Source organism: Leptodactylus fuscus, unplaced genomic scaffold (genome assembly GCF_031893055.1).
Source record: "Leptodactylus fuscus isolate aLepFus1 unplaced genomic scaffold, aLepFus1.hap2 HAP2_SCAFFOLD_95, whole genome shotgun sequence".
Taxonomy (NCBI): Eukaryota; Metazoa; Chordata; class Amphibia; order Anura; family Leptodactylidae; genus Leptodactylus; species Leptodactylus fuscus.
The window spans coordinates 138,562-282,740 of NW_027441001.1; the positions used below are offsets into that span (position 1 = coordinate 138,562).

Here is a 144,179-nt window from a genome sequence, read left to right on the forward strand (position 1 = left end):
CCGCTTGGGGCTGCAGCTTTGAATGTGACTGGAGTATAAATGGATTGTTCTCTGCAGTCCTGGCATCTACATGGCGGCCGTATTCTGGAGACGTCTCGTGCTGTGTGCGTTACCTCCAGGGCTTTGTATAAGTATGTGACCCCTTCTCTCTGGTTGTACAGGGCGATGATGTCTCTTCTAGATCTTCCATCTGAGACCTCAGACTGTGCAGAGAGACAGGCGTGTAATGTGAGAGCCGCGAGGAGCAGCAGTGACAGCCTCCAGGGCACCATCATGGCCGCTCTTAGAGGAGATGTCCGCTCTCCTCGCCGCTCCTCTCTATATGATGTGGTTGTGTCTTCATATTCATGGGAAATGTTGAAACTCTGGACAGGAAAGGAGATGAGTCATTAGTGACACGTGCACGGCTGTATACAGTCTATTCTCTGTCATGTATGGGTGATCAGATCCTGTATACATATATCCTGTATACCAGAGCAGTCTCACTAAGCTGAAGAGTCCTGTTTCGGTACAACACTTGCCAGCTTTACTGTATAGACCAGGACATATAAGCAGAGCCTTAGCATTAGTATTAGGGGGAAAGATCTGCCTACTTGTCTAGTTATTAAACAGTATAAGCCTGGATACGGCAGTGTGACCTCACCTGTCACCTTTACTGTATAGACTAGGACAGTATGAGCAGAGCCAGGTCATTACACTTAGAGGATGGGGGAGGGGATCAGGACAGTTAGGTAAGTTAGTAACAGCCATATTGCAAGACTAGAAGCCTGGATAAGGCAGTGTGACTGTCATGACCTGATTATTTGTATATATTGGTGTGTGTTTTTGTTGGGGTTCTGAGCCAGTGGTCTGGGGGTCTTCTGGTGGTTTCCTTGCCTTTGGGCCATCTGCTTGGCCACTTGGCATCAGCCTTTTGAGTATACCTGAGGTTCTCTGGATGGAGCCTCAGGTGTTGGTCATTACCATTATCCTATGGGACTATCCTGGGTCCTGTATAAGGAGGAGGGCTGGCTTCCCCAGTTGCCGATTTTCGTGGTTACCACCTGGAATTCGTGGCTCAGTGAGGAGGATTGGTTTGTGAAATTACATCTGACTAGGCAGTGGTGTGAGTGTGGCCTTGTGTATGAGCGTGGCCCTGTGTGAGTGTGGCCTTGTCTGTGAGTGTTGTATGTGAGTGTGGCCTTGTGTGTGTGTGGCCTTGAGTGTGAGTGTTGCCTCGTGTGTGAGTGTTGCCTTGTGTGAGTGTGGCCTTGTCTGTGAGTGTTGTGTGTGAGCGTGGCCTTGTGTGTGAGCGTGGCCTTGTGTGTGAGCGTGGCCTTGTGTGTGAGTGTGGCCTTGTGTGTGAGTGTGGCCTCGTGTGTGAGTGTTTCCTTGTGAGTGTTGCCTTGTGTGTGTCAGTGTCGCCTTGTGTGTGAGCGTGGCCTTGTGTGTGAGTGTGGCCTCGTGTGTGAGTGTTTCCTTGTGAGTGTTGCCTTGTGTGTGTGAGTGTGGCCTTGTGTGTGAGTGTTCCCTTGTGTGTGAGCGTGGCCTTGTGTGTGAGTGTGGCCTCGTGTGTGAGTGTTTCCTTGTGAGTGTTGCCTTGTGTGTGTGAGTGTGGCCTTGTGTGTGAGTGTTCCCTTGTGTGTGAGCGTGGCCTTGTGTGTGAGTGTGGCCTCGTGTGTGAGTGTTTCCTTGTGAGTGTTGCCTTGTGTGTGTGAGTGTGGCCTTGTGTGTGAGTGTTTCCTTGTGAGTGTCTCCTTGTGTGTGAGTGTGGCCTTGTGTGTGAGTCTGGTTTCCCCCTCACACTCCTCCTCTCCCCTGTCCTCAGTCCTGGTTCCCCGGCACTATCTGGGTATTTGTGAGGTTTGGGTTCCAGTGTTTGCCCCAGTCCTGTGTAACCCTTTCCTCTCCCCTGTCCCCCTCCTCATTCTCTTGTTGTGTATTGTGTTGTGTTGCGTGTCTGTTGTCCAGCACATCCCGTCCTGTGTTGTCGGCAGCTGCCCCTTGGTTTCTGTAGGGGTCACCCCCTTAGTAACCCCAGTCCCTCGCTCTCTTGTAGCTCTCGCCCTATCTGTCGGCTCGGCCTTCGTGTTAGAGAGCCCGGAGTTGTCGGGGTATAAGGCTAGCTTGTGTACAGTCACCACCACCCGCAGGCAGGGCCTAGCTAGCCGCTGTAGTGCCAGGGATAGTCTCCCTCCCCTGTTCCCTTAGCGGTGCAGTCTGCAGTCCGGATTCTGGGTCTGGGCATAGACAGGAACATGACAGTAAAACCGGCCCAAATACCCATCTGTCCGTTGTATCATGGCCTCCCTGGAAGATGTGGTGGCACAGATGCAGAGACTATGAAGGTTGTGGAACTTGACAAGTGTATGGAGGCCAGGCCTGTAGTCGCTCCACAGACAACGGACCCTAAGGTGGGCCTGCCGGAACCTTTTACCGGGGACCGGCAGGATTTTTTTCGTTTTGCGCATGCATGTACATTGTATTTCCGGGCTCAGGCCTCTGGTGATGTAGCACAACAGGTTGGCATTATCATGTCTCTGCTTAGGGGGTCTCCAATTTTTCAGGGCTCTTGGTCTTTTATATGAGGACCCTGATCGGGAGTTTACTGCTGTATCTAAGCTGTGGTCCTTGCGTCAGGGATAGATGGACGCTGAGACCTACTGTGCGGAGTTCTGTAGGTGGGCAGGTGTGTTATAGAGTGCGGTGACGCCATGATTGCCACGAGAACGGATTGTACCTTACCTGCGGAAATATCAGATTGTCAGGATGTCTTTAGTGAGTCTAAGACCTTACCGGCTCACCGGGAGTATGACTGTGCCATAGAATTTATTCCTGGGGCGTCTATGCCTAAGAGTCGCCTCTATAACGTGTCTATACCGGAACGTGAGGCAGTAAAGGAGTATATAGCCAAGACTCTTGAAGCCGGGCACATTAGACCCTCAAAGTCTCCCGTGGCGGTGGGGTTTATCTTTGTGAAAAGAAAAAGGACGGGGGTCTACATCCATGTTTGGATTTTCGTGAGATCAATAAGATCACTGTGAGAAACCCTTCTCCCCTGCCGCTGATACCGGACCTGTTTAATCAGTTAGTGGGGGCCAAATGGTTCTCTAAGATTGACCTGAGGGGCCTATAATCTCCTGAGGATTAAGGAAGGGGATGAATGGAAAACCGCCTTTAATACCCCTGAGGGGCACTTTGAGAATCTGGTCATGCCGTTCGGTCTTACTAATGCCCCAGCATTACATGAATGATGTGTCAGGTCCGGTTCTTGGTCGGGGAGTTCTGCTTTATCTGGATGACATTTTGATTTACTCCAAGGATATTTCATCCCATAGGGTAAGAGAGGTCTTACAAGTCCTGAGGGAGAATGCCGTACATGCTAAACCAGAGAAATGGTTATTTGCAGTACAAGAATTGTCATTTTGGGGTATATTTTATCTACTGAAGGTTTCAAGATGGACCCAGCGAAGGTCAAAGCTGTGTTGGAGTGGCCAAGGCCTGAGACCTTGAAAGCGTTACAGAGGTTTCTGGGCTTCACCAATTATTATAGGAAATTCATCCAGAACTTCTCTGAGCTTGCTAATCCCATAACTGACTTGACTAAGAAAGAAGCCAATCTCAAGCAGTGGCCCTTGAATGCAGTGGAGGCTCAGATTTTGGAGGCTCAGGACAGTGCTCCTAGGGGGACCCATGGGGTAAGTTGTTCATCCCGAAGGTCCTGTGGGGTCAGTTGTTACAGGAATGTCATGACTCCAGACTGGCAGGGCATCCTGGGGTCGCAGAAACTAAGAGACTAGTTACTAGGAGTATTTGGTGGCCAGGTTGTAGAGCGGAGGCTCTAGCATGTGGCTAAATGTGCGGGGCCAGATCTAAAGCCTCTCATGCGCAGACGGCCGGCTTGCTGCATCCATTGCCTATTCCTAGTAGTCCTTGAACACATTTGACCATGGACTTCATTACGGACTTGCCACGGTCAGAAGGTAACACTGTCATTTGGGTCATAGTTGACCGGTTTAGTACAATGTGTCATCTGATTCCTTTTCCTAGGTTGCCCTCGGCAAAAATTTTGGCAAAGGAATTTGTTAATAATGTGGTGTGTCTGCATGGAGTTCCGGAGGACATTGTCTCTGACAGGGGTTCTCAGTCTGTAGCTCGTTTCTGGAGGGCATGTTGTGGCAGACTGGGTATAAAATTGTCCTTCTCCTCCAGGTACCATCCCGAGTCCAATGGGCAGACGGAAAGGAAACATCCGGATATTGAGCAGTTCCTGCGTTGTTTTGTCTCTGATAATCAGATGATTGGGCAGATTTTTTACCTTTGGCCGAGTTTGCTCTTAACAACCATGATTCCTCTGCGGCGGGCGGCTCTCCGTTTTTCTGCTGTAATGGTAAACACCCTATTTTTGGACCCTTTTCTGGAGCTAAGTCTTCGGTGCCAGAGGTGGAGTCCTTCTCTCTTAAGATGGAGGATGTCTGGGTCAGGGTGAGGAGAAATCTGCTATCCTGTTCAAGGAGAACTAAAATGGTGGCTGATAGGAAAAGGAGAAAAGTGGACTTTGTGGTGGGTGACCGGGTGTGGCTATTAACTAACAATCTGAAGTTGAAGGACCCCTCTAGAAAGTTGGGTCCTAAGTTTGTGGGTCCTTTTTCTGTGACGGAACTTATTAATGAAGTTTCGGTGAAGTCAGACATTCCCCCTCATGGAAAATAAACCCCATATTTCATGTCTCTCTGTTATAAAAGGTGAGTGCGGTGGAGGGTGCGCCTACAGTGGTGCCTCCCCTGGACTCACATGGAGAGTACGAGGTTTCCCGGATTGTGGAGGATGCTGTCATGACCTTGTTTTGTTTAATAAAATTTGGTGTTTTCTGTTGGGTTTGGTTGGGGTTCTGATCCGGTGGTCTGAGGTCTTCTGGTGGTTTCCTTGCCATTGGGCCATCTGCTTGGCCATTTGGTATCGGCCTTTTGAGTATACTTGAGGTTCTCTGGATGGAGCCTCAGGTGTTGGTCATTTCCATTATCCTATGGGACAGTTCTGGGGCCTGTATAAGGAGGAGGGCTGGCTGCACTAGTTGCCGGTTTTCGTGGTTACCACCTAGAATTTGTGGCTCAGGGAGGAGGAGTGTTTGGTAGAATTACAGCTGACTAGTAAGTGGTGTGAGTGTGGCCTTGTGCGTGTCTGGTTTGTATGTGAGCGTGGCCTTGTGTGTGAGCGTTCCCTTGTGTGTGTGAGCGTGGCCTTGTGTGTGAGTCTGGTTTGTATGTGAGTGTTGCCTTGTGTGTGAGCGTCGCCTTGTGTGTGAGTCTGGTTTGTATGTGAGTGTTGCCTTGTGTGTGAGCGTCGCCTTGTGTGTGAGTCTGGTTTGTATGTGAGTGTTGCCTTGTGTGTGAGCGTTCCCTTGTGTGTGTGTGAGCGTCGCCTTGTGTGTGAGCGTCGCCTTGTGTGTGAGCGTTGTCTTGTGTGTCAGTGTCCCCTTGTGTGTGAGTGTTTCTTTGTGAGCGTGGCCTCGTGTGTGAGCGTGGCCTCGTGTGTGAGCGTGGCCTCGTGTGTGAGTCTGGTTTGTGTGTGAGTGTGGCCTTGTGTGTGAGTCTGGTTTCCCCCTCACACTCCTCCTCTCCCCTGTCCTCAGTCCTGGTTCCCCGGCACTATCTGGGTATTTGTGAGGTTTGGGTTCCAGTGTTTGCCCCAGTCCTGTGTAACCCTTTCCTCTCCCCTGTCCCTCTCCTCATTCTCTTGTTGTGTATTGTGTTGTGTTGCGTGTCTGTTGTCCAGCACATCCCGTCCTGTGTTGTCTGCAGCTGCCCCTTGGTTTCTGTAGGGGTGACCCCCTTAGTACCCCCAGTCCCTCGCTCTCTTGTAGCTCTCGCCCTATCTGTCGGCTAGGCCTTCGTGTTAGAGAGCCAAGAGTTGTTGGGGCCACGGCTAGCTTGTGTACAGCCACCACCACCCGCAGGCAGGGCCTAGCCAGCCGCTGTAGTGTAAGGGAGAGTCTCCCACCCCTGTTTCCTTAGCGGTGCAGTCTGCAGTCCGGATTCTTGATTTGGGCACAGACATGAATGTAACAGTGACCTCACCTGTCACATTTACTGTACAGACTAGGACAGTATAAGCAGTGCTAGGTCATTACACTTAGAGGATGGGGGGGAGGGGGGCGGTCAGGAGAGTTAGGTAAGTTAGTAACAGCTGTATTGCAAGACTAGAAGCCTGGATAATGCAGTGTGACCTCACTTGTCACCCTTACTGTATAGACTAGGTATGGCAGAGCCAGGTCATTACTATTGGAGTAATTTTGGATGGGCTCAGATGAGTAAGTAACATCTGTATTGTATTACTAGAGACCTAGAGTAGACAGTATACTAACACCATATACTGATCAGTCACCTTGCATTAATAAAACAGTTGGGACCCATGGAGGACTGTATGGTCCACGTCTGATGCTGATGGTTAGATTGGCTGTTGTCCTCTCCTCACATGCCCACATGACCCTGTGGTAGCCACAACCTCCCAGGATTACCTGACATGGCGCCGTTATGGAGAGTTTCTGACCCAGTTGTCCCCATTACAATTTGGTTTCTTAGTATTGCACATCTATTCCTATTCTCTGGTGGTTCATTTGCTGTCCCATACATTCCTCCCCCGGGGGGCGCCGTTGCCCTTGGATAGTTGTATAATACACTGCACATGCCAGTGGTTTAGTTGTAATGGTTGATCAGTATTGGTGTTGGACTGAGGTTCCCGAGGCCGCCATATAAAGTGATTCTGGGGGCCCATCCTGTGACCCATTAACCCTGGCTGTTCGGCCTCTAGGGGGCGCTCACTGGATACTTTGGTAAGAGTTTTCACTTAGGTGTATGGTGCATTAGCGATGTGTTGTGGAGCGGGGCAGCCCCGTACTGTGTCTGAGGGGTAAGTACTCGGACTCGCTTTGGGTCGGCGATCTGGAGGTTTCATTGGATTTTTCAGCTCTGCAGTCTCTCTTGGTTTCCATGTACAGATTTTCTGGTTTTGCCTCCTCAGTGACTGGTCTGATATGGCAGAAGACTGCTAATGGGGGTCAGTCATGTTATTACCCAAGAAATTCAGATTTTTGCCTTATTTTCAACAGAATAACAAAATAATCTGCAATAAATAGAAAATTCTGAAAACAGTGACTGGTAGAAATGAGGTAAGTGCGAGGAACGTGCATGAGTGTGAGTGTGAGCGTATCTCACCAGCATGTACTAATATACAGGTGAAATCACTGGATGTTATCCAATGTAGCTGTGCCAGGCAGTATATAGCAGGGTGTAGGTGTATATATGGCACTGTAGCTGTATGTCAGTCTGGAAAGACGCTATATCTTCCCCAGATTCCTCATATGTGCAGTGAGTGAGGTTATCACCGAGCTGTAGTAACCCCTCGCCTGTGAGCATAACCATGTCTTATACTACTGCCGGAAGGAGCTCTCAAGACAGGCGGGGGCTGGGCCTCAATACAGGCATAACAAGACCTCAGTCCTGGGTAGATCCTGGGGGAGAGGAAGTTTCTGGGTCTGTTATCACACTGAGAGCCTGGTGAGATGATACGGAGATATTTTGTATTGTTTGTGTTGTTGGTAATAAGACATGTATAGCAAATCAGTGCTCAGACGAGCAGGAGCTTGTTTTGCCTTTTGCTTGACGTAAACCTTTAAAACTTTAAAGAATTTCTTTTACTATTTTTTTTAAAAACCATTTTTGTTGCAATATTTGTGTCCTTGTCTCTATTTGAATCAGCACAACTGCTTCTACCGCACTATCATCCCCACATATAATGCCATCAGACCCAAGTCACACAGTCTTAAAAAGACATACTGCTCCTGTACAAGAATATAACTACTATAATACTACCTCCTATGTACAAGAATATAACTACTATAATACTACTCCTATGTACAAGAATATAACTACTATAATACTGCTCCTATGTACAAGAATATAACTACTATAATACTACCTCCTATGTACAAGAATATAAGTACTATAATACTACCTCCTATATACAAGAATATAACTACTATAATACTGCCCCTATGTACAAGAATATAACTACTATAATACTGCTCCTATGTACAAGAATATAACTACTATAATACTACTCCTATGTACAGGAATATAACTACTATAATACTGCTCCTATGTACAAGAATATAACTACTATAATACTACTCCTATGTACAAGAATATAACTACTATAATACTACCTCCTATATACAAGAATATAACTACTATAATACTGCCCCTATGTACAAGAATATAACTACTATAATACTGCTCCTATGTACAAGAATATAACTACTATAATACTACTCCTATGTACAAGAATATAACTACTATAATACTACTCCTATGTACAAGAATATAACTACTATAATACTACTCCTATGTACAAGAATATAACTACTATAATACTACTCCTATGTACAAGAATATAACTACTATAATACTACTCCTATGTACAAGAATATAACTACTATAATACTACTCCTATGTACAAGAATATAACTACTATAATACTACCTCCTATGTACAAGAATATAACTACTATAATACTACTCCTATGTATAAGAATATAACTACTATAATACTGCTCCTATGTACAAGAATATAACTACTATAATACTGCTCCTATTTACAAGAATATAACTACTATAATACTGCTCCTATGTACAAGAATATAACTACTATAAGGGTGCATTCACACTGAGTAAACGCTAGCTTATTTTGTAGAGTAAAATTACACTTGTAAATTTTGCTATCCCATTGACTTCAATGACATTTTACAGGCGTATTTTTTACAGGCGTATTTTTACACTTGTAAAAAAATATCATTGAAGTCAATGGGATAGCAAAATTTACAAGTGTAATTTTACTCTACAAAATAAGCTAGCGTTTACTCAGTGTGAATGCACCCTAATACTACTCCTATGTACAAGAATATAACTACTATAATACTACTCCTATGTACAAGAATATAACTACTATAATACTGCTCCTATGTACAAGAATATAACTACTATAATACTACTCCTATGTATAAGAATATAACTACTATAATACTGCTCCTATGTACAAGAATATAACTACTATAATACTGCTCCTATGTACAAGAATATAACTACTATAATACTGCTCCTATGTACAAGAATATAACTACTATAATACTACTCCTATGTACACGAATATAACTACTATAATACTACATCTATGTACAAGAATATAACTACTATAATACTACCTCCTATATACAAGAAAATAACTACTATAATACTGCTCCTATATACAAGAATATAACTACTATAATACTGCTCCTATATACAAGAATATAACTACTATAATACTACCTCCTATATACAAGAATATAACTACTATAATAATACCTCCTATGTATAAGAATATAACTACTATAATACTACTCCTATGTACAAGAATATAACTACTATAATACTACTCCTATATACAAGAATATAACTACTATAATACTACTCCTATATACAAGAATATAACTACTATAATACTGCTCCTATATACAAGAATATAACTACTATAATACTACCTCCTATATACAAGAATATAACTACTATAATAATACCTCCTATGTATAAGAATATAACTACTATAATACTACTCCTATATACAAGAATATAACTACTATAATACTACTCCTATGAACAGGAATATAACTATAAAGTACAGTATATTCTGGAGGACATAGTGTCTTATACTCCTGTCACAGCCAGAGCTGCAATCACATTTCTGATTTGGGTTAGCAGAGCGGTGCACACTATCAGATCTATTTAGTCAGTAATCAGCTGAAATGGGGCGGAGCTAGACAGTTGTTTCCAATGGCAATTAGAGAATATGGGTGTGCAGCTCTGGCTGTGACTAGAGACCAGCTGGCAGTATTTTGGGTAGCTCCGCCTCCTGCGCTGTCTGTGACCAATGAACACATTTATGTAGAAAGTTCAGATAGTTTACGCCATTAACCCTTTACAAGCAGCTTTTATTATATTGCTCTTCTGTGTTTGCAGTATACAGTCCCTGTAGTGTAATACTCCCCGCCCCCATCTTATATACATATATATATCCGCTTAATAAATAATCTCGCTATCCTCTACGTGCCTGTTAAAGGGATCCCAAATCTGCCCCTTTAAGTAATGCGGAGTGCAGCAATAGACTTGATCCATGGTAATAGTAATACAAATCGCCCAGTAGTGACATTGTAGGGTTAAAGTCCTATCGGCCCCCGCATGGCCGAGCACACAGGCTCGCTCCTCATGGATAATGGCTGCAGTTCTTCTCCTGGCCTGCAGGGGCAGTATACAGTACATATATATATATATATATATATATATATATATATATATATATATATATACATACACACATTGTAGCTCATTTCCATCTGCCATTGGATTATAAATAGCTAAAACCCAAAAAAACAACAACACCCCCCCTAAAATATCTCTTGTAACAGATTGTCGCCCGGCCAGCAGGTGGCTCTGCAGATAAAGAGGAGGAGCTTAACAATAATGTGGGCGGAGAAACAACAAATCTTTCCACTTTCTCCATTTCCTGCAGATTTGTCCAATGTTTGTCCTGGAGATTGTAATTCACTTGAACAGTCGGACCTCGTCTTTCTGAATGTGCTCGTAGCAAGACTGCGGAGAGAAACGGGGAGGGCGTCATATGTCTGCCTACAAGGAGTCACAGCCCCGCCCCCTGTATATATCATGTCTGAGAGGTAGTCACAGCCCCGCCCCCTGTTACTGACAACCAGCCTGTATATATCATGTCTGAGAGGTTGTCACAGCCCCGCCCCCTGTTACTGACAACCAGCTGTATATACCATGTCTGAGAGGTAGTCACAGCCCCGCCCCCTGTTACTGACAACCAGCCTGTATATATCATGTCTGAGAGGTTGTCACAGCCCCGCCCCCTGTTACTGACAACCAGCTGTATATACCATGTCTGAGAGGTAGTCACAGCTCCGCCCCCTGTTACTGACAACCAGCCTGTATATATCATGTCTGAGAGGTAGTCACAGCTCCGCCCCCTGTTACTGACAACCAGCTGTATATATCATGTCTGAGAGGTAGTCACAGCCCCGCCCCCTGTTACTGACAACCAGCCTGTATATATCATGTCTGAGAGGTAGTCACAGCCCCGCCCCCTGTCAGACAACCAGCTGTATATATCATGTCTGAGAGGTAGTCACAGCCCCGCCCCCTGTTACTGACAACCAGCTGTATATATCATGTCTGAGAGGTAGTCACAGCCCCGCCCCCTGTTACTGACAACCAGCCTGTATATATCGTGTCTGAGAGGTAGTCACAGCCCCGCCCCCTGTTACTGACAACCAGCCTGTATATATCATGTCTGACAGGTAGTCACAGCCCCGCCCCCCGTTACTGACAACCAGCTGTATATATCATGTCTGAGAGGTAGTCACAGCCCCGCCCCCCGTTACTGACAACCAGCTGTATATATCATGTCTGAGAGGTAGTCACAGCCCCGCCCCCCGTTACTGACAACCAGCCTGTATATATCATGTCTGAGAGGTAGTCACAGCCCCGCCCCCCGTTACTGACAACCAGCTGTATATACCATGTCTGAGAGGTAGTCACAGCCCCGCCCCCCGTTACTGACAACCAGCTGTATATATCATGTGTGAGAGGTTGTCACAGCCCCGCCCCCTGTTACTGACAACCAGCTGTATATATCATGTCTGAGAGGTAGTCACAGCCCCGCCCCCTGTTACTGACAACCAGCCTGTATATACCATGTCTGAGAGGTAGTCACAGCCCCGCCCCCTGTTACTGACAACCAGCTGTATATATCATGTCTGAGAGGTTGTCACAGCCCCGCCCCCTGTTACTGACAACCAGCTGTATATATCATGTCTGAGAGGTAGTCACAGCTCCGCCCCCTGTTACTGACAACCAGCCTGTATATATCATGTCTGAGAGGTAGTCACAGCCCCGCCCCCTGTTACTGACAACCAGCTGTATATATCATGTCTGAGAGGTAGTCACAGCCCCGCCCCCTGTTACTGACAACCAGCCTGTATATATCATGTGTGAGAGGTAGTCACAGCCCCGCCCCCTGTTACTGACAACCAGCCTGTATATATCATGTGTGAGAGGTAGTCACAGCCCCGCCCCCTGTTACTGACAACCAGCCTGTATATATCATGTCTGAGAGGTAGTCACAGCCCCGCCCCCTGTTACTGACAACCAGCTGTATATACCATGTCTGAGAGGTAGTCACAGCCCCGCCCCCTGTTACTGACAACCAGCCTGTATATATCATGTCTGAGAGGTAGTCACAGCCCCGCCCCCTGTTACTGACAACCAGCTGTATATACCATGTCTGAGAGGTAGTCACAGCCCCGCCCCCTGTTACTGACAACCAGCCTGTATATACCATGTCTGAGAGGTAGTCACAGCCCCGCCCCCTGTCAGACAACCAGCTGTATATATCATGTCTGAGAGGTAGTCACAGCCCCGCCCCCTGTCAGACAACCAGCTGTATATACCATGTCTGAGAGGTAGTCACAGCCCCACCCCCTGTTACTGACAACCAGCTGTATATATCATGTCTGAGAGGTAGTCACAGCCCCGCCCCCTGTTACTGACAACCAGCTGTATATATCATGTCTGAGAGGTAGTCACAGCCCCGCCCCCTGTTACTGACAACCAGCCTGTATATATCATGTCTGAGAGGTAGTCACAGCCCCGCCCCCTGTTACTGACAACCAGCCTGTATATATCATGTCTGAGAGGTAGTCACAGCCCCGCCCCCTGTTACTGACAACCAGCTGTATATATCATGTCTGAGAGGTAGTCACAGCCCCGCCCCCTGTTACTGACAACCAGCTGTATATATCATGTCTGAGAGGTAGTCACAGCCCCGCCCCCTGTTACTGACAACCAGCCTGTATATATCATGTCTGAGAGGTAGTCACAGCCCCGCCCCCTGTTACTGACAACCAGCTGTATATATCATGTCTGAGAGGTAGTCACAGCCCCGCCCCCTGTATATGCCATGTCTGAGAGGTAGTCACAGCTCCGCCCCCCGTTACTGACAACCAGCCTGTATATATCATGTCTGAGAGGTAGTCACAGCCCCGCCCCCTGTTACTGACAACCAGCCTGTATATATCATGTCTGAGAGGTAGTCACAGCCCCGCCCCCTGTTACTGACAACCAGCCTGTATATATCATGTCTGAGAGGTAGTCACAGCCCCGCCCTCTGTTACTGACAACCAGCTGTATATACCATGTCTGAGAGGTAGTCACAGCCCCGCCCCCTGTTACTGACAACCAGCCTGTATATACCATGTCTGAGAGGTAGTCACAGCCCCGCCCCCTGTATATGCCATGTCTGAGAGGTAGTCACAGCTCCGCCCCCCGTTACTGACAACCAGCCTGTATATATCATGTCTGAGAGGTAGTCACAGCTCCGCCCCCTGTTACTGACAACCAGCCTGTATATATCATGTCTGAGAGGTAGTCACAGCCCCGCCCCCTGTTACTGACAACCAGCTGTATATATCATGTCTGAGAGGTAGTCACAGCCCCGCCCCCTGTTACTGACAACCAGCCTGTATATATCATGTCTGAGAGGTAGTCACAGCCCCGCCCTCTGTTACTGACAACCAGCTGTATATATCATGTCTGAGAGGTAGTCACAGCCCCGCCCCCTGTTACTGACAACCAGCTGTATATATCATGTCTGAGAGGTAGTCACAGCCCCGCCCCCTGTTACTGACAACCAGCTGTATATATCATGTCTGAGAGGTAGTCACAGCCCCGCCCCCTGTTACTGACAACCAGCTGTATATATCATGTCTGAGAGGTAGTCACAGCCCCGCCCCCTGATACTGACAACCAGCTGTATATATCATGTCTGAGAGGTAGTCACAGCCCCGCCCCCTGTTACTGACAACCAGCTGTATATATCATGTCTGAGAGGTAGTCACAGCTCCACCCCCTGTTACTGACAACCAGCCTGTATATATCATGTCTGAGAGGTAGTCACAGCCCCGCCCCTGTTACTGACAACCAGCTGTATATATCATGTCTGAGAGGTAGTCACAGCCCCGCCCCCTGTTACTGACAACCAGCTGTATATATCATGTCTGAGAGGTAGTCACAGCTCCACCCCCTGTTACTGACAACCAGCCTGTATATATCATGTCTGAGAGGTAGTCACAGCCCCGCCCCCTGTTACTGACAACCAGCTGTATATATCATGTCTGAGAGGTAGTCACAGCTCCACCCCCTGTTACTGACAACCAGCCTGTATATATCATGTCTGAGAGGTAGTCACAGCCCCGCCCCCTGTTACTGACAACCAGCTGTATATATCATGTCTGAGAGGTAGTCACAGCTCCACCCCCTGTTACTGACAACCAGCCTGTATATATCATGTCTGAGAGGTAGTCACAGCCCCGCCCCCTGTTACTGACAACCAGCCTGTATATATCATGTCTGAGAGGTAGTCACAGCCCCGCCCCCTGTTACTGACAACCAGCTGTATATATCATGTCTGAGAGGTAGTCACAGCCCCGCCCCCTGTTACTGACAACCAGCCTGTATATACCATGTCTGAGAGGTAGTCACAGCCCCGCCCCCTGTTACTGACAACCAGCTGTATATATCATGTCTGAGAGGTAGTCACAGCCCCGCCCCCTGTTACTGACAACCAGCCTGTATATATCATGTCTGAGAGGTAGTCACAGCCCCGCCCCCTGTTACTGACAACCAGCTGTATATATCATGTCTGAGAGGTAGTCACAGCCCCGCCCCCTGTTACTGACACCCAGCTGTATATACCATGTCTGAGAGGTAGTCACAGCCCCGCCCCCTGTTACTGACAACCAGCTGTATATATCATGTCTGAGAGGTAGTCACAGCCCCGCCCCCTGTTACTGACAACCAGCTGTATATATCATGTCTGAGAGGTAGTCACAGCCCCGCCCCCTGTTACTGACAACCAGCTGTATATATCATGTCTGAGAGGTAGTCACAGCTCCGCCCCCTGTTACTGACAACCAGCTGTATATATCATGTCTGAGAGGTAGTCACAGCCCCGCCCCCTGTTACTGACAACCAGCTGTATATATCATGTCTGAGAGGTAGTCACAGCCCCGCCCCCTGTTACTGACAACCAGCCTGTATATATCATGTCTGAGAGGTAGTCACAGCTCCGCCCCCTGGTACTGACAACCAGCCTGTATATATCATGTCTGAGAGGTAGTCACAGCCCCGCCCCCTGTCAGACAACCAGCCTGTATATATCATGTCTGAGAGGTAGTCACAGCCCCGCCCCCTGTTACTGACAACCAGCTGTATATATCATGTCTGAGAGGTAGTCACAGCCCCGCCCCCTGTTACTGACAACCAGCTGTATATATCATGTCTGAGAGGTAGTCACAGCCCCGCCCCCTGTTCTGGTTATTACTACAGACCTCCAGAGCTGTCAGCAGGAAGTCATTGATCCCTCCGCGGTTACTGGGATCCATCAGGTCTTGGATGAAGTGGATCTCTGCTCCGAGGTGCTGGATCCTGCAGGAGAAGAGATCTTCTATAACTTTGTATCAGTGTCTGGATACTACAATGTATCCGAGAGTATCACACTACACCACAGTATACGGCCATGTGTCCAGTATCACACAGTATATCGCCACCATACATCCCGCTGGCTCTCTGGCGCCTCTTACCCCGCTCTGGACACCACATAGATCAGCAGGGGCAGCAGGTCGTCCATGGGCAGTTTGTAGTCTCTGCTGAGCACTCGGGACACCGTCTTCTCGATCTCCTGATACGTCTTCAGGATTATTTCCAGCTTCTCCTTCGGGTCGACCGTAGAGCTGAGAAACAGAAAGGAAATGGATTTAAGAAATGTAAGAAGTGACTGATCCTGTAGGGGGCACCGCCGAGCGCTGAGGATGACCACAAGGACTTACACTCCGTGGTTAAAGGGGATCTCCACCCAATCTGATTAACTCTTCACAGTCCGGATACATTGTAACAAACAGTCTCCTGTTCCATAAAGTGGTCAAGTAAGGGGGCCCAGGAAAGCGGGAGGAAAGTGGTAACGTAACACACGTTCAGTGTCGGCCACATCCCCGGTAACCTAACACACGTTCAGTGTCGGACACATCCCAGGTAACCTAACACACGTTCAGTGTCGGCCACATCTCCGGTAACCTAACACACGTTCAGTGTCGGACACATCCCCGGTAACCTAACACACGTTCAGTGTCGGCCACATCCCCGGTAACCTAACACACGTTCAGTGTCGGACACATCCCCGGTAACCTAACACACGTTCAGTGTCGGACACATCCCCGGTAACCTAACACACGTTCAGTGTCGGCCACATCTCCGGTAACCTAACACACGTTCAGTGTCGGCCACATCTCCGGTAACCTAACACACGTTCAGTGTCGGCCACATCCCCGGTAACCTAACACACGTTCAGTGTCGGACACATCCCCGGTAACCTAACACACGTTCAGTGTCGGCCACATCTCCGGTAACCTAACACACGTTCAGTGTCGGCCATATCCCCGGTAACGTAACACACGTTCAGTGTCGGCCACATCCCCAGTAACCTAACACACGTTCAGTGTCGGCCACATCCCCGGTAACCTAACACACGTTCAGTGTCGGCCACATCCCCGGTAACCTAACACACGTTCAGTGTCGGCCACATCCCCGGTAACCTAACACACGTTCAGTGTCGGCCATATCCCCGGTAACCTAACACACGTTCAGTGTCGGCCATATCCCCGGTAACCTAACACACGTTCAGTGTCGGCCACATCTCCGGTAACCTAACACACGTTCAGTGTCGGCCACATCTCCGGTAACCTAACACACGTTCAGTGTCGGACACATCCCTGGTAACGTAACACACGTTCAGTGTCGGCCATATCCCTGGTAACGTAACACACGTTCAGTGTCGGCCACATCTCCGGTAACCTAACACACGTTCAGTGTCGGCCACATCCCCGGTAACCTAACACACGTTCAGTGTCGGCCACATCCCCGGTAACCTAACACACGTTCAGTGTCGGCCACATCCCCGGTAACCTAACACACGTTCAGTGTCGGCCATATCCCCGGTAACCTAACACACGTTCAGTGTCGGCCATATCCCTGGTAACCTAACACACGTTCAGTGTCGGCCATATCCCCGGTAACCTAACACACGGTCAGTGTCGGTCACACCCCCGGTAACCTAACACACGTTCAGTGTCGGCCACATCCCCGGTAACCTAACACACGGTCAGTGTCGGTCTGAGGTTTCTCCCCTGCTTATCCACAAGGACACCTACCCATCATGCATAGGATACTCCATCAATATTATACCCTTGGGGCTGGACAACCAGGGCAGCTGCTGATCAGCTGTACTAGGATAGATAATGGTAACAATTCCAGGAGTCACGCTGCTCCTCCACCATACAGAGTGTAGTGGTGGGTGCATACCATATGGCAGGGGAGCTGCGCGGCACCCATCATGTTATTACCTGTAGCTGCGCTGTCTTGGTACAGCTGATCTGCAGGGGTCCTGGCTGTGGTCAGTGGCCTCTAGACATCCCAGTTTGGCAGATACAGCAGGAAATAAACACAATGTAACCGGTGTAAATCTTACCTAATTCTGCCCCTGTAGGGGGGCGCTCTGACGTGACCTCACATCAGTACTCACAACCCTAATTAACCCTGAGCTTGCTGTGCTGGGCAGGACTTACATGATCTTCTGCAGACACTCGATTGCAGACTGGAAACACTTGTGTCTCACAATAGAATATCTCTAAAAGGAAAGGAGAGGATGAAGTGTCACACAGCAAACCCTATACTCCAGTCACATCTAGAGCTGCAGTCACAGTATCACTGTTACATTATGTCTTATACTCCAGTCACATCCAGAGCTGCAGTCACAGTATCACTGTTACATTATGTCTTATACTCCAGTCACATCCAGAGCTGCAGCCACAGTATCACTGTTACATTGTCTTATACTCCAGTCACATCCAGAGCTGCAGTCACAGTATCACTGCTACATTATGTCTTATACTCCAGTCACATCCAGAGCTGCAGTCACAGTATCACTGCTACATTATGTCTTATACTCCAGTCACACCCAGAGCTGCAGTCACAGTATCACTGTTACATTATGTCTTATACTCCAGTCACACCCAGAGCTGCAGTCACAGTATCACTGCTACATTATGTCTTATACTCCAGTCACACCCAGAGCTGTAGTCAATATTCTTCTGCTACATTATCTCTTATACTCCAGTCACATCCAGAGCTGCAGTCACAGTATCACTGTTACATTATGTCTTATACTCCAGTCACATCCAGAGCTGCAGCCACAGTATCACTGTTACATTGTCTTATACTCCAGTCACATCCAGAGCTGCAGTCACAGTATCACTGCTACATTATGTCTTATACTCCAGTCACATCCAGAACTGTAGTCACAGTATCACTGTTACATTATGTCTTATACTCCAGTCACATCCAGAGCTGTAGTCAATATTCTTCTGCTACATTATCTCTTATACTCCAGTCACATCCAGAGCTGCAGTCACAGTATCACTGTTACATTGTCTTATACTCCAGTCACATCCAGAGCTGCAGTCACAGTATCACTGTTACATTATGTCTTATACTCCAGTCACATCCAGAGCTGCAGTCACAGTATCACTGTTACATTATGTCTTATACTCCAGTCACATCCAGAGCTGCAGTCACAGTATCACTGTTACATTATGTCTTATACTCCAGTCACATCCAGAGCTGCAGTCACAGTATCACTGCTACATTATCTCTTATACTCCAGTCACATCCAGAGCTGCAGTCACAGTATCACTGTTACATTATGTCTTATACTCCAGTCACACCCAGAGCTGCAGTCACAGTATCACTGTTACATTATGTCTTATACTCCAGTCACATCCAGAGCTGTAGTCAATATTCTTCTGCTACATTATCTCTTATACTCCAGTCACATCCAGAGCTGTAGTCACAGTATCACTGTTACATTATGTCTTATACTCCAGTCACATCCAGAGCTGTAGTCAATATTCTTCTGCTACATTATCTCTTATACTCCAGTCACATCCAGAGCTGCAGTCACAGTATCACTGTTACATTATGTCTTATACTCCAGTCACATCCAGAGCTGTAGTCAATATTCTTCTGCTACATTATCTCTTATACTCCAGTCACATCCAGAGCTGCAGTCACAGTATCACTGTTACATTGTCTTATACTCCAGTCACATCCAGAGCTGCAGTCACAGTATCACTGTTACATTATGTCTTATACTCCAGTCACATCCAGAGCTGCAGTCACAGTATCACTGTTACATTATGTCTTATACTCCAGTCACATCCAGAGCTGCAGTCACAGTATCACTGTTACATTATGTCTTATACTCCAGTCACATCCAGAGCTGCAGTCACAGTATCACTGTTACATTATGTCTTATACTCCAGTCACACCCAGAGCTGCAGTCACAGTATCACTGTTACATTGTCTTATACTCCAGTCACATCCAGAGCTGCAGTCACAGTATCACTGCTACATTATGTCTTATACTCCAGTCACATCCAGAGCTGCAGTCACAGTATCACTGCTACATTATGTCTTATACTCCAGTCACATCCAGAACTGTAGTCACAGTATCACTGCTACAATATGTCTTATACTCCAGTCACATCCAGAGCTGCAGTCACAGTATCACTGTTACATTATGTCTTATACTCCAGTCACATCCAGAGCTGCAGTCACAGTATCACTGTTACATTATGTCTTATACTCCAGTCACATCCAGAGCTGCAGTCACAGTATCACTGCTACATTATCTCTTATACTCCAGTCACATCCAGAGCTGCAGTCACAGTATCACTGTTACATTGTCTTATACTCCAGTCACATCCAGAGCTGCAGTCACAGTATCACTGTTACATTATGTCTTATACTCCAGTCACATCCAGAGCTGCAGTCACAGTATCACTGCTACAATATGTCTTATACTCCAGTCACATCCAGAGCTGCAGTCACAGTATCACTGTTACATTATGTCTTATACTCCAGTCACATCCAGAGCTGCAGTCACAGTATCACTGCTACAATATGTCTTATACTCCAGTCACATCCAGAGCTGCAGTCACAGTATCACTGTTACATTATGTCTTATACTCCAGTCACATCCAGAGCTGCAGTCACAGTATCACTGTTACATTATGTCTTATACTCCAGTCACATCCAGAGCTGCAGTCACAGTATCACTGCTACATTATCTCTTATACTCCAGTCACATCCAGAGCTGCAGTCACAGTATCACTGTTACATTATGTCTTATACTCCAGTCACATCCAGAGCTGCAGTCACAGTATCACTGCTACATTATGTCTTATACTCCAGTCACATCCAGAGCTGCAGTCACAGTATCACTGTTACATTATCTCTTATACTCCAGTCACATCCAGAGCTGCAGTCACAATATCACTGCTACATTATCTCTTATACTCCAGTCACATCCAGAACTGCAGTCACAGTATCACTGTTACATTATGTCTTATACTCCAGTCACATCCAGAGCTGCAGTCACAGTATCACTGCTACATTATCTCTTATACTCCAGTCACATCCAGAGCTGCAGTCACAGTATCACTGTTACATCATGTCTTATACTCCAGTCACATCCAGAGCTGCAGTCACAGTATCACTGTTACATTATCTCTTATACTCCAGTCACATCCAGAGCTGCAGTCACAGTATCACTGCTACAATATGTCTTATACTCCAGTCACATCCAGAGCTGCAGTCACAGTATCACTGTTACATTATCTCTTATACTCCAGTCACATCCAGAGCTGCAGTCACAGTATCACTGCTACAATATGTCTTATACTCCAGTCACATCCAGAGCTGCAGTCACAGTATCACTGTTACATTATGTCTTATACTCCAGTCACATCCAGAGCTGCAGTCACAGTATCACTGTTACATTATCTCTTATACTCCCGTCACATCCAGAGCTGTAGTCACAGTATCACTGTTACATTATCTCTTATACTCCAGTCACATCCAGAGCTGCAGTCACAGTATCACTGTTACATTATCTCTTATACTCCAGTCACATCCAGAGCTGCAGTCACAGTATCACTGTTACATTATGTCTTATACTCCAGTCACATCCAGAGCTGCAGTCACAGTATCACTGTTACATTATGTCTTATACTCCAGTCACATCCAGAGCTGCAGTCACAATTTCACTTGAGTATGACATGAAAATCAGTCTCAGATAAGTGAAAACCAAACTATTCAGGAAGTGACATCACTGATGACATCATATAACCTCTCAGAGTCTACAATTTGGAGGAGACCTCATGGAACAGTTACCCCCCCCCACCCCCACCCCACTGTCATGTGTCCTCTGAGTCTGTCCCCTCCATCTCACCTTTCTCCTGGGGTAAGGTGTGGGATGAGCTTTGTTGGGGTGAGATCGAATCTTGGACAGCGGCAGAGCCTGAGGGTAAGGAAAACGGGGGAAGAGAACCAAGAAGAGGAGGGAAATGAGAACCGGAGGGAGGAGAGCAAGGAAGACGGGGAAATGAGAACCGGGGAGAGGAGAACAAGGAGGACGGGGAAATGAGAACCGGGGAGAGGAGAACAAGGAGGACGGGGAAAATGAGAACCGGGGGGAGGAGAACAAGGAGGACGGGGAAAATGAGAACCGGGGAGAGGAGAACAAGGAGGACGGGGAAAATGAGAACCGGGGGGAGGAGAACAAGGAGGACGGGGAAATGAGAACCGGGGAGAGGAGAACAAGGAAGACGGGGAAATGAGAACCGGAGGGAGGAGAACAAGGAGGACGGGGAAATGAGAACCGGGGGGAGGAGAACAAGGAGGACGGGGAAAATGAGAACCGGGGGGAGGAGAACAAGGAGGACGGGGAAAATGAGAACCAGGGAGAGGAGAACAAGGAGGACGGGGGAAATGAGAACCGGGGAGAGGAGAACAAGGAGGACGGGGAAATGAGAACCGGGGAGAGGAGAACAAGGAGGACGGGGGAAATGAGAACCGGGGAGAGAAGAACAAGGAGGACGGGGGAAATGAGAACCGGGGAGAGGAGAACAAGGAGGACGGGGAAATGAGAACCGGGGAGAGGAGAACAAGGAGGACGGGGGAAATGAGAACCGGGGAGAGGAGAACAAGGAAGACGGGGAAATGAGAACCGGAGGGAGGAGAACAAGGAGGACGGGGAAAATGAGAACCGGGGGGAGGAGAACAAGGAGGACGGGGAAAATGAGAACCGGGGAGAGGAGAACAAGGAGGACGGGGAAAATGAGAACCGGGGAGAGGAGAACAAGGAGGACGGGGAAAATGAGAACCGGGGAGAGGAGAACAAGGAGGACGGGGAAATGAGAACCGGGGGGAGGAGAACAAGGAGGACGGGGAAATGAGAACAAGGAGGACGGGGAAATGAGAACCGGGGAGAGGAGAACAAGGAGGACGGGGAAAATGAGAACCGGGGAGAGGAGAACAAGGAGGACGGGGAAATGAGAACCGGGGAGAGGAGAACAAGGAGGACGGGGGAAATGAGAACCGGGGAGAGGAGAACAAGGAGGACGGGGGAAATGAGAACCGGGGAGAGGAGAACAAGGAGGACGGGGAAAATGAGAACCGGGGAGAGGAGAACAAGGAGGACGGGGAAAATGAGAACCGGGGAGAGGAGAACAAGGAGGACGGGGGAAAATGAGAACCGGGGAGAGGAGAACAAGGAGGACGGGGGAAAATGAGAACCGGGGAGAGGAGAACAAGGAGGACGGGGAAAATCAGAACCGGGGGGAGGAGAACAAGGAGGACGGGGAAAATGAGAACCGGGGAGAGGAGAACAAGGAGGACGGGGAAAATGAGAACCGGCGGGAGGAGAGCAAGGAGGACGGGGAAAATGAGAACCGGGGAGAGGAGAACAAGGAGGACGGGGAAATGAGAACCGGAGGGAGGAGAACAAGGAGGACGGGGAAAATGAGAACCGGGGGGGGGGGGGGGGGGAGGAGAACAAGGAGGACGGGGAAAATGAGAACGGGGGGGGGGGAGAACAAGGAGGACAGGGAAAATGAGAACCGGGGAGAGGAGAACAAGGAGGACGGGGAAATGAGAACAGGGGAGAGGAGAACAAGGAGGACGGGGAAAATCAGAACCGGGGGGAGGAGAACAAGGAGGACGGGGAAATGAGAACCCGGGGGAGGAGAACAAGGAGGACGGGGAAATGAGAACCGGGGAGGAGGAGAACAAGGAGGACGGGGAAATGAGAATCGGGGGGAGGAGAACAAGGAGGATGGGAGAAATGAGAACCGGGGAGAGGAGAACAAGGAGGACGGGGAAATGAGAACCGGGGGGAGGAGAGCAAGGAGGATGGGAGAAATGAGAACCGGGGAGAGGAGAACAAGGAGGACGGAGAAATGAGAACCGGGGAGAGGAGAACAAGGAGGACGGGGAAATGAGAACCGGGGAGAGGAGAACAAGGAGGATGGGGAAAATGAGAACCGGGGGGAGGAGAACAAGGAGGACGGGGAAAATGAGAACCGGGGAGGAGAAGAACAAGGTGGACGGGGAAAATGAGAACCGGGGAGAGGAGAACAAGGAGGACGGGGAAATGAGAACCGGGGAGAGGAGAACAAGGAGGACGGGGAAATGAGAACCGGGGGGAGGAGAACAAGGAGGACGGGGGAAAATGAGAACCGGGGGGAGGAGAGCAAGGAGGACGGAGAAAATGAGAACCGGGGAGAGGAGAACAAGGAGGACGGGGAAAATGAGAACCGGGGAGAGGAGAACAAGGAGGACGGGGAAAATGAGAACCGGGGAGAGGAGACCAAGGAGGACGGGGGAAAATGAGAACCGGGGAGAGGAGAACAAGGAGGACGGGGAAAATGAGAACCGGGGAGAGGAGAACAAGGAGGACGGGGAAAATGAGAACCGGGGAGAGGAGAACAAGGAGGACGGGGAAAATGAGAACCGGGGAGAGGAGAACAAGGAGGATGGGGGAAAATGAGAACCGGGGAGAGGAGAACAAGGAGGACGGGGAAAATCAGAACCGGGGGGAGGAGAACAAGGAGGACGGGGAAAATGAGAACCGGGGAGAGGAGAACAAGGAGGACGGGGAAAATGAGAACCGGTGGGAGGAGAGCAAGGAGGACGGGGAAAATGAGAACCGCAGGGAGGAGAGCAAGGAGGACGGGGAAAATGAGAACCGGGGAGGAGGAGAACAAGGAGGACGGGGAAATTGAGAACCGGGGAGGAGGAGAACAAGGAGGTCGGGGAAAATGAGAACCGGGGATAGGAGAACAAGGAGGACAGGGAAAATCAGAACCAGGGGGAGGAGAACAAGGAGGACGGGGAAAATCAGAACCGGGAGGAGGAGAACAAGGAGGACGGGGAAAATGAGAATCGGGAGGAGGAGAACAAGGAGGATGGGGAAAATGAGAACCGGGGGGAAGAGAACCAAGAGGAGGAAGGAAATGAGAACCGGAGGCAGGAGAGCAAGGAGGAAGGGGAAAATCAGAACCGGGGATAGGAGAACAAGGAGGACGGGGAAAATAAGAATCAGGGGGAGGAGAACAAGGAGGACGGGGAAAATTAGAATCAGGGGTAGGAGAACAAGGAGGATGTGGAAAATGAGAACAAGGGGGAGGAGAACAAGGAGGACGGGGAAAATCAGAACCGGGGGGGAGGAGAACAAGGAGGACAGGGAAAATGAGAATCGGGGAGAGGAGAACAAGGAGGACGGGGAAAATGAGAATTGGGGAGGAGGAGAACAAGGAGGACGGGGAAAATGAGAACCGGGGAGAGGAGAACAAGGAGGACGGGGAAAATCAGAACCGGGGGGAGGAGAACAAGGAGGACGGGGAAAATGAGAACCGGGGAGAGGAGAACAAGGAGGACGGGGAAAATGAGAATTGGGGAGGAGGAGAACAAGGAGGACGGGGAAAATGAGAACCGGGAAGGAGGAGAACAAGGAGGACAGGGAAAATCAGAACCAGGGGGAGGAGAACAAGGAGGATGGGGAAAATGAGAATCGGGAGGAGGAGAACCAAGAGAAGGAAGGAAATGAGAACCGGAGGCAGGAGAGCAAGGAGGAAGGGGAAAATCAGAACCAGGGGGAGGGGTGAGAACAAGGAGGACGTGGGAAAATGAGAACCGGGGGGAGGAGAACAAATAGGACGGAGAAAATGAGAATCGGGAGGAGGAGAATAAGGAGGACGGGGAAAATGAGAACCGGGGAGAGGAGAACAAGGAGGACGGGGAAAATGAGAACCGGGGAGAGGAGAACAAGGAGGACGGGGAAAATGAGAACGGGGGGGGGGGGGGGGGAGGAGGAGAACAAGGAGGATGGGGAAAATGAGAACAAGGGGGGAGGAGAACAAGGAGGACGGGGGAAAATGAGAACCGGGGAGAGGAGAACAAGGAGGACGTGGGAAAATGAGAACCGGGGAGAGGAGAACAAGGAGGACGTGGGAAAATGAGAACAAACGGGGGAGGGGGCAGAGAAATTGGGAGGGAGAGCAATTGGAAGGGGGAACCAAGAGGAACAAAACAAGGTGGAGGGAGAAGGGGTTAGGGAAATAGGTGAGGGGTGTGGAGGACCGGGGGAGGGGCAATTGGGTTTTCAATAAGTTTTGTTGAAATAAGGGCAAATGTTAACTTACGAAAATCCAAACACGAGGGGCATGCAGTGATGTTGGGGGGGGGGGGGATAACTAAGGGGGCAGTAAGAATGTAGCACATGCAACTACTAAGGGGCCCTGGGGAGAGAGAGGCCACATTAGGTCAATCCCTTCCACTATTTCAGTATCTCTCCATCACCAGCTGAGGCAGAGTATTGGGTGATATAGTTATGGGGGGCAGTGACTCTGCAGTCTGATGTCCCAGAAAAAAAAGTGTAATGTGCTGCAGAGAGGAGACCACACCCACCCTCACTACTGTATACAAGGAGGAGGAGGAGCCTGTGCACCGTCTATTACCTGATTGGCTGTCAGCTTCACATCCTTCAGAGGCCACAACTGTCTATAGGGAAGAACAATATGGAGAGAAATAAGTGACTGCAATCTATTACTATCTGTTATCAGCCATGTCAGGAGAGGCCGACTGTAGGACAGGAGAATACAATCTATTACTATCTGTTATCAGCCATGTCAGGAGAGGCCGACTGTAGGACAGGAGAATACAATCTATTACTATCTGTTATCAGCCATGTCAGGAGAGGCCGACTGTAGGACAGGGGAATACAATCTATTACTATCTGTTATCAGCCATGTCAGGAGAGGAGAGGCCGACTGTAGGACAGGGGAATACAATCTATTACTATCTGTTATCAGCCATGTCAGGAGAGGAGAGGCCGACTGTAGGACAGGAGAATACAATCTATTACTATCTGTTATCAGCCATGTCAGGAGAGGAGAGGCCGACTGTAGGACAGGAGAATACAATCTATTACTATCTGTTATCAGCCATGTCAGGAGAGGCCGACTGTAGGACAGGGGAATACAATCTATTACTATCTGTTATCAGCCATGTCAGGAGAGGCCGACTGTAGGACAGGGGAATACAATCTATTACTATCTGTTATCAGCCATGTCAGGAGGGGAGAGGCCGACTGTAGGGCAGGGGAATACAATCTATTACTATCTGTTATCAGCCATGTCAGGAGAGGAGAGGCCGACTGTAGGACAGGGGAATACCATCTATTGCTATCTGTTATCAGCCATGTCAGGAGAGGAGAGGCCGACTGTAGGACAGGAGAATACAATCTATTACTATCTGTTATCAGCCATGTCAGGAGAGGCCGACTGTAGGACAGGGGAATACAATCTATTACTATCTGTTATCAGCCATGTCAGGAGAGGAGAGGCCGACTGTAGGACAGGAGAATACAATCTATTACTATCTGTTATCAGCCATGTCAGGAGGGGAGAGGCCGACTGTAGGACAGGAGAATACAATCTATTACTATCTGTTATCAGCCATGTCAGGAGAGGAGAGGCCGACTGTAGGACAGGAGAATACAATCTATTACTATCTGTTATCAGCCATGTCAGGAGGGGAGAGGCCGACTGTAGGACAGGGGAATACAATCTATTACTATCTGTTATCAGCCATGTCAGGAGAGGAGAGGCCGACTGTAGGACAGGAGAATACAATCTATTACTATCTGTTATCAGCCATGTCAGGAGAGGAGAGGCCGACTGTAGGACAGGGGAATACAATCTATTACTATCTGTTATCACCCTTGTAAGGAGAGGCCGACTGTAGGACAGGAGAATACAATCTATTACTATCTGTTATCAGCCACGTCAGGAGAGGAGAGCGACTGTAGGACAGGAGAATACAATCTATTACTATCTGTTATCAGCCATGTCAGGAGAGGAGAGGCCGACTGTAGGACAGGGGAATACAATCTATTACTATCTGTTATCAGCCATGTCAGGAGAGGAGAGGCCGACTGTAGGACAGGGGAATACAATCTATTACTATCTGTTATCAGTCATGTCAGGAGAGGAGAGGCCGACTGTAGGACAGGAGAATACAATCTATTACTATCTGTTATCAGCCATGTCAGGAGAGGAGAGGCCGACTGTAGGACAGGGGAATACAATCTATTACTATCTGTTATCAGCCATGTCAGGAGAGGACGACTGTAGGACAGGGGAATACAATCTATTACGATCTGTTATCAGCCATGTCAGGAGAGGAGAGGCCGACTGTAGGACAGGGGAATACAATCTATTACTATCTGTTATCAGTCATGTCAGGAGGGGAGAGGCCGACTGTAGGACAGGGGAATACAATCTATTACTATCTGTTATCAGCCATGTCAGGAGAGGAGTGGCCGACTGTAGGACAGGGGAATACAATCTATTACTATCTGTTATCAGCCATGTCAGGAGAGGACGACTGTAGGACAGGGGAATACAATCTATTACTATCTGGTATCAGCCATGTCAGGAGAGGAGAGGCCGACTGTAGGACAGGGGAATACAATCTATTACTATCTGTTATCAGCCATGTCAGGAGGGGAGAGGCCGACTGTAGGACAGGGGAATACAATCTATTACTATCTGTTATCAGCCATGTCAGGAGAGGAGAGGCGACTGTAGGACAGGGGAATACAATCTATTACTATCTGTTATCAGCCATGTCAGGAGAAGAGAGGCCGACTGTAGGACAGGAGAATACAGTCTATTACTATCTGTTATCAGCCATGGCAGGAGAGGCCGACTGTAGGACAGGAGAATACAATCTATTACTATCTGTTATCAGCCATGGCAGGAGAGGCCGACTGTAGGACAGGGGAATACAATCTATTACTATCTGTTATCAGCCATGGCAGGAGAGGCCGACTGTAGGACAGGGGAATACAATCTATTACTATCTGTTATCAGCCATGTCAGGAGAGGAGAGGCCGACTGTAGGACAGGAGAATACAATCTATTACTATCTGTTATCAGCCATGTCAGGAGAGGAGAGGCCGACTGTAGGACAGGGGAATAGAATCTATTGCTATCTGTTATCAGCCATGTAAGGAGAGGCCGACTGTAGGACAGGGGAATACAATCTATTACTATCTGTTATCAGCCATGTCAGGAGAGGACGACTGTAGGACAGGGGAATACAATCTATTACTATCTGTTATCAGCCATGTCAGGAGAGGAGAGGACGACTGTAGGACAGGGGAATACAATCTATTACTATCCGTTATCAGCCATGTCAGGAGAGGAGAGGCCGACTGTAGGACAGGAGAATACAATCTATTACTATCTGTTATCAGCCATGTCAGGAGAGGAGAGGCCGACTGTAGGACAGGGGAATACAATCTATTACTATCTGTTATCAGCCATGTCAGGAGAAGCCGACTGTAGGACAGGGGAATACAATCTATTACTATCTGTTATCAGCCATGTCAGGAGAAGCCGACTGTAGGACAGGGGAATACAATCTATTACTATCTGTTATCAGCCATGTCAGGAGAGGCCGACTGTAGGACAGGGGAATACAATCTATTACTATCTGTTATCAGCCATGTCAGGAGAGGAGAGGCCGACTGTAGGACAGGAGAATACAATCTATTACTATCTGTTATCAGCCATGTCAGGAGAGGAGAGGCCGACTGTAGGACAGGGGAATAGAATCTATTGCTATCTGTTATCAGCCATGTAAGGAGAGGCCGACTGTAGGACAGGGGAATACAATCTATTACTATCTGTTATCAGCCATGTCAGGAGAGGACGACTGTAGGACAGGGGAATACAATCTATTACTATCTGTTATCAGCCATGTCAGGAGAGGAGAGGACGACTGTAGGACAGGGGAATACAATCTATTACTATCCGTTATCAGCCATGTCAGGAGAGGAGAGGCCGACTGTAGGACAGGAGAATACAATCTATTACTATCTGTTATCAGCCATGTCAGGAGAGGAGAGGCCGACTGTAGGACAGGGGAATACAATCTATTACTATCTGTTATCAGCCATGTCAGGAGAAGCCGACTGTAGGACAGGGGAATACAATCTATTACTATCTGTTATCAGCCATGTCAGGAGAAGCCGACTGTAGGACAGGGGAATACAATCTATTACTATCTGTTATCAGCCATGTCAGGAGAGGCCGACTGTAGGACAGGAGAATACAATCTATTACTATCTGTTATCAGCCATGTCAGGAGAGGAGAGGCCGACTGTAGGACAGGAGAATACAATCTATTGCTATCTGTTATCAGCCATGTCAGGAGGGGAGAGGCCGACTGTAGGACAGGGGAATACCATCTATTACTATCTGTTATCAGCCATGTCAGGAGAGGAGAGGCGACTGTAGGACAGGGGAATACAATCTATTACTATCTGTTATCAGCCATGTCAGGAGAGGCCGACTGTAGGACAGGGGAATACCATCTATTACTATCTGTTATCAGCCATGTCAGGAGAGGAGAGGCGACTGTAGGACAGGGGAATACAATCTATTACTATCTGTTATCAGCCATGTCAGGAGAAGAGAGGCCGAGTGTAGGACAGGGGAATACAATCTATTACTATCTGTTATCAGCCATGTCAGGAGAGGAGAGGCCGACTGTAGGACAGGAGAATACAATCTATTACTATCTGGTATCAGTCATGTCAGGAGAGGATAGGCCGACTGTAGGACAGGGGAATACAATCTATTACTATCTGTTATCAGCCATGTCAGGAGAGGAGAGGCCGACTGTAGGACAGGAGAATACAATCTATTACTATCTGTTATCAGCCATGTCAGGAGAGGCCGACTGTAGGACAGGGGAATACAATCTATTACTATCTGTTATCAGCCATGTCAGGAGAGGAGAGGCCGACTGTAGGACAGGGGAATACAATCTATTACTATCTGTTATCAGCCATGTCAGGAGGGGAGAGGCCGACTGTAGGACAGGGGAATACAATCTATTACTATCTGGTATCAGCCATGTCAGGAGGGGAGAGGCCGACTGTAGGACAGGGGAATACAATCTATTACTATCTGTTATCAGCCATGTCAGGAGTGTAGAAGGTGTTTCATATGAAACACGTGTTGGGGTGGTGTTAGTAGACGGCGGACCGCTGCACTACACTGCCTCACATCTGGGTGTGTTTCTTTTCACATTGATATAATGTAATTGTCTATGACATGGCTGTTTGTCTATATTGCTGCAATTTGTGCCCTTATACGTTTTGGTCACTATCACTTGGTTGGAGATTTATTTATGAGTTACATAAGGTTTTTCAACATTAGCAGACGGAGCAGGAACCCCCAACTCTCTAGAAAGTGACCCAGGGGATAATAGATTGCTCTATTTGGTGTATTGTCCATTTTTGTAGGATTACGTTGTCTCCTAGGTGCAGGGTCCTGTAGTTGTCCGCCTGACGCTCATCTTTGTACTGTGTCGTATCTGTTACTATTTAGTAACTTTGTAATATTTCTCTAACAGTGTCTTGAGATTCTGAGACCCCCTTAGTTTCTATGTATCCATTCCACGTGGTCGCCTAGGATGGGGGGTGTTACTGCTGAGTGATGGGACCATACTATTAAAAGGCTTGACTTTTTAGGTCCCCATTCACATTATGTGCCATGTTGCTGTGTGTTTTCTTCCTGAGACTTATAGTGGATCTCAGGGAAAGAGAAATCTGTAAATCTCGATTCCTGAGCTGCAGGGATATGAGCGCGGTATAGCGAGAGGTGCCGGAGCGATTGCTGGGGAGGGGCAGGGGCGCTGCAGGTCCCAATTCTGCTCTATAGGTTACAGACTTACTTCTGCACATCCAAGAACTCCAGCAGCTTGGTGTCTGTCAGGTGTCCCAGGCGTACAATACCCTGCCAGTAGAGGGCGTCCTCTTGCTGCCGATACAGCATGTACAGCATGAAGAGGTCGGGGTGAAAGCGTGGGAGGATGGCGGGCAGGATCACCGTGTGGGGGTTCAGGTCCTCACTGGAAGATATAAGATATATATATATTGGTGCCATATTCATCCTATGGCTCAGCCAATAATACAGTGATATATCAGCCCTCCTATATACAGTGACAGCAGCCATATCCCAGATATTACCTGATCTCATCTGCGTCTGGCCCCCCCGACAACGATCTGTCACATCTCTCAGCTCTCATAGCAAGTAAGGCTCTGACATATGGAGAATACAGAATCAATTATTAGTATTAACCCACTAGATACCAGGATGGAATAATAATAATTACTAGTCGTGGAATCAGTGCAGTACTGGAGAATAATAATAGTAATTATAATAATAATTAGAGATGAGCGAGCAGTAAAATATTCGATGTTCGTTATTCGTTCTGAATACCATCTGAATATGGGACTATTGGAAGGAATATGGAACCCCATTATAGTCTATGGGAGACAATGCTCTGTGTCAGGGGATCCCACCATTCACCTCAGGAGAGTCACCAAGTCCACTATGACACCCCAGGAAATGATGCAACACCTCTGCAATGTAACTGGGCCAGCAGGGGGCGCATGTCTGGGGGCATCAAGTCACTGTATTATGTCGGGATCCCTGTCAGCTTGTGATATGCGGAGCTGACTTTTTCCCATAGGAATGCATTGACCAGCGTTGATTGGCTGAATGCTGTACTCTGTATGGCATTACAACCAGTCTCAAATTAATCGAATGATAAATCCACCATTCCTATAAATTGGAGGTCACCTGATTTTGGCCGCCAATTCCTTTTTCTGATTTTTTTCACTGCCTCTATTGTCGTAGTTCCTGTCCCACCTCCCCTGAACAGTTATTGGTGCAAAAAACGCGCCAGGGAAGGTGGGAGGGGAATCAAATTTTTACTGCGTTTGCCTTGTGGTGTTCGATTGTAACGATGTTCGCACATCTCTAATAATAATAATAATAATAATAATAATAATAATAATAATAATAATAATAGTAATAATATTACTATTATCCCTCGGAGTTCAGGAATATTATTATTATTATTATTATTATTATTATTATTATTATTATTGTTTTTATCCTAACACCCCTAATATCTTAAAGAGATCCTATCATTACAATCCCTTTTACAGTAAGTACACGTAGGAATCTCCTTAAGAAAGTTTCTTCTTCTCTCACCTTTGTTACTCTGATCTGCCGCTCCGGAGAAATCTCTTCTTTCTTATTTATGTAAATGAATTTTCTCGCAGCTCTGGGGGCGTCTCTTGTACTGTCCGAAAACTCTCCAGCGACGCATCTGAAGAGGGAGAAGCCACAGGAAAATGGCTGACAGACATGCGCAGAGGGCACTTTGGAAGGAAGAGAAGAGGAGTGCGAGAGAAAAGGCTGAGAAGAAGGCAGAGGCGGAGAGGACAGAGGAGGAGAAGGAGGCGGAGAGGACAGAGGAGGAGAAGGAGGGGGAGGCGGAGAGGACAGAGGAGGAGAAGAAGGGGGAGGCGGAGAGGACAGAGGAGGAGAAGAAGGGGGAGGCGGAGAGGACAGAGGAGGAGAAGGAGGCGGAGAGGACAGAGGAGGAGAAGAAGGGGGAGGCGGAGAGGACAGAGGAGGAGAAGGAGGCGGAGAGGACAGAGGAGGAGAAGGAGGCGGAGAGGACAGAGGAGGAGAAGACAGAGGAGGAGAAGGAGGGGGAGGCGGAGAGGACAGAGGAGGAGAAGAAGGGGGAGGCGGAGAGGACAGAGGAGGAGAAGAAGGGGGAGGCGGAGAGGACAGAGGAGGAGAAGGAGGCGGAGAGGACAGAGGAGGAGAAGAAGGGGGAGGCGGAGAGGACAGAGGAGGAGAAGAAGGGGGAGGCGGAGAGGACAGAGGAGGAGAAGAAGGGGGAGGCGGAGAGGACAGAGGAGGAGAAGGAGGCGGAGAGGACAGAGGAGGAGAAGGAGGCGGAGAGGACAGAGGAGGAGAAGAAGGGGGAGGCGGAGAGGACAGAGGAGGAGAAGGAGGCGGAGGTGAAGAAGGGGGAGAAGGAGGCGGAGAGGACAGAGGAGGAGAAGAAGGGGGAGGCGGAGAGGACAGAGGAGGAGAAGACAGAGGAGGAGAAGAAGGTGGAGAGGACAGAGGAGGAGAAGGAGGCGGAGGCAGAGAAGACAGAGGAGGAGAAGAAGGGGAAGGCGGAGAGGACAGAGGAGGAGAGGACAGAGGAGGAGAGGACAGAGGAGGAGAGGACAGAGGAGGAGAAGACAGAGGAGGAGAAGAAGGTGGCGAGGACAGAGGAGGAGAGGACAGAGGAGGAGAAGACAGAGGAGGAGAAGAAGGGGGAGAGGACAGAGGAGGAGAAGGAGGCGGAGGCAGAGAAGACAGAGGAGGAGAAGGAGGCAGAGAGGACAGAGGAGGAGAAGGAGGCGGAGGTGAAGAAGGGGGAGAAGGAGGCGGAGAGGACAGAGGAGGAGAAGAAGGGGAGGTGGAGAGGACAGAGGAGGAGAGGACAGAGGAGGAGAAGACAGAGGAGGAGAAGAAGGTGGTGAGGACAGAGGAGGAGAAGAAGGGGGAGAGGACAGAGGAGGAGAAGACAGAGGAGGAGGAGAAGAAGGCGGAGAGGACAGAGGAGGAGAGGACAGAGGAGGAGGAGACAGATGAGGAGAAGAAGGTGGAGAGGACAGAGGAGGAGAAGACAGATGAGGAGAAGAAGGTGGAGAGGACAGGGGAGGAGAAGAAGGGGGAGGTGGAGAGGACAGAGGAGGAGAAGGAGGCGGAGGTGAAGAAGACAGAGGAGGAGAAGAAGGCGGAGAGGACAGAGGAGGAGAAGACAGATGAGGAGAAGAAGGTGGAGAGGACAGAGGAGGAGAAGAAGGGGGAGGTGGAGAGGACAGAGGAGGAGAAGGAGGCGGAGGTGAAGAAGACAGAGGAGGAGAAAAAGGCGGAGAGGACAGAGGAGGAGAAGACAGATGAGGAGAAGAAGGTGGAGAGGACAGAGGAGGAGAAGAAGGCGGAAAGGACAGAGGAGGAGAAGGAGGCGGAGGCAGAGAAGACAGAGGAGGAGGGAGGCAGAGAGGACAGAGGAGGAGAAGGAGGTGGAGGTGAAGAAGGGGGAGAAGGAGGCGAAGAGGACAGAGGAGGAGAAGAAGGGGGAGGTGGAGAGGACAGAGGAGGAGAAGACAGAGGAGGAGAAGAAGGTGGAGAGGACAGAGGAGGAGAAGGAGGTGGAGGCAGAGAAGACAGAGGAGGAGAAGAAGGGGGAGGCGGAGAGGACAGAGGAGGAGAAGACAGAGGAGGAGAAGAAGGTGGAGAGGACAGAGGAGGAGAAGGAGGCGGAGGTGAAGAAGACAGAGGAGGAGAAGAAGGGGGAGGCGGAGAGGACAGAGGAGGAGAAGGAGGCGGAGGTGAAGAAGGGGGAGAAGGAGGCGGAGAGGACAGAGGAGGAGAAGAAGGGGGAGGCGGAGAGGACAGAGGAGGAGAAGACAGAGGAGGAGAAGAAGGTGGAGAGGACAGAGGAGGAGAAGGAGGCGGAGGCAGAGAAGACAGAGGAGGAGAAGAAGGGGAAGGCGGAGAGGACAGAGGAGGAGAGGACAGAGGAGGAGAGGACAGAGGAGGAGAGGACAGAGGAGGAGAAGACAGAGGAGGAGAAGAAGGTGGCGAGGACAGAGGAGGAGAGGACAGAGGAGGAGAAGACAGAGGAGGAGAAGAAGGGGGAGAGGACAGAGGAGGAGAAGGAGGCGGAGGCAGAGAAGACAGAGGAGGAGAAGGAGGCAGAGAGGACAGAGGAGGAGAAGGAGGCGGAGGTGAAGAAGGGGGAGAAGGAGGCGGAGAGGACAGAGGAGGAGAAGAAGGGGAGGTGGAGAGGACAGAGGAGGAGAGGACAGAGGAGGAGAAGACAGAGGAGGAGAAGAAGGTGGTGAGGACAGAGGAGGAGAAGAAGGGGGAGAGGACAGAGGAGGAGAAGACAGAGGAGGAGGAGAAGAAGGCGGAGAGGACAGAGGAGGAGAGGACAGAGGAGGAGGAGACAGATGAGGAGAAGAAGGTGGAGAGGACAGAGGAGGAGAAGACAGATGAGGAGAAGAAGGTGGAGAGGACAGAGGAGGAGAAGAAGGGGGAGGTGGAGAGGACAGAGGAGGAGAAGGAGGCGGAGGTGAAGAAGACAGAGGAGGAGAAAAAGGCGGAGAGGACAGAGGAGGAGAAGACAGATGAGGAGAAGAAGGTGGAGAGGACAGAGGAGGAGAAGAAGGCGGAAAGGACAGAGGAGGAGAAGGAGGCGGAGGCAGAGAAGACAGAGGAGGAGGGAGGCAGAGAGGACAGAGGAGGAGAAGGAGGTGGAGGTGAAGAAGGGGGAGAAGGAGGCGAAGAGGACAGAGGAGGAGAAGAAGGGGGAGGTGGAGAGGACAGAGGAGGAGAAGACAGAGGAGGAGAAGAAGGTGGAGAGGACAGAGGAGGAGAAGGAGGTGGAGGCAGAGAAGACAGAGGAGGAGAAGAAGGGGGAGGCGGAGAGGACAGAGGAGGAGAAGACAGAGGAGGAGAAGAAGGTGGAGAGGACAGAGGAGGAGAAGGAGGCGGAGGTGAAGAAGACAGAGGAGGAGAAGAAGGGGGAGGCGGAGAGGACAGAGGAGGAGAAGGAGGCGGAGGTGAAGAAGGGGGAGAAGGAGGCGGAGAGGACAGAGGAGGAGAAGAAGGGGGAGGCGGAGAGGACAGAGGAGGAGAAGACAGAGGAGGAGAAGAAGGTGGAGAGGACAGAGGAGGAGAAGGAGGCGGAGGCAGAGAAGACAGAGGAGGAGAAGAAGGGGAAGGCGGAGAGGACAGAGGAGGAGAGGACAGAGGAGGAGAGGACAGAGGAGGAGAGGACAGAGGAGGAGAAGACAGAGGAGGAGAAGAAGGTGGCGAGGACAGAGGAGGAGAAGACAGAGGAGGAGAAGAAGGGGGAGAGGACAGAGGAGGAGAAGGAGGCGGAGGCAGAGAAGACAGAGGAGGAGAAGGAGGCAGAGAGGACAGAGGAGGAGAAGGAGGCGGAGGTGAAGAAGGGGGAGAAGGAGGCGGAGAGGACAGAGGAGGAGAAGAAGGGGAGGTGGAGAGGACAGAGGAGGAGAGGACAGAGGAGGAGAAGACAGAGGAGGAGAAGAAGGTGGTGAGGACAGAGGAGGAGAAGAAGGGGGAGAGGACAGAGGAGGAGAAGACAGAGGAGGAGGAGAAGAAGGCGGAGAGGACAGAGGAGGAGAGGACAGAGGAGGAGGAGACAGATGAGGAGAAGAAGGTGGAGAGGACAGAGGAGGAGAAGACAGATGAGGAGAAGAAGGTGGAGAGGACAGGGGAGGAGAAGAAGGGGGAGGTGGAGAGGACAGAGGAGGAGAAGGAGGCGGAGGTGAAGAAGACAGAGGAGGAGAAGAAGGCGGAGAGGACAGAGGAGGAGAAGACAGATGAGGAGAAGAAGGTGGAGAGGACAGAGGAGGAGAAGAAGGGGGAGGTGGAGAGGACAGAGGAGGAGAAGGAGGCGGAGGTGAAGAAGACAGAGGAGGAGAAAAAGGCGGAGAGGACAGAGGAGGAGAAGACAGATGAGGAGAAGAAGGTGGAGAGGACAGAGGAGGAGAAGAAGGCGGAAAGGACAGAGGAGGAGAAGGAGGCGGAGGCAGAGAAGACAGAGGAGGAGGGAGGCAGAGAGGACAGAGGAGGAGAAGGAGGTGGAGGTGAAGAAGGGGGAGAAGGAGGCGAAGAGGACAGAGGAGGAGAAGAAGGGGGAGGTGGAGAGGACAGAGGAGGAGAAGACAGAGGAGGAGAAGAAGGTGGAGAGGACAGAGGAGGAGAAGGAGGTGGAGGCAGAGAAGACAGAGGAGGAGAAGAAGGGGGAGGCGGAGAGGACAGAGGAGGAGAAGACAGAGGAGGAGAAGAAGGTGGAGAGGACAGAGGAGGAGAAGGAGGCGGAGGTGAAGAAGACAGAGGAGGAGAAGAAGGGGGAGGCGGAGAGGACAGAGGAGGAGAGGACAGAGGAGGAGAAGGAGGCGTCGCTGGAGAGTTTTTGGATTCCTACGTGTACTTACAGTAAAAGAGTTTTTAGTGATAAAATCCCAGTCTAAGAAATCTAACGTCTGCACATTTGTAAGAGATTGTATAACTGTCCCTGCTCTTTATATAACTACTGCGCTACTACTCATGTGAACGCCATCACTGCACATCTCCACGGCCGCCATATGTAAGATCAGCCTATGATTCTATATGAACTTATATAACACAGGATAGAAGAGACCTGGAGAACTCCCACAGCTTCTTGGCATAGTACTTGATCTCCTCCTGGGCCATGCTCAGAAGATGGAGGTTCGCTCCTAGGCCTGAGAACGAGGCCTGAAATACGACCAGGAGCAGCTTCACAACCTTCTTCAGGGGGTGATGGGAAGCGCTAAAGGCCTGGAAATACAGGGGTATGACTGTAACACACACAATAATAGCCCCGCCCACGCTTACACAGCCACACCCACATTCTGTTACATCTCAGTCCACATTAGATGACTATGGGTAGCACTGACAGCACTGTCAGAGGAGCCAATCATCTAAGTATACCGTCCCTTTAAAATTCTAAACACATGGCGGCAACAGCAACGACTTACCTTCTCCACATAACTCTGTAAGGTTTCTGACTCCAGACTCAGCTCCGTCATAAAGTCCTCAATCTCCTTCTCATTGTCCCTAAAATGGTGTATAAAGAGTTCTCAGGAAACTCAATGTAAAAACATAATATAGAAATATGGAAACAATATAACATAGGAATAATATAATACAGGAATATCGTAACAATGTAATATACTGACAATGTAATATAGGGACCATGTAATATAGGGACCATGTAATATAGGGACCATGTAATATAGGGACCATGTAATATAGGGACCATGTACTATAGGGAAAATGTAATATAGGGACAATGTAATATAGGAACAATGTAATATTATAGTGACAATGTATGTATGTAATAACATAGGAATAATATAATACAGGAATATCGTAGCAATGTAATATAGCAACAATGTAATATAGGGACAATATAATATATCCAGTACATCCAGAAGACATAAATGGAAGCTCTATGAGGGGTCTCCAGGTGACAAACACTCCTTTCCCAACTCCCCTGTCCTGGACTCCAGCGCGGCCCCTGTTCTTCTCCCTGATGTCAGCGACCACTAAGTCCTATGATGGGCCTGAGTGGTCACATGAGTGTAATGACACCGACATATCTCAGCCCCAGGCTGCTGGAGCGGGATTGGTGATGTCACTCACATGTGTCATGATTGGCCTCAGTGGTCAGTTGGGGCGCAGGGCTTCCAGGGATAAGGGCACGGTGTCAGGACTTGAACCCCAGGACTTCAGTGTCCCAGGCTGCAGGTCTTCCATCTGAGCTATTCCTCCTCCTGGACAGCTCCGGTGCTGATCTGATCTGGTTCCCGGGGCCTCTAGTTTCAGTTCCCGCCTCTCTGGGTTGCTCCGCCCTGTTGTCTGATTGAACTTCCTATATAACCCGGCCTCGCACCTCCTGCCTTGTGAGATTATTGAGCTCTGCCTGTAATCTAGCCGCTCTCTCCTGCTCATCTTCTGCCTCCACCACTGGCTTCCTCCTGACTACAGTATCAGCCTTGTAAGTAAGTCACCTGCCAAGAAGTGACAGCTTAAGACTCCGGACCAGACATGGTGTGCGACTATGGAGGCAGTCACTGGAGTGCTGGGGACACCTGCCAAAATACTGACCCCTGTGACACCCCACTTGTGACTGTGACCCCTGTACACCCCACTTGTGACTGTGACCCCTATGACACCCCACTGGTGACTGTGACCCCTGTGACAACCCCACTGGTAACTGTGACCCCTCCACTACTGACCCCTGTGACACCCCACTGGTGACTGTGACCCCTGTGACACCCCACTTGTGACTGTAACCCCTATGACACCCCACTTGTGACTGTGACCCCTGTGATACCCCACTGGTGACTGTGACCCCTCCACTACTGACCCCTGTGACACCCCACTGATGACTGTGACCCCTCCAGTACTGACCCCTGTGACACCCCACTGGTGACTGTGACCCCTCCAGTACTGACCCCTGTGACACCCCACTGGTGACTGTGACCCCTGTACACCCCACTTGTGACTGTAACCCCTATGACACCCCACTTGTGACTGTGACCCCTGTGACACCCCACTGGTGACTGTGACCCCTCCACTACTGACCCCTGTGACACCCCACTGATGACTGTGACCCCTCCAGTACTGACCCCTGTGACACCCCACTGGTAACTGTGACTCCTCCACTACTGACCCCTGTGACACCCCACTGGTGACTGTGACCCCTGTGACACCCCACTTGTGACTGTAACCCCTATGACACCTCACTTGTGACTGTGACCCCTGTGACACCCCACTGGTAACTGTGACCCCTCCACTACTGACCCCTGTGACACCCCACTGGTGACTGTGACCCCTCCAGTACTGACCCCTGTGACACCCCACTGGTGACTGTGACCCCTCCAGTACTGACCCCTGTGACACCCCACTGGTGACTGTGACCCCTCCAGTACTGACCCCTGTGACACCCCACTAGTGACTGTGACCCCTCCAGTACTGACCCCTGTGACACCCCACTAGTGACTGTCCCCCAATCTCAGTTGTTTTAGGTGATACAGAATGAGACAGCTTTCAAACACCAGGGTTATCTCCTGAAACACTCTGTACAGCTGTGGAGAACCGGAGATATCTTAAAGACAATCAGACTTTTCATATATTTCAATATTTTGTAACTTTTATATTGTTTTAATATCTGCAGAACTCTTTGCTTGACATCCTCTGTGCTGCTGTAAGCTGCTCTCTAATATACATGACATTACTGTTCACATGTACGTCATGGGTTCCTGGCCGTGTAATGCTCTGCCCCTCTTACTGGATTTCCCCAGGTATTGGGGTGCAGTTGTGGATGTTTTGGGGTACTCTATTACTACACCTGTCTTCTGCCCCTCTCTCCACCTCATATACATCTATTTCCATATACAGGGTGTGTATAGCGCCCCCTCTCACCTCTGACAGTACAAATACTCCTGAGACTTCTGCAGCTTCTTGCTCGACTTGACATGAAAACCCAGAAAAGATTCCTCCGCTTCTCTTCTACATCCAGATTCAAGGAATTTCTGGAACTGCTCGAAGATTCCCTGCCAGCGCTCCTCCACCGGGAACGAGCCCGCCCCAAACTGACTGCGGGGCGAGAAGGAAGTGCACGAGTCAGCGACCGCCCATAGACATCACAGTCTGGAATAGTCAGTGTCTTAGTACAGACACTAGATGGCGCTGCTACGTGAAAGGTCTGACCCCGAGATGGCGCTGTATTACTGAAGTCTATGGGTAATAATCTAATATATATGTGCGGCAGATCTGATCACTAGGTGGCGCTGTATCATAGAAGTCTATGGGTAATATTGTAATACTTATGTGCGGCAGATCTGATCACTAGGTGGCGCTGTATCATAGAAGTCTATGGGTAATATTGTAATACTTATGTGCGGTAGATCTGATCACTAGGTGGCGCTGTATCATAGAAGTCTATGGGTAATATTGTAATACTTATGTGCAGTAGATCTGACCACTAGATGGCGCTGATTCTTTACGTAAACCGATTATTTATTACTCACAATTTTTTCTTTAGGACCTCGTCCTGGAAGGCGGCGGCCGTGCTGAGGACCCCGTGTGTCTGCAGGCCGTTGTGGGCCGTTTTATTGAAGGTTCCAACAAGAGTGAATCCATTGGCGAAGGTAAGCTTCCCCTAAGAAAGGAGCAGGCGGAATTAGAGAAGGGGGAGGGGCTGAGCAGACAAATCCCAGCATTCCAAGAACATGCACAGGAGTAGAATGTCAGAACATAAGTGAAAACTGACACATAAAACTTACAGAGGGACGGAGTCTATCACCCCACGCACATAATGGCGGCATTACAGGGCAAAATCAACTGATGTGCAGAGACACGTACATGACACGTGACACTGATGTGCAGACACATACATGACATGTGACACTGATGTGCAGACACATACATGACATGTGACACTGATGTGCAGACACATACATGACATGTGACACTGATGTGCAGACACATACATGACACGTGACACTGATGTGCAGAGACACATACATGACACGTGACACTGATGTGCAGAGACACGTACATGACACGTGACAATGATGTGCAGAGACACGTACATGACACGTGACACTGATGTGCAGAGACACGTACATGACACGTGACACTGATGTGCAGACACATACATGACACTTGACACTGATGTGCAGAGACACGTACATGACACGTGACACTGATGTGCAGAGACACGTACATGACACGTGACACTGATGTGCAGAGACACGTACATGACACGTGACACTGATGTGCAGAGACACGTACATGACACGTGACACTGATGTGCAGACACATACATGACACGTGACACTGATGTGCAGAGACACGTACATGACACGTGACACTGATGTGCAGAGACACGTACATGACACGTGACACTGATGTGCAGAGACACATACATGACACGTGACACTGATGTGCAGAGACACATACATGACACGTGACACTGATGTGCAGAGATACGTACATGACACGTGACACTGATGTGCAGAGATACGTTCATGACACGTGACACTGATGTGCAGAGATACGTTCATGACACGTGACACTGATGTGCAGAGACACGTACATGACACGTGACACTGGTGTGCGGTGACACATACATGACACGTGACACTGATGTGCGGTGACACGTACATGACACGTGACACTGGTGTGCGGTGACACATACATGACATGTGACACTGATGTGCGGTGACACGTACATGACACGTGACACTGGTGTGCGGTGACACATACATGACACGTGACACTGATGTGCGGTGACACGTACATGACACGTGACACTGATGTGCGGTGACACCTACCTTCCCAGATAAGAAGCATTCCTCAGTGAACTCGCCCTCGTACATACTGCTGTCCTCTGTTACCAGGACGCCAGGACCCTGAACAAAGATGAGAAGATCTGCAAGATTAGGGGCCCAATGTCCGACCACTAGGGGCCCAATAACAGCAATTCCTAAGGCTCGACTACTGAGTAACTAACAGCATGAAACAAGTGACGTCATGGAATGTGAACCCCAAACACGACTTATATTATAGGGGGCGGAGCTTAAATATTCTGACGAAGAGCTCCAAATCTGCAGCTTTACTTCACAAACCAATACAAATCAGTTCCACAATAAAATTCTATCTGCAGTTACCACTAGGGGGCAATCACTATATACAGATTATACAGTCACCACTAGGGGGCGCTCACTACATACAGATTATACAGTCACCACTAGGGGGCGCTCACTACATACGGATTATACAGTCACCACTAGGGGGAGATCACTATATACAGATTATACAGTCACCACTAGGGGGCGCTCACTACATACAGATTATACAGTCACCACTAGGGGGAGCTCACTACATACAGATTATACAGTCACCACTAGGAGGAGCTCACTGCATACAGATTATACAGTCACCACTAGGAGGAGCTCACTACATACAGTCACCACTAGAGGAGCTCACTACATACAGATTATACAGTCTTCACTACTAGGAGAGCTCACTACATACAGATTATACAGTCACCACTAGGGGGAGCTCACTACATACAGATTATACAGTCACCACTAGAGGGAGCTCACTACATACAGATTATACAGTCACCACTAGAGGGAGCTCACTACATACAGATTATACAGTCACCACTAGGAGGAGCTCACTACATACAGATTATACAGTCACCACTAGGAGGAGCTCACTACATACAGATTATACAGTCACCACTAGGAGGAGCTCACTACATACAGATTATACAGTCACCACTAGGAGGAGCTCACTACATACAGATTATACAGTCACCACTAGGGGGAGCTCACTACACACAGATTATACAGTCACCACTAGGGGGAGCTCACTACATACAGATTATACAGTCACCACTAGGGGGAGCTCACTACATACAGATTATACAGTCACCACTAGGAGGAGCTCACTATATACAGATTATACAGTCACCACTAGGCGGAGCTCACTACATACAGATTATACAGTCACCACTAGGGGGAGCTCACTACATACAGATTATACAGTCACCACTAGGAGGAGCTCACTACACACAGATTATACAGTCACCACTAGGGGGAGCTCACTACATACAGATTATACAGTCACCACTAGGGGGAGCTCACTACATACAGATTATACAGTCACCACTAGGGGGAGCTCACTACATACAGATTATACAGTCACCACTAGGGGGCGCTCACTACATACAGATTATACAGTCACCACTAGGAGGAGCTCACTACATACAGATTATACAGTCACCACTAGGGGGAGCTCACTACATACAGATTATACAGTCACCACTAGGAGGAGCTCACTACATACAGATTATACAGTCACCACTAGGGGGAGGTCACTACATACAGATTATACAGTCACCACTAGAGGGAGCTCACTATATACAGATTATACAGTCACCACTAGGAGGAGCTCACTACATACAGATTATACAGTCACCACTAGGGGGAGGTCACTACATACAGATTATACAGTCACCACTAGGAGGAGCTCACTACATACAGATTATACAGTCACCACTAGGAGGAGCTCACTACATACAGATTATACAGTCACCACTAGGGGGAGCTCACTACATACAGATTATACAGTCACCACTAGGGGGAGCTCACTACATACAGATTATACAGTCACCACTAGGAGGAGCTCACTACATACAGATTATACAGTCACCACTAGAGGGAGCTCACTACATACAGATTATACAGTCACCACTAGGGGGAGATCACTACATACAGATTATACAGTCAGTACTAGGGGGCGCTCACTACATACAGATTATACAGTCAGTACTAGGGGGCGCTCACTACATACAGATTATACAGTCACCACTAGGGGGAGCTCACTACATACAGATTATACAGTCACCACTAGGAGGAGCTCACTACATACAGATTATACAGTCACCACTAGGAGGAGCTCACTACATACAGATTATACAGTCACCACTAGTGGGAGCTCACTACATACAGATTATACAGTCGCCACTAGGAGGAGCTCACTACATACAGATTATACAGTCACCACTAGGGGGAGCTCACTACATACAGATTATACAGTCACCACTAGAGGGAGCTCACTACATACAGATTATACAGTCACCACTAGAGGGAGCTCACTACATACAGATTATACAGTCACCACTAGGAGGAGCTCACTACATACAGATTATACAGTCACCACTAGGGGGAGCTCACTACATACAGATTATACAGTCACCACTAGGAGGAGCTCACTACATACAGATTATACAGTCACCACTAGGGGGAGCTCACTACATACAGATTATACAGTCAGCACTAGAGGGAGTTTACTACATACAGATTATACAGTCACCACTAGGAGGAGCTCACTACATGCAGATTATACAGTCACCACTAGGAGGAGCTCACTACATATAGATTATACAGTCACCACTAGGAGGAGCTCACTACATACAGATTATACAGTCACCACTAGAGGGAGCTCACTACATACAGATTATACAGTCACCACTAGGAGGAGCTCACTACATACAGATTATACAGTCACCACTAGGAGGAGCTCACTACATACAGATTATACAGTCACCACTAGGGGGAGCTCACTACGTACAGATTATACAGTCACCACTAGGAGGACCTCACTATATACAGATTATACAGTCACCACTAGGAGGAGCTCACTACATACAGATTATATAGTCACCACTAGGAGGAGCTCACTACATACAGATTATACAGTCACCACTAGGGGGAGCTCACTACATACAGATTATACAGTCACCACTAGGGGGAGCTCACTACATACAGATTATACAGTCACCACTAGGAGGAGCTCACTACATACAGATTATACAGTCACCACTAGAGGGAGCTCACTACATGCAGATTATACAGTCACCACTAGGAGGAGCTCACTACATACAGATTATACAGTCACCACTAGGGGGAGCTCACTACATACAGATTATACAGTCACCACTAGGAGGAGCTCACTACATACAGATTATACAGTCACCATTAGGAGGAGCTCACTACATACAGATTATACAGTCACCATTAGGAGGAGCTCACTACATACAGATTATACAGTCACCACTAGGAGGAGCTCACTACATACAGATTATATAGTCACCACTAGGAGGAGCTCACTACATACAGATTATACAGTCACCACTAGGAGGAGCTCACTACATACAGATTATATAGTCACCACTAGGAGGAGCTCACTACATACAGATTATACAGTCACCACTAGGGGGAGCTCACTACATACACATTATACAGTCACCACTAGGAGGAGCTCACTACATACAGATTATACACTTACCACTAGGAGGCGCTCACTACATACAGATTATACAGTCACCACTAGAGGGAGCTCACTACATACAGATTATACAGTCACCACTAGGAGGAGCTCACTACATACAGATTATACAGTCACCACTAGGAGGAGCTCACTACATACAGAGTATACAGTCACCACTAGAGGGAGCTCACTACATACAGATTATACAGTCACCACTAGGAGGAGCTCACTACATACAGATTATACAGTCACCACTAGGAGGAGCTCACTACATACAGATTATACAGTCACCACTAGGGGGAGCTGACTACATACACATTATACAGTCACCACTAGGGGGAGCTCACTACATACAGATTATACAGTCACCACTAGGAGGAGCTCACTACATACAGATTATACAGTCACCACTAGGAGGAGCTCACTACATACAGATTATACAGTCACCACTAGGAGGAGCTCACTACATACAGAGTATACAGTCACCACTAGGAGGAGCTCACTACATACAGAGTATACAGTCACCACTAGGAGGAGCTCACTACATACAGATTATACAGTCACCACTAGGAGGAGCTCACTACCTACAGATTATACAGTCACCACTAGGGGGAGCTCACTACATACAGATTATACAGTCACCACTAGAGGGAGCTCACTACCTACAGATTATACAGTCACCACTAGAGGGAGCTCACTACATACAGATTATACAGTCACCACTAGGGGGAGCTCACTACATACAGATTATACAGTCACCACTAGGAGGAGCTCACTACATACAGATTATATAGTCACCACTAGGAGGAGCTCACTACATACAGATTATACAGTCACCACTAGTGGGAGCTCACTATATACAGATTATACAGTCACCACTAGGAGGAGCTCACTACATACAGATTATACAGTCACCACTAGGAGGAGCTCACTACATACAGATTATACAGTCACCACTAGGAGGAGCTCACTACATACAGATTATACAGTCACCACTAGGGGGAGCTCACTACATACAGATTATACAGTTACCACTAGGAGGAGCTCACTATATACAGATTATACAGTCACCACTAGGGGGAGCTCACTACATACAGATTATACAGTCACCACTAGGAGGAGCTCACTACATACAGATTATACAGTCACCACTAGGGGCAGACTATGGCAGTGCTCCTTACATTAGACTCTAGTTACTTACCACCAGTTTATTGGCATTGAAGACCCCCTGATAGCAGGACCCTGTGTTTAGGAGGACGATGCCCAGGCCATGTCTCTGGTTCTCCTGCCACATCCCAATGTATCTCTCACTGCTGTAGATCAGACATACAATACTAGAATTATATTGTGTGTACTCTGGTTACACCCAGAGCTGCAGTTATGATTTTGTCCATTTATGAGCCTTCAGGCTATGACCCCGATGAATGTACAAGCTCTGAATGACTCACAAATTCTAGGTCTATGCCTGTGTCAGTCTTAACTGTGGCTCTGGCATTCTTTTCATGAACCAGGAGCCTTATGTAATACAGATAATGATGTTCCTGCGGTCACTCACTTGTCTGAGCTTTCCCAGACTCCATACCCCGACCTCTTGTCCCCCTCCCAGTTTCCGGTGTATTTCCAGGCGGTTGCGGTGGATGACCGATTCTCGAAGATGCCAAATCCGTGCCGCATGTTATCCTTGAAGTAACCTTTATACACTGATTCATCGGCATACCTGTAACATACAGCAGACATCACATCTACACCATACACAGGGGGCGCTGGCAGAATTGAGGCCTGGACCCCTGTGCTGACCCCTGACCTCACAGTATTATGTATCAGTATTCTGACTTACACTGTGACGACCCATCAGCTGTGAGAAGTCGCAGGTCAGCAAAGGATTCCAGCCCCCGGACAAGCAGTGAGAGCCTGTGTATAGCACCAGAGCCCTCAGGGGCCCCGTCAGCTCTCTGGGGCCCGGCTCACCCCCTTCTTGTACTTACTCACAGATTCCATATCCCTGGATGGCGCCGTTCCGCCAGTGACATTTGTAACAGTCGTACCGGTCGCTGGAGGAGTCGGGGATTAGACAAATCCCAAATCTGAGAGATCAGAAGATATCAGAGATTAGAAACTTATAATGAGCCCCAAACGCACACTAGTGATTATACCCCAGTACTGAGCCCAAATACCCCCATACTGGAGACAATATCCCAGTACTGAGCCCAAATACCCCCATACTGGAGACAATATCCCAGTACTGAGCCCAAATACCCCCATACTGGAGACTATATCCCAGTACTGAGCCCAAATACCCCCATACTGGAGACAATATCCCAGTACTGAGCCCAAATACCCCCATACTGGAGACTATATCCCAGTACTGAGCCCAAATACCCCCATACTGGAGACAATATCCCAGTACTGAGCCCAAATACCCCCAAATCAGTGATTATACCCCAGTACTGAGCCCAAATACCCCCATACTGGAGACTATACCCCAGTCCTGGGCCCAAATACCCCCATATCAGTGATTATACCCCAGTACTGAGCCCAAATACCCCCATACTGGAGACTATACCCCAGCACTGAGCCCAAATACCCCCATACTGGAGACTATATCCCAGTACTGAGCCCAAATACCCCCAAATCAGTGATTATACCCCAGTCCTGAGCCCAAATACCCCCATACTGGAGACTATATCCCAGTACTGAGCCCAAATACCCCCATACTGGAGACTATATCCCAGTACTGAGCCCAAATACCCCCAAATCAGTGATTATACCCCAGTCCTGAGCCCAAATACCCCCATACTGGAGACTATATCCCAGTACTGAGCCCAAATACCCCCAAATCAGTGATTATACCCCAGTCCTGAGCCCAAATACCCCCATACTGGAGACTATATCCCAGTACTGAGCCCAAATACCCCCATACTGGAGACTATATCCCAGTACTGAGCCCAAATACCCCCAAATCAGTGATTATACCCCAGTCCTGAGCCCAAATACCCCCATACTGGAGACTATACCCCAGTACTAAGCCCAAATACCCCCAAATCAGTGATTATACCCCAGTACTGAGCCCAAATACCCCAAATCAGTGATTATACCCCAGTCCTGAGCCCAAATACCCCCAAATCAGTGATTATACCCCAGTCCTGAGCCCAAATACCCCAAATCAGTGATTATACCCCAGTCCTGAGCCCAAATACCCCCAAATCAGTGATTATACCCCAGTCCTGAGCCCAAATACCCCCATACTGGAGACTATACCCCAGTACTGAGCCCAAATACTCCCATACTGGAGACTATACCCCAGTACTGAGCCCATAATACCCCCATACTGAAGATTATACCCCAGTCCTGAGCCCAAATACCCCCATATCAGTGATTATACCCCAGTACTGAGCCCAAATACCCCCAAATCAGTGATTATACCCCAGTCCTGAGCCCAAATACCCCCAAATCAGTGATTATACCCCAGTCCTGAGCTCAAATACCCCCAAATCAGTGATTATACCCCAGTCCTGAGCCCAAATACCCCGAAATCAGTGATTATACCCCAATACTGAGCCCAAATACCCCCATACTGAAGATTATACCCCAGCACTGAGCCCAAATACCCCCATACTGAAGATTATACCCCAGTACTGAGCCCAGATACCCCCATACTGGAGACTATACCCCAGTCCTGGGCCCAAATACCCCCATATCAGTGATTATACCCCAGTACTGAGCCCAAATACCCCCATACTGGAGATTATACCCCAGCACTGAGCCCAAATACCCCCATACTGGAGACTATACCCCAGTCCTGGGCCCAAATACCCCCATACTGGAGATTATACCCCAGTACTGAGCCCAAATACCCCCATACTGGAGACTATACCCCAGTACTGAGCCCAAATACCCCCATACTGGAGACTATACCCCAGTACTGAGCCCATAATACCCCCATACTGAAGACTATACCCCACTCCTGAGCCCAAATACCCCCATTCTGAAGATTATACCCCAGTAGTGAGCCCAAATATGGGGTACTGTGGTTATCACTATTATATGGAGCACTGTGGTTATCACTATTATATGGAGCACTGTGGTTATCACTATTATATGGGGCACTGTGGTTATCACTATTATATGGGGCACTGTGGTTATCACTATTATATGGGGCACTGTGGTTATCACTATTATATGGGGTACTGTGGTTATCACTATTATATGGAGCACTGTGGTTATCACTATTATATGGAGCACTGTGGTTATCACTATTATATGGGGCACTGTGGTTATCACTATTATATGGGGCACTGTGGTTATCACTATTATATGGGGCACTGTGGTTATCACTATTATATGGGGCACTGTGGTTATCACTATTATATGGGGCACTGTGGTTATCACTATTATATGGGGCGCTGTGGTTATCACTATTATATGGGGCGCTGTGGTTATCACTATTATATGGGGCACTGTGGTTATACCTATTATATGGAGCACTGTGGTTATACCTATTATATGGAGCACTGTGGTTATACCTATTATATGGAGCACTGTGGTTATCACTATTATATGGGGCACTGTGGTTATCACTATTATATGGGGCACTGTGGTTATACCTATTATATGGAGCACTGTGGTTATCACTATTATAGGGGGCACTGTGGTTATACCTATTATATGGAGCACTGTGGTTATACCTATTATATGGGGCGCTGTGGTTATCACTATTATATGGGGCACTGTGGTTATCACTATTATATGGGGCACTGTGGTTATCACTATTATATGGGGCACTGTGGTTATCACTATTATATTGGGCGCTGTGGTTATCACTATTATATGGGGCACTGTGGTTATCACTATTATATGGGGCACTGTGGTTATCACTATTATATGGGGCACTGTGGTTATCACTATTATATGGAGCACTGTGGTTATCACTATTATATGGGGCACTGTGGTTATCACTATTATATTGGGCACTGTGGTTATCACTATTATATGGGGCGCTGTGGTTATCACTATTATATGGGGCACTGTTGTCTTCTTATTATATGGAGCACTGTGGTTATCACTATTATATGGAGCACTGTGGTTATCACTATTATATGGGGCACTGTGGTTATCACTATTATATGGAGCACTGTGGTTATCACTATTATATGGGGCACTGTGGTTATCACTATTATATGGAGCACTGTGGTTATCACTATTATATGGAGCACTGTGGTTATCACTATTATATGGAGCACTGTGGTTATCACTATTATATGGGGCACTGTGGTTATCACTATTATATGGGGCACTGTGGTTATCACTATTATATGGGGCACTGTGGTTATCACTATTATATGGAGCACTGTGGTTATCACTATTATATGGAGCACTGTGGTTATCACTATTATATGGAGCACTGTGGTTATCACTATTATATGGGGCACTGTGGTTATCACTATTATATTGGGCACTGTGGTTATCACTATTATATGGGGCGCTGTGGTTATCACTATTATATGGGGCACTGTTGTCTTCTTATTATATGGAGCACTGTGGTTATCACTATTATATGGAGCACTGTGGTTATCACTATTATATGGGGCACTGTTGTCTTCTTATTATATGGGGCACTGTTGTCTTCTTATTATATGGGGCCTGCATATATGAGCCCTCAGTCTGCAGTCCGCCATCTTGTCTATGATTATACCCATATTAACCTCTTACCCGTCTTCTTGTCCATATTTGAAGTCTCCCACGTGATTGCGCCCGTTCGGCCATTTCAGCGTTCCCCTGTAAGGTGGGGGGAGGAGCAGTAAACATGAGAATTCTCCAACATGGGAAGAATATGCCAATCTGTCTCCCAAGATGTAAACAGGGACACGGTGCCTCTGCTATGCCGCCCTCTATAGGAAGCACCCTGAACAGTTCAGCTACGGGCCGCTAGAGGGCAGCATAACAGAGGCACTGTCTCCTTGTTTACATCTTGGGAGACAGATTTGCATATTCTTCCCAAATCTCCAACAGACAGACTTCTCTGGGACACGCGTGGCGACAACCAGCATGTCCAGAGCTCCAGGAGCGGGTGTCACCCAGCTTTCCTAGACTCCTGAATGATCAGTCCATCATGCAGTAATATATTTTGTGCTCCTGTATCAATGAGAAAGTATGTAGGAGTCTGGAAGAGCTGGGTGACAAATCTGTAGAAGCTGCCATGGGGTCATATTGGTGGTCACCCATCTTTCCTGGCACTCACTTGCCGTGCGGTTTCCCCCAGGACATGTCTCCCTCATACGTTGCGTTCTTGAACCTGCCGTCACTCCTGTAGGTGTACTTAGTCAGTCGCGCTGTCGGCGGGTCGCTGGATTCGCCTGTTTTGCCCCATAAAGGAAAATCTCGCGTTCCCTCCAGACTCTGCCGTATGAGTTGGTTTATTTTCCAGCACCACAGCACCTGGAATCCACAGCAGCAGATTGAGCAGTGACTAGAGGAACTACAAGCACCGTATCATTCTAATGCAACCGGGATTCGCGTGTCTTCACATTTCTAATGTGCTGACGTTATTTTTAGCCTGCTTTTACCATGAGGCAATGTTGAAGGTCTCTGCCTGCAGTCAGTGAATAGAGACACAACCTGTCAGTGCGTACAGTCCTCTAAAAGCATCACACATGCCTCCTGGCCTGAGACATAGCAGCAAATCCTCACCTACAAGCAGGACAAGGGTTTTGCCTCTAGAGGAATGTTCACATTCACTGACAGCAACAGAGATCCTAAAACTGCTAAGAACATAAGAAATAAATCCATCCTGTGACCAGATCAAAATCTGACCAGTCCTGAAGGTTTGTTACAATGTATCAGTGCAGGCTCGCGGATCACAGAGGATTGTCTAGACTGAAACAATGTAACAAACCCTCAGCTGTCAGAAGCCTTAAGTCTGGGCAGTCTCTGGAACAAGTGACCGACAGCAGAGAGGTCATAAAATACAGAGAATTACCTGATGTGCCTGCTCCCTGGTGGAAAGGAAAATCTCTTCCTCCGGGGTCACAACACGTAACACATGGCTGCAACAGAGAGCAAGAATATCAATACCAGCCGACAGCAGATAGTAATAGATTGTATTCTCCTGTCCTACAGTCGGCCTCTCCTCTCCTGACATGGCTGATAACAGATAGTAATAGATTGTATTCCCCTGTCCTACAGTCGGCCTCTCCTCTCCTGACATGGCTGATAACAGATAGTAATAGATTGTATTCTCCTGTCCTACAGTCGGCCTCTCCTGACATGGCTGATAACAGATAGTAATAGATTGTATTCCCCTGTCCTACAGTCGGCCTATCCTCTCCTGACATGACTGATAACAGATAGTAATAGATTGTATTCCCCTGTCCTACAGTCGGCCTCTCCCCTCTCCTGACATAGCTGATAACGGATAGTAATAGATTGTATTCCCCTGTCCTACAGTCGGCCTCTCCTCTCCTGACATGGCTGATAACAGATAGTAATAGATTGTATTCCCCTGTCCTACAGTCGGCCTCTCCTCTCCTGACATGGCTGATAACAGATAGTAATACATTATATTCTCCTGTCCTACAGTCGGCCTCTCCTCTCCTGACATGGCTGATAACAGATAGTAATAGATTGTATTCCCCTGTCCTACAGTCGGCCTCTCCTCTCCTGACATGGCTGATAACAGATAGTAATAGATTGTATTCTCCTGTCCTACAGTCGGCCTCTCCTCTCCTGACATGGCTGATAACGGATAGTAATAGATTGTATTCTCCTGTCCTACAGTCGGCCTCTCCTCTCCTGACATGGCTGATAACAGATAGTAATAGATTGTATTCCCCTGTCCTACAGTCGGCCTCTCCTGACATGGCTGATAACAGATAGTAATAGATTGTATTCCCCTGTCCTACAGTCGGCCTCTCCTGACATGGCTGATAACAGATAGTAATAGATTGTATTCCCCTGTCCTACAGTCGGCCTCTCCTCTCCTGACATGGCTGATAACAGATAGTAATAGATTGTATTCTCCTGTCCTACAGTCGGCCTCTCCTCTCCTGACATGGTGATAACAGATAGTAATAGATTGTATTCCCCTGTCCTACAGTCGGCCTCTCCTCTCCTGACATGGTAATAACAGATAGTAATAGATTGTATTCCCCTGTCCTACAGTCGGCCTCTCCTCTCCTGACATGGTGATAACAGGTAGTAATAGATTGTATTCCCCTGTCCTACAGTCGGCCTCACCTCTCCTGACATGGCTGATAACAGATAGTAATAGATTGTATTCTCCTGTCCTACAGTCGGCCTCTCCTCTAATGACATGGCTGATAACAGATAGTAAGAGATTGTATTCTCCTGTCCTACAGTCGGCCTCTCCTGACATGGCTGATAACAGATAGTAATAGATTGTATTCCCCTGTCCTACAGTCGGCCTCTCCTCTCCTGACATGGTGATAACAGATAGTAATAGATTGTATTCCCCTGTCCTACAGTCGGCCTCTCCTCTCCTGACATGGCTGATAACAGATAGTAAGAGATTGTATTCTCCTGTCCTACAGTCGGCCTCTCCTGACATGGCTGATAACAGATAGTAATAGATTGTATTCTCCTGCCCTACAGTCGGCCTCTCCCCTCCTGACATGGCTGATAACAGATAGTAATAGATTGTATTCTCCTGTCCTACAGTCGGCCTCTCCTCTCCTGACATGGCTGATAACAGATAGTAAGAGATTGTATTCTCCTGTCCTACAGTCGGCCTCTCCTGACATGGCTGATAACAGATAGTAATAGATTGTATTCTCCTGTCCTACAGTCGGCCTCTCCTGACATGGCTGATAACAGATAGTAATAGATTGTATTCTCCTGCCCTACAGTCGGCCTCTCCCCTCCTGACATGGCTAATAACAGAAAGTGATAGATTGTATTCCCCTGTCCTACAGTCGGCCTCTCCTCTCCTGACATGGCTGATAACAGATAGTAATAGATTGTATTCTCCTGTCCTACAGTCGGCCTCTCCTGACATGGCTGATAACAGATAGTAATAGATTGTATTCTCCTGTCCTACAGTCGGCCTCTCCTGACATGGCTGATAACAGATAGTAATAGATTGTATTCTCCTGCCCTACAGTCGGCCTCTCCCCTCCTGACATGGCTGATAACAGATAGTGATAGATTGTATTCCCCTGTCCTACAGTCGGCCTCTCCTCTCCTGACATGGCTGATAACAGATAGTAATAGATTGTATTCTCCTGTCCTACAGTCGGCCTCTCCTGACATGGCTGATAACAGATAGTAATAGATTGTATTCCCCTGTCCTACAGTCGGCCTCTCCTCTCCTGACATGGTGATAACAGATAGTAATAGATTGTATTCCCCTGTCCTACAGTCGGCCTCTCCTCTCCTGACATGGTGATAACAGGTAGTAATAGATTGTATTCCCCTGTCCTACAGTCGGCCTCTCCTCTCCTGACATGGCTGATAACAGATAGTAATAGATTGTATTCTCCTGCCCTACAGTCGGCCTCTCCCCTCCTGACATGGCTGATAACAGATAGTGATAGATTGTATTCCCCTGTCCTACAGTCGGCCTCTCCTCTCCTGACATGGCTGATAACAGATAGTAATAGATTGTATTCTCCTGCCCTACAGTCGGCCTCTCCCCTCCTGACATGGCTGATAACAGATAGTGATAGATTGTATTCCCCTGTCCTACAGTCGGCCTATCCTCTCCTGACAAGACTGATAACAGATAGTAATAGATTGTATTCCCCTGTCCTACAGTCGGCCTCTCCTCTCCTGACATGGCTGATAACAGATAGTAATAGATTGTATTCCCCTGTCCTACAGTCGGCCTCTCCTCTCCTGACATGGCTGAAAACAGATAGTAAAAGATTGTATTCTCCTGTCCTACAGTCGGCCTCTCCTCTCCTGACATGTCTGATAACAGATAGTAATAGATTGTATTCCCCTGTCCTACAGTCGGCCTCTCCTGACATGGCTGATAACAGATAGTAATAGATTGTATTCCCCTGTCCTACAGTCGGCCTCTCCTCTCCTGACATGGCTGATAACAGATAGTAATAGATTGTATTCCCCTGTCCTACAGTCGGCCTCTCCTCTCCTGACATGGCTGATAACAGATAGTAATAGATTGTATTCCCCTGTCCTACAGTCGGCCTCTCCTCTCCTGACATGGTGATAACAGGTAGTAATAGATTGTATTCCCCTGTCCTACAGTCGGCCTCTCCTCTCCTGACATGGTGATAACAGATAGTAATAGATTGTATTCCCCTGTCCTACAGTCGGCCTCTCCTCTCCTGACATGGATGATAACAGATAGTAATAAATTGTATTCTCCTGTCCTACAGTCGGCCTCTCCTCTCCTGACATGGCTGATAACAGATAGTAAAAGATTGTATTCTCCTGTCCTACAGTCGGCCTCTCCTCTCCTGACATGGCTGATAACGGATAGTAATAGATTGTATTCTCCTGTCCTACAGTCGGCCTCTCCTCTCCTGACATGTCTGATAACAGATAGTAATAGATTGTATTCCCCTGTCCTACAGTCGGCCTCTCCTGACATGGCTGATAACAGATAGTAATAGATTGTATTCCCCTGTCCTACAGTCGACCTCTCCTCTCCTGACATGGCTGATAACAGATAGTAATAGATTGTATTCCCCTGTCCTACAGTCGGCCTCTCCTCTCCTGACATGGCTGATAACAGATAGTAATAGATTGTATTCCCCTGTCCTACAGTCGGCCTCTCCTCTCCTGACATGGTGATAACAGGTAGTAATAGATTGTATTCCCCTGTCCTACAGTCGGCCTCTCCTCTCCTGACATGGTGATAACAGATAGTAATAGATTGTATTCCCCTGTCCTACAGTCGGCCTCTCCTCTCCTGACATGGATGATAACAGATAGTAATAGATTGTATTCTCCTGTCCTACAGTCGGCCTCTCCTCTCCTGACATGGCTGATAACAGATAGTAAGAGATTGTATTCTCCTGTCCTACAGTCGGCCTCTCCCCTCCTGACATGGCTGATAACAGATAGTAATAGATTGTATTCCCCTGTCCTACAGTCGGCCTATCCTCTCCTGACATGACTGATAACAGATAGTAATAGATTGTATTCCCCTGTCCTACAGTCGGCCTCTCCTCTCCTGACATGGTGATAACAGGTAGTAATAGATTGTATTCCCCTGTCCTACAGTCGGCCTCTCCTCTCCTGACATGGTGATAACAGATAGTAATAGATTGTATTCCCCTGTCCTACAGTCGGCCTCTCCTCTCCTGACATGGTGATAACAGGTAGTAATAGATTGTATTCCCCTGTCCTACAGTCGGCCTCTCCTCTCCTGACATGGCTGATAACAGATAGTAATAGATTGTATTCTCCTGTCCTACAGTCGGCCTCTTCTCTCCTGACATGGCTGATAACAGATAGTAATAGGTTGTATTCCCCTGTCCTACAGTCGGCCTCTCCTCTCCTGACATGGCTGATAACAGATAGTAATAGATTGTATTCCCCTGTCCTACAGTCGGCCTCTCCTGACATGTCTGATAACAGATAGTAATAGATTGTATTCCCCTGTCCTACAGTCGGCCTCTCCTCTCCTGACATGGCTGATAACAGATAGTAATAGATTGTATTCCCCTGTCCTACAGTCGGCCTCTCCTGACATGGCTGATAACAGATAGTAATAGATTGTATTCCCCTGTCCTACAGTCGGCCTCTCCTCTCCTGACATGGCTGATAACAGATAGTAATAGATTGTATTCCCCTGTCCTACAGTCGGCCTCTCCTCTCCTGACATGGCTGATAACAGATAGTAATAGATTGTATTCCCCTGTCCTACAGTCGGCCTCTCCTCTCCTGACATGGTGATAACAGGTAGTAATAGATTGTATTCCCCTGTCCTACAGTCGGCCTCTCCTCTCCTGACATGGTGATAACAGATAGTAATAGATTGTATTCCCCTGTCCTACAGTCGGCCTCTCCTCTCCTGACATGGATGATAACAGATAGTAATAGATTGTATTCTCCTGTCCTACAGTCGGCCTCTCCTCTCCTGACATGGCTGATAACAGACAGTAAGAGATTGTATTCTCCTGTCCTACAGTCGGCCTCTCCTCTCCTGACATGGCTGATAACAGATAGTAATAGATTGTATTCTCCTGTCCTACAGTCGGCCTCTCCTCTCCTGACATGGCTGATAACACATAGTAATAGATTGTATTCTCCTGTCCTACAGTCGGCCTCTCCCCTCCTGACATGGCTGATAACAGATAGTAATAGATTGTATTCCCCTGTCCTACAGTCGGCCTCTCCTCTCCTGACATGGCTGATAACAGATAGTAATAGATTGTATTCTCCTGCCCTACAGTCGGCCTCTCCCCTCCTGACATGGCTGATAACAGATAGTGATAGATTGTATTCCCCTGTCCTACAGTCGGCCTATCCTCTCCTGACATGACTGATAACAGATAGTAATAGATTGTATTCCCCTGTCCTACAGTCGGCCTCTCCTCTCCTGACATGGTGATAACAGATAGTAATAGATTGTATTCCCCTGTCCTACAGTCGGCCTCTCCTCTCCTGACATGGTGATAACAGATAGTAATAGATTGTATTCCCCTGTCCTACAGTCGGCCTCTCCTCTCCTGACATGGTGATAACAGATAGTAATAGATTGTATTCCCCTGTCCTACAGTCGGCCTCTCCTCTCCTGACATGGTGATAACAGATAGTAATAGATTGTATTCCCCTGTCCTACAGTCGGCCTCTCCTCTCCTGACATGGCTGATAACAGATAGTAATAGATTGTATTCCCCTGTCCTACAGTCGGCCTCTCCTGACATGGCTGATAACAGATAGTAATAGATTGTATTCCCCTGTCCTACAGTCGGCCTCTCCTGACATGGCTGATAACAGATAGTAATAGATTGTATTCCCCTGTCCTACAGTCGGCCTCTCCCCTCTCCTGACATAGCTGATAACAGATAGTAATAGATTGTATTCTTCTGTCCTACAGTCGGCCTCTCCCCTCCTGACATGGCTGATAACAGATAGTAATAGATTGTATTCTCCTGTCCTACAGTCGGCCTCTCCTCTCCTGACATGGCTGATAACAGATAGTAATAGATTGTATTCTCCTGTCCTACAGTCGGCCTCTCCTGACACGGCTGATAACAGATAGTAATAGATTGTATTCCCCTGTCCTACAGTCGGCCTCTCCTCTCCTGACATGGCTCATAACAGATAGTAATAGATTGTATTCCCCTGTCCTACAGTCGGCCTCTCCTCTCCTGACATGGCTGATAACAGATAGTAATAGATTGTATTCTCCTGTCCTACAGTCGGCCTCTCCTCTCCTGACATGGCTGATAACAGATAGTAATAGATTGTATTCCCCTGTCCTACAGTCGGCCTCTCCTGACATGGCTGATAACAGATAGTAATAGATTGTATTCCCCTGTCCTACAGTCGGCCTCTCCCCTCTCCTGACATAGCTGATAACAGATAGTAATAGATTGTATTCTTCTGTCCTACAGTCGGCCTCTCCTCTCCTGACATGGCTGATAACAGATAGTAATAGATTGTATTCCCCTGTCCTACAGTCGGCCTCTCCTCTCCTGACATGGCTGATAATAGATAGTAATAGATTGTATTCCCCTGTCCTACAGTCGGCCTCTCCTGACATGGCAGATAACAGATAGTAATAGATTGTATTCCCCTGTCCTACAGTCGGCCTCTCCTCTCCTGACATGGCTGATAATAGATAGTAATAGATTGTATTCCCCTGTCCTACAGTCGGCCTCTCCTGACATGGCAGATAACAGATAGTAATAGATTGTATTCTCCTGTCCTACAGTCGGCCTCTCCTGACACGGCTGATAACAGATAGTAATAGATTGTATTCCCCTGTCCTACAGTCGGCCTCTCCTGACATGGCTGATAACAGATAGTAATAGATTGTATTCCCCTGTCCTACAGTCGGCCTCTCCTCTCCTGACATGGCTGATAACAGATAGTAATAGATTGTATTCCCCTGTCCTACAGTCGGCCTCTCCTGACATGGCAGATAACAGATAGTAATAGATTGTATTCTCCTGTCCTACAGTCGGCCTCTCCTGACACGGCTGATAACAGATAGTAATAGATTGTATTCCCCTGTCCTACAGTCGGCCTCTCCTGACATGGCTGATAACAGATAGTAATAGATTGTATTCCCCTGTCCTACAGTCGGCCTCTCCTCTCCTGACATGGCTGATAACAGATAGTAATAGATTGTATTCCCCTGTCCTACAGTCGGCCTCTCCTGACATGGCTGATAACAGATAGTAATAGATTGTATTCCCCTGTCCTACAGTCGGCCTCTCCTGACATGGCTGATAACAGATAGTAATAGATTGTATTCCCCTGTCCTACAGTCGGCCTCTCCCCTCTCCTGACATAGCTGATAACAGATAGTAATAGATTGTATTCTTCTGTCCTACAGTCGGCCTCTCCCCTCCTGACATGGCTGATAACAGATAGTAATAGATTGTATTCTCCTGTCCTACAGTCGGCCTCTCCTCTCCTGACATGGCTGATAACAGATAGTAATAGATTGTATTCTCCTGTCCTACAGTCGGCCTCTCCTGACACGGCTGATAACAGATAGTAATAGATTGTATTCCCCTGTCCTACAGTCGGCCTCTCCTCTCCTGACATGGCTCATAACAGATAGTAATAGATTGTATTCCCCTGTCCTACAGTCGGCCTCTCCTCTCCTGACATGGCTGATAACAGATAGTAATAGATTGTATTCTCCTGTCCTACAGTCGGCCTCTCCTCTCCTGACATGGCTGATAACAGATAGTAATAGATTGTATTCCCCTGTCCTACAGTCGGCCTCTCCTGACATGGCTGATAACAGATAGTAATAGATTGTATTCCCCTGTCCTACAGTCGGCCTCTCCCCTCTCCTGACATAGCTGATAACAGATAGTAATAGATTGTATTCTTCTGTCCTACAGTCGGCCTCTCCTCTCCTGACATGGCTGATAACAGATAGTAATAGATTGTATTCCCCTGTCCTACAGTCGGCCTCTCCTCTCCTGACATGGCTGATAACAGATAGTAATAGATTGTATTCCCCTGTCCTACAGTCGGCCTCTCCTCTCCTGACATGGCTGATAATAGATAGTAATGGATTGTATTCCCCTGTCCTACAGTCGGCCTCTCCTGACATGGCAGATAACAGATAGTAATAGATTGTATTCTCCTGTCCTACAGTCGGCCTCTCCTGACACGGCTGATAACAGATAGTAATAGATTGTATTCCCCTGTCCTACAGTCGGCCTCTCCTGATATGGCTGATAACAGATAGTAATAGATTGTATTCCCCTGTCCTACAGTCGGCCTCTCCTCTCCTGACATGGCTGATAACAGATAGTAATAGATTGTATTCCCCTGTCCTACAGTCGGCCTCTCCTGACATGGCTGATAACAGATAGTAATAGATTGTATTCCCCTGTCCTACAGTCGGCCTCTCCCCTCTCCTGACATAGCTGATAACAGATAGTAATAGATTGTATTCTTCTGTCCTACAGTCGGCCTCTCCCCTCCTGACATGGCTGATAACAGATAGTAATAGATTGTATTCTCCTGTCCTACAGTCGGCCTCTCCTCTCCTGACATGGCTGATAACAGATAGTAATAGATTGTATTCTCCTGTCCTACAGTCGGCCTCTCCTGACACGGCTGATAACAGATAGTAATAGATTGTATTCCCCTGTCCTACAGTCGGCCTCTCCTCTCCTGACATGGCTCATAACAGATAGTAATAGATTGTATTCCCCTGTCCTACAGTCGGCCTCTCCTCTCCTGACATGGCTGATAACAGATAGTAATAGATTGTATTCTCCTGTCCTACAGTCGGCCTCTCCTCTCCTGACATGGCTGATAACAGATAGTAATAGATTGTATTCCCCTGTCCTACAGTCGGCCTCTCCTGACATGGCTGATAACAGATAGTAATAGATTGTATTCCCCTGTCCTACAGTCGGCCTCTCCCCTCTCCTGACATAGCTGATAACAGATAGTAATAGATTGTATTCTTCTGTCCTACAGTCGGCCTCTCCTCTCCTGACATGGCTGATAACAGATAGTAATAGATTGTATTCCCCTGTCCTACAGTCGGCCTCTCCTCTCCTGACATGGCTGATAACAGATAGTAATAGATTGTATTCCCCTGTCCTACAGTCGGCCTCTCCTCTCCTGACATGGCTGATAATAGATAGTAATGGATTGTATTCCCCTGTCCTACAGTCGGCCTCTCCTGACATGGCAGATAACAGATAGTAATAGATTGTATTCTCCTGTCCTACAGTCGGCCTCTCCTGACACGGCTGATAACAGATAGTAATAGATTGTATTCCCCTGTCCTACAGTCGGCCTCTCCTGATATGGCTGATAACAGATAGTAATAGATTGTATTCCCCTGTCCTACAGTCGGCCTCTCCTCTCCTGACATGGCTGATAACAGATAGTAATAGATTGTATTCCCCTGTCCTACAGTCGGCCTCTCCTGACATGGCTGATAACAGATAGTAATAGATTGTATTCCCCTGTCCTACAGTCGGCCTCTCCTCTCCTGACATGGCTGATAACAGATAGTAATAGATTGTATTCTCTTGTCCTACAGTCGGCCTCTCTTGACATGGCTGATTACAGATAGTAATAGACTGTATTCCCCTGTCCTACAGTCGGCCTCTCCTCTCCTGACATGGCTGATAACAGATAGTAATAGATTGTATTCCTCTGTCCTACAGTCGGCCTCTCCTGACATGGCTGATAACAGATAGTAATAGATTGTATTCCCCTGTCCTACAGTCGGCCTCTCCTCTCCTGACATGGCTGATAACAGATAGTAATAGATTGTATTCCCCTGTCCTACAGTCGGCCTCTCTTGACATGGCTGATTACAGATAGTAATAGACTGTATTCCCCTGTCCTACAGTCGGCCTCTCCCCTCCTGACATGGCTGATAACAGATAGTAATAGATTGTATTCCCCTGTCCTACAGTCGGCCTCTCCTCTCCTGACATGGCTGATAACAGATAGTAATAGATTGTATTTTCCTGTCCTACAGTCGGCCTCTCCTCTCCTGACATGGCTGATAACAGATAGTAATAGATTGTATTCCCCTGTCCTACAGTCGGCCTCTCCTGACATGGCTGATAACAGATAGTAATAGATTGTATTCCCCTGTCCTACAGTCGGCCACTCCCCTCTCCTGACATAGCTGATAACAGATAGTAATAGATTGTATTCCCCTGTCCTACAGTCGGCCTCTCCCCTCTCCTGACATAGCTGATAACAGATAGTAATAGATTGTATTCTCCTGTCCTACAGTCGGCCTCTCCTCTCCTGACATTGCTGATAACAGATAGTAATAGATTGTATTCTCCTGTCCTACAGTCGGCCTCTCCTGACACGGCTGATAACAGATAGTAATAGATTGTATTCCCCTGTCCTACAGTCGTCCTCTCCTGACATGGCTGATAACAGATAGTAATAGATTGTATTTCCCTGTCCTACAGTCGGCCTCTCCTCTCCTGACATGGCTGATAACAGATAGTAATAGATTGTATTCCCCTGTCCTACAGTCGGCCTCTCCTGACATGGCTGATAACAGATAGTAATAGATTGTATTCTCCTGTCCTACAGTCGGCCTCTCCTGACATGGCTGATAACAGATAGTAATAGATTGTATTCCCCTGTCCTACAGTCGGCCTCTCCTCTCCTGACATGGCTGATAACAGATAGTAATAGATTGTATTCTCTTGTCCTACAGTCGGCCTCTCTTGACATGGCTGATTACAGATAGTAATAGACTGTATTCCCCTGTCCTACAGTCGGCCTCTCCTCTCCTGACATGGCTGATAACAGATAGTAATAGATTGTATTCCCCTGTCCTACAGTCGGCCTCTCCTGACATGGCTGATAACAGATAGTAATAGATTGTATTCCCCTGTCCTACAGTCGGCCTCTCCCCTCTCCTGACATAGCTGATAACAGATAGTAATAGATTGTATTCTTCTGTCCTACAGTCGGCCTCTCCCCTCCTGACATGGCTGATAACAGATAGTAATAGATTGTATTCTCCTGTCCTACAGTCGGCCTCTCCTCTCCTGACATGGCTGATAACAGATAGTAATAGATTGTATTCTCCTGTCCTACAGTCGGCCTCTCCTCTCCTGACATGGCTGATAACAGATAGTAATAGATTGTATTCTCCTGTCCTACAGTCGGCCTCTCCTCTCCTGACACGGCTGATAACAGATAGTAATAGATTGTATTCCCCTGTCCTACAGTCGGCCTCTCCTCTCCTGACATGGCTCATAACAGATAGTAATAGATTGTATTCCCCTGTCCTACAGCCGGCCTCTCCTCTCCTGACATGGCTGATAACAGATAGTAATAGATTGTATTCTCCTGTCCTACAGTCGGCCTCTCCTCTCCTGACATGGCTGATAACAGATAGTAATAGATTGTATTCCCCTGTCCTACAGTCGGCCTCTCCTGACATGGCTGATAACAGATAGTAATAGATTGTATTCCCCTGTCCTACAGTCGGCCTCTCCCCTCTCCTGACATAGCTGATAACAGATAGTAATAGATTGTATTCTTCTGTCCTACAGTCGGCCTCTCCTCTCCTGACATGGCTGATAACAGATAGTAATAGATTGTATTCCCCTGTCCTACAGTCGGCCTCTCCTCTCCTGACATGGCTGATAATAGATAGTAATAGATTGTATTCCCCTGTCCTACAGTCGGCCTCTCCTGACATGGCAGATAACAGATAGTAATAGATTGTATTCCCCTGTCCTACAGTCGGCCTCTCCTCTCCTGACATGGCTGATAATAGATAGTAATAGATTGTATTCCCCTGTCCTACAGTCGGCCTCTCCTGACATGGCAGATAACAGATAGTAATAGATTGTATTCCCCTGTCCTACAGTCGGCCTCTCCTCTCCTGACATGGCTGATAATAGATAGTAATAGATTGTATTCCCCTGTCCTACAGTCGGCCTCTCCTGACATGGCAGATAACAGATAGTAATAGATTGTATTCTCCTGTCCTACAGTCGGCCTCTCCTGACACGGCTGATAACAGATAGTAATAGATTGTATTCCCCTGTCCTACAGTCGGCCTCTCCTGACATGGCTGATAACAGATAGTAATAGCTTGTATTCCCCTGTCCTACAGTCGGCCTCTCCTCTCCTGACATGGCTGATAACAGATAGTAATAGATTGTATTCCCCTGTCCTACAGTCGGCCTCTCCTGACATGGCAGATAACAGATAGTAATAGATTGTATTCTCCTGTCCTACAGTCGGCCTCTCCTGACACGGCTGATAACAGATAGTAATAGATTGTATTCCCCTGTCCTACAGTCGGCCTCTCCTGACATGGCTGATAACAGATAGTAATAGATTGTATTCCCCTGTCCTACAGTCGGCCTCTCCTCTCCTGACATGGCTGATAACAGATAGTAATAGATTGTATTCCCCTGTCCTACAGTCGGCCTCTCCTGACATGGCTGATAACAGATAGTAATAGATTGTATTCCCCTGTCCTACAGTCGGCCTCTCCTGACATGGCTGATAACAGATAGTAATAGATTGTATTCCCCTGTCCTACAGTCGGCCTCTCCCCTCTCCTGACATAGCTGATAACAGATAGTAATAGATTGTATTCTTCTGTCCTACAGTCGGCCTCTCCCCTCCTGACATGGCTGATAACAGATAGTAATAGATTGTATTCTCCTGTCCTACAGTCGGCCTCTCCTCTCCTGACATGGCTGATAACAGATAGTAATAGATTGTATTCTCCTGTCCTACAGTCGGCCTCTCCTGACACGGCTGATAACAGATAGTAATAGATTGTATTCCCCTGTCCTACAGTCGGCCTCTCCTCTCCTGACATGGCTCATAACAGATAGTAATAGATTGTATTCCCCTGTCCTACAGTCGGCCTCTCCTCTCCTGACATGGCTGATAACAGATAGTAATAGATTGTATTCTCCTGTCCTACAGTCGGCCTCTCCTCTCCTGACATGGCTGATAACAGATAGTAATAGATTGTATTCCCCTGTCCTACAGTCGGCCTCTCCTGACATGGCTGATAACAGATAGTAATAGATTGTATTCCCCTGTCCTACAGTCGGCCTCTCCCCTCTCCTGACATAGCTGATAACAGATAGTAATAGATTGTATTCTTCTGTCCTACAGTCGGCCTCTCCTCTCCTGACATGGCTGATAACAGATAGTAATAGATTGTATTCCCCTGTCCTACAGTCGGCCTCTCCTCTCCTGACATGGCTGATAACAGATAGTAATAGATTGTATTCCCCTGTCCTACAGTCGGCCTCTCCTCTCCTGACATGGCTGATAATAGATAGTAATAGATTGTATTCCCCTGTCCTACAGTCGGCCTCTCCTGACATGGCAGATAACAGATAGTAATAGATTGTATTCTCCTGTCCTACAGTCGGCCTCTCCTGACACGGCTGATAACAGATAGTAATAGATTGTATTCCCCTGTCCTACAGTCGGCCTCTCCTGACATGGCTGATAACAGATAGTAATAGATTGTATTCCCCTGTCCTACAGTCGGCCTCTCCTCTCCTGACATGGCTGATAACAGATAGTAATAGATTGTATTCCCCTGTCCTACAGTCGGCCTCTCCTGACATGGCTGATAACAGATAGTAATAGATTGTATTCCCCTGTCCTACAGTCGGCCTCTCCTCTCCTGACATGGCTGATAACAGATAGTAATAGATTGTATTCTCTTGTCCTACAGTCGGCCTCTCTTGACATGGCTGATTACAGATAGTAATAGACTGTATTCCCCTGTCCTACAGTCGGCCTCTCCTCTCCTGACATGGCTGATAACAGATAGTAATAGATTGTATTCCTCTGTCCTACAGTCGGCCTCTCCTGACATGGCTGATAACAGATAGTAATAGATTGTATTCCCCTGTCCTACAGTCGGCCTCTCCTCTCCTGACATGGCTGATAACAGATAGTAATAGATTGTATTCCCCTGTCCTACAGTCGGCCTCTCTTGACATGGCTGATTACAGATAGTAATAGACTGTATTCCCCTGTCCTACAGTCGGCCTCTCCCCTCCTGACATGGCTGATAACAGATAGTAATAGATTGTATTCCCCTGTCCTACAGTCGGCCTCTCCTCTCCTGACATGGCTGATAACAGATAGTAATAGATTGTATTTTCCTGTCCTACAGTCGGCCTCTCCTCTCCTGACATGGCTGATAACAGATAGTAATAGATTGTATTCCCCTGTCCTACAGTCGGCCTCTCCTGACATGGCTGATAACAGATAGTAATAGATTGTATTCCCCTGTCCTACAGTCGGCCTCTCCCCTCTCCTGACATAGCTGATAACAGATAGTAATAGATTGTATTCCCCTGTCCTACAGTCGGCCTCTCCCCTCTCCTGACATAGCTGATAACAGATAGTAATAGATTGTATTCTCCTGTCCTACAGTCGGCCTCTCCTCTCCTGACATTGCTGATAACAGATAGTAATAGATTGTATTCTCCTGTCCTACAGTCGGCCTCTCCTGACACGGCTGATAACAGATAGTAATAGATTGTATTCCCCTGTCCTACAGTCGTCCTCTCCTGACATGGCTGATAACAGATAGTAATAGATTGTATTTCCCTGTCCTACAGTCGGCCTCTCCTCTCCTGACATGGCTGATAACAGATAGTAATAGATTGTATTCCCCTGTCCTACAGTCGGCCTCTCCTGACATGGCTGATAACAGATAGTAATAGATTGTATTCTCCTGTCCTACAGTCGGCCTCTCCTGACATGGCTGATAACAGATAGTAATAGATTGTATTCCCCTGTCCTACAGTCGGCCTCTCCTCTCCTGACATGGCTGATAACAGATAGTAATAGATTGTATTCTCTTGTCCTACAGTCGGCCTCTCTTGACATGGCTGATTACAGATAGTAATAGACTGTATTCCCCTGTCCTACAGTCGGCCTCTCCTCTCCTGACATGGCTGATAACAGATAGTAATAGATTGTATTCCCCTGTCCTACAGTCGGCCTCTCCTGACATGGCTGATAACAGATAGTAATAGATTGTATTCCCCTGTCCTACAGTCGGCCTCTCCCCTCTCCTGACATAGCTGATAACAGATAGTAATAGATTGTATTCTTCTGTCCTACAGTCGGCCTCTCCCCTCCTGACATGGCTGATAACAGATAGTAATAGATTGTATTCTCCTGTCCTACAGTCGGCCTCTCCTCTCCTGACATGGCTGATAACAGATAGTAATAGATTGTATTCTCCTGTCCTACAGTCGGCCTCTCCTGACACGGCTGATAACAGATAGTAATAGATTGTATTCCCCTGTCCTACAGTCGGCCTCTCCTCTCCTGACATGGCTCATAACAGATAGTAATAGATTGTATTCCCCTGTCCTACAGTCGGCCTCTCCTCTCCTGACATGGCTGATAACAGATAGTAATAGATTGTATTCTCCTGTCCTACAGTCGGCCTCTCCTCTCCTGACATGGCTGATAACAGATAGTAATAGATTGTATTCCCCTGTCCTACAGTCGGCCTCTCCTGACATGGCTGATAACAGATAGTAATAGATTGTATTCCCCTGTCCTACAGTCGGCCTCTCCCCTCTCCTGACATAGCTGATAACAGATAGTAATAGATTGTATTCTTCTGTCCTACAGTCGGCCTCTCCTCTCCTGACATGGCTGATAACAGATAGTAATAGATTGTATTCCCCTGTCCTACAGTCGGCCTCTCCTCTCCTGACATGGCTGATAATAGATAGTAATAGATTGTATTCCCCTGTCCTACAGTCGGCCTCTCCTGACATGGCAGATAACAGATAGTAATAGATTGTATTCCCCTGTCCTACAGTCGGCCTCTCCTCTCCTGACATGGCTGATAATAGATAGTAATAGATTGTATTCCCCTGTCCTACAGTCGGCCTCTCCTGACATGGCAGATAACAGATAGTAATAGATTGTATTCTCCTGTCCTACAGTCGGCCTCTCCTGACACGGCTGATAACAGATAGTAATAGATTGTATTCCCCTGTCCTACAGTCGGCCTCTCCTGACATGGCTGATAACAGATAGTAATAGCTTGTATTCCCCTGTCCTACAGTCGGCCTCTCCTCTCCTGACATGGCTGATAACAGATAGTAATAGATTGTATTCCCCTGTCCTACAGTCGGCCTCTCCTGACATGGCAGATAACAGATAGTAATAGATTGTATTCTCCTGTCCTACAGTCGGCCTCTCCTGACACGGCTGATAACAGATAGTAATAGATTGTATTCCCCTGTCCTACAGTCGGCCTCTCCTGACATGGCTGATAACAGATAGTAATAGATTGTATTCCCCTGTCCTACAGTCGGCCTCTCCTCTCCTGACATGGCTGATAACAGATAGTAATAGATTGTATTCCCCTGTCCTACAGTCGGCCTCTCCTGACATGGCTGATAACAGATAGTAATAGATTGTATTCCCCTGTCCTACAGTCGGCCTCTCCTGACATGGCTGATAACAGATAGTAATAGATTGTATTCCCCTGTCCTACAGTCGGCCTCTCCCCTCTCCTGACATAGCTGATAACAGATAGTAATAGATTGTATTCTTCTGTCCTACAGTCGGCCTCTCCCCTCCTGACATGGCTGATAACAGATAGTAATAGATTGTATTCTCCTGTCCTACAGTCGGCCTCTCCTCTCCTGACATGGCTGATAACAGATAGTAATAGATTGTATTCTCCTGTCCTACAGTCGGCCTCTCCTGACACGGCTGATAACAGATAGTAATAGATTGTATTCCCCTGTCCTACAGTCGGCCTCTCCTCTCCTGACATGGCTCATAACAGATAGTAATAGATTGTATTCCCCTGTCCTACAGTCGGCCTCTCCTCTCCTGACATGGCTGATAACAGATAGTAATAGATTGTATTCTCCTGTCCTACAGTCGGCCTCTCCTCTCCTGACATGGCTGATAACAGATAGTAATAGATTGTATTCCCCTGTCCTACAGTCGGCCTCTCCTGACATGGCTGATAACAGATAGTAATAGATTGTATTCCCCTGTCCTACAGTCGGCCTCTCCCCTCTCCTGACATAGCTGATAACAGATAGTAATAGATTGTACTCTTCTGTCCTACAGTCGGCCTCTCCTCTCCTGACATGGCTGATAACAGATAGTAATAGATTGTATTCCCCTGTCCTACAGTCGGCCTCTCCTCTCCTGACATGGCTGATAACAGATAGTAATAGATTGTATTCCCCTGTCCTACAGTCGGCCTCTCCTCTCCTGACATGGCTGATAACAGATAGTAATAGATTGTATTCTCCTGTCCTACAGTCGGCCTCTCCTCTCCTGACATGGCTGATAATAGATAGTAATAGATTGTATTCCCCTGTCCTACAGTCGGCCTCTCCTGACATGGCAGATAACAGATAGTAATAGATTGTATTCTCCTGTCCTACAGTCGGCCTCTCCTGACACGGCTGATAACAGATAGTAATAGATTGTATTCCCCTGTCCTACAGTCTGCCTCTCCTGACATGGCTGATAACAGATAGTAATAGATTGTATTCCCCTGTCCTACAGTCGGCCTCTCCTCTCCTGACATGGCTGATAACAGATAGTAATAGATTGTATTCCCCTGTCCTACAGTCGGCCTCTCCTGACATGGCTGATAACAGATAGTAATAGATTGTATTCCCCTGTCCTACAGTCGGCCTCTCCTCTCCTGACATGGCTGATAACAGATAGTAATAGATTGTATTCTCTTGTCCTACAGTCGGCCTCTCTTGACATGGCTGATTACAGATAGTAATAGACTGTATTCCCCTGTCCTACAGTCGGCCTCTCCTCTCCTGACATGGCTGATAACAGATAGTAATAGATTGTATTCCTCTGTCCTACAGTCGGCCTCTCCTGACATGGCTGATAACAGATAGTAATAGATTGTATTCCCCTGTCCTACAGTCGGCCTCTCCTCTCCTGACATGGCTGATAACAGATAGTAATAGATTGTATTCCCCTGTCCTACAGTCGGCCTCTCTTGACATGGCTGATTACAGATAGTAATAGACTGTATTCCCCTGTCCTACAGTCGGCCTCTCCCCTCCTGACATGGCTGATAACAGATAGTAATAGATTGTATTCCCCTGTCCTACAGTCGGCCTCTCCTCTCCTGACATGGCTGATAACAGATAGTAATAGATTGTATTTTCCTGTCCTACAGTCGGCCTCTCCTCTCCTGACATGGCTGATAACAGATAGTAATAGATTGTATTCCCCTGTCCTACAGTCGGCCTCTCCTGACATGGCTGATAACAGATAGTAATAGATTGTATTCTTCTGTCCTACAGTCGGCCTCTCCCCTCTCCTGACACGGCTGATAACAGATAGTAATAGATTGTATTCCCCTGTCCTACAGTCGGCCTCTCCTGACATGGCTGATAACAGATAGTAATAGATTGTATTCCCCTGTCCTACAGTCGGCCTCTCCCCTCTCCTGACATAGCTGATAACAGATAGTAATAGATTGTATTCCCCTGTCCTACAGTCGGCCTCTCCCCTCTCCTGACATAGCTGATAACAGATAGTAATAGATTGTATTCTCCTGTCCTACAGTCGGCCTCTCCTCTCCTGACATTGCTGATAACAGATAGTAATAGATTGTATTCTCCTGTCCTACAGTCGGCCTCTCCTGACACGGCTGATAACAGATAGTAATAGATTGTATTTCCCTGTCCTACAGTCGGCCTCTCCTCTCCTGACATGGCTGATAACAGATAGTAATAGATTGTATTCCCCTGTCCTACAGTCGGCCTCTCCTGACATGGCTGATAACAGATAGTAATAGATTGTATTCTCCTGTCCTACAGTCGGCCTCTCCTGACATGGCTGATAACAGATAGTAATAGATTGTATTCCCCTGTCCTACAGTCGGCCTCTCCTCTCCTGACATGGCTGATAACAGATAGTAATAGATTGTATTCTCTTGTCCTACAGTCGGCCTCTCTTGACATGGCTGATTACAGATAGTAATAGACTGTATTCCCCTGTCCTACAGTCGGCCTCTCCTCTCCTGACATGGCTGATAACAGATAGTAATAGATTGTATTCCCCTGTCCTACAGTCGGCCTCTCCTCTCCTGACATGGCTGATAACAGATAGTAATAGATTGTATTCTCCTGTCCTACAGTCGGCCTCTCCTCTCCTGACATGGCAGATAACAGATAGTAATAGATTGTATTCCCCTGTCCTACAGTCGGCCTCTCCTCTCCTGACATGGCTGATAACAGATAGTAATAGATTGTATTCTCCTGTCCTACAGTCGGCCTCTCCTGACATGGCAGATAACAGATAGTAATAGATTGTATTCCCCTGTCCTACAGTCGGCCTCTCCTCTCCTGACATGGCTGATAACAGATAGTAATAGATTGTATTCTCCTGTCCTACAGTCGGCCTCTCCTGACATGGCTGATAACAGATAGTAATAGATTGTATTCCCCTGTCCTACAGTCAGCCTCTCCTGACACGGCTGATAACAGATAGTAATAGATTGTATTCCCCTGTCCTACAGTCGGCCTCTCCTGACATGGCTGATAACAGATAGTAATAGATTGTATTCCCCTGTCCTACAGTCGGCCTCTCCTGACACGGCTGATAACAGATAGTAATAGATTGTATTCCCCTGTCCTACAGTCGGCCTCTCCTCTCCTGACATGGCTGATAACAGATAGTAATAGATTGTATTCCCCTGTCCTACAGTCGGCCTCTCTTGACATGGCTGATTACAGATAGTAATAGACTGTATTCCCCTGTCCTACAGTCGGCCTCTCCCCTCCTGACATGGCTGATAACAGATAGTAATAGATTGTATTCCCCTGTCCTACAGTCGGCCTCTCCTCTCCTGACATGGCTGATAACAGATAGTAATAGATTGTATTCTCTTGTCCTACAGTCGGCCTCTCTTGACATGGCTGATTACAGATAGTAATAGACTGTATTCCCCTGTCCTACAGTCGGCCTCTCCTCTCCTGACATGGCTGATAACAGATAGTAATAGATTGTATTCCTCTGTCCTACAGTCGGCCTCTCCTGACATGGCTGATAACAGATAGTAATAGATTGTATTCCCCTGTCCTACAGTCGGCCTCTCCTCTCCTGACATGGCTGATAACAGATAGTAATAGATTGTATTCCCCTGTCCTACAGTCGGCCTCTCTTGACATGGCTGATTACAGATAGTAATAGACTGTATTCCCCTGTCCTACAGTCGGCCTCTCCCCTCCTGACATGGCTGATAACAGATAGTAATAGATTATATTCCCCTGTCCTACAGTCGGCTTCTCCTCTCCTGACATGGCTGATAACAGATAGTAATAGATTGTATTTTCCTGTCCTACAGTCGGCCTCTCCTCTCCTGACATGGCTGATAACAGATAGTAATAGATTGTATTCCCCTGTCCTACAGTCGGCCTCTCCTGACATGGCTGATAACAGATAGTAATAGATTGTATTCCCCTGTCCTACAGTCGGCCTCTCCCCTCTCCTGACATAGCTGATAACAGATAGTAATAGATTGTATTCCCCTGTCCTACAGTCGGCCTCTCCCCTCTCCTGACATAGCTGATAACAGATAGTAATAGATTGTATTCTCCTGTCCTACAGTCGGCCTCTCCTCTCCTGACATTGCTGATAACAGATAGTAATAGATTGTATTCTCCTGTCCTACAGTCGGCCTCTCCTGACACGGCTGATAACAGATAGTAATAGATTGTATTCCCCTGTCCTACAGTCGTCCTCTCCTGACATGGCTGATAACAGATAGTAATAGATTGTATTTCCCTGTCCTACAGTCGGCCTCTCCTCTCCTGACATGGCTGATAACAGATAGTAATAGATTGTATTCCCCTGTCCTACAGTCGGCCTCTCCTGACATGGCTGATAACAGATAGTAATAGATTGTATTCTCCTGTCCTACAGTCGGCCTCTCCTGACATGGCTGATAACAGATAGTAATAGATTGTATTCCCCTGTCCTACAGTCGGCCTCTCCTCTCCTGACATGGCTGATAACAGATAGTAATAGATTGTATTCTCTTGTCCTACAGTCGGCCTCTCTTGACATGGCTGATTACAGATAGTAATAGACTGTATTCCCCTGTCCTACAGTCGGCCTCTCCTCTCCTGACATGGCTGATAACAGATAGTAATAGATTGTATTCCCCTGTCCTACAGTCGGCCTCTCCTCTCCTGACATGGCTGATAACAGATAGTAATAGATTGTATTCTCCTGTCCTACAGTCGGCCTCTCCTCTCCTGACATGGCAGATAACAGATAGTAATAGATTGTATTCCCCTGTCCTACAGTCGGCCTCTCCTCTCCTGACATGGCTGATAACAGATAGTAATAGATTGTATTCTCCTGTCCTACAGTCGGCCTCTCCTGACATGGCAGATAACAGATAGTAATAGATTGTATTCCCCTGTCCTACAGTCGGCCTCTCCTCTCCTGACATGGCTGATAACAGATAGTAATAGATTGTATTCTCCTGTCCTACAGTCGGCCTCTCCTGACATGGCTGATAACAGATAGTAATAGATTGTATTCCCCTGTCCTACAGTCAGCCTCTCCTGACACGGCTGATAACAGATAGTAATAGATTGTATTCCCCTGTCCTACAGTCGGCCTCTCCTGACATGGCTGATAACAGATAGTAATAGATTGTATTCCCCTGTCCTACAGTCGGCCTCTCCTGACACGGCTGATAACAGATAGTAATAGATTGTATTCCCCTGTCCTACAGTCGGCCTCTCCTCTCCTGACATGGCTGATAACAGATAGTAATAGATTGTATTCCCCTGTCCTACAGTCGGCCTCTCTTGACATGGCTGATTACAGATAGTAATAGACTGTATTCCCCTGTCCTACAGTCGGCCTCTCCCCTCCTGACATGGCTGATAACAGATAGTAATAGATTGTATTCCCCTGTCCTACAGTCGGCCTCTCCTCTCCTGACATGGCTGATAACAGATAGTAATAGATTGTATTCCCCTGTCCTACAGTCGGCCTCTCCTGACATGGCTGATAACAGATAGTAATAGATTGTATTCCCCTGTCCTACAGTCGGCCTCTCCTCTCCTGACATGGCTGATAACAGATAGTAATAGATTGTATTCTCCTGTCCTACAGTCGGCCTCTCCTCTCCTGACATGGCAGATAACAGATAGTAATAGATTGTATTCCCCTGTCCTACAGTCGGCCTCTCCTCTCCTGACATGGCTGATAACAGATAGTAATAGATTGTATTCTCCTGTCCTACAGTCGGCCTCTCCTGACATGGCAGATAACAGATAGTAATAGATTGTATTCCCCTGTCCTACAGTCGGCCTCTCCTCTCCTGACATGGCTGATAACAGATAGTAATAGATTGTATTCTCCTGTCCTACAGTCGGCCTCTCCTGACATGGCTGATAACAGATAGTAATAGATTGTATTCCCCTGTCCTACAGTCAGCCTCTCCTGACACGGCTGATAACAGATAGTAATAGATTGTATTCCCCTGTCCTACAGTCGGCCTCTCCTGACATGGCTGATAACAGATAGTAATAGATTGTATTCCCCTGTCCTACAGTCGGCCTCTCCTGACACGGCTGATAACAGATAGTAATAGATTGTATTCCCCTGTCCTACAGTCGGCCTCTCCTCTCCTGACATGGCTGATAACAGATAGTAATAGATTGTATTCCCCTGTCCTACAGTCGGCCTCTCTTGACATGGCTGATTACAGATAGTAATAGACTGTATTCCCCTGTCCTACAGTCGGCCTCTCCCCTCCTGACATGGCTGATAACAGATAGTAATAGATTGTATTCCCCTGTCCTACAGTCGGCCTCTCCTCTCCTGACATGGCTGATAACAGATAGTAATAGATTGTATTCCCCTGTCCTACAGTCGGCCTCTCCTGACACGGCTGATAACAGATAGTAATAGATTGTATTCCCCTGTCCTACAGTCGGCCTCTCCTCTCCTGACATGGCTGATAACAGATAGTAATAGATTGTATTCCCCTGTCCTACAGTCGGCCTCTCCTGACACGGCTGATAACAGATAGTAATAGATTGTATTCTCCTGTCCTACAGTCGGCCTCTCCTCTCCTGACATGGCTGATAACAGATAGTAATAGATTGTATTCTCCTGTCCTACAGTCGGCCTCTCCTCTCCTGACATGGCTGATAACAGATAGTAATAGACTGTATTCCCCTGTCCTACAGTCGGCCTCTCCCCTCCTGACATGGCTGATAACAGATAGTAATAGATTGTATTCCCCTGTCCTACAGTTGGCCTCTCCTCTCCTGACATGGCTGATAACAGATAGTAATAGATTGTATTCTCCTGTCCTACAGTCGGCCTCTCCTCTCCTGACATGGCTGATAACAGATAGTAATAGATTGTATTCCCCTGTCCTACAGTCGGCCTCTCCTGACATGGCTGATAACAGATAGTAATAGATTGTATTCCCCTGTCCTACAGTCGGCCTCTCCTCTCCTGACATGGCTGATAACAGATAGTAATAGACTGTATTGGGGGTGGTACCTGCTGGGCTCCGGCCTGTGTTTCGCGCTCGGGTCCGTCCATACGTTCTGCAGGTCACATATATGAGGTTCATTCCCCTTTATAATAAGAGAAGATGAGTTTCTTTATTAGTCATGTGACCTGTAGGATACATTGTATCCACTGCTGGTGAGTATACAGTATAATGTATCGGGGTGTATTGTGATGTCATCAGTGTTGTCACCTGCAGGAACACCAGCACATCACTGAAGAGCAGGACTCGGTCATATCTTGTGGGTGACACGGTGAGCGGAATATTCTTACTGTCTTCTTGTAGTCGCCGTTCTGTGGTATAGAGAGTGGTCTGTGGGCAGGACAGAGGATACAGCGTGTCAGCACAAGCACGTCTGATCCAGTATATAGGGGGTTATCATATTGTAGCTGAAGTCCACAGTATACAAGGATCATATACACACTGTATACACACCTCCCCCTCCCCCACCTACCACCAGTTTGCTGGACATGGAGCTCCACAGTATCTTGGTCTGAGCGGCTTCGTCCAGCGCCTGACTGATAAACGTCTGTAATTGCACAAAAGCAGTGATGGAATCCGCGAGAGAAGCGTCCTGTACGAGAGAAAGCGGCTGATCAGCGGCGTCACTGTGTGCGCAGAATATACAGTATCATCCTCCTACTGTGCCCAAGAGCTTGTCATCTAATAACAGGGGACTCATCCACATGTATGTACAGACATCAGAGACACAACCATATATATATATATATATATATATATATATATATATATATATATATATATAACGTGTTGCGTGCAGCTCCGGCTGTGATTGGAGTCGAGCCATCCTGTACCTTGCCCAGCGTTGCGCTCAGCCGGCTCAGTCGCGCCGTATACTGCTGCAGGTGATTCCTGAAGGGCTCGATAAGGACTCGCTGCAGCAGGACATGGACAGGGGGCTCCGACCCCTCCCCAATCAGCTCCAACAGGACTCGCTTATTCCCCTTCCAGTAGCTGCTGCAGAAAACAGGAACAATTCACGTGAGAAAAGTCAACAACGGGATCACTACATGGCAGTCACACAGCTTTCCAGGATCCCTACATGGCAGTCACACAGCTTTCCATGATCCCTACATGGCAGTCACACAGCTTTCCAGGATCCCTGCATGGCAGTCACACAGCTTTCCAGGATCCCTGCATGGCAGTCACACAGCTTTCCAGGATCCCTGCATGGCAGTCACACAGCTTTCCATGATCCCTACATGGCAGTCACCCAGCTTTCCATGATCCCTACATGGCAGTCACACAGCTTTCCAGGATCCCTGCATGGCAGTCACCCAGCTTTCCATGATCCCTGCATGGCAGCCACCCAGCTTTCCAGGATACCTACATGGCAGTCACCCAGCTTTCCCTAATCCCTACATGGCAGTCACCCAGCTTTCCAGGATACCTACATGGCAGTCACCCAGCTTTCCATGATCCCTGCATGGCAGTCACCCAGCTTTCCATGATCCCTGCATGGCAGCCACCCAGCTTTCCATGATCATTGCATGGCAGTCACCCAGCTTTCCATGATCCCTACATGGCAGCCATCCAGCTTTCCATGATCCCTGCATGGCATAACTGGAAAGATTCAGAAAGCCAGTAATATATCAAATTCACCCAGCTTTCTGGAGACTGGAACAACCCTGCGAGAGCCGTAGTAGCTGCCATGACACACTACTTTACCAGGATCGGAATGTCAGCTCTATGTAGTGATATATTTTACATCCTTGGGCTGCTGCACATTAGGCAGACTTGGGATTCAGGACTCTTGGAAAGATGGGTGAGAACCCTGTAGGAGGAGAAATGGCGGTCACAGGGATGGTCACCCACCTCTCCTGGAAGAGAAAAGAGATGGAAGATCCTGCAGGAGAAATATAGTTACTGGGAAAGCTGGATGTTATGGGAGAGACTGTTACATTTGTCAACAGACTCCGCCCCTCCAGAATCCCCTACTGACTGAGTCTCCGCCCCTGACAAGTCCCCTCCCGAATCTCCGCCCCTGACGACTCCACTCCTGAGTCTCCGCCCCTGAGGAGTCCCCTCCTGAGTCTCCGCCCCCTGACGAGTCCCCTCCCGAATCTCCACCCCTGACGAGTCCCCTCCCGAATCTCCGCCCCTGACGAGTCCCCTCCCAAATCTCCGCCCCTGACGAGTCCCCTCCCAAATCTCCGCCCCTGACGAGTCCCCTCCCGAATCTCCACCCCTGACGAGTCCCCTCCCGAATCTCCGCCCCTGACGAGTCCCCTCCCAAATCTCCGCCCCTGACGAGTCCCCTCCCAAGTCTCTACCCCTCTCTCCTCTCCCAAGTCCCACCCACTTTCTTGGCTCCGCCCATTACCTCGACCGTTTCGCTGATTTTTCAAATCCTCTCATCACCAGAAAATTAGTAAATGCAGCAATGTATCTGCAAGACAGACAGAAAGGGGTTTCACACAAAATACTCTGTGCTGCTGTGGGCATGAGACTGAATGTTACAATGTTACCTTCCTCTTGGGCGGTCCCCAATGCTGTAAGAGAACTCTCCAGCGCCGCCTCCATCTTCTTCTGGAACGGCCTCTCCTTGTGTCTTCTTACGTTCCGGGTTTCAATCTTCTAGGCCTTGGGCAGAGCCGAATGTGCATGCCTGGGCTACAAGAAAATGGCTGCTTACAGAGTAAGCTGGTGTAAGCGGCCATCTTCTTGTGGCCCGGGCATTCGCAGTCGGCTCTGCCCGAGGCCTAGAAGATTGAAACCCGGAACGTAAGAAGACACAAGGAGAGGCTGTTCCAGAAGAAGATGGAGGCGGCGCTGGAGAGTTCTATCGCCGTATTACTCACCCTGTATACACCTGGAAGAATGCACTCTGCTCTGTCAGTGGATACAGCTCCAGGGCGCCCCCCGCCGGCTGCTCACAGCATTGCTTTAGTGTTTGGAAGCATCCGGCAGTCAGATCCCAGATAGCATGGAAGCCGTCACTGAGAAGCTTCAACATCTTCAAGTAGTCAGACCCGAAATCCGGAACATCTGGGAAGAAGAGTTAGAATAGTACCAGGGGGCGGGGCTGTGACAACCTCTCAGACATGATATATACAGGGGGCGGGGCTGTGACAACCTCTCACACATGATATATACAGCTGGTTGTCAGTAACAGGGGGCGGAGCTGTGACAACCTCTCAGACATGATATATACAGCTGGTTGTCAGTAACAGGGGGCGGGGCTGTGACTACCTCTCAGACATGATATATACAGGCTGGTTGTCAGTAACAGGGGGCGGGGCTGTGACTACCTCTCAGACATGATATATACAGCTGGTTGTCAGTAACAGGGGGTGGGGCTGTGACTACCTCTCAGACATGATATATACAGGCTGGTTGTCAGTAACAGGGGGCGGAGCTGTGACTACCTCTCAGACATGATATATACAGCTGGTTGTCAGTAACAGGGGGCGGGGCTGTGACTACCTCTCAGACATGATATATACAGCTGGTTGTCAGTAACAGGGGGCGGGGCTGTGACTACCTCTCAGACATGATATATACAGCTGGTTGTCAGTAACAGGGGGCGGGGCTGTGACTACCTCTCAGACATGATATATACAGCTGGTTGTCAGTAACAGGGGGCGGGGCTGTGACTACCTCTCAGACATGATATATACAGGCTGGTTGTCAGTAACAGGGGGCGGGGCTGTGACTACCTCTCAGACATGATATATACAGCTGGTTGTCAGTAACAGGGGGCGGGGCTGTGACTACCTCTCAGACATGATATATACAGCTGGTTGTCAGTAACAGGGGGCGGGGCTGTGACTACCTCTCAGACATGATATATACAGCTGGTTGTCAGTAACAGGGGGCGGGGCTGTGACTACCTCTCAGACATGATATATACAGGCTGGTTGTCAGTAACAGGGGGCGGGGCTGTGACTACCTCTCAGACATGGTATATACAGCTGGTTGTCAGTAACAGGGGGCGGGGCTGTGACTACCTCTCAGACATGATATATACAGGCTGGTTGTCAGTAACAGGGGGCGGGGCTGTGACTACCTCTCAGACATGATATATACAGGCTGGTTGTCAGTAACAGGGGGCGGGGCTGTGACTACCTCTCAGACATGATATATACAGGCTGGTTGTCAGTAACAGGGGGCGGGGCTGTGACTACCTCTCAGACATGGTATATACCGGGGGCGGAGCTGTGACTACCTCTCAGACATGATATATACAGGCTGGTTGTCAGTAACAGGGGGCGGAGCTGTGACTACCTCTCAGACATGATATATACAGCTGGTTGTCAGTAACAGGGGGCGGAGCTGTGACTACCTCTCAGACATGGTATATACAGGCTGGTTGTCAGTAACAGGGGGCGGGGCTGTGACTACCTCTCAGACATGATATATACAGCTGGTTGTCAGTAACAGGGGGCGGGGCTGTGACTACCTCTCAGACATGATATATATACAGGCTGGTTGTCAGTAACAGGGGGCGGGGCTGTGACTACCTCTCAGACATGATATATACAGCTGGTTGTCAGTAACAGGGGGCGGGGCTGTGACAACCTCTCAGACATGATATATACAGGCTGGTTGTCAGTAACAGGGGGCGGGGCTGTGACAACCTCTCAGACATGATATATACAGGGGGCGCGGCTGTGACTACCTCTCAGACATGATATATACAGCTGGTTGTCAGTAACAGGGGGCGGGGCTGTGACTACCTCTCAGACATGATATATACAGGGGCGGGGCTGTGACTACCTCTCAGACATGGTATATACAGGGGGCGGGGCTGTGACTACCTCTCAGACATGATATATACAGGGGGCGGGGCTGTGACTACCTCTCAGACATGATATATACAGGGGGCGGGGCTGTGACTACCTCTCAGACATGGTATATACAGGGGGCGGGGCTGTGACTACCTCTCAGACATGATATATACAGGGGGCGGGGCTGTGACTACCTCTCAGACATGATATATACAGGCTGGTTGTCAGTAACAGGGGGCGGGGCTGTGACTACCTCTCAGACATGGTATATACAGGCTGGTTGTCAGTAGTAATAGGTGAATAGCTGTGCTGTAGTATAAGGGGGTGTCTTAGAGGGATTGATTACTTACCTGTGACCTGTAGCAATCGGTTTAGGACAATGGTGTTGATCTGGGACAGTGATGATAAGAAATCTTCCTCTGCTTTCCTTAGATTTTCTGTTTCTGTGCTGATGATATTCTGTACATGAGATAGATGAGTATATAGATTATTATATACCCCATTATACAATTCTCCCCGTATATACTCCCCCAGGCGTCCCCCGGCCCGTCACCTTTATCATGATGAGGTGGTCATAATAAGAAGTCTATGGACATTCTGACCCCGCTGCTCCAGGCGTCTCCTGCATGTGGCTCCCAGGGGCCGCTATGTTCCTTGTTATGGAGATGGACAACTAGGGGGCATTGGGGGCAACTAGAGCAGGACATGGGGGCATATAATGTTAGGGTGACTGTAGCAGCATTATACTGTGTGGGGTACAATGTGGATGAGATTGGGCGGAGTCAATGTGGGAGTGGGTGGAGCTCAGTTTTCTGCCCCTCTTTCTGTCCTTTGGTGTATTAAGATGACTGTAATGTAACCTCATGTAATAATATATTTGTATCTTCGTGCCTGCCTCGTATATTTCAGGGCGCCATCTTATTCATGTAGCTTACTGATATATCGCCATCATATTCCGCAGCGCTGTACACACATTATCACTCACTGCCCAATATAGGTTTATATATACCCCCCTTATATAATCGCCCCCAGCCTTAATAGTTATTGTATATAGCTCCTATATATCTGTGTGTGTATGTGAGGAGAATTTATTCATAATAAAGAGATACAGTATATAATTATATAACGATTATTAATAAGGGGTGGGTCTTATATTAGTGTGGCTGGTGGAATGATTATAATAAGGGGGTGTTATATAAAAGGAGGGACTATTAATAAGCCCAGGTGGGGAATTTTAGGTAACTCGTCAGAGGACTTGGTTTTGCATGGGTATATTTAATTTTTTGTTTCTGTAGGTTGGTTAGGTTTGGTTGCTATGGAAAGCTGGTGTAAAACTGTGTGTATGTGAAGACTGAAGAACCTGCAAGTTTCCATTGGTCCATAAGCGTCATGTGATCACATGTATCTCGTAATAGTATGGATATCATTAAAAAACCTGCCATCAGTTGTTACCTAGAATAACGCTCTGCTACATCTGTACATACCCAGCTCTGCTACATCTCTGCATAGGCACAGTATACCCAGCTCTGCTACATCTCTGCATAGGCACAGTATACCCAGCTCTGCTACATCTGTACATACTCAGCTCTGCTACATCTCTGCATAGGCACAGTATACCCAGCTCTGCTACATCTCTGCATAGGCACAGTATACCCAGCTCTGCTACATCTCTGCATAGGCACAGTATACCCAGCTCTGCTACATCTCTGTAAACCCAGCTCTGCTACATCTGCCAATGTGGAGTAAAGGTGTTTTCCCCTCCAGTGTGTCAGCACTGCCTGGAGCAGATCAGATAATATGCAGATGCTTGTACACAATGGACTGAGGGTTAGCTGAGTGTTATATAGAGAGATAACAGACCTGGGACCTGAGATAAGCGGCTGCAGGAGCAGTGTAATACAGTATGTGACCATAAATCCAGAACAGTAGTGAAGCCATGTCATTTACCGGGATACAAAGTAGCCGATGTGTTACTCCAGGTTACAGAGTATCTATGGGACATGTAATATAGTATGTGCCCATAAATCCAGAACAGTAGTGAAGCCATGTCATGTACCGGGATACAAAGCAGCCGATGTGTTACTCCAGGTTACAGAGTATCTATGGGACATGTAATATAGTATGTGATCATAAATCCAGAACAGTAGTGAAGCCATGTCATTTACCGGGATACAAAGCAGCCGATGTGTTACTGCAGGTTACAGAGTATCTATGGGACATGTAATATAGTATGTGATCATAAATCCAGAACAGTAGTGAAGCCATGTCATGTACCAGGATAAAACATTCAAATCCCAACTGAGCAAAACCTGTAATGTTATATCCCATATGTTCATTAGAAGTTCAGCTGACCCTGCTTGCTCCCTGGGGGTCACAGTCCAGTATGTCTGGTGTTTGTCTACCTTCTTGGCGGACTCGTCTATCGGCCTCTTGAGGTCTTTACTGCTGGGGTCTCGGCGGGCCAGCCTCCTTGGTAGCGAGGTGCCGATGGGCCTGGACATGGCTGGTGGCGTCTGATCGAGGGCTCACATGGGTCAGAAATCCATCAGCCTGGAGAGGGACAGGAGGTCAGGAATGCTCTAGTTACTGTATAATCTGCATCTACAAATGTAACCAATAAACTCCTGTAACAAACCTCAGACTGAGCGTGTATCGGAGCGTGCCAGGAAGTATCTGCCGTCCTACACTGACCGGAGACGTCACAGGTCCGCTACTTCCCCACCGGAGCAGGATCTAAATCAGTCAGCGCTGCAAAAATAGCAAATTCCCTTTTCTCTAAGGCTGAAGAAGTATTAAAAAACTCAAGATCCTAAAACTTCTCTATAGAAGATCTGGAGGAGATGCAGTGTAAAGCATGGGGGACAACAACATGGAAGAATAGCAACACGGGAGGGCAGCAACACAGGAGGGCAGCGACACGGGAGGGCAGCGACACGGGAGGGCAGCGACACGGGAGGACAGCGACACGGGAGGACAGCGACATGGAAAGACAGCAACACGGGAGGGCAGCAACACGGGAGGGCAGCAACACGGGAGGACAGCGACATGGAAAGACAGCAACACGCAGCGACATGGGAGGACACAACATGGGGGGGCAGCAACACGGGAGGACAGCGACACGGGGGGGCAGCGACACGGGAGGACAGCGACACGGGAGGACAGCGACATGGAAAGACAGCAACACGCAGCGACACGGGAGGGCAGCGACACGGGAGGACAGCGACATGGAAAGACAGCAACACGCAGCGACACGGGAGGGCAGCGACACGGGAGGGCAGCGACATGGGAGGGCAGCGACACGGGGGGGCAGCGACACGGGGGGGCAGCCACACGGGAGGGCAGCGACATGGAAAGACAGCAACACGGGAGGGCAGCGACACGGAAGGGCAGCGACATGGAAAGACAGCAACACGGGAGGACAGCGACACGGGAGGACAGCGACACGGGAGGACAGCAACACGCAGCGACACGGGAGGGCAGCGACACAGGAGGACAGCGACATGGAAAGACAGCAACACGCAGCGACACGGGAGGACAGCGACACGGGAGGACAGCGACATGGAAAGACAGCAACACGGGAGGACAGCAAGACGGGAGGACAGCGACATGGAAAGACAGCAACACGCAGCGACACGGGAGGACAGCGACATGGGAGGACAGCGACACGGGAGGACAGCGACACGGGAGGACAGCGACACGGGAGGACAGCAACACGGGAGGACAGCAACACGGGAGGACAGTGACACGGGAGGACAGCGACACGGATCTGTGGGGTTTGTGTCTCTCGGTCCCATTGACCAATTATTATCTGTTTTGGAGCCCGTCATTGCCTGTTGCAGTTTTTGGATCTGTGAAAATCATGAACAGCGGACAAATGAGATGTGTGAATAAGGCCTAAGACAGAGGTCATTGCTGCGTGCATAATGGAGAAGAACAGCAGTATATAGCATGGAGGACAAGCTACCTGTGCAGAGATGGCGGCTGCTGCTCTGACCCCTACTTGCCGGTTTATTACCACATATACAGGATTACTGTAAGGGAACTATATGCAGATATGTCCCGAGTGATGTAACAGGTTTCCTGCAACACTGACTCATGGGTTGTGCCATACGACTGCTAATAGAGGAGGGGGGGTGCACATACTTTATACATGGGGGGTGAAGATAACGGAATATACCCATACTACTATATAACCCCACTATACTATACCCATACTACCATATAACCCCGCTATACTATACCCATACTACTATATAACCCCGCACTATATAACCCCGCTATACTATACCCATACTACTATATAACCCCGCTATACTATACCCATACTACTATATAACCCCGCTATACTATACCCATACTACTATATAACCCCGCTATACTATACCCATACTACTATATAACCCCGCTATACTATACCCATACTACTATATAACCCCGCTATACTATACCCATACTACTATATAACCCCCCTATACTATACCCATACTACTATATAACCCCGCTATACTATACCCATACTACTATATAACCCCGCCATACAATACCCATACTACTATATAACCCCCCTATACTATACCCATACTACTATATAACCCCGCTATACTATACCCATACTACTATATAACCCCGCTATACTATACCCATACTACTATATAACCCCGCTATACTATACCCATACTACTATATAACCCCGCTATACTATACCCATACTACTATATAACCCCGCTATACTATACCCATACTACTATATAACCCCGCTATACTATACCCATACTACTATATAACCCCGCTATACTATACCCATACTACTATATAACCCCGCTATACTATACCCATACTACTATATAACCCCGCCATACAATACCCATACTACTATATAACCCCCCTATACTATACCCATACTACCATATAACCCCGCTATACTATACCCATACTACTATATAACCCCCCTATACTATACCCATACTACTATATAACCCCGCTATACTATACCCCTACTACTATATAACCCCGCTATACTATACCCATACTACTATATAACCCCTCTATACTATACCCATACTACTATATAACCCCGCTATACTATACCCATACTATATAACCCCGCTATACTATACCCATACTACTATATAACCCCGCTATACTATACCCATACTACTATATAACCCCGCTATACTATACCCATACTACTATATAACCCCGCCATACTATACCCATACTACTATATAACCCCGCTATACTATACCCATACTACTATATAACCCCGCTATACTATACCCATACTATATAACCCCGCTATACTATACCCATACTACTATATAACCCCGCTATACTATACCCATACTACTATATAACCCCGCTATACTATACCCATACTACTATATAACCCCGCTATACTATACCCATACTACTATATAACCCCGCCATACTATACCCATACTACTATATAACCCCGCTATACTATACCCATACTACTATATAACCCCGCTATACTATACCCATACTACTATATAACCCCGCCATACTATACCCATACTACTATATAACCCCGCTATACTATACCCATACTACTATATAACCCCGCTATACTATACCCCTACTACTATATAACCCCGCTATACTATACCCATACTACTATATAACCCCTCTATACTATACCCATACTACTATATAACCCCGCTATACTATACCCATACTATATAACCCCGCTATACTATACCCATACTACTATATAACCCCGCTATACTATACCCATACTACTATATAACCCCGCTATACTATACCCATACTACTATATAACCCCGCCATACTATACCCATACTACTATATAACCCCGCTATACTATACCCATACTACTATATAACCCCGCTATACTATACCCATACTACTATATAACCCCGCCATACTATACCCATACTACTATATAACCCCGCTATACTATACCCATACTACTATATAACCCCGCTATACTATACCCATACTACTATATAACCCCGCTATACTATACCCATACTACTATATAACCCCGCCATACTATACCCATACTACTATATAACCCCGCTATACTATACCCATACTACTATATAACCCCGCCATACTATACCCATACTACTATATAACCCTGCTATACTATACCCATACTACTATATAACCCCCCTATACTATACCCATACTACTATATAACCCTGCTATACTATACCCATACTACTATATAACCCCGCTATACTATACCCATACTACTATATAACCCCCCTATACTATACCCATACTACTATATAACCCTGCTATACTATACCCATACTACTATATAACCCCGCTATACTATACCCATACTACTATATAACCCCGCTATACTATACCCATACTACTATATAACCCCGCTATACTATACCCATACTACTATATAACCCCGCTATACTATACCCATACTACTATATAACCCCGCCATACTATACCCATACTACTATATAACCCCGCTATACTATACCCATACTACTATATAACCCCGCCATACTATACCCATACTACTATATAACCCTGCTATACTATACCCATACTACTATATAACCCCCCTATACTATACCCATACTACTATATAACCCTGCTATACTATACCCATACTACTATATAACCCCGCTATACTATACCCATACTACTATATAACCCCTCTATACTATACCCATACTACTATATAACCCCGCTATACTATACCCATACTACTATATAACCCCGCCATACAATACCCATACTACTATATAACCCTGCTATACTATACCCATACTACTATATAACCCCGCTATACTATACCCATACTACTATATAACCCCGCTATACTATACCCATACTACTATATAACCCCTCTATACTATACCCATACTACTATATAACCCCGCTATACTATACCCATACTACTATATAACCCCGCTATACTATACCCATACTACTATATAACCCCGCCATACTATACCCATACTACTATATAACCCCGCTATACTATACCCATACTACTATATAACCCCGCTATACTATACCCATACTACTATATAACCCCCCTATACTATACCAATACTACTATATAACCCCGCCATACTATACCCATACTACTATATAACCCCGCTATACTATACCCATACTACTATATAACCCCTCTATACTATACCCATACTACTATATAACCCCTCTATACTATACCCATACTACTATATAACCCCGCTATACTATACCAATACTACTATATAACCCCCCTATACTATACCAATACTACTATATAACCCCCCTATACTATACCCATACTACTATATAACCCTGCTATACTATACCCATACTACTATATAACCCCGCCATACTATACCCATACTACTATATAACCCCGCTATACTATACCCATACTACTATATAACCCCCCCTATACTATACCCCATACTACTATATAACCCCGCTATACTATACCCATACTACTATATAACCCCGCTATACTATACCCATACTACTATATAACCCCGCCATACTATACCCATACTACTATATAACCCCGCCATACTATACCCATACTACTATATAACCCCGCTATACTATACCCATACTACTATATAACCCCGCTATACTATACCCATACTACTATATAACCCCGCCATACTATACCCATACTACTATATAACCCCGCCATACTATACCCATACTACTATATAACCCCGCCATACTATACCCATACTACTATATAACCCCGCTATACTATACCCATACTACTATATAACCCCACTATACTATACCCATACTACTATATAACCCCGCTATACTATACCCATACTACTATATAACCCCGCTATACTATACCCATACTACTATATAACCCCGCTATACTATACCCATACTACTATATAACCCCGCTATACTATATCCATACTACTATATAACCCCGCTATACTATACCCATACTACTATATAACCCCACTATACTATACCCATACTACTATATAACCCCGCTATACTATACCCATACTACTATATAACCCCGCTATACTATACCCATACTACTATATAACCCCGCTATACTATACCCATACTATATAACCCCGCTATACTATACCCATACTACTATATAACCCCGCTATACTATACCCATACTACTATATAACCCCGCTATACTATACCCATACTACTATATAACCCCGCTATACTATACCCATACTACTATATAACCCCTCTATACTATACCCATACTACTATATAACCCTGCTATACTATACCCATACTACTATATAACCCCGCTATATTATACCCATACTACTATATAATCCCGCTATACTATACCCATACTGCTATATAACCCGGCTATACTATACCCATACTACTATATATATATATATATTCTATACCGCTTTCCTGTCAGTTTCTATATAAACGGCTCATTGTGTTTATGACTCTGAAGGACTAAACGGACACTTGAAAAAGGGATTGTTACTGTCCCGAAACGCGTTGTGTGTTGTGTTCTGAAAGCTGAATAAAATCGATTGGAGGGTAAGCGCGGATCCATTGCTTTTTTTTCATCTTGTATGCATAATCTGGATGATTGGTCTTAGTCAGATGAATGATTCTCAGTAGAATATGATCAACAGAGCTACAACCCCTAAATAATTTCCGAACCTGATGGGAGGTCCTATGTGCCAGAAACAGAACCTGGAGCAGTCGGGTCGGCACAGATTCACATATCAGGCAAAAATATCATTAATCTGAGTATGCACAGTATAGATTATATAGATCTATATATATTCCCAGTCGGCCTCTCCTGACATGGCTGTAAACAGTTAGTAATAGATTGTATTCTCCTGTCCTACAGTCGGCCTCTCCTCTCCTGACATGGCTGATAACAGATAGTAATAGATTGTATTCTCCTGTCCTACAGTCGGCCTCTCCTGACATGGCTGATAACAGATAGTAATAGATTGTATTCCCCTGTCCTACAGTCGGCCTCTCCCCTCCTGACATGGCTGATAACAGATAGTAATAGATTGTATTCCCCTGTCCTACAGTCGGCCTCTCCTCTCCTGACATGGCTGATAACAGATAGTAATAGATTGTATTCCCCTGTCCTACAGTCGGCCTCTCCTGACATGGCTGATAACAGATAGTAATAGATTGTATTCTCCTGTCCTACAGTCGGCCTCTCCTCTCCTGACATGGCTGATAACAGAAAGTAATAGATTGTATTCTCCTGTCCTACAGTCGGCCTCTCCTGACATGGCTGATAACAGATAGTAATAGATTGTATTCCCCTGTCCTACAGTCGGCCTCTCCTGACATGGCTGATAACAGATAGTAATAGATTGTATTCCCCTGTCCTACAGTCGGCCTCTCCTCTCCTGACATGGCTGATAACAGATAGTAATAGATTGTATTCTCCTGTCCTACAGTCGGCCTCTCCTGACATGGCTGATAACAGATAGTAATAGATTGTATTCCCCTGTCCTACAGTCGGACTCTCCTGACATGGCTGATAACAGATAGTAATAGATTGTATTCTCCTGTCCTACAGTCGGCCTCTCCTGACATGGCTGATAACAGATAGTAATAGATTGTATTCCCCTGTCCTACAGTCGGCCTCTCCTCTCCTGACATGGCTGATAACAGATAGTAATAGATTGTATTCCCCTGTCCTACAGTCGGCCTCTCCTCCCCTGACATAACTGATAACAGATAGTAATACATTGTATTCCCCTGTCCTACAGTCGGACTCTCCTGACATGGCTGATAACAGATAGTAATAGATTGTATTCCCCTGTCCTACAGTCGGCCTCTCCTGACATGGCTGATAACAGATAGTAATAGATTGTATTCCCCTGTCCTACAGTCGGACTCTCCTCTCCTGACATGGCTGATAACAGATAGTAATAGATTGTATTCCCCTGTCCTACAGTCGGCCTCTCCCCTCCTGACATGGCTGATAACAGATAGTAATAGATTGTATTCTCCTGTCCTACAGTCGGCCTCTCCTGACATGGCTGATAACAGATAGTAATAGATTGTATTCCCCTGTCCTACAGTCGGACTCTCCTGACATGGCTGACAACAGATAGTAATAGATTGTATTCCCCTGTCCTACAGTCGGCCTCTCCTCTCCTGACATGGCTGATAACAGATAGTAATAGATTGTATTCCCCTGTCCTACAGTCGGACTCTCCTGACATGGCTGACAACAGATAGTAATAGATTGTATTCCCCTGTCCTACAGTCGGCCTCTCCCCTCCTGACATGGCTGATAACAGATAGTAATAGATTGTATTCTTCTGTCCTACAGTCGGCCTCTCCTGACATGGCTGATAACAGATAGTAATAGATTGTATTCCCCTGTCCTACAGTCGGCCTCTCCCCTCCTGACATGGCTGATAACAGATAGTAATAGATTGTATTCTCCTGTCCTACAGTCGGCCTCTCCTGACATGGCTGATAACAGATAGTAATAGATTGTATTCCCCTGTCCTACAGTCGGCCTCTCCCCTCCTGACATGGCTGATAACAGATAGTAATAGATTGTATTCCCCTGTCCTACAGTCGACCTCTCCTCTCCTGACATGGCTGATAACAGATAGTAATAGATTGTATTCTCCTGTCCTACAGTCGACCTCTCCTCTCCTGACATGGCTGATAACAGATAGTAATAGATTGTATTCTCCTGTCCTACAGTCGGCCTCTCCCCTCCTGACATGGCTGATAACAGATAGTAATAGATTGTATTCCCCTGTCCTACAGTCGACCTCTCCTCTCCTGACATGGCTGATAACAGATAGTAATAGATTGTATTCTCCTGTCCTACAGTCGACCTCTCCTCTCCTGACATGGCTGATAACAGATAGTAATAGATTGTATTCTCCTGTCCTACAGTCGGCCTCTCCCCTCCTGACATGGCTGATAACAGATAGTAATAGATTGTATTCTCCTGTCCTACAGTCGGCCTCTCCCCTCCTGACATGGCTGATAACAGATAGTAATAGATTGTATTCTCCTGTCCTACAGTCGGCCTCTCCTGACATGGCTGATAACAGATAGTAATAGATTGTATTCCCCTGTCCTACAGTCGGACTCTCCTGACATGGCTGACAACAGATAGTAATAGATTGTATTCCCCTGTCCTACAGTCGGCCTCTCCTCTCCTGACATGGCTGATAACAGATAGTAATAGATTGTATTCCCCTGTCCTACAGTCGGACTCTCCTGACATGGCTGACAACAGATAGTAATAGATTGTATTTCCCTGTCCTACAGTCGCCCTCTCCTCTCCTGACATGGCTGTAAACAGTTAGTAATAGATTGTATTCTCCTGTCCTACAGTCGGCCTCTCCTGACATGGCTGATAACAGATAGTAATAGATTGTATTCCCCTGTCCTACAGTCGGCCTCTCCTCTCCTGACATGACTGATAACAGATAGTAATAGATTGTATTCTCCTGTCCTACAGTCGGCCTCTCCTCTCCTGACATGGCTGATAACAGATAGTAATAAATTGTATTCCCCTGTCCTACAGTCGGCCTCTCCCCTCCTGACATGGCTGATAACAGATAGTAATAGATTGTATTCTTCTGTCTTACAGTCGGCCTCTCCTGACATGGCTGATAACAGATAGTAATAGATTGTATTCCCCTGTCCTACAGTCGGCCTCTCCTCTCCTGACATGGCTGATAACAGATAGTAATAGATTGTATTCTCCTGTCCTACAGTCGGCCTCTCCTGACATGGCTGATAACAGATAGTAATAGATTGTATTCCCCTGTCCTACAGTCGGCCTCTCCCCTCCTGACATGGCTGATAACAGATAGTAATAGATTGTATTCTTCTGTCCTACAGTTGGCCTCTCCTGACATGGCTGATAACAGATAATAATAGATTGTATTCCCCTGTCCTACAGTCGGCCTCTCCTCTCCTGACATGGCTGATAACAGATAGTAATAGATTGTATTCCCCTGTCCTACAGTCGGCCTCTCCTCTCCTGACATGGCTGATAACAGATAGTAATAGATTGTATTCACCTGTCCTACAGTCGGCCTGTCCCCTCCTGACATGGCTGATAACAGATAGTAATAGATTGTATTCCCCTGTCCTACAGTCGGCCTCTCCTCTCCTGACATGGCTGATAACAGATAGTAATAGATTGTATTCCCCTGTCCTACAGTCGGCCTCTCCCCTCCTGACATGGCTGATAACAGATAGTAATAGATTGTATTCCCCTGTCCTACAGTCGGCCTCTCCTCTCCTGACATGGCTGATAACAGATAGTAATAGATTGTATTCACCTGTCCTACAGTCGGCCTCTCCTCTCCTGACATGGCTAATAACAGATAGTAATAGATTGTATTCCCCTGTCCTACAGTCGGCCTCTCCTCTCCTGACATGGCTGATAACAGATAGTAATAGATTGTATTCTCCTGTCCTACAGTCGACCTCTCCTCTCCTGACATGGCTGATAACAGATAGTAATAGATTGTATTCTCCTGTCCTACAGTCGGCCTCTCCCCTCCTGACATGGCTGATAACAGATAGTAATAGATTGTATTCTCCTGTCCTACAGTCGGCCTCTCCCCTCCTGACATGGCTGATAACAGATAGTAATAGATTGTATTCTCCTGTCCTACAGTCGGCCTCTCCTGACATGGCTGATAACAGATAGTAATAGATTGTATTCCCCTGTCCTACAGTCGGACTCTCCTGACATGGCTGACAACAGATAGTAATAGATTGTATTCCCCTGTCCTACAGTCGGCCTCTCCTCTCCTGACATGGCTGATAACAGATAGTAATAGATTGTATTCCCCTGTCCTACAGTCGGACTCTCCTGACATGGCTGACAACAGATAGTAATAGATTGTATTTCCCTGTCCTACAGTCGCCCTCTCCTCTCCTGACATGGCTGTAAACAGTTAGTAATAGATTGTATTCTCCTGTCCTACAGTCGGCCTCTCCTGACATGGCTGATAACAGATAGTAATAGATTGTATTCCCCTGTCCTACAGTCGGCCTCTCCTCTCCTGACATGACTGATAACAGATAGTAATAGATTGTATTCTCCTGTCCTACAGTCGGCCTCTCCTCTCCTGACATGGCTGATAACAGATAGTAATAAATTGTATTCCCCTGTCCTACAGTCGGCCTCTCCCCTCCTGACATGGCTGATAACAGATAGTAATAGATTGTATTCTTCTGTCTTACAGTCGGCCTCTCCTGACATGGCTGATAACAGATAGTAATAGATTGTATTCCCCTGTCCTACAGTCGGCCTCTCCTCTCCTGACATGGCTGATAACAGATAGTAATAGATTGTATTCTCCTGTCCTACAGTCGGCCTCTCCTGACATGGCTGATAACAGATAGTAATAGATTGTATTCCCCTGTCCTACAGTCGGCCTCTCCCCTCCTGACATGGCTGATAACAGATAGTAATAGATTGTATTCTTCTGTCCTACAGTTGGCCTCTCCTGACATGGCTGATAACAGATAATAATAGATTGTATTCCCCTGTCCTACAGTCGGCCTCTCCTCTCCTGACATGGCTGATAACAGATAGTAATAGATTGTATTCACCTGTCCTACAGTCGGCCTGTCCCCTCCTGACATGGCTGATAACAGATAGTAATAGATTGTATTCCCCTGTCCTACAGTCGGCCTCTCCTCTCCTGACATGGCTGATAACAGATAGTAATAGATTGTATTCCCCTGTCCTACAGTCGGCCTCTCCCCTCCTGACATGGCTGATAACAGATAGTAATAGATTGTATTCCCCTGTCCTACAGTCGGCCTCTCCTCTCCTGACATGGCTGATAACAGATAGTAATAGATTGTATTCACCTGTCCTACAGTCGGCCTCTCCTCTCCTGACATGGCTAATAACAGATAGTAATAGATTGTATTCCCCTGTCCTACAGTCGGCCTCTCCTCTCCTGACATGGCTGATAACAGATAGTAATAGATTGTATTCTTCTGTCCTACAGTCGGCCTCTCCTGACATGGCTGATAACAGATAGTAATAGATTGTATTCTCCTGTCCTACAGTCGGCCTCTCCTCTCCTAACATGGCTGATAACAGATAGTAATAGATTGTATTCCCCTGTCCTACAGTCGGCCTCTCCTCTCCTGACATGGCTGATAACAGATAGTAATAGATTGTATTCTCCTGTCCTACAGTCGGCCTCTCCTCTCCTGACATGGCTGATAACAGATAGTAATAGATTGTATTCTCCTGTCCTACAGTCGGCCTCTCCTCTCCTGACATGGCAGATAACAGATAGTAATAGATTGTATTCTCCTGTCCTACAGTCGGCCTCTCCTCTCCTGACATGGCTGATAACAGATAGTAATAGATTGTATTCCCCTGTCCTACAGTCGGCCTCTCCTCTCCTGACATGGCTGATAACAGATAGTAATAGATTGTATTCCCCTGTCCTACAGTCAGCCTCTCCTGACATGGATGATAACAGATAGTAATAGATTGTATTCCCCTGTCCTACAGTCGGCCTCTCCCCTCCTGACATGACTGATAACAGATAGTAATAGATTGTATTCACCTGTCCTACAGTCGGCCTCTCCTCTCCTGACATGGCTGATAACAGATAGTAATAGATTGTATTCCCCTGTCCTACAGTCGGCCTCTCCTCTCCTGACATGGCTGATAACAGATAGTAATAGATTGTATTCCCCTGTCCTACAGTCGGCCTCTCCCCTCCTGACATGACTGATAACAGATAGTAATAGATTGTATTCTCCTGTCCTACAGTCGGACTCTCCTGACATGGCTGATAACAGATAGTAATAGATTGTATTCCCCTGTCCTACAGTCGGCCTCTCCCCTCCTGACATGACTGATAACAGATAGTAATAGATTGTATTCACCTGTCCTACGGTCGGCCTCTCCTCTCCTGACATGGCTGATAACAGATAGTAATAGATTGTATTCTCCTGTCCTACAGTCGGCCTCTCCTCTCCTGACATGGCTGATAACAGATAGTAATAGATTGTATTCACCTGTCCTACAGTCGGCCTCTCCCCTCCTGACATGACTGATAACAGATAGTAATAGATTGTATTCACCTGTCCTACAGTCGGCCTCTCCTCTCCTGACATGGCTGATAACAGATAGTAATAGATTGTATTCCCCTGTCCTACAGTCGGCCTCTCCTCTCCTGACATGGCTGATAACAGATAGTAATAGATTGTATTCCCCTGTCCTACAGTCGGCCTCTCCTCTCCTGACATGGCTGATAACAGATAGTAATAGATTGTATTCTCCTGTCCTACAGTCGGCCTCTCCTCTCCTGACATGGCTGATAACAGATAGTAATAGATTGTATTCTCCTGTCCTACAGTCGGCCTCTCCTGACATGGATGATAACAGATAGTAATAGATTGTATTCCCCTGTCCTACAGTCGGCCTCTCCTCTCCTGACATGGCAGATAACAGATAGTAATAGATTGTATTCTCCTGTCCTACAGTCGGCCTCTCCTCTCCTGACATGGCTGATAACAGATAGTAATAGATTGTATTCTCCTGTCCTACAGTCGGCCTCTCCTCTCCTGACATGGCTGATAACAGATAGTAATAGATTGTATTCCCCTGTCCTACAGTCGGCCTCTCCTCTCCTGACATGGCTGATAACAGATAGTAATAGATTGTATTCCCCTGTCCTACAGTCGGCCTCTCCTGACATGGATGATAACAGATAGTAATAGATTGTATTCCCCTGTCCTACAGTCGGCCTCTCCCCTCCTGACATGACTGATAACAGATAGTAATAGATTGTATTCACCTGTCCTACAGTCGGCCTCTCCTCTCCTGACATGGCTGATAACAGATAGTAATAGATTGTATTCCCCTGTCCTACAGTCGGCCTCTCCTCTCCTGACATGGCTGATAACAGATAGTAATAGATTGTATTCTCCTGTCCTACAGTCGGCCTCTCCTCTCCTGACATGGCTGATAACAGATAGTAATAGATTGTATTCTCCTGTCCTACAGTCGGCCTCTCCTGACATGGCTGATAACAGATAGTAATAGATTGTATTCCCCTGTCCTACAGTCGGCCTCTCCTGACATGGCTGATAACAGATAGTAATAGATTGTATTCCCCTGTCCTACAGTCGGCCTCTCCTCTCCTGACATGGCTGATAACAGATAGTAATAGATTGTATTCTCCTGTCCTACAGTCGGCCTCTCCTCTCCTGACATGGCTGATAATAGATAGTAATAGATTGTATTCCCCTGTCCTACAGTCGGCCTCTCCCCTCCTGACATGGCTGATAATAGATAGTAATAGATTGTATTCCCCTGTCCTACAGTCGGCCTCTCCTCTCCTGACATGGCTGATAACAGATAGTAATAGATTGTATTCCCCTGTCCTACAGTCGGCCTCTCCTCTCCTGACATGGCTGATAACAGATAGTAATAGATTGTATTCCACTGTCCTACAGTCGGCCTCTCCTCTCCTGACATGGCTGATAACAGATAATAATAGATTGTATTCCACTGTCCTACAGTCGGCCTCTCCTCGCCCGTATATGGGGGGTTAGTAGGTGATATTGGGGTCCTCTCGGTCAGTGTCTCTCTCGGCTGATTCTGAGCTCAGTCCCTTTTTTTAGGCTTCCGTCCACACAAGGTGATCAAGTGCAGACTTTGCAGACTCAGACCTGGTTGGGAACTTGACCCATGACCCCACGTGAGAGAACGAGGCGGTGCCAAGTCATAAGGGGAGGAGTTTACCTGCAGGTAGCCTAATACACAGGGGTGTGGGGAGATTATTCCGTCTCTTCCCCTTTAACCCTTTGGATACTTTGTTATTGGAGTTTCCAGTTTGCTCAGGATGTTTCGGTATTTATGCCCCGCCCACCTTCTGATGACATCACACAGTACAGGACCTGTGTATATATATAATGGAGCTGCTGTGGTGACATGTCATGGCCTCCTGTCCTGTGACAGACCCTCAGCTGTAGCCCCCTCCCCCTGATATAAATAGTCTCCCTGTAGCTCAGCTATACGCTGCTGTAGCTTGTCCTGAACTGATACAAAGTAACAACAAAGTAACAGCAATGTGACAACAATGTAACCAGAAACAAGCGGAGACAGTGTAAGCAGACAGTGTAAGCAGACAATGTGCGGCTCCTTCTCACCCTGTGACTGCGGCTTCTGCTGCTCCTGCCTGTGACACATGAGGAAAGTGTTCACACTGCTGCAGGCTGCACCGCACACCCAGCTCTGCACACACCCTGCACACCCCGCACACCCCACTCCCTCCTCACACCCTCCTCCCAGCAGGAATTGGAACCCAGAGCCAGGATGGCAGCATTTACCCTGTCAGTGCCAAAGGCTTCTGTCTGGCCATGGTCAGTGTGGGGCCCCTGGGGGCAGTGTGTCCCACCCCCAGGACTACAGGGGCCCCTCACAATTATATCCTCTGCCATATAGGATTCCCATTATTTCTAGGCTCTGATACAAGAAAGAGCAGTGACAACACTTATTGTGCGGGTCAGGGTGTAACTACAGGGGTGCAGGAGTAGCAGTTACCATTGGGCCCTATACTGTCAGGGGGCCCGTACACCTTCACAACACATAAAGACACCCGTATTCTAGATAGCACATGGTAGTCTTATTGCACTATTGTATGTCAGGTGTGTACTGCACTACTATATGTGAGTTATGTGTTGTACTACTGTATGGGAGTTGTATATCGCACTTCTATATGTGAGTTGTATGTTGCACTTCTATATGTGAGTTGTGTCTTGTAGTTATTGTATGTTAGTTGTATCTTGTAGTTATTGTATGTTAGTTGTATCTTGTAGTTATTGTATGTTAGTTGTGTCTTGTAGTTATTGTATGTTAGTTGTATCTTGTAGTTATTGTATGTTAGTTGTATCTTGTAGTTATTGTATGTTAGTTGTATCTTGTAGTTATTGTATGTTAGTTGTGTCTTGTAGTTATTGTATGTTAGTTGTGTCTTGTAGTTATTGTATGTTAGTTGTATCTTGTAGTTATTGTATGTTAGTTGTATCTTGTAGTTATTGTATGTTAGTTGTGTATTGCACTACTGTATGTGAGTTCTGTCTTGTAGTTATTGTATGTGAGTTGTATGTTGCACTACTGTATCTGAGTTGTGTCTTGTAGTTACTGTATGTGAGTTGTATGTTGTAGTTATTGTATGCGAGTTGTATGTTGCACTACTGTATGTGAGTTGTGTCTTGTAGTTACTGTATGTGAGTTGTATGTTGCACTACTGTATGTGAGTTGTATCTTGTAGTTATTGTATGCGAGTTGTATGTTGCACTTCTATATGTGAGTTGTGTCTTGTAGTTATTGTATGTTAGTTGTATCTTGTAGTTATTGTATGTTAGTTGTATCTTGTAGTTATTGTATGTTAGTTGTATCTTGTAGTTATTGTATGTTAGTTGTATCTTGTAGTTATTGTATGTTAGTTGTATCTTGTAGTTATTGTATGTTAGTTGTGTATTGCACTACTGTATGTGAGTTCTGTCTTGTAGTTATTGTATGTGAGTTGTATGTTGCACTACTGTATCTGAGTTGTGTCTTGTAGTTACTGTATGTGAGTTGTATGTTGTAGTTATTGTATGCGAGTTGTATGTTGCACTACTGTATGTGAGTTGTGTCTTGTAGTTACTGTATGTGAGTTGTATGTTGCACTACTGTATGTGAGTTGTATCTTGTAGTTATTGTATGTGAGTTGTATGTTGCACTACTGTATGTGAGTTGTATGTTGCACTACTGTATGTGAGTTGTATCTTGTAGTTATTGTATGTGAGTTGTGTATTGCACTACTGTATGTGAGTTGTGTCTTGTAGTTACTGTATGTGAGTTGTATGTTGCACTACTGTATGTGAGTTGTGTCTTGTAGTTACTGTATGCGAGTTGTATGTTGTAGTTACTGTATGTGAGTTGTGTCTTGTAGTTACTGTATGTGAGTTGTATGTTGTAGTTATTGTATGTGAGTTGTATGTTGCACTACTGTATGTGAGTTGTGTCTTGTAGTTACTGTATGTGAGTTGTATGTTGCACTACTGTATGTGAGTTGTATGTTGTAGTTATTGTATGTGAGTTGTATGTTGCACTACTGTATGTGAGTTGTATGTTGCACTACTGTATGTGAGTTGTATCTTGTAGTTACTGTATGTGAGTTGTGTCTTGTAGTTACTGTATGCGAGTTGTATGTTGCACTACTGTATGTGAGTTGTGTCTTGTAGTTACTGTATGTGAGTTGTATGTTGTAGTTATTGTATGTGAGTTGTATGTTGCACTACTGTATGTGAGTTGTGTCTTGTAGTTACTGTATGTGAGTTGTATGTTGTAGTTACTGTATGTGAGTTGTATGTTGTAGTTATTGTATGCGAGTTGTATGTTGCACTACTGTATGTGAGTTGTGTCTTGTAGTTACTGTATGTGAGTTGTATGTTGTAGTTATTGTATGTGAGTTGTATGTTGCACTACTGTATGTGAGTTGTATCTTGTAGTTACTGTATGTGAGTTGTATGTTGTAGTTATTGTATGCGAGTTGTATGTTGCACTACTGTATGTGAGTTGTGTCTTGTAGTTACTGTATGTGAGTTGTATGTTGTAGTTATTGTATGCGAGTTGTATGTTGCACTACTGTATGTGAGTTGTGTCTTGTAGTTACTGTATGTGAGTTGTATGTTGTAGTTACTGTATGTGAGTTGTATGTTGTAGTTATTGTATGCGAGTTGTATGTTGCACTACTGTATGTGAGTTGTGTCTTGTAGTTACTGTATGTGAGTTGTATGTTGTAGTTATTGTATGTGAGTTGTGTCTTGTAGTTATTGTATGTGAGTTGTATGTTGTAGTTATTGTATGTGAGTTGTATCTTGTAGTTACTGTATGTGAGTTGTATGTTGTAGTTATTGTATGTGAGTTGTGTCTTGTAGTTACTGTATGTGAGTTGTATCCTGTAGTTACTGTGAGTTGTATGTTGTAGTTACTGTGAGTTGTGCGCCTGCTCCAGTGTGTTGAGCCTTCGCTGCCATCTTGCCCCTCCCCCAGGACTATATTGAGTTGTTCACATGTAGTCCAGAATTAGATTCCCTGAGGCTGAGAGAGACACAAAGGCCGCCTGTCCCAGACAAAGCCCCTCTGTCCCCCCACTCATTATAACCGGGACCCAAAATAATTGTTTACTAAATAATAACTCCCAGAGCGCACCACAAAATAAACTGCACCAGACGCAGAGATATTAACCCTTACAAGGGGCAGCATTAGCTTCTCTATAAGCTGTGTATTGGATCACTAGCATTGCATATTCCTATCTATAGGGGGCAGCACTGGCAGGACTGCAGAAGCAGACACAGGGGGCATGTTCAGACGATGCGGTCAAGGTGCAGCCATTGCTATAGCTTTACATACACAAAGTCACTGTAACTTAGATAGATTAATTCCTATTGACATGAGTCACTGAAAGGGGATTTGACTTATCCACCAAAGGAAAGGAATGTATAAAACTTTACTTTTATTAGATACTTTTAAAACATGTAACTAAATGTTTAAAACATGTCCTGCACCATAACCCGCTGTGCAACGACAGGTAAGTGTATAAAGAGGAGAGCTAGTAGCGCTATCTCTGTTGCGCCCTACACAAACATTTTCTCTACCTCCCTCATCCAATACACGATGTGCACCAGAAACCTCACAGATTGAAATAAGAACGTGACCAGCAATATTGTAAAAGCTCACTTGGAATGCTCCCCCAACCCCTCCAAGGATACTGGCCTAACGCCACACCAACAGAGGAGGAAAGGTACCACTGGCTTGCTCACTGTTCAGATTATCTGCGTGTGGGTGCTATATCTATAACTGCTTTATCTGACCCTACGCGTTTCTTCACTCAAAGTGATTCCTCAGGGGTCTCTTTACTAGGTCCTGTCCAGATAAGTCAAATCCCCTTTCAGTGACTCATTACTATAGCTTTGCTGCACCAATTATGAAACTGAAAATCACAACACAATACATACTGTGCAGTACTCACATAATACTGCCATACAGTGCTCACATAATACTGCCATACAGTGCTCACATAATACTACCATACAGTGCTCACATAATACTACCATACAGTGCTCACATAATACTACCATACAGTGCTCACATAATACTGCCATACAGTGCTCACATAATACTACCATACAGTGCTCACATAATACTACCATACAGTGCTCACATAATACTACCATACAGTGCTCACATAATACTACCATACAGTGCTCACATAATACTGCCATACAGTGCTCACATAATACTGCCATACAGTGCTCACATAATACTACCATACAGTGCTCACATAATACTACCATACAGTGCTCACATAATACTACCATACAGTGCTCACATAATACTGCCATACAGTGCTCACATAATACTACCATACAGTGCTCACATAATACTACCATACAGTGCTCACATAATACTGCCATACAGTGCTCACATAATACTGCCATACAGTGCTCACATAATACAGCCATACAGTGCTCACATAATACTACCATACAGTGCTCACATAATACTGCCATACAGTGCTCACATAATACTGCCATACAGTGCTCACATAATACTGCCATACAGTGCTCACATAATACTACCATACAGTGCTCACATAATACTACCATACAGTGCTCACATAATACTACCATACAGTGCTCACATAATACTGCCATACAGTGCTCACATAATACTACCATACAGTGCTCACATAATACTACCATACAGTGCTCACATAATACTACCATACAGTGCTCACATAATACTACCATACAGTGCTCACATAATACTACCATACAGTGCTCACATAATACTGCCATACAGTGCTCACATAATACTACCATACAGTGCTCACATAATACTGCCATACAGTGCTCACATAATACTGCCATACAGTGCTCACATAATACTGCCATACAGTGCTCACATAATACTACCATACAGTGCTCACATAATACTACCATACAGTGTTCACATAATACTGCCATACAGTGCTCACATAATACTGCCATACAGTGCTCACATAATACTGCCATACAGTGCTCACATAATACTGCCATACAGTGCTCACATAATACTACCATACAGTGCTCACATAATACTACCATACAGTGCTCACATAATACTACCATACAGTGCTCACATAATACTACCATACAGTACTCACATAATACTGCCATACAGTGCTCACATAATACTACCATACAGTGCTCACATAATACTACCATACAGTGCTCACATAATACTGCCATACAGTGCTCACATAATACTGCCATACAGTGCTCACATAATACTACCATACAGTGCTCACATAATACTGCCATACAGTGCTCACATAATACTACCATACAGTGCTCACATAATACTACCATACAGTGCTCACATAATGTTACTGTCAAGTACTCACATAATACTACCATACAGTGCTCACATAATACTACCATACAGTGCTCACATAATACTGCCATACAGTGCTCACATAATACTACCATACAGTGCTCACATAATACTGCCATACAGTGCTCACATAATACTACCATACAGTGCTCACATAATACTACCATACAGTGCTCACATAATACTGCCATACAGTGCTCACATAATACTACCATACAGTGCTCACATAATACTACCATACAGTGCTCACATAATACAGCCATACAGTGCTCACATAATACAGCCATACAGTGCTCACATAATACTGCCATACAGTGCTCACATAATACTACCATACAGTGCTCACATAATACTGCCATACAGTGCTCACATAATACTACCATACAGTGCTCACATAATACTACCATACAGTGCTCACATAATGTTACTGTGCAGTACTCACATAATACTACCATACAGTGCTCACATAATACTACCATACAGTGCTCACATAATACTGCCATACAGTGCTCACATAATACTACCATACAGTGCTCACATAATACTGCCATACAGTGCTCACATAATACTACCATACAGTGCTCACATAATACTACCATACAGTGCTCACATAATACTACCATACAGTGCTCACATAATACTACCATACAGTGCTCACATAATACTACCATACAGTGCTCACATAATACTACCATACAGTGCTCACATAATACTACCATACAGTGCTCACATAATACTACCATACAGTGCTCACATAATACTACCATACAGTGCTCACATAATACTACCATACAGTGCTCACATAATACTGCCATACAGTGCTCACATAATGTTACTGTGCAGTCACTCACATAATACTGCCATACAGTGCTCACATAATACTACCATACAGTGCTCACACAATGTTACTGTGCAGTACTCACATAATACAGCCATACAGTGCTCACATAATACTGCCATACAGTGCTCACATAATACTACCATACAGTGCTCACATAATACTACCATACAGTGCTCACATAATACTACCATACAGTGCTCACATAATACTACCATACAGTGCTCACATAATACTGCCATACAGTGCTCACATAATGTTACTGTGCAGTCACTCACATAATACTGCCATACAGTGCTCACATAATACTACCATACAGTGCTCACACAATGTTACTGTGCAGTACTCACATAATACTGCCATACAGTGCTCACATAATACTACCATACAGTGCTCACATAATGTTACTGTGCAGTACTCACATAATACTACCATACAGTGCTCACATAATGTTACTGTGCAGTACTCACATAATACTACCATACAGTGCTCACATAATACTACCATACAGTGCTCACATAATACTACCATACAGTGCTCACATAATACTACCATACAGTGCTCACATAATACTACCATACAGTGCTCACATAATACTACCATACAGTGCTCACATAATACTGCCATACAGTGCTCACATAATACTACCATACAGTGCTCACATAATACTACCATACAGTGCTCACATAATGTTACTGTGCAGTACTCACATAATACTGCCATACAGTGCTCACATAATACTACCATACAGTGCTCACATAATACTACCATACAGTGCTCACATAATGTTACTGTGCAGTACTCACATAATACTACCATAGAGTACTCACATAATACTACCATACAGTGCTCACATAATGTTACTGTGCAGTACTCACATAATACTACCATAGAGTACTCACATAATACTACCATACAGTGCTCACATAATACTACCATACAGTGCTCACATAGTGTTACTGTACAGTACTCACATAATACTACCATAAAGTGCTCACATAATGTTACTGTGCAGTACTCACATAATACTACCATACAGTGCTCACATAATACTGCCATACACTGCTCACATAATGTTACTGTGCAGTACTCACATAATTCTACCATACAGTGCTCACATAGTGTTACTGTACAGTACTCACATAATACTACCATACAGTGCTCACATAGTGTTACTGTACAGTACTCACATAATACTACCATACAGTGCTCACATAATGTTACTGTACAGTGCTCACATAATACCGCCATACAGAGCTCAAATAATACTACCATACAGTGCTCACATAATGTTACTGTACAGTGCTCACATAATACCGCCATACAGAGCTCACATAATACCACCATACAGTGCTCACATAACGTTACTGTACAGTACTCACATAATACTACCATACAGTACTCACATAATACCGCCATACAGTGCTCACATAACGTTACTGTACAGTACTCACATAATACTACCATACAGTACTCACATAATACCGCCATACAGTGCTCACATAATGTTACTGTACAGAGCTCACATAATACCACCATATAATGCTCACATAACGTTACTGTACAGTGCTATAATATCATCTCCACTGCCCAGATGATATCAGCATACATTGCCTAATTCTTACCACCATATAGTTCCTATAATATAGCCGCGGAGTGCTCATATAAAACCACCAAGTGCTTCTCAGACAATGCAGCCATACAGCATCCCCCAGAATGGGTTCTGGGCAACTCCACTGACCCCTCACAGCACTGCCCCCTCCAGGCAGGTAACACAAATAATCCCAAGCTATGCAGTGGACACTCCGACCCCACCAGTCCCCCAATGGGGCAGATTTTAGTGGAAACCGCCACTTACTGGTATAGGAGACGTATTGTAAGAACCACTGGGACCCGAGACCTCACATCTTCCTCTTTTCATGCAAAAGATGGTAATAAAGTAACTGAGAACGTGCTGAGTAATAAGATAATATAAGAAGTTACATCCTGAGATATACACATAGTAATACAAGAGAGCACGCCCAGGATATACCGGCTGTACCTATGTATTATATACAGTATATACCCAGGTTATACCAGCTGTACCTATGTATTATATACAGGAGATACCGGCTGTACATATATAATTATATACAGTATATACCCAGGTTATACCGGCTGTACATATATAATTATATACAGTATATACCCAGGTTATACCGGCTGTACATATATAATTATATACAGTATATACCCAGGTTATACCGGCTGTACATATACAATTATATACAGTATATACCCAGGTTATACCAGCTGTACATATATAATTATATAGAGTATATACCCAGGTTATACCGGCTGTACATATATAATTATATACAGTATATACCCAGGTTATACCAGCTGTACATATATAATTATATACAGTATATACCCAGGTTATACCAGCTGTACATATATATTATATACAGTATATACCCAGGTTATACCGGCTGTACATATATAATTATATACAGTATATACCCAGGATATACCGGCTGTACCTATATATATTATATACAGTATATACCCAGGTTATACCGGCTGTACATATATAATTATATACATTATATACCCAGGTTATACAGGCTGTACATATATAATTATATACAGTATATACCCAGGTTATACCAGCTGTACATATAGAATTATATACAGTATTGTCACGGGATGGTTAGAGTCTATACTATAGGCAATGTGTAATATATATTTCATGTGGAATGTATTCTCTAACCTGTTATATACATCAATGTGTAGTTGGCTGATTCGGGTCTAGTGTGTTAGCACATTGTATGCAAATACCTCTAACTAGTGAGGACAATGGGTGGAGATAATCTGATCAGTGTCTCCAAGAAGATGTTGGATGGTGCATTGTCCATAGTAGACAGGGAGTCTGCTCTCCTTGGTATAGGTGAGGGGGGAAGGATCTGTGACTCAGCCCTTCCCACCCACAGATATAGGTGTAACAGTTTAGTATATAGTATATAGCTAGCAGTTAGTATGTGTTAGCCGGCCTGTGCACAGCTCTGCAGAGAGCCAGAATTTAGTTACAGGACCAAGGAACCAAAGCTATCATTGGATTGTGACTTCTGTGGACTTATTGTTATTACGGTTGATGTGACCGCCGCCGGCTACTAACTTTGTGGATTACAATAAATTGCTGTTGTCTCCCGACCTCTTGCGTCCCTGTTGATTCAAAAGACCATCCGGAGGAAGACGTATACCTTCGCTCCGTGACAACTGGTTGGCAGTGGTGGGATCAACAGCGGACAGCGAGATGGACTACAGCAGCCCAGCGATTAATGGAGCCACAACCTCAGAATACAGGAACTGGACTATGGCAAGTCTACAAGTAAGGGCCCGGGAACTAAACCTGAGTTACCAGGGAAGAACGAAAGATCAACTGATCGAGGCACTGGAGGAGATGACCCTGCAAAGCGACCATGAGGAGGGCTGCCCCCAGGAGACTGGAGAGATACGGGAGTGGCAGGTACAGACCCAAAAGAGCAGATGGGTTGTTTTGTATGAGGAGGAATTGGCAGTGCTGGGGCTAGGAGCAACTGCAGAGCAAAGGAGTAGAGCATTACAGAGGGCTCAGGAAACGGAGAAGGAGGAACAGAGAATGGCGCATGAAAAGGAAAGAATGGCGCATGAAATGCGAATGGCTGAGATAACTATGAGGAATTATAATCAAACGTCGACCCCCAGCCCAACAGTGAGAGAACCACCATATGTCTCCCATAAACACTTCAAGACCTTTGAGGAAGCGGCTGGGGATGTTGATGGATATTTTCAGGACTTCGAACACCAGTGCCGCCTGATGGAAGTCCCAGAGAAGGATTGGGTCCGGTATCTGGTGGGGCACCTACGGGATGGGGCTGCGGAAGCTCTCAGAGCCATGGACCCTAGTGATCAGCGGGACTATGAGGCCATTAAAAGAGCGGTGCAGAAGTATTATGCAGTCACTCCAGAGACCTACCGAGTTCAGTTCCGCTCTTTGTCTTACAATGGGGGAAGCTCCTTCCACATGTTCGCCCACAAGTTGAAGCAAGCATGCAAGCGCTGGCTAGAAGGAGAGGAGGCTGTCACAGTCGATAAGATCCTCCAAGTCATACTTAAGGAACAGTTCTTTTCCCAGTGCCCCGCTGAGATCCGTGAGTGGGTGCTGGAACGGAACCCAGCCACAGTTGAGCAAGCTGCTTCTCTTGCAGATGAGGGCCTGACCATCAAGCCGCAGTGGAAGAGGTTGTTTGCAGAGGAGCGGAAAACTACCACAGTCCGCCAGACACCCTTCAGCCAGCCAACCACCTTTCGTGCCCGGCCTCAGGATTACAATTCCCCCTCTACCCCTGCCCCAGCCCATCGGCCTCCAGCTATGAACAACCCTGTCCCTAGACAACGACCTACTGGAAGAATGCTAGAGCGCAGATGTTTTGGGTGCGGGCGGCCTGGACATTTGCAAGCTAGTTGCCCTGTTAACATGGGGGCACGGGCCACCGTGGCATCCCGGCCTATTCACTACCTGGGAACCACTCCTAGGACAGAAAGTTTGGCCCCATTTCCAGATGACTCCATGAATGACACATCTGTTCCACCTCCAGGGGTCTATGGGATTCAGCCTTCCGCCACACATCCCGCAAACCTTCAGAGGAAGCACTTGCAGGAGGTCCTACTGGATGGCCGAACAGTTGTTGGATTCCGGGACTCGGGAGCTTTCCTAACGGTAGCGGACCCCCGAGTTGTGCGACCCGAGGCCCTAGAGGAGGGTCCTGGCATTTCTATCAAGTTGGCAGGGGGTACTCAAAGACGTATTCCTAAAGCTACCGTGGAACTCGACTATGGTTATGGACCAAAACGATGCACAATTGGTGTGATGAGCGGGCTGCCGGCCGATGTTCTGTTAGGCAACGATGTTGGAAATCTACAGTGCCACTTTGTGGGAGCAGTGACCCGAAGCCAAGCTCAGGGAGAAGCCAACATGGATCCACCGGATTTTCTGACAGATGCCAGCCCTTCAACCCTACAACTTTACCATTCAGCACCGCCGAGGGAACCAACACCAGAACACAGATGGGTTATCCCGGCAGGAGGACATATGAGCTATAGAGACTGATGTGCATTCCCCAATTTACCTGTGTAGGCCAATTGTGTCATGCACATGTTTTGAGAGGGGGAGGGGTTGTCACGGGATGGTTAGAGTCTATACTATAGGCAATGTGTAATATATATTTCATGTGGAATGTATTCTCTAACCTGTTGTAAACATCAGTGTGTAGTTGGCTGATTCGGGTCTAGTGTGTTAGCACATTGTATGCAAATACCTCTAACTAGTGAGGACAATGGGTGGAGATAATCTGATCAGTGTCTCCAAGAAGATGTTGGATGGTGCATTGTCCATAGTAGACAGGGAGTCTGCTCTCCTTGGCATAGGTGAGGGGGGAAGGATCTGTGGCTCAGCCCTTCCCACCCCCAGGTATAGGTGTAACAGTTTAGTATATAGTATATAGCTAGCAGTTAGTATGTGTTAGCCGGCCTGTGCACAGCTCTGCAGAGAGCCAGGACTTAGTTACAGGACCAAGGAACCAAAGCTATCATTGGATTGTGACTTCTGTGGACTTATTGTTATTACGGTTGATGTGACCGCCGCCGGCTACTAACTTTGTGGATTACAATAAATTGCTGTTGTCTCCCGACCTCTTGCGTCCCTGTTGATTCAAAAGACCATCCGGAGGAAGACGTATACCTTTGCTCCGTGACAAGTATATACCCAGGTTATACCAGCTATACATATAGAATTATATACAGTATATACCCAGGTTATACCAGCTGTACATATATAATTATATACAGTATATACCCAGCTTATACCGGCTGTACATATATAATTATATACAGTATATACCCAGGTTATACCGGCTGTACACATATAATTATATACAGTATATACCCAGGTTATACCGGCTGTACATATAGAATTATATACAGTATATACCCAGGTTATACCAGCTATACATATATAATTATATACAGTATATACCCAGGTTATACCGGCTGTACATATAGAATTATATACAGTATATACCCAGGTTATACCAGCTATACATATATAATTATATACAGTATATGCCCAGGTTATACCAGCTGTACATATATAATTATATACAGTATATACCCAGGTTATGCCGGCTGTACATATATAATTATATACACTATATATCCAGGTTATACCGGCTGTACATATATATTATATACAGTATATACCCAGGTTATACCGGCTGTACATATATAATTATATACAGTATATACCCAGGATATACCGGCTGTACATATATAATTATATACAGTATATACCCAGGTTATACCAGCTGTACATATATAATTATATTCAGTATATACCCAGGTTATACCGGCTGTACATATATAATTATCTACAGTATATACCCAGGTTATACCAGCTGTACATATATAATTATATACAGTATATACCCAGGTTATACCGGCTGTACATATATAATTATATACAGTATATACCCAGGTTATACCGGCTGTACATATATAATTATCTACAGTATATACCCAGGATATACCGGCTGTACATATATAATTATATACAGTATATACCCAGGTTATACCAGCTGTACATATAGAATTATATACAGTATATACCCAGGTTATAGCGGCTGTACATATAGAATTATATACAGTATATACCCAGGTTATACCAGCTGTACATATATATTATATACAGTATATACCCAGGTTATACCAGCTGTACATATATAATTATATACAGTATATACCCAGGTTATAGCGGCTGTACATATAGAATTATATACAGTATATACCCAGGTTATACCAGCTGTACATATATATTATATACAGTATATACCCAGGTTATACCAGCTGTACATATATAATTATATACAGTATATATCCAGGTTATACCGGCTGTACATATATATTATATACAGTATATACCCAGGTTATACCAGCTGTACATATATAATTATATACAGTATATACCCAGGATATACCAGCTGTACATATATAATTATATAGAGTATGTACTCAGGTTATAGCGGCTGTACATATATAATTATATACAGTATATACCCAGGTTATACCAGCTGTACATATATAATTATATACAGTATATATCCAGGTTATACCGGCTGTACATATATAATTATATACAATATATACCCAGGTTATACCGGCTGTACATATATAATTATATACAGTATATACCCAAGTTATACCAGCTGTACATATATAATTATATACAGTATATACCCAGGATATACCAGCTGTACATATATAATTATATAGAGTATGTACTCAGGTTATAGCGGCTGTACATATATAATTATATACAGTATATACCCAGGTTATACCAGCTGTACATATAGAATTATATACAGTATGTACCCAGGTTATAGCGGCTGTACATATATAATTATATACAGTATATGCCCAGGTTATAGCGGCTGTACATATATAATTATATACAGTATATATCCAGGTTATACCGGCTGTACATATATAATTATATACAGTATATACCCAGGTTATACTGGCTGTACATATATAATTATATACAGTATATACCCAGGTTATACCGGCATGGTCCATATCACTATACACAAGAAGCGTGTGATGAATTGCGCCGCTCCGCCCTGGCCTCCAAGGTGCAAGGAATTCACCTCCACCTTAGTCACCCGGCCGCAGACCTTGGCCTACCTGGCCTTTGCCACGGGCGAAACTGTGATCGCCTTCTTATCTCTACCGTCCGCTCCCAGGACCTGAGAGAACCACAGCCGTACACGCCGGCGTTACAGCAGGGCTGGCGGACACTTCCCATTCATTTCTATGGGAGCCGGCATGCGAGCGCTCCCCAGAGAAATGAATGGGAAGTGTCCGGCAGCCCTGCTGTAACGCCGGCGTGTACGGCTGTGATACACGCTGGCGTTCCGTAGTGTGAATGCACCCTAAGTCTTTGAAGTTACCTGTGGAGTCAGGCTGTCTCCTAAAAGGTGTTAGGAGGGCCCTCAGGGCACGGAGTCAGGATGGCCCCCTGCTAGGAATAACAAAGGTAGCACAGGCATGCTAATGCCATGCCCAGGGTGAGACAATGGACTCTTATCCTGGCAACTGGCCACAGGTAATGAGATTTGGCCACTTGGTCACCAGCCGTCACACTCTGCTAAGGTAACAACATCAATTAGCAGGATGGGGAATTAAAGATGGCAAATAGGAATAATATACAGATAGCAGGCCCGGTATAGGAGACGGGCCATAACTGATACAATACATAGAGACGAACATACAGGGCTGAAAAATCATCATGGAGGGCCGGGTCATCACAGAGCTGTATATATATATCCATAAAACCAGAAAAATCCACAGCACAAAGAAATACTAGAAAAATACTAGAAACCAAATACATAAATACATTGGAGGTTCTTCATTGTACATATGTGATCAACCAGTAGGAAGCCCCTGTACCTGCCCCCTGTACCTGCCCCCTGTACCTGCCCCCTGTACCTGCCCCCTGTACCTGCTCCCTGTACCTGCCCCCTGTACCTGCCCATTGTACCTGCCCCCTGTACCAGTACCTGCCCCCCTGTACCTGCCCCCCTGTACCTGCCCCCCTGTACCTGCCCCTCTGTACCTGCCTCTGTACCTGCCCCCCTGTACCTGCCTCCTGTACCTGCCCCCTGTACCTGCCCCCCTGTACCTGCCCCCTGTACCAGTACCTGCCCCCTGTACCTGCCTCCTGTACCTGCCCCTCTGTACCTGCCCCCTGTACCTGCCCCCCTGTACCTGCCCCCCTGTACCTGCCCCTCTGTACCTGCCCCCCTGTACCTGCCCCCCTGTACCTGCCCCCTGTACCTGCCCCCCTGTACCTGCCCCCCTGTACCTGCCCCTCTGTACCTGCCCCCCTGTACCTGCCCCCCTGTACCTGCCCCTCTGTACCTGCCCCCCTGTACCTGCCCCCCTGTACCTGCCCCCCTGTACCTGCCCCCCTGTACCTGCCCCTCTGTACCTGCCCCCCTGTACCTGCCCCCCTGTACCTGCCCCCTGTACCAGTACCTGCCCCCTGTACCTGCCTCCTGTACCTGCCCCTCTGTACCTGCCCCCTGTACCTGCCCCCCTGTACCTGCCCCCCTGTACCTGCCCCTCTGTACCTGCCCCCCTGTACCTGCCCCCCTGTACCTGCCCCCCTGTACCTGCCCCTCTGTACCTGCCCCCCTGTACCTGCCCCCCTGTACCTGCCCCCCTGTACCTGCCCCCCTGTACCTGCCCCTCTGTACCTGCCCCCCTGTACCTGCCCCCCTGTACCTGCTCCCCTGTACCTGCCCCCTGTACCTGCCCCCCTGTACCTGCCCCTCTGTACCTGTCCCCTGTACCTGCCCCCTGTACCTGCCCCTCTGTACCTGCCCCCCTGTGCCTGCCCCTGTACCTGCCCCTCTGTACCTGCCCCCCTGTACCTGCCCCCCTGTACCTGCCTCCTGTACCTGCCCCCCTGTACCTGCCCCTCTGTACCTGCCCCCCTGTGCCTGCCCCTGTACCTGCCCCTCTGTACCTGCCCCCCTGTACCTGCCCCTCTGTACCTGCCCCCCTGTACCTGCCCCTCTGTACCTGCCCCCCTGTACCTGCCCCCCTGTACCTGCCCCTCTGTACCTGCCCCTCTGTACCTGCCCCCTGTACCTGCCCCTGTACCTGCCCCTCTGTACCTGCCCCCCTGTACCTGCCCCCCTGTACCTGCCCCCCTGTACCTGCCCCCCTGTACCTGCCCCCTGTACCTGCCCCCCTGTACCTGCCCCCCTGTACCTGCCCCCCTGTACCTGTCCCCTGTACCTGTCCCCTGTACCTGCCCCCTGTACCTGCCCCCCTGTACCTGCCCCCCTGTACCTGCCCCCCTGTACCTGCCCCCCTGTACCTGCCCCCCTGTACCTGCCCCCCTGTACCTGCCCCTCTGTACCTGTCCCCTGTACCTGCCCCCTGTACCTGAATATTCTCCTGTATTACCCGGTGAGGACCCGCCGGCGTCTGCTGAGGAGATTTCTTGGTGCTCTCAGTTCTCGGCTCTTCTCACATTTCGGTTCTCGAGTCTCGGTGTCAGCAGATCGGCCGTCACTGCAGTTATGAAACGTTGGCGATGCGGACGTCGTGTTGTAATACGTGTGACATCGTGTAGTGACGGCTTAGAAGATCCTCACAGGGAAGATGGTGAAACCTGAGAAAGACCAAGCCAAGACATTATAGGGGGAGACTTGGGGCCCTGACCCCGAGCGCCTGCACCTGTCTGTCATCTCTGGGGGGGCCCATTATATGTGATCTATACAGGGGGGGCTCCGGAGATATCATCATCAACAGGCCTCAGCACTGCGGGGTCTCTTATGTCTGTTGTTCTGCTCCATCAGCCAATCATCAACTCTGCAATCAGATCATCAGTGCAGGACTGATATACAGGCCAAAGGTCAGGGAGGTCGTGACCCCAGAAAATATACAAACAGACGGGGAGCCAAAAAATACTTATACACCTCTACTCACTCCCATAGATACAACCGCTCCACTACAGGAGAGAAGATAAAGAAGGGCCCGGGGCCACCGCCATACAAGGGAGAGAGTAAGACCCCCAAACACTGCACCAACTGTGAGGAGCGGATATATAGTAACTGAGCCCAAATATCCTGCAACATCCATCCTGGGAAATAAGACCCCGCCCCTCAGAGAAAATACTAGAAGACCCCGCCCCTCAGAGAAAATACTATAAGACCCCGCCCCTCAGAGCAAATACTATAAGACCCCGCCCCTCAGAGCAAATACTACAAGACCCCGCCCCTCAGAGCAAATACTAGAAGACCCCGCCCCTCAGAGCAAATACTATAAGACCCCGCCCCTCAGAGAAAATACTAGAAGACCCCGCCCCTCAGAGAAAATACTACAAGATCCCGCCCCTCAGAGAAAATACTAGAAGACCCCGCCCCTCAGAGCAAATACTATAAGACCCCGCCCCTCAGAGCAAATACTATAAGACCCCGCCCCTCAGAGAAAATACTAGAAGACCCCGCCCCTCAGAGAAAATACTACAAGATCCCGACTTTTCCTCACAGACACACGGTAGTAAATATATACTATTCCTACTGTGCCTGAATCAGGCGACCTGCCATAAACATCTCAAAAATTGTGAAAGAATGTTCTGTACTTTATTAAATGTAACACATTAAAAATACAGAATAATAAATGTAGCGGGGACAGTACAAAGCCTATACTCCATGGGGGTGACGGTGTAATACTGCAGAGGCTGTGGGTGCGACTCCTGTTACATATATATATATATATATATCCGGTGTCCTGGTATATCTGTGCGTCTGAGCAGCACTTCATTAGTATAAACCTGCATTACATAGAGTATATACACATAAATAGGATTAAGGTGGTGCAGGGTTACATTTACCTAGAAGTAGACCTCCATGTACATGACCGCGCCCCGACATGCGTTACATCACTACCGCGGCTTCATCAGGGGGAAGAAAGATGTATAAATTAGTAGTATAGTGTAATTTATGTATCTAACCATCGATCTAATTCTATACTCCCATCAGATGCTTAGTTGGATACATTGTATAAAGTGAAGACATAAAAGACTGTTATCACCTCTGTGTCTGTCATTTAGGGCAGGCATTACATGTAACGTTGCTCAGTAGAACAGAGAACCCCTAGAACCTCTTGTCAGATACATTTATGCCGTCTGGTGGTTCTTTGCGTATTACTATTGCGGCTTTTTTTTAAAATACATCAGGTTGTGTGGTCATTGGATTCAGGCCCCTGTTCAGACCTGCAAGTTAATTACCTTGAGGCTGACTTGGAGTCTGCACTCCTTGCAATTAACCCTTTGTGAATGTCAACTTGAATCTGTTTTATAGGATTGTTTATTATTTGGTCAAGAATGCTAAATGAAGATTAAGATCATGGTGTTGTTAGATTATATGTCTACTTGGTATTAAATGATGAAAGAGTTCAACCAATACTAAGACACAGAACTGACAAGGCTGTACTGAATGAAGTCATTTACACGCACTTACCATGTACTTACCATGTACTGCAGGAACACTATAGAAGAGATCAGGTATGGGCAACATGGAGGCTGGATGGAACCATGTGTAAGGAATGAGAAATAGTTCCAAAACACGTTAGTTCAGCAGTTTAATTCACGTTTTTCTACCTTTTCCACTCTGTCTTCTTGTCAAGCTGTTCTGTGTTTTTTGCCTGTTGAGGCACAATATTTAAAAAGCTATAAAATAAAGACTTGGATTTTACACATCCATGAGTTGCGGATCCTTCAAACTACCTGTTTGGCCCGATCTTCTTTATTTAACTTGGAGCTCCGAGGAGTCAAAAAGGAAAGGATCGTGCAACATAGGAGGTGATCAGCCGTACAAGGGGGAGCTACTCCTTACTAACATTTATATTGTACTTATATTCCTGTACATAGGGGCAGTATTATAGTAGATATATTCTTGTATATAGGAGGTAGTATTATAGTAGTTATATGCTTGTATATAGGAGGTAGTATTATAGTAGTTATATTCTTGTATATAGGAGTAGTATTATAGTAGATATATTCTTGTACATAGGGGTAGTATTATAGTAGTTATATTCTTGTACATAGGAGTAGTATTATAGTAGTTATATTCTTGTACATAGGAGCAGTATTATAGTAGTTATATTCTTGTACATAGGAGTAGTATTATAGTAGTTATATTCTTGTACATAGGAGTAGTATTATAGTAGTTATATTCTTGTACATAGGAGCAGTATTATAGTAGTTACATTCTTGTACATAGGAGCAGTATTATAGTAGTTATATTCTTGTACATAGGAGTAGTATTATAGTAGTTATATTCTTGTATATAGGAGTAGTATTATAGTAGTTATATTCCTGTACATAGGAGTAGTATTATAGTAGTTATATTCTTGTACATAGCAATAGTATTATAGTAGTTATATTCTTGTATATAGTAGTATTATAGTAGTTATATTCTTGTACATAGGAGCAGTATTATAGTAGTTATATTCTTGTACATAGGAGTAGTATTATAGTAGTTATATTCTTGTACATAGGAGTAGTATTATAGTAGTTATATTCCTGTACATAGGAGTAGTATTATAGTAGTTATATTTTTGTACATAGGAGGTATTATTATAGTAGTTATATTCTTGTATATAGGAGCAGTATTATAGTAGTTACATTCTTGTATATAGGAGGTAGTATTATAGTAGTTATATTCTTGTACATAGGAGTAGTATTATAGTAGTTATATTCTTGTATATAGGAGCAGTATTATAGTAGTTATATTCTTGTACATAGGAGCAGTATTATAGTAGTTATATTCTTGTACATAGGAGCAGTATTATAGTAGTTATATTCTTGTACATAGGAGGTAGTATTATAGTAGTTATATTCTTGTACATAGGAGTAGTATTATAGTAGATATATTCTTGTACATAGGAGTAGTATTATAGTAGATATATTCTTGTACATAGGGGCAGTATTATAGTAGTTATATTCTTGTACATAGGAGCAGTATTATAGTAGTTATATTCTTGTACATAGGAGGTAGTATTATAGTAGTTATATTCTTGTACATAGGAGGTAGTATTATAGTAGTTATATTCTTGTACATAGGAGTAGTATTATAGTAGTTATATTCTTGTACATAGGAGTAGTATTATAGTAGTTATATTCTTGTACATAGGAGTAGTATTATAGTAGTTATATTCTTGTACATAGGAGTAGTATTATAGTAGTTATATTCTTGTACATAGGAGTAGTATTATAGTAGTTATATTCTTGTACATAGGAGCAGTATTATAGTAGTTATATTCCTGTACATAGGAGCAGTATTATAGTAGTTATATTCTTGTATATAGGAGGTATTATTATAGTAGTTATATTCTTGTATATAGGAGTAGTATTATAGTAGTTATATTCTTGTATATAGGAGTAGTATTATAGTAGTTATATTCTTGTACATAGGAGCAGTATTATAGTAGTTATATTCTTGTACATAGGAGCAGTATTATAGTAGTTATATTCTTGTACATAGGAGTAGTATTATAGTAGTTATATTCTTGTATATAGGAGTAGTATTATAGTAGTTATATTCCTGTACATAGGAGTAGTATTATAGTAGTTATATTCTTGTACATAGGAGTAGTATTATAGTAGTTATATTTTTGTACATAGGAGCAGTATTATAGTAGTTATATTCTTGTATATAGGAGGTATTATTATAGTAGTTATATTCTTGTATATAGGAGGTATTATTATAGTAGTTATATTCTTGTACATAGGAGTAGTATTATAGTAGTTATATTCCTGTACATAGGAGTAGTATTATAGTAGTTATATTTTTGTACATAGGAGGTATTATTATAGTAGTTATATTCTTGTATATAGGAGCAGTATTATAGTAGTTACATTCTTGTATATAGGAGGTAGTATTATAGTAGTTATATTCTTGTACATAGGAGTAGTATTATAGTAGTTATATTCTTGTACATAGGAGTAGTATTATAGTAGTTATATTCTTGTACATAGGAGTAGTATTATAGTAGTTATATTCTTGTACATAGGAGTAGTATTATAGTAGTTATATTCTTGTACATAGGAGCAGTATTATAGTAGTTATATTCTTGTACATAGGAGCAGTATTATAGTAGTTATATTCTTGTACATAGCAGGTAGTATTATAGTAGTTATATTCTTGTACATAGGAGGTAGTATTATAGTAGATATATTCTTGTACATAGGAGCAGTATTATAGTAGTTATATTCTTGTACATAGGAGGTAGTATTATAGTAGTTATATTCTTGTACATAGGAGTAGTATTATAGTAGTTATATTCTTGTATATAGGAGTAGTATTATAGTAGTTATATTCTTGTACATAGGAGTAGTATTATAGTAGTTATATTCTTGTACATAGGAGGTAGTATTATAGTAGTTATATTCTTGTACATAGGAGCAGTATTATAGTAGTTATATTCTTGTACATAGCAGGTAGTATTATAGTAGTTATATTCTTGTACATAGGAGGTAGTATTATAGTAGTTATATTCTTGTACATAGGAGGTAGTATTATAGTAGTTATATTCTTGTACATAGGAGGTAGTATTATAGTAGATATATTCTTGTACATAGGAGGTAGTATTATAGTAGTTATATTCTTGTATATAGAAGCAGTATTATAGTAGTTATATTCTTGTACATAGGAGTAGTATTATAGTAGTTATATTCTTGTACATAGGAGGAATATTATAGTAGTTATATTCTTGTACATAGGAGTAGTATTATAGTACTTATATTCTTGTACATAGGAGCAGTATTATAGTAGTTATATTCCTGTACATAGAAGTAGTATTATAGTAGTTATATTTTTGTACATAGGAGGTAGTATTATAGTAGTTATATTCTTGTACATAGGAGTAGTATTATAGTAGTTATATTCTTGTACATAGGAGGTAGTATTATAGTAGTTATATTCTTGTACATAGGAGCAATATTATAGTAGTTATATTCTTGTACATAGGAGGCAGTATTACAGTAGTTATATTCTTGTACATAGGAGCAGTATTATAGTAGTTATATTCTTGTACATAGGAGTAGTATTATAGTAGTTATATTCTTGTACATAGGAGCAGTATTATAGTAGTTATATTCTTGTATATAGGAGCAGTATTATAGTAGTTATATTCTTGTACATAGGAGTAGTATTATAGTAGTTATATTTTTGTACATAGGAGGTATTATTATAGTAGTTATATTCTTGTACATAGCAGTAGTATTATAGTAGTTATATTTTTGTACATAGGAGGTAGTATTATAGTAGTTATATTCTTGTACATAGCAGTAGTATTATAGTAGTTATATTCTTGTACATAGGAGGTAGTATTATAGTAGTTATATTCTTGTACATAGCAGTAGTATTATAGTAGTTATATTCTTGTACATAGGAGGTAGTATTATAGTAGTTATATTCTTGTACATAGGAGCAGTATTATAGTAGTTATATTCTTGTACATAGCAGTAGTATTATAGTAGTTATATTCTTGTACATAGGAGGTAGTATTATAGTAGTTATATTCTTGTACATAGAAGTAGTATTATAGTAGTTATATTTTTGTACATAGGAGGTATTATTATAGTAGTTATATTCTTGTACATAGGAGCAGTATTATAGTAGTTATATTCTTGTACATAAGAGTAGTATTATAGTAGTTATATTCTTGTACATAGGAGTAGTATTATAGTAGTTATATTCCTGTACATAGGAGTAGTATTATAGTAGTTATATTTTTGTACATAGGAGGTATTATTATAGTAGTTATATTCTTGTACATAGCAGTAGTATTATAGTAGTTATATTCTTGTACATAGGAGGTAGTATTATAGTAGTTATATTCTTGTACATAGCAGTAGTATTATAGTAGTTATATTCTTGTACATAGGAGGTAGTATTATAGTAGTTATATTCTTGTACATAGGAGCAGTATTATAGTAGTTATATTCTTGTACATAGCAGTAGTATTATAGTAGTTATATTCTTGTACATAGGAGGTAGTATTATAGTAGTTATATTCTTGTACATAGGAGCAGTATTATAGTAGTTATATTCTTGTACATAGCAGTAGTATTATAGTAGTTATATTCTTGTACATAGGAGGTAGTATTATAGTAGTTATATTCTTGTACATAGAAGTAGTATTATAGTAGTTATATTTTTGTACATAGGAGGTATTATTATAGTAGTTATATTCTTGTACATAGGAGCAGTATTATAGTAGTTATATTCTTGTACATAAGAGTAGTATTATAGTAGTTATATTCTTGTACATAGGAGTAGTATTATAGTAGTTATATTCCTGTACATAGGAGTAGTATTATAGTAGTTATATTTTTGTACATAGGAGGTATTATTATAGTAGTTATATTCTTGTACATAGGAGCAGTATTATAGTAGTTATATTCTTGTATATAGGAGGTAGTATTATAGTAGTTATATTCTTGTACATAGGAGTAGTATTATAGTAGTTATATTCTTGTATATAGGAGCAGTATTATAGTAGTTATGTTCTTGTACATAGTAGTATTATAGTAGTTATATTCTTGTACATAGGAGTAGTATTATAGTAGTTATATTCTTGTACATAGGAGCAGTATTATAGTAGTTATATTCTTGTATATAGGAGTAGTATTATAGTAGTTATATTCTTGTATATAGGAGTAGTATTATAGTAGTTATATTCTTGTACATAGGAGGTAGTATTATAGTAGTTATATTCTTGTACATAGGAGGTAGTATTATAGTAGTTATATTCTTGTACATAGCAGGTAGTATTATAGTAGTTATATTCTTGTACATAGGAGCAGTATTATAGTAGTTATATTCTTGTACATAGGAGTAGTATTATAGTAGTTATATTCTTGTACATAGGAGTAGTATTATAGTAGTTATATTCTTGTACATAGGAGCAGTATTATAGTAGTTATATTCTTGTACATAGGAGGTAGTATTATAGTAGTTATATTCTTGTACATAGGAGGTAGTATTATAGTAGATATATTCTTGTACATAGGAGGTAGTATTATAGTAGTTATATTCTTGTACATAGGAGCAGTATTATAGTAGTTATATTCTTGTACATAGGAGGTAGTATTATAGTAGTTATATTCTTGTACATAGGAGCAGTATTATAGTAGTTATATTCCTGTACATAGAAGTAGTATTATAGCAGTTATATTTTTGTACATAGGAGGTATTATTATAGTAGTTATATTCTTGTACATAGGAGCAGTATTATAGTAGTTATATTCTTGTACATAGGAGTAGTATTATAGTAGTTATATTCTTGTATATAGGAGGTAGTATTATAGTAGTTATATTCTTGTACATAGTAGTATTATAGTACTTATATTCTTGTACATAGGAGCAGTATTATAGTAGTTATATTCCTGTACATAGAAGTAGTATTATAGTAGTTATATTTTTGTACATAGGAGTAGTATTATAGTAGTTATATTCCTGTACATAGGAGTAGTATTATAGCAATTATATTCTTGTACATAGGAGTAGTATTATAGTAGTTATATTCCTGTACATAGGAGTAGTATTATAGTAGTTATATTTTTGTACATAGGAGGTATTATTATAGTAGTTATATTCTTGTATATAGGAGCAGTATTATAGTAGTTATATTCTTGTATATAGGAGGTAGTATTATAGTAGTTATATTCTTGTACATAGGAGTAGTATTATAGTAGTTATATTCTTGTACATAGGAGTAGTATTATAGTAGTTATATTCTTGTACATAGGAGCAGTATTATAGTAGTTATATTCTTGTATATAGGAGTAGTATTATAGTAGTTATATTCTTGTATATAGGAGGTAGTATTATAGTAGTTATATTCTTGTACATAGGAGTAGTATTATAGTAGTTATATTCTTGTATATAGGAGCAGTATTATAGTAGTTATATTCTTGTACATAGGAGGTAGTATTATAGTAGTTATGTTCTTGTACATAGTAGTATTATAGTAGTTATATTCTTGTACATAGGAGTAGTATTATAGTAGTTATATTCTTGTACATAGGAGTAGTATTATAGTAGTTATATTCTTGTACATAGGAGCAGTATTATAGTAGTTATATTCTTGTACATAGGAGTAGTATTATAGTAGTTATATTCTTGTACATAGGAGGTAGTATTATAGTAGCTATATTCTTGTACATAGGAGGTAGTATTATAGTAGTTATATTCTTGTACATAGGAGTAGTATTATAGTAGTTATATTCTTGTACATAGGAGCAGTATTATAGTAGTTATATTCTTGTACATAGGAGTAGTATTATAGTAGTTATATTCTTGTACATAGGAGGTAGTATTATAGTAGCTATATTCTTGTACATAGGAGGTAGTATTATAGTAGTTATATTCTTGTACATAGGAGTAGTATTATAGTAGTTATATTCTTGTACATAGGAGCAGTATTATAGTAGTTATATTCTTGTACATAGAGCCAGTATTATAGTAGTTATATTCTTATACATAGGAGTAGTATTATAGTAGTTATATTCTTGTACATAGGGGTAGTATTATAGTAGTTATATTCTTGTACATAGGAGCAGTATTATAGTAGTTATATTCTGGTACATAGAGGCAGTATTATAGTACTTATATTCTTGTACATAGGGGTAGTATTATAGTAGTTATATTCTTGTATATAGGAGTAGTATTATAGTAGTTATATTCTTGTACATAGGAGGTAGTATTATAGTAGTTATATTCTTGTACATAGGAGTAGTATTATAGTAGTTATATTCTTGTACATTGGAGGTAGTATTATAGTAGTTATATTCTTGTACATAGGAGTAGTATTATAGTAGTTATATTCTTATACATAGTAGTAGTATTATAGTAGTTATATTCTTGTACATAGGAGGTAGTATTATAGTAGTTATATTCTTGTACATAGGAGCAGTATTATAGTAGTTATATTCTTGTACATAGGAGCAGTATTATAGTAGTTATATTCTTGTACAAAGGAGTAGTATTATAGTAGTTATATTCTTGTACATAGGAGAAGTATTATAGTAGTTATATTCTTGTACATAGGAGCAGTATTATAGTAGTTATATTCTTGTATATAGGAGTAGTATTATAGTAGTTATATTCTTATACATGGGAGCAGTATTATAGTAGTTATATTCTTATACATAGGGGGCGGTATTATAGTAGTTATATTCTTGTACATAGGAGTAGTATTATAGTAGTTATATTCTTGTACATAGGAGTAGTATTATAGTAGTTATATTCTTGTACATAGGAGTAGTATTATAGTAGTTATATTCTTGTACATAGGAGGTAGTATTATAGTAGTTATATTCTTGTACATAGCAGTAGTATTATAGTATTTATATTCTTGTACATAGGAGCAGTATTATAGTAGTTATATTCTTGTACATAGGAGGTAGTATTATAGTAGTTATATTCTTGTACATAGGAGGTAGTATTATAGTAGTTATATTCTTGTACATAGCAGTAGTATTATAGTAGTTATATTCTTGTACATAGGAGTAGTATTATAGTAGTTATATTCTTGTACATAGGGGCAGTATTATAGTAGATATATTCTTGTACATAGGAGCAGTATTATAGTAGTTATATTCTTGTACATAGGAGGTAGTATTATAGTAGTTATATTCTTGTACATAGGAGGTAGTATTATAGTAGTTATATTCTTGTACATAGCAGTAGTATTATAGTAGTTATATTCTTGTACATAGGAGTAGTATTATAGTATTTATATTCTTGTACATAGGAGCAGTATTATAGTAGTTATATTCTTGTACATAGGAGGTAGTATTATAGTAGTTATATTCTTGTACATAGGAGGTATTATTATAGTAGTTATATTCTTGTACATAGGAGCAGTATTATAGTAGTTATATTCTTGTACATAGGAGTAGTATTACAGTAGTTATATTCTTGTACATAGGAGTAGTATTATAGTAGTTATATTCTGGTACATAGGAGTAGTATTATAGTAGTTATATTTTTGTACATAGGAGCAGTATTATAGTAGTTATATTCTTGTATATAGGAGCAGTATTATAGTAGTTATGTTCTTGTACATAGTAGTATTATAGTAGTTATATTCTTGTACATAGGAGCAGTATTATAGTAGTTATAGTCTTGTATATAGGAGTAGTATTATAGTAGTTATATTCTTGTACATAGGAGTAGTATTATAGTAGTTATATTCTTGTACATAGGAGTAGTATTATAGTAGTTATATTCTTGTACATAGGAGTAGTATTATAGTAGTTATATTCTTGTATATAGGAGCAGTATTATAGTAGTTATATTCTTGTACATAGGAGTAGTATTATAGTAGTTATATTCTTGTATATAGGAGCAGTATTATAGTAGTTATATTCTTGTATATAGGAGGTAGTATTATAGTAGTTATATTCTTGTACATAGGAGTAGTATTATAGTAGTTATATTCTTGTACATAGGAGCAGTATTATAGTAGTTATATTCTTGTACATAGGAGTAGTATTATAGTAGTTATATTCTTGTACATAGGAGCAGTATTATAGTAGTTATATTCTTGTACATAGGAGGTAGTATTATAGTAGTTATATTCTTGTACATAGGAGCAGTATTATAGTAGTTATATTCTTGTACATAGGAGTAGTATTATAGTATTTATATTCTTGTACATAGGAGCAGTATTATAGTAGTTATATTCTTGTACATAGGAGGTAGTATTATAGTAGTTATATTCTTGTACATAGCAGTAGTATTATAGTAGTTATATTCTTGTACATAGGAGTAGTATTATAGTAGTTATATTCTTGTACATAGGGGCAGTATTATAGTAGATATATTCTTGTACATAGGAGCAGTATTATAGTAGTTATATTCTTGTACATAGGAGGTAGTATTATAGTAGTTATATTCTTGTACATAGGAGGTAGTAATATAGTAGTTATATTCTTGTACATAGCAGTAGTATTATAGTAGTTATATTCTTGTACATAGGAGTAGTATTATAGTAGTTATATTCTTGTACATAGGAGCAGTATTATAGTAGTTATATTCCTGTACATAGAAGTAGTATTATAGTAGTTATATTTTTGTACATAGGAGGTATTATTATAGTAGTTATATTCTTGTACATAGGAGCAGTATTATAGTAGTTATATTCTTGTACATAGGAGTAGTATTACAGTAGTTATATTCTTGTACATAGGAGTAGTATTATAGTAGTTATATTCCTGTACATAGGAGTAGTATTATAGTAGTTATATTTTTGTACATAGGAGCAGTATTATAGTAGTTATATTCTTGTATATAGGAGCAGTATTATAGTAGTTATGTTCTTGTACATAGTAGTATTATAGTAGTTATATTCTTGTACATAGGAGCAGTATTATAGTAGTTATAGTCTTGTATATAGGAGTAGTATTATAGTAGTTATATTCTTGTACATAGGAGTAGTATTATAGTAGTTATATTCTTGTACATAGGAGTAGTATTATAGTAGTTATATTCTTGTACATAGGAGTAGTATTATAGTAGTTATATTCTTGTATATAGGAGCAGTATTATAGTAGTTATATTCTTGTATATAGGAGGTAGTATTATAGTAGTTATATTCTTGTACATAGGAGTAGTATTATAGTAGTTATATTCTTGTACATAGGAGCAGTATTATAGTAGTTATATTCTTGTACATAGGAGTAGTATTATAGTAGTTATATTCTTGTACATAAGAGCAGTATTATAGTAGTTATATTCTTGTACATAGGAGGTAGTATTATAGTAGTTATATTCTTGTACATAGGAGCAGTATTATAGTAGTTATATTCTTGTACATAGGAGTAGTATTATAGTAGTTATATTCTTGTACATAGGAGCAGTATTATAGTAGTTATATTCTTGTACATAGGAGCAGTATTATAGTAGTTATATTCTTGTACATAGGAGGTAGTATTATAGTAGTTATATTCTTGTACATAGGAGGTAGTATTATAGTAGATATATTCTTGTACATAGGAGGTAGTATTATAGTAGTTATATTCTTGTACATAGGAGCAGTATTATAGTAGTTATATTCTTGTACATAGGAGGTAGTATTATAGTAGTTATATTCTTGTACATAGGAGCAGTATTATAGTAGTTATATTCTTGTACATAGGAGGTAGTATTATAGTAGTTATATTCTTGTACATAGGAGGTAGTATTATAGTAGTTATATTCTTGTACATAGGAGCAGTATTATAGTAGTTATATTCTTGTACATAGGAGTAGTATTATAGTAGTTATATTCTTGTACATAGGAGTAGTATTATAGTAGTTATATTCTTGTACATAGGAGCAGTATTATAGTAGTTATATTCTTGTACATAGGAGCAGTATTATAGTAGTTATATTCTTGTACATAGGAGCAGTATTATAGTAGTTATATTCTTGTACATAGCAGTAGTATTATAGTAGTTATATTCTTGTACATAGGAGTAGTATTACAGTACTTATATTCTTGTACATAGGAGCAGTATTATAGTAGTTATATTCCTGTACATAGAAGTAGTATTATAGTAGTTATATTTTGTACATAGGAGGTATTATTATAGTAGTTATATTCTTGTACATAGGAGCAGTATTATAGTAGTTATATTCTTGTACATAGGAGTAGTATTATAGTAGTTATATTCCTGTACATAGGAGTAGTATTATAGTAGTTATATTCTTGTACATAGGAGGTAGTATTATAGTAGTTATATTCTTGTACATAGGAGTAGTATTATAGTAGTTATATTCTTGTACATAGGAGGTAGTATTATAGTAGTTATATTCTTGTACATAGGAGGTAGTATTATAGTAGATATATTCTTGTACATAGGAGGTAGTATTATAGTAGTTATATTCTTGTACATAGGAGCAATATTATAGTAGTTATATTCTTGTACATAAGAGGCAGTATTACAGTAGTTATATTCTTGTACATAGGAGCAGTATTATAGTAGTTATATTCTTGTACATAGAAGCAGTATTATAGTAGTTATATTTTTGTACATAGGAGGTATTATTATAGTAGTTATATTCTTGTATATAGGAGCAGTATTATAGTAGTTATATTCTTGTACATAGGAGTAGTATTATAGTAGTTATATTTTTGTACATAGGAGGTATTATTATAGTAGTTATATTCTTGTACATAGGAGCAGTATTATAGTAGTTATATTCTTGTACATAGTAGTATTATAGTAGTTATATTCTTGTACATAGGAGTAGTATTATAGTAGTTATATTCTTGTATATAGGAGGTAGTATTATAGTAGTCATATTCTTGTACATAGGAGCAATATTATAGTAGTTATATTCTTGTACATAGGAGCAGTATTATAGTAGTTATATTCTTGTACATAGGAGCAGTATTATAGTAGTTATATTCTTGTACATAGGAGCAGTATTATAGTAGTTATATTCTTGTACATAGGAGTAGTATTATAGTAGTTATATTCTTGTACATAGGAGGTAGTATTATAGTAGTTATATTCTTGTACATAGGAGTAGTATTATAGTAGTTATATTCTTGTATATAGGAGGTAGTATTATATTAGTCATATTCTTGTACATAGGAGCAATATTATAGTAGTTATATTCTTGTACATAGGAGCAGTATTATAGTAGTTATATTCTTGTACATAGGAGTAGTATTATAGTAGTTATATTCTTGTACATAGGAGTATTATTATAGTAGTTATATTCTTGTACATAGGAGGCAGTATTACAGTAGTTTTATTCTTGTACATAGGAGCAGTATTATAGTAGTTATATTCTTGTACATAGGAGTAGTATTATAGTAGTTATATTCTTGTTCATAGGAGCAGTATTATAGTAGTTATATTTTTGTACATAGGAGGTATTATTATAGTAGTTATATTTTTGTACATAGGAGGTATTATTATAGTAGTTATATTCTTGTACATAGGAGCAGTATTATAGTAGTTATATTCTTGTACATAGGAGCAGTATTATAGTAGTTATATTCTTGTAAATAGCAGTAGTATTATAGTAGTTATATTCTTGTACATAGGAGCAGTATTATAGTAGTTATATTCTTGTACATAGGAGTAGTATTATAGTAGTTATATTCTTGTACATAGGAGTAGTATTATAGTAGTTATATTCTTGTACATAGGAGCAGTATTATAGTAGTTATATTCTTGTACATAGGAGCAGTATTATAGTAGTTATATTCTTGTACATAGGAGGTAGTATTATAGTAGTTATATTCTTGTACATAGGAGGTAGTATTATAGTAGATATATTCTTGTACATAGGAGGTAGTATTATAGTGGTTATATTCTTATACATAGGAGCAGTATTATAGTAGTTATATTCTTGTACATAGGAGGTAGTATTATAGTAGTTATATTCTTGTACATAGGAGGTAGTATTATAGTAGTTATATTCTTGTACATAGCAGTAGTATTATAGTAGTAATATTCTTGTACATAGGAGGTAGTATTATAGTAGTTATATTCTTGTACATAGCAGTAGTATTATAGTAGTTATATTCTTGTACATAGGAGCAGTATTATAGTAGTTATATTCCTGTACATAGAAGTAGTATTATATTAGTTATATTTTTGTACATAGGAGGTAGTATTATAGTAGTTATATTCTTGTACATAGCAGTAGTATTATAGTAGTTAAATTCTTGTACATAGGAGGTATTATTATAGTAGTTATATTCTTGTACATAGGAGCAGTATTATAGTAGTTATATTCTTGTACATAGGAGTAGTATTATAGTAGTTATATTCTTGTATAAAGGAGGTAGTATTATAGTAGTTATATTCTTGTACATAGGAGGTAGTATTATAGTAGTTATATTCTTGTACATAGGAGTAGTATTATAGTAGTTATATTCTTGTACATAGGAGGTAGTATTATAGTAGTTATATTCTTGTACATAGGAGCAATATTATAGTAGTTATATTCTTGTACATAAGAGGCAGTATTACAGTAGTTATATTCTTGTACATAGGAGCAGTATTATAGTAGTTATATTCTTGTACATAGGAGCAGTATTATAGTAGTTATATTTTTGTACATAGGAGGTATTATTATAGTAGTTATATTCTTGTATATAGGAGCAGTATTATAGTAGTTATATTCTTGTACATAGGAGTAGTATTATAGTAGTTATATTTTTGTACATAGGAGGTATTATTATAGTAGTTATATTCTTGTACATAGGAGCAGTATTATAGTAGTTATATTCTTGTACATAGGAGCAGTATTATAGTAGTTATATTCTTGTACATAGCAGTAGTATTATAGTAGTTATATTCTTGTACATAGGAGGTAGTATTATAGTAGTTATATTCTTGTACATAGGAGTAGTATTATAGTAGTTATATTCTTGTACATAGGAGTAGTATTATAGTAGTTATATTCTTGTACATAGGAGCAATATTATAGTAGTTATATTCTTGTACATAGGAGGCAGTATTACAGTAGTTATATTCTTGTACATAGGAGCAGTATTATAGTAGTTATATTCTTGTACATAGGAGTAGTATTATAGTAGTTATATTCTTGTACATAGGAGCAGTATTATAGTAGTTATATTTTTGTACATAGGAGGTATTATTATAGTAGTTATATTCTTGTATATAGGAGCAGTATTATAGTAGTTATATTCTTGTACATAGGAGTAGTATTATAGTAGTTATATTTTTGTACATAGGAGGTATTATATAGTAGTTATATTCTTGTACATAGGAGCAGTATTATAGTAGTTATATTCTTGTACATAGGAGTAGTATTATAGTAGTTATATTCTTGTACATAGCAGTAGTATTATAGTAGTTATATTCTTGTACATAGGAGGTAGTATTATAGTAGTTATATTCTTGTACATAGGAGCAGTATTATAGTAGTTATATTCTTGTACATAGCAGTAGTATTATAGTAGTTATATTTTTGTACATAGGAGGTATTATTATAGTAGTTATATTCTTGTACATAGGAGTAGTATTATAGTAGTTATATTCTTGTATATAGGAGGTAGTATTATAGTAGTTATATTCTTGTACATAGGAGGTAGTATTATAGTAGTTATATTCTTGTACATAGGAGTAGTATTATAGTAGTTATATTCTTGTACATAGGAGGTATTATTATAGTAGTTATATTCTTGTATATAGGAGGTAGTATTATAGTAGTTATATTCTTGTATATAGGAGCAGTATTATAGTAGTTATATTCTTGTACATAGCAGTAGTATTATAGTAGTTATATTCTTGTACATAGGAGGTAGTATTATAGTAGTTATATTCTTGTACATAGCAGTAGTATTATAATAGTTATATTCTTGTACATAGGAGCAGTATTATAGTAGTTATATTCTTGTACATAGCAGTAGTATTATAATAGTTATATTCTTGTACATAGGAGTAGTATTATAGTAGTTATATTTTTGTACATAGGAGGTATTATTATAGTAGTTATATTCTTGTACATAGGAGCAGTATTATAGTAGTTATATTCTTGTAAATAGCAGTAGTATTATAGTAGTTATATTCTTGTATATAGGAGGTAGTATTATAGTAGTTATATTCTTGTACATAGCAGTAGTATTATAGTAGTTATATTCTTGTACATAGGAGGTAGTATTATAGTAGTTATATTCTTGTACATAGGAGCAGTATTATAGTAGTTATATTCTTGTACATAGCAGTAGTATTATAGTAGTTATATTTTTGTACATAGGAGGTATTATTATAGTAGTTATATTCTTGTATATAGGAGCAGTATTATAGTAGTTATATTCTTGTACATAGGAGCAGTATTATAGTAGTTATATTCTTGTAAATAGCAGTAGTATTATAGTAGTTATATTCTTGTACATAGGAGGTAGTATTATAGTAGTTATATTCTTGTACATAGCAGTAGTATTATAGTAGTTATATTCTTGTACATAGGAGGTAGTATTATAGTAGTTATATTCTTGTACATAGGAGCAGTATTATAGTAGTTATATTCTTGTACATAGCAGTAGTATTATAGTAGTTATATTTTTGTACATAGGAGGTATTATTATAGTAGTTATATTCTTGTATATAGGAGCAGTATTATAGTAGTTATATTCTTGTATATAGGAGGTAGTATTATAGTAGTTATATTCTTGTACATAGCAGAAGTATTATAGTAGTAATATTCTTGTACATAGGAGGTAGTATTATAGTAGTTATATTCTTGTACATAGCAGTAGTATTATAGTAGTTATATTCTTGTACATAGGAGGTAGTATTATAGTAGTTATATTCTTGTACATAGGAGGTAGTATTATAGTAGTTATATTCTTGTACATAGCAGTAGTATTATAGTAGTTAAATTCTTGTACATAGGAGCAGTATTATAGTAGTTATATTCTTGTACATAGCAGTAGTATTATAGTAGTTATATTTTTGTACATAGGAGGTATTATTATAGTAGTTATATTCTTGTATATAGGAGCAGTATTATAGTAGTTATATTCTTGTACATAGGAGGTAGTATTATAGTAGTTATATTCTTGTACATAGCAGTAGTATTATAGTATTTATATTCTTGTACATAGGAGCAGTATTATAGTAGTTATATTCCTGTACATAGAAGTAGTATTATAGTAGTTATATTTTTGTACATAGGAGGTATTATTATAGTAGTTATATTCTTGTACATAGGAGTAGTATTATAGTAGTTATATTATTGTATATAGGAGGTAGTATTATAGTAGTTATATTCTTGTACATAGGAGTAGTATTATAGTACTTATATTCTTGTACATAGGAGCAGTATTATAGTACTTATATTCTTGTACATAGGAGCAGTATTATAGTAGTTATATTTTTGTACATAGGAGGTATTATTATAGTAGTTATATTCTTGTACATAGGAGCAGTATTATAGTAGTTATATTCTTGTACATAGGAGGTAGTATTATAGTAGTTATATTCTTGTTTGTATGATTAGTATTATAGTAGTTATATTCTTGTACATAGGATTAGTATTATAGTAGTTATATTCTTGTACATAGGAGTAGTATTATAGTAGTTATATTCTTGTACATAGGAGTAGTATTATAGTAGATATATTCCTGTACATAGGAGTAGTATTATAGTAGTTATATTTTTGTACATAGGAGCAGTATTATAGTAGTTATATTCTTGTATATAGGAGCAGTATTATAGTAGTTATGTTCTTGTACATAGTAGTATTATAGTAGTTATATTCTTGTACATAGGAGTAGTATTATAGTAGTTATATTCTTGTACATAGGAGCAGTATTACAGTAGTTATATTCTTGTATATAGGAGGTAGTATTATAGTAGTTATATTCCTGTACATAGGAGTAGTATTATAGTAGTTATGTTCTTGAACATAGTAGTATTATAGTAGTTATATTCTTGTACATAGGAGTAGTATTATAGTAGTTATATTCTTGTACATAGGAGCAGTATTATAGTAGTTATATTCTTGTACATAGGAGTAGTATTATAGTAGTTATATTCTTGTACATAGGAGCAGTATTATAGTAGTTATATTCTTGTACATAGGAGGTAGTATTATAGTAGTTATATTCTTGTACATAGGAGCAGTATTATAGTAGTTATATTCTTGTACATAGGAGTAGTATTATAGTAGTTATATTCTTGTACATAGGAGCAGTATTATAGTAGTTATATTCTTGTATATAGGAGGTAGTATTATAGTAGTTATATTCCTGTACATAGGAGTAGTATTATAGTAGTTATGTTCTTGTACATAGTAGTATTATAGTAGTTATATTCTTGTACATAGGAGCAGTATTACAGTAGTTATATTCTTGTATATAGGAGGTAGTATTATAGTAGTTATATTCCTGTACATAGGAGTAGTATTATAGTAGTTATGTTCTTGTACATAGTAGTATTATAGTAGTTATATTCTTGTACATAGGAGTAGTATTATAGTAGTTATATTCTTGTACATAGGAGCAGTATTATAGTAGTTATATTATTGTACATAGGAGTAGTATTATAGTAGTTATATTCTTGTACATAGGTGCAGTATTATAGTAGTTATATTCTTGTACATAGGAGGTAGTATTATAGTAGTTATATTCTTGTACATAGGAGCAGTATTATAGTAGTTATATTCTTGTACATAGGAGCAGTATTATAGTAGTTATATTCCTGTACATAGAAGTAGTATTATAGTAGTTATATTTTTGTACATAGGAGGTATTATTATAGTAGTTAAATTCTTGTACATAGGAGTAGTATTATAGTAGTTATATTCTTGGACATAGGAGCAGTATTATAGTAGTTATATTTTTGTACATAGGAGGTATTATTATAGTAGTTATATTCTTGTATATAGGAGCAGTATTATAGTAGTTATATTCTTGTACATAGGAGTAGTATTATAGTAGTTATATTTTTGTACATAGGAGGTATTATTATAGTAGTTATATTCTTGTACATAGGAGCAGTATTATAGTAGTTATATTCTTGTACATAGGAGCAGTATTATAGTAGTTATATTCTTGTACATAGCAGTAGTATTATAGTAGTTATATTCTTGTACATAGGAGGTAGTATTATAGTAGTTATATTCTTGTACATAGCAGTAGTATTATAGTAGTTATATTCTTGTACATAGGAGTAGTATTATAGTATTTATATTCTTGTACATAGGAGCAGTATTATAGTAGTTATATTCCTGTACATAGAAATAGTATTATAGTAGTTATATTTTTGTACATAGGAGGTATTATTATAGTAGTTATATTCTTGTACATAGGAGTAGTATTATAGTAGTTATATTCTTGTATATAGGAGGTAGTATTATAGTAGTTATATTCTTGTACATAGGAGTAGTATTATAGTACTTATATTCTTGTACATAGGAGCAGTATTATAGTAGTTATATTTCTGTACATAGAAGTAGTATTATAGTAGTTATATTCTTGTACATAGGAGTAGTATTATAGTAGTTATATTCCTGTACATAGGAGTAGTATTATAGTAGTTATATTTTTGTACATAGGAGGTATTATTATAGTAGTTATATTCTTGTACATAGGAGCAGTATTATAGTAGTTATATTCTTGTACATAGTAGTAGTATTATAGTAGTTATATTCTTGTACATAGGAGTAGTATTATAGTAGTTATATTCTTGTACATAGGAGTAGTATTATAGTAGTTATATTCTTGTACATAGGAGTAGTATTATATAGTTATATTTTTGTACATAGGAGGTATTATTATAGTAGTTATATTCTTGTACATAGGAGCAGTATTATAGTAGTTATATTCTTGTACATAGGAGTAGTATTATAGTAGTTATATTCTTGTATATAGGAGCAGTATTATAGTAGTTATATTCTTGTACATAGGAGCAGTATTATAGTAGTTATATTCTTGTACATAGGAGCAGTATTATAGTAGTTATATTCTTTTACATAGGAGTAGTATTATAGTAGTTATATTCTTGTACATAGGAGCAGTATTACAGTAGTTATATTCTTGTACATAGGAGTAGTATTATAGTAGTTATATTCTTGTATATAGGAGGTAGTATTATAGTAGTTATATTCTTGTACATAGGAGTAGTATTATAGTAGTTATATTCTTGTATATAGGAGCAGTATTATAGTAGTTATATTCTTTTACATAGGAGTAGTATTATAGTAGTTATATTCTTGTACATAGGAGCAGTATTATAGTAGTTATATTCTTTTACATAGGAGTAGTATTATAGTAGTTATATTCTTGTACATAGGAGTAGTATTATAGTAGTTATATTCTTGTATATAGGAGCAGTATTATAGTAGTTATATTCTTGTATATAGGAGGTAGTATTATAGTAGTTATATTCTTGTACATAGGAGTAGTATTATAGTAGTTATATTCTTGTATATAGGAGCAGTATTATAGTAGTTATGTTCTTGTACATAGTAGTATTATAGTAGTTATATTCTTGTACATAGGAGGTAGTATTATAGTAGATATATTCTTGTACATAGGAGGTAGTATTATAGTGGTTATATTCTTATACATAGGAGCAGTATTATAGTAGTTATATTCTTGTACATAGGAGGTAGTATTATAGTAGTTATATTCTTGTACATAGGAGGTAGTATTATAGTAGTTATATTCTTGTACATAGCAGTAGTATTATAGTAGTAATATTCTTGTACATAGGAGGTAGTATTATAGTAGTTATATTCTTGTACATAGCAGTAGTATTATAGTAGTTATATTCTTGTACATAGGAGCAGTATTATAGTAGTTATATTCCTGTACATAGTAGTAGTATTATAGTAGTTATATTTTTGTACATAGGAGGTAGTATTATAGTAGTTATATTCTTGTACATAGCAGTAGTATTATAGTAGTTAAATTCTTGTACATAGGAGGTATTATTATAGTAGTTATATTCTTGTACATAGGAGCAGTATTATAGTAGTTATATTCTTGTACATAGGAGTAGTATTATAGTAGTTATATTCTTGTATAAAGGAGGTAGTATTATAGTAGTTATATTCTTGTACATAGGAGGTAGTATTATAGTAGTTATATTCTTGTACATAGGAGTAGTATTATAGTAGTTATATTCTTGTACATAGGAGGTAGTATTATAGTAGTTATATTCTTGTACATAGGAGCAATATTATAGTAGTTATATTCTTGTACATAAGAGGCAGTATTACAGTAGTTATATTCTTGTACATAGGAGCAGTATTATAGTAGTTATATTCTTGTACATAGGAGCAGTATTATAGTAGTTATATTTTTGTACATAGGAGGTATTATTATAGTAGTTATATTCTTGTATATAGGAGCAGTATTATAGTAGTTATATTCTTGTACATAGGAGTAGTATTATAGTAGTTATATTTTTGTACATAGGAGGTATTATTATAGTAGTTATATTCTTGTACATAGGAGCAGTATTATAGTAGTTATATTCTTGTACATAGGAGCAGTATTATAGTAGTTATATTCTTGTACATAGCAGTAGTATTATAGTAGTTATATTCTTGTACATAGGAGGTAGTATTATAGTAGTTATATTCTTGTACATAGGAGTAGTATTATAGTAGTTATATTCTTGTACATAGGAGTAGTATTATAGTAGTTATATTCTTGTACATAGGAGCAATATTATAGTAGTTATATTCTTGTACATAGGAGGCAGTATTACAGTAGTTATATTCTTGTACATAGGAGCAGTATTATAGTAGTTATATTCTTGTACATAGGAGTAGTATTATAGTAGTTATATTCTTGTACATAGGAGCAGTATTATAGTAGTTATATTTTTGTACATAGGAGGTATTATTATAGTAGTTATATTCTTGTATATAGGAGCAGTATTATAGTAGTTATATTCTTGTACATAGGAGTAGTATTATAGTAGTTATATTTTTGTACATAGGAGGTATTATATAGTAGTTATATTCTTGTACATAGGAGCAGTATTATAGTAGTTATATTCTTGTACATAGGAGTAGTATTATAGTAGTTATATTCTTGTACATAGCAGTAGTATTATAGTAGTTATATTCTTGTACATAGGAGGTAGTATTATAGTAGTTATATTCTTGTACATAGGAGCAGTATTATAGTAGTTATATTCTTGTACATAGCAGTAGTATTATAGTCGTTATATTTTTGTACATAGGAGGTATTATTATAGTAGTTATATTCTTGTACATAGGAGTAGTATTATAGTAGTTATATTCTTGTATATAGGAGGTAGTATTATAGTAGTTATATTCTTGTACATAGGAGGTAGTATTATAGTAGTTATATTCTTGTACATAGGAGTAGTATTATAGTAGTTATATTCTTGTACATAGGAGGTATTATTATAGTAGTTATATTCTTGTATATAGGAGGTAGTATTATAGTAGTTATATTCTTGTACATAGGAGCAGTATTATAGTAGTTATATTTTTGTACATAGGAGATATTATTATAGTAGTTATATTCTTGTATATAGGAGCAGTATTATAGTAGTTATATTCTTGTACATAGCAGTAGTATTATAGTAGTTATATTCTTGTACATAGGAGGTAGTATTATAGTAGTTATATTCTTGTACATAGCAGTAGTATTATAATAGTTATATTCTTGTACATAGGAGCAGTATTATAGTAGTTATATTCTTGTACATAGGAGTAGTATTATAGTAGTTATATTCTTGTATATAGGAGGTAGTATTATAGTAGTCATATTCTTGTACATAGGAGGTAGTATTATAGTAGTTATATTCTTGTACATAGGAGTAGTATTATAGTAGTTATATTCTTGTACATAGGAGGTAGTATTATAGTAGTTATATTCTTGTATATAGGAGCAGTATTATAGTAGTTATATTTTTGTACATAGGAGGTATTATTATAGTAGTTATATTCTTGTATATAGGAGCAGTATTATAGTAGTTATATTCTTGTACATAGGAGTAGTATTATAGTAGTTATATTTTTGTACATAGGAGGTATTATTATAGTAGTTATATTCTTGTACATAGGAGCAGTATTATAGTAGTTATATTCTTGTAAATAGCAGTAGTATTATAGTAGTTATATTCTTGTACATAGGAGGTAGTATTATAGTAGTTATATTCTTGTACATAGCAGTAGTATTATAGTAGTTATATTCTTGTACATAGGAGGTAGTATTATAGTAGTTATATTCTTGTACATAGGAGCAGTATTATAGTAGTTATATTCTTGTACATAGCAGTAGTATTATAGTAGTTATATTTTTGTACATAGGAGGTATTATTATAGTAGTTATATTCTTGTATATAGGAGCAGTATTATAGTAGTTATATTCTTGTATATAGGAGGTAGTATTATAGTAGTTATATTCTTGTACATAGCAGTAGTATTATAGTAGTAATATTCTTGTACATAGGAGGTAGTATTATAGTAGTTATATTCTTGTACATAGCAGTAGTATTATAGTAGTTATATTCTTGTACATAGGAGGTAGTATTATAGTAGTTATATCTTTGTACATAGGAGGTAGTATTATAGTAGTTATATTCTTGTACATAGGAGCAGTATTATAGTAGTTATATTCCTTGTACATAGCAGTAGTATTATAGTAGTTAAATTCTTGTACATAGGAGGTAGTATTATAGTAGTTATATTCTTGTACATAGGAGCAGTATTATAGTAGTTATATTCTTGTACATAGCAGTAGTATTATAGTAGTTATATTTTTGTACATAGGAGGTAATTTTTATTAGTAAAAACAAAACAAAAATACATTACATTCCAGCAGAATTAATAACTAATAATAATAATAATAATAATAATAATAATAATAATAATAATAATATACATAAATCAGACATGTCTGTCAGATAACAAAAATGAGAATCACTTTAACTTAAGAGTCCATTGCTGGCAGGATAAAGAGGGGGAAAAAAAATAAATCCATGAATAAATGAACAGACTTATTTGCAGTGTTATCAGAGTATTCAGCAATCGATATATACATTTCTCCACAATTTTACATTATCAGACTTTTTTCTGACCTCCAGAGACTTTATCCACCTCAGTTCAGACATGATATATGTGACAGCGGTCATATGACGGAAGGGCTCTCTGTGTAGGGACACCTGGGTCCTCGTATGCCAGTGATAATATTTGATGACAGTAATAATAATATACAGGGTCTCCCGGTTAATGTCACCTATATTAGTTGGGATGCCATATATGATTTCGGGGTATTTGAGTGATTGTAATCGGGGAATTTTCAGCCTCCGGGATATTTCCCGCCAGATCTTTCGCCCTCCCCCGCACTCTGATATAAAATGTGCCATGGTCTCCTCCTGCTGACAACCTAATGGACATGCCCGATCTGATGCACTGAGATGTTTTAAGTTGCCTCTTACAAAAAGTTTCCCATGCAGAGATAGCCAGGCAATGTCAAAGAACTTTGCAGGGAGCCTCCGACCAGTGAGGAGCCTCAGACTATCCTGCAGGGTTGTAGATGTACAGTCCCTCAATGCCGGCTGGAGACAATAGAAGGTCTTACATACCCTGGTGTATAGATCTCTCCTGGTCTTACTCACCAGATAGGTCTTTTCAATACCCCATTTTTTCAGGCACCTTATGCCATAGTCCAGATACTGGGGGAGGTAGTCACGAGTCGATCGACCCCTCTTAAGGCTGCCGCCTCGCACCCAGGATTCTGCAAAAGGCAATATCCAGTCCCTGATACTATTTACCCACAGGGAGCTGTTATCTGAGTCCAGGCAACCAAAATTTACTTTTAGAAACATGGAGTCAAAAAACACCCTTGGATTTAACATATCCAGCCCACCCTCTCTCCTCTGTAGGTAGGTTATCCCTCTTTTTACTGGGTTCAACCTGTTCCCCCACAAAAGTTGGAAGAACAGGCTAAAGAGCCTAGTGGAGAAAGATTCTGGCAAAGGAAAGACAACAGAGACGTACAAGAAGACAGGGACCAGGTAAGTCTTCAACATTTTAACCCTTTCTCTATAGGTCAGCCTCCAGTTCTTCCATCGCTGAACCTTTGCATTTCCGGATTCCAACTTTTCTTCCCAATTTAGTCTGCAATTATCATCCCTCCCGAATTTCACCCCAAGGATCTTAATATAGGAGGAGGCCTGGGCAAACTGCGGCAGATCAAATGTAGGACCAGTATGACCCGTCCAGAGAGCTTGACTCTTCTCAAGGTTGACAAGAGACCCGGAGGCCTCTGAGTAACTTCTGATGGCCGCAGACAACATCTCCACCTCACGAGGCTCAGATATCACCACAGTCACATCATCCGCGTAGGCAACAACTCTCAGGGGCAAGCAGTGGGGACCGGCGCCCCCTGAAAATCACACTCCTGCAGTGACCTGAGAAACGGGTCTATGGCAAACACATACAGTAATGGACTCAGTGGGCAACCTTGTCTCACCCCTGCCTCAACCCTGAAAGCATCACCCTGCCAACCATTAATCAGAGGAAAGCTCTCCGCCTCACGGTACAAAGTTCTCAGCCAATCCACAAATTGTCCCGGAATACCGTACTTTGTCAAAGTCGCCCATAGATACTCATGGTCTACTCTGTCAAAGGCCTTAGCCTGGTCAAGACTCACAACATATCTCCCACACCTCAGAGCTTTACATCTCTCAAACATCTCCCTTATCGAGATAACTGCTCCAGAGATGTTCCGCCCTTTAACTGTGCCAAACTGTGAGCCTGCCAACAGTGCCGGGGACAAACAAACTAATCTAGAGAACAGAATTTTTGCAAGAATCTTCCTATCGACATTCAAGAGGGCAATCGGCCTCCAGTTCTTGATGTCACTAGGCTCTTTACCTTTAGACAGCAGGATCAGGGAGGACACTCTCATGGATGGAGGCATCAGGTGGTTTTCTAGACTAGTTTTGTATACATCCACGAGAATTGGTGCCAAGAGGTCTCGGAATTTCTTATAGAACTCAGCTGTAATCCCATCTGGACCTGGTGCCTTCTTCAGATGTAACTTATCTATGGCCTCTTTCACCTCCTCCACTGTTAACTCTGCTGTCAAAGGAGAAAAGTCCAAATCATTAGTATCAGGACCTGGAGTTGCCTCCAAGAATTGAGCCACCTTCTCTCTATCCAAAACCTTCTTCTGAAACAAGTCAGCATAGTAAGTTCTCACCACCCCCAGGATACCCTCCCGAGACTTCTGTAACACACCCTGGGAGTCAGTGAGACCTGTGACCAATTTATTTGCCACCCGCTCCTTGCAATTCTCAAAAGGATCCGGAGCCCCTAAGGACCCATAATCCCGTTCAAGAACCAGGGATGTATACCTGCGGTACTGATACTGACTGATCTCAGATTTCAGCCGGTCAATCTTCTGTTGGTCATCCCCGCCCGCCGAATAGAGTGACTCTAATTCTTTCCGCAGCCTGAGATACTGGCTATACTTACTCTTCCCCTTCTTAACTGACAGTCTCCTTAAGAGGGATCTGATCTCCTCCTTGACATCCTCCCACCAGTCTGCCATGTTGTCATAAAACACCACTCTCTCAAGCTGGTTCTGAAATAGAGAGTGGACACAACTCCGGACACAGTCATCGTCCAAGAGGCTGGAATTGAGCTTCCATAGGCCTCTCCCAATATCAGGGCGTTTTGTGGAGCCCAAGCAAAAATACAAAGCCAGATGGTCAGAATAAGGGACTGTCTTTTCACTTTTCTCACTAACATGCTCAGCGGGACTGACCAGAGCTAAGTCTATCCGACTGCATCTACCAGCGCAGGAGTAAGTGAATTTGGGTTTCCTACCACCCTCAGTAAACACATCAGACAGACCAGCCTGTGAAATAATTCTGCTTAAGACCTTGCAGTCCCTGGTGAGAGGCCGACCAGTAGGTCTGTCACTGGATGACATGGTGGCATTGAAGTCCCCTGCCATGACTACCGGAACAGATGTAAACAAGTACTGCTTGACTTCATCAAACAGACGTGCCCTTTCCATCACCGACTGCGGTGGACCATAGATATTAATGAGTCGGAGCCTTCTGCCTCGGATGGTAACTTCTAAAACCAGGCACCTCCCCATCAGAACCTCAGTGAATCTGTGTATGGTGACATCAGGGGTGTTAAACAGTATAGAAACCCCGGCATAAGGCTCCACCGCCAGAGACCAGAAGGACGGGCCAGATTTCCATTCTCTCTCTGCTTCTCGTATTAGTCCTAAAGTATTTAAACGGGTTTCTTGTAAGAAATAGACATCGGCATCAAGATATCTCAGATGTTCATACACTGCGTGTCTTGTCCTCCTTGCTCGGATGCTATTCACATTACTAGAGATAACTTTAAGATAGAAACCTGCCATCAGAACAACTAGGAATATGAGAAACAGAGAGATGGGCCCCATTGTCATAGGTCAGAGTCAGAGGTGTCCTGGTGACCAGCTGTTTCCATGTCTGATTCGGACTGCCCCTCATCTCGGTGGGGTCTCCTCTTATTGGGAGGATCGCCCTCTGGTTCATCCTCATACTCCGCCATCATTCGTGAGAGTTCTCTGTCTAGTTCTGCTTCTCCGTCTGACTCTGATAGGACACTAAATCTATTCCCCGTTGCAGTGACCTCGCCTGCACTACTTACTCTCATCTTTGTGGGCTTTTCTACCGTGGTCCACTCACCCTCAGGCTTACGGCTGGCTTTATCCTTCTTCCTCCTTTTATTATTGTTGGATGATCGGGCAGGAGAAGAGACGACCACTGAGGGTTGTACAACCTGCTCGACAACCTCCATGGTTGTCTCAATGGGACCTGACTCGGCCTGGTCTTGGGTGGTATCACCTGTATGTGGTTGAGGCTCCGCCTCCGTGACTACTGACCCTGACAATAGCGCCTCCTCCTCCTCCTGTATGTCATCAGCCGCTGCCAGCAAGTCCTCATCAGGGCTATCCTTACAGATGTTATGCCAGGCATCAGGACAATCTCTGTGGGGGTGACCGATCCTACCGCACAGGTTACACCTAATGTTTTGGCATGTGGCACTCACGTGGCCCATTTCATTACATAGGCTACACTTTACCATGGAGCATACACTGGCCACATGGCCGGCCTTCCCACACTTGAAGCAGCGGCGAGGCTGACCCGCATAGAAGCAGATCCCTTTTTCTCGGCCTATAAAGAACGAATTGGGCAGATGTTGGGTTATGTTGTTCTGCTGACGCAACTTCACCAGGACCCTCCAACCACCGGTCCAGACCCCGTCTTCATCCCTGTTCTTACTAAGATCAGACATGAGGTCACAATGCCTCCTGAGCCAGATGACTATGTCCTGAGGGGGAACGGCTTCATTCCAAAATACAATTGTG

The 144,179-nt window shown here is 43.7% G+C and overlaps 1 protein-coding gene across 2 annotated transcripts; it reads right to left on the reverse strand.

Annotated features, from left to right (window-relative positions):
* Positions 1 to 9,991: 9,991 nt before the first annotated feature.
* ALS2CL (ALS2 C-terminal like) lies at positions 9,992 to 98,644 on the reverse strand. Of its 2 annotated transcripts, XM_075262098.1 has the most exons (29): positions 98,557 to 98,644; positions 84,047 to 84,159; positions 83,814 to 83,961; positions 81,762 to 81,870; positions 79,483 to 79,669; positions 79,005 to 79,070; positions 77,476 to 77,638; positions 77,115 to 77,234; positions 76,853 to 76,972; positions 76,651 to 76,727; positions 52,928 to 52,994; positions 52,190 to 52,386; positions 51,661 to 51,726; positions 47,937 to 48,035; positions 47,507 to 47,668; positions 47,153 to 47,264; positions 42,444 to 42,521; positions 41,136 to 41,266; positions 40,528 to 40,701; positions 38,076 to 38,154; positions 37,718 to 37,875; positions 31,644 to 31,715; positions 31,349 to 31,525; positions 26,056 to 26,098; positions 21,489 to 21,557; positions 17,764 to 17,825; positions 15,727 to 15,876; positions 15,475 to 15,571; positions 9,992 to 10,660 (listed from the first exon to the last, which is right to left on the reverse strand). In XM_075262098.1, the coding sequence occupies exons 3-29, from the start codon at positions 83,910 to 83,912 to the stop codon at positions 10,613 to 10,615; spliced, it is 2,982 nt and encodes a 993-aa protein (XP_075118199.1). In that variant the 5' UTR covers positions 83,913 to 83,961; positions 84,047 to 84,159; positions 98,557 to 98,644; the 3' UTR covers positions 9,992 to 10,612. The 2 variants fall into 2 exon arrangements, with proteins under 2 accessions (XP_075118199.1, XP_075118200.1); XM_075262099.1 differs by lacking the exon at positions 21,489 to 21,557.
* Between the last annotated feature and the right edge of the window lie 45,535 nt (positions 98,645 to 144,179).

Coding starts and splice junctions, on each gene's coding strand:
- ALS2CL (XM_075262098.1), bottom strand. CDS start 83,912: ATGTCCAGGCCCATCGGCACCTCGCTACCAAGGAGGCTGGCCCGCCGA. Junction 31,716..37,717: donor AAGCTGTGGGAGTTCTCCAG/GTCTCTTCTATC, acceptor TCCATATGTCAG/AGCCTTACTTGCTATGAGAG. Junction 17,826..21,488: donor CACCTTACCCCAGGAGAAAG/GTGAGATGGAGG, acceptor CTTTCCTTTTAG/AGATATTCTATTGTGAGACA.